Consider the following 144,179-nt stretch of genomic DNA (forward strand, 5'->3'; position numbering starts at 1 on the left):
TACAGAAGCAGAGCATGACCAAGAGTACATATTATCCTATAAAAGTTCATGCAAGACCACTTCTACAGAATCTTTTGAAAACATTTAGATGAGAAGCTGCAACTCTTTGCCTCGAATTCATGCTAAGATCACAACTATTTGCATGGCTGTCATCTTTCTCATGTCCTACAGACACAGCAGATAACTGCTGCTCAGTCTTTATCCGCACAGCTCCTCAGGCAGCCAACTCCAATAAAACATGTAAATTAAAGTCTGACTCTTTCTGATCCAGTCCAATGAATTTTATGTTGAAATTGTATGGCCCTAGGATCAACTCAATGTAAACTTACTGAGTGTACTTTGTAGGTTTACATGAGATCACAGTGAGGCATAAAATATGGTATATACCCTCAAGGGACTTTAAATCTAGAAGGACAGACAAGACACAGATGATCATCCTGAGCTGTTAAGTGGCATTTGGGCAAAATGGCCAAGAGAGTTCAATAGGGAGTCTGGCTGAGAGAGAGCAGAGTAAGGAGACAAGGAGTAACCTTCAGGGAACTTGGCTAGGGTTAGGGATGAGTAAAAAAAGGCCAGATGTAGAGTAGAAGAGATCAGGGAATTGCTACGAAGGACTCCAGGGCTAGTAGTGAGTGCTGATCCCGAAGAACAGGTGTTTATTCTCTGCTCCATTCTATGTTATCTACTGGATATAGGTATATCTACTAGCTCATGGTGACTGTCTATAGTTAGAAAGCAGGATTGTTGGAGCCACAGATGCTGCAGGGACTCCATAATGCCTAATAATATAAGGAACAATTTGGATTATTTGCAACTATCTCTGTTTCCTGCTTTTATGAAGAACAAACAGTGAAATCAGACCCATTCTTGAATATTAAGTTTTATAAGCCTGAGAGACACTAAGGCATTTTTATAATATTAAATTATATGCTACACATAAAATGTACCTTTGTAAAATATGCCTTATATTTAATTAAATATCTAATGAATAGCCTTCATGAGTGGATAGCCTTTCACAATTTAAACAAACTAAATATTCTTACTGTATATTTATGAGAGGAAGCTAATAGTTCTTTCTATAATTTGTAGAAATGACTTTTGCCATGGAATTCTTCACGAAGTCATCTTCTCGTTTTCTTCTCTAGCACATTCTGCTTGTTCTAGCTATATCTTTGACAGTATGGAATAGGCAGCCCTATTTCAGCTCTGGAATTAAATTTACTGAAAGTAACTATGTTAACTTATGTTAATTTTAAAGAACTAAAATTATCTAATATTATATCCAAAATTATATTAATCCTGTGAATATATCAAAATCAACTTCTATATTTGTTAAAATGGCTTTTCATAATCCCTATTTATTAATTGATATCTTCAACTAATCTCATATTTTTGCAGAAATGCACAATGTCAAATTGTATGCATCCAGGTATAATCTTCAGAAGTGCTTACTTAGATTATTCTGCTTGAAAAGGAAGTTTCTCCCAATATAACCAAGGTTTCCCTTTTATTTACTTTTAAAATAGTTGAAAACATAAAGCATTGGATGACCTGAGAAAGCACATTTAAACAGATTTCCTACTGGGATCTCATAGCTTAAATACTGTTACCAGGATTGCAGATGGTCAGTCTATATGACAAAGCCTATCAAGTTACTGATTTCTTCTACAGACAGATGGCGAAAGGGCTTAACAGAAGCTCAGTTTTCAAGTTGTAGGTGTGTGTGTGTGTGTGTGTGTGTGTGTGTGTGTGTGTGTGTGTGTGTATCTGCTAAAGAACAAAGGCCTTTTACTCTGAAAGGCAAAAATAATTGTGTATGTTACCTAGGCCGTATTTGTCAGTACAATACTGACGACTAACTCTTGAGTTTTGAGTTAAGAATACTTTACCTAACCAAAGCAAAATAAAACAAAAAATTGTAAGGCTGTTGTTTGACCTAAACTATGATCTAAATTTTCTTATGAAAACCAAAAATAAAAAATAGTGAGCACCTGAAATAGCTGAAGGGGTAATTCAATTGGTAAGTAAATTTGGAATTTAATATCAATTTTTACTCTTTGAAAATTGGAGAATTGTGTTCTTCATTAGTAAAAGGATAGTTTAGAATGAAAAAGTGATAATTTATATCTTTCCATTTATAAGAATCTAAAATACTCCTTTTTATAATCTCTTATTCTCTATCTTTAAAAAAATACAATTCTTTATTCAATTTGAGCTCAACTTTTCTGAGAAATAAATGAAAGACTTCCACGGAATAGTGAGCTGCAGAGCAGCACTTGAATTAGTAGTGCTCCTTTGCTGTATCTGTGTGGGGCACTCATTTCATTAACTTCTGGAGCTAGTGAATCTTCTGGAAAGACTCCATGTCAAAAATAACTGTTTAACTTAAAGTTATTCTGTCATCTGACATAGGTCAATCACTTATCAAGTTGAGATACTGTTTCCTGTGTTTCTTCTGACCTACGAAGTGGTGAGTAAGCAACAAATTTCCAGCCTAATTTCTGATGGAACCTGTCCCAGGGAGCAAGATCTTTTGAGAAGAAAATGAGTTGGCACTTGCCTGGAGGCTAGAAGTGGGTAAACCATCTATCTCCTCTGGAGATGGAAGATAGTCACACATTTGGCAGGGAATGCTCAGTCAACTGATAGATCAGGCAGGAAAAGCACATCTGGTGCATTTTTAAGTATCAAGATGACAAACAGAGGTCATAATTAAGCTTGTACTTAACAGCTCATTGACGAGTAATAATAACAATAACTTTATAAAAGCACCCTCTATCTTTTCTCTCGTTGTCCTCACAAAGAAATTTAACAAGTCTGTGTTGTCATCACCGGGAAAATCTGTCAGCCTTCTCAATTGAAATCTTCCCTGTAGTCTTCACATTAAAATTTTTATGTTTTCCATTTTTAAAAATTACTTCAATTGCTCTTTGGAGACAAATCACTGTATAAATCCCCACATACAAATAAATAAGTCAACTCAACTTCATGTTATAAGGCACTTACTTCATTTATATATGTCTGTTCATAAGGAGCAAAAAAATTATTAGAGAAACTCTATATGAATACTATATTTTGATGGATGGAAACACTAAAATGAATTTTGCAATAGAAATAACATACACAGTATTCTGTAAAATCGATAATATTTCATCAAATATCTTTACATAAAGATTGAGTTATTGTATGTCTCACTTGTCAAATGAAAGAAGAGAGAGGAATGTACTAGTAGATAATTACAAATAATATTTTATAAGACCAGTGTGTCCTAATTTATCAAAAAAAGGGTAAGATTTGAGTTAAGGTTAAATAATAAGGAATTAGAATTCCATATTCAGTGGAAATAAAATGTGTAAGTTTGATTAAATAAGAAACCAATACACATTAGAAAAAAAATAGCTGACAGAGGGTGATTTTAATAAAACAATTAGTCCTGGACAAAATGGACAATAAAAAATTGGGTTCTGTGAATCTCACTGTATGTAAATTTCACATGAATTTTCAGGGAAAAGTTTTTGCTCTATACCACAGACCAAGCATTGGACAACAGACACATCAGAGTTGTGGACCTCACATTTCTGAACAATTAATAAGTGCACAAATCCATAGTTGTTAATTTTGTTATTTTTTGCTCTTATCGTTGTTGTTTAGTTGAAATTCCAATATAACTGCACCTTCTGTAGTCAAGTAATTTATTTGTCTGGAACGATGCCAGTCTAGTGAAGCATGTTATGCAGATTGAGTAGGTTCTTCTCTGATTATCTTTAGTCCTCATACTGTGAGAGCAGGTGTCAGGAACAGTACTAGTTTTACTCGCTCAGGGTCTCTATCTTCACCAAGATTAAAGAGAGCTGTTAAGTGAAATGCATTTACCTAGACATAGAGGGGAAACTATTCTCTATCACTTCCACTTCTAATTTCTAACTTTTGTTCTCTTCCTTTTTATTAAAAAAAATCTCCACCATTGTAGGAAAATTTTCCTGGTAGGTAAAAGAATCCCCAGAAGACCCCCACAGATCTGAAATGGGGAATTTTTTGTTTAAGTATAATGGACTTGGATGAACATGTGAATGAGAAGGGAAAGCTAGAATATTCTTCCATCTCACAATATTTATATCAGTATCCTCTTGCTATCCACAGCATATTTTTGTGTATGCATATGATACAGGTTAAGAGCAACGACTTTGGAAAAAATTCTGGGTTTGAACATTGGCTCTTACTCTTATGGGCCATGTGGTTCTGGGCAGGTCAGTTATATTTTCTGGGCTTCAGTTACCTCATGTGTAAAAAAAAATAGGGTCATAACAATACCTACTTCATAGGCATACTGAGATGAATAAATGAGATAATATATGTAAGAAATTTGGTGTAGTCTGACTTATATGAACACTTAATAAATGATAGTTATTATGCTTGGATAACATGAACACTTTTCCATTACCAAGAAAAGGAAAATTATTTTTTTACAAAATCATTTACTCCTCCAATTAACAAGGTATATGAAAAAGATGAAGTATTAATAATGGATCCTTATGGGCAAATGATAGGAAAAGGAACTGCTTATTTTGGCACTCACAGAGAACAGTATTGTCAGTCACTCAGTCAAATATGCAGCTATGGGAACTCTTGTCCCAGCTTTGAGGACACACTATGGCCAGCTCAGATATTTTGGAAATTCAGCTCCCATTAAGCTTTGGCAAGGTCCTTAACCTACCATGAAAACTTAAGGCTGTCCTGTGAGCCAGCATGAGAGAACTCAATTCTCTGAGCTCGAGCTTCTTCTTCATTAGGATTGGGCTCTGAAATGGACCATTCTAGCTCTATATTCAAACTATGTTTTGAATATAATTATTTCTCACCGTCTATTCAGCTGCCACTCTGGCTCAGTTCATAATCATTTTTTATCTGGACTACCTAACTTATCTCCCTGTTTCTACTCTTGGTTTTTCTGCAGTCTGTTCACATAACAGCCAGGGTGATCTTATTAAAAATTGTATTGACTCATGTTACTCTTCTGCTTAAATCTTGGTTGGAATTGTATTTTAATTTCTTACCATGGTAAACAAGGCCCTATATGATCTTGTCCTTACCTCCTTAATGAACTTACCTGCTACTTCCTCTTTTTTTGTTACTGTTTCAGCCATACCAGATTTCTTGCTCTTCCCTTAACTTGTTGCTGTGTCAGAAATTCAGATTTGCTATTTCTTCTGCTTGGAATATACTTTGTCCAGGTCTTCACATAGATTGTCATCTCTCACTCTTTAAGTCTGTATTCAAAGTTTGCCACCTCAAAAAGTCTTTCTTAATGAAACCAGAAGCTGTTTTTTTTAAAGATCCACAAAATTGATTTCAACAAAATTGATAATCAATTTTGTTGATAAACTTTTAAACAAATTCATCAAAAGAGAGAGAGAGAGGACTCAAATAAACAAGATCAGAATGAAAATGGAGAAATAACAACCAACACCACAGAAATACAAAGGATTTTAAGAATATTATGAGAAATGACATACCAATATATTAGACAACCTAGAAGAAATGGATAAATTTCTAGAAACAAATAACTTACCAAAACTGAATCAGGAAGAAATGGAAAATTTGAATAGACTGATTACCAGCAATGAAATTGAATCGGTAACCAAAAAACTCCCAACAAACAAACATTCGGGGCCAGATGGCTTCACAGGCAAATTCTACCAAACATTTAAAGAATTAATACCTATTCTTCTCAAACTATTCCAAAAAATAGAGGAAGAAAAGCTTCCAAATTCACTCGATGAGGCCAGTATTACCCTGATACCAAAACCAGATAAAGACACTACCAAAAATACAAAGAGAGCTACAGGCCAGTATCTCTGATGAACATAGATGCAAAAATCCTCAACAAAATATTAGCAAACAGAATCTAACAATATATTAAAAAAAATCATTCACCACGATCAAGTAGGATTTATTCCTGGGATGCAGGGGTGGTTTAATATTCGCAATCAATCAACATCATACAACACATCAACAAAGGAAGGATAAAACCCATGCAACAATTTCAACTGATGCAGACAAAGTGTGTGACAAAGTACAACATCCGTTCATGATAAAAACCCTCAACAAAGCAGGTCTAGAGGGAACATACCCCTCTTCTCTCACAGTTTGAGGATTTCTTTAGTGGATTACTTGGATTTCTTTCTCTTTATTTTTTGCATATATATTACCAGATTTTGATTTGTGGTTACCATTAGGTTTACAGGTAACATCTATACACATATTGCAGTCTTTATTAAGTTGATGGTTCCCCTTAAGTTTGAACTCATTCTAAAAGCACTAAATTTTTACTCTTCTCTCCCCACATTTTAGGTGTATGGTGACATACTTTACATCTTTTTATTTTGTGACTCCTTTGACTAGTTTTTGTAGATATACTTGATTTTACTGCTTTTGTGCTTCTTAACTTTTCTTATTCCTGTTTATGGTCTTTTCTTTTCACTCAAAGAATCTCCTTTAACATTCCTTGTAAGGCTGGTTTAGCTGTGCTGAATTTCTTTAACTTTTTTTGTCTGGGAAGCTATTTATCTCTCCATTTATTCTGAATGATAGCCTTGCTGGATAGAATATTTAGTTGCAGGTTTTTTCCTTTCAGCACTTTGAATATATCATGTCACTCCCTTCCGGCCTGCAAAGTTTTTGCTGAAAATCAGCTGATAGCCTTATGGGGTTTCCCTTGTACGCAACTATTTTCTTTTCTCTTGCTGCTTCAAAAATTCTCTTTCTCACTACTTTTTGCCATTTAAATTGCTGTGTGTCTTGGTGTGGACCTCCTTGGGTTGATTTTGTTGGGGGCCCTCTGTACCTCTTAAATCTGGATTTCTGTTTCTCTCCCCAGATTTGGGAAGTTTTCAGCTATTATATCTTTAAATACATTTTCTGCCCCCTCTTCTCTTTCTTCTGGGATCCTTATTATGCAATGTTATTATGCTTGATGGTGTTGTTGAGTTCCCTAAGTCTAGCTTCATTTTTTATTATTATTCTTTCTCCCTCTTTGTTCAGCTTGATTGCTTTCTGTTACTCTCTCCTCCAGGTCACTGACCCATTCTTCTGCTTTCTCTAGTGTGCTTCCTCTTTTCCATCCAGTGTATTTTTAATTTCAGTTATTGAGTTTTTCATCTCTGATTAGTTCTTTTTTATGTTCTCTATCTCTTTGTTGAGAGTCTCATTGAGGTTCTCCACTCTTTTCTCAAATTTAGTGAGTATCTCTATGACTATTACTTTAAATTCTCTATCAGGCATTTTACTTATCTCCATTTCATTTAGCTCTCTTGCTGTGATTTTGTGCTGTTCTTTTATTTGGGACATATTCCTCTATCTCTTTATTTTGTCTAATTCTTTGTTTCTTTGAGTTAGGAAAGTCAGCCACATATCCTGCTCTTGAAGGTAGTGGCCTTACGAAGAAGAGATCCTTTTGTGCCCTGCAGTGCAATGTCCCCTGTTGCCCAGAACCTGATGCTTCAGAGGTGTCTCCTATGTGTGTTGTATGTGCCCTACTGTTGTGGCTGACCTGTGATTGTCTTTAGTCCAGTCATCTGCAATGGCTCTCTTTGCCTGTTGTGGGCAGGGTTTTGTCTCTGTGCTGTTAATAGGCCAGTTGGAGGCCTACCTGGGCTTGAGTTTACTCAGATCAGCAATTTGCCAGAGCTTCAGTCTCACTGAACTGTAGGGCACTTTCCCTGTGTTGTCCCCTGAGGAGCTTTTGTTGGTGGATGGGGCCTGCAGTCAGACCAGATGTCTGCCCCCAGCCCACTGCTGGGGCTGCAGACAAACTGGTGTATGTGGTTTTCTTCCCCTCTCCCTGGGGCAGGAGTCACTGTGGAGTGGTACTGGCCCCTATTAGGGCTGCTTACACACTGCCAGGCTTGTGATACGGCTTTGGATGGACTCTTGCTGAGGGTGTGTTGAAGTGGGCAGGTCCGCAGGAGAATGCAGGGGTGAGGCATACAGTCTTAGCAAGCTAAGTGAAGAGTATTCATGCTGGATCCTGCAGTTGTCCAGTTATTTAGACTGGGGGGCGGGGGAGGGAAATTGCACTCACCAGCTCTTTTGTTCTTGGAGAAATGTCCTAAAGATCCCTATACCCCCAGCACAAGTTGCAAGATCAGGAAATCAGTCTCCTTCAGGTGTCTTTCAAACTGCTGCTTCTGTGCTATATTTTGAATCCATTCCTTGAAGTGTCATTAGAGTTCCTGGTACAGTCCTTTTCATGAGGCTCTGAAACTGTCCTTCCTTATAGAAGACAGTGTTCGGCCTCTCTGCCTAATGTCAGAGCTTTTGGGCAAGCAGGAAAGGAAATTTTTACCTGTTGAGGATAAGGATGAATGACTGTGGTTAATTATATCAGTGACCGACAACATCAGAATGGAGGAAAGTAAAATCCTCTTTTTGGATATAATATACAAATGTTACATAAGGATTACATCAATTTCCCTTTAGGATAGTAACATATTATGTATGATATATGAGTGCTTTTCTATAAAGTATATAATCTCTGAAATACATTAAATTAATAACATTTTTACCAGAATGTAGCAACCAATAAGGGTGAAACTTGTCTGATTTCACAATTCTTCCCTTGAAGCTTTTATGATACTATTGAGCTAATTATGAAAGATGAATTATTGAAAAAAGATTATTTCTAGTAATGTTTCCTTTGTAGGGTAAGAAAAAAAGAAAACAAAAGAGTTTGAAAAGACATCTTGAATTTGCTTATTCATTCATCTTTGATTTTCCTGAATTCTGTGTCTGACTTTGAGAAGAGTCAAAAGCATTAGCAGAGGAGATTGGTCACCTGATTTTTAACATGGATGCATAAGTACCTGAGAACAATGAATGGTTGTAGCTTGGTTTCTTGGTAACTGAAATGACAGCACAATATTTATAAATGAACATAAGCAGAAATTAGGGTAACTGTAAGCAATCTGAGCTGTCTCAGAAGTAAGGAACTTCTGGGTTTTATTTGTTTTGAGTAATTGGGAGAAAACACAGTAGCATAAGCACAGAAAGCTAATCTGGTGAGAAAGAATCTCACCTCTCTTGGCAGATTACACAAAAGGTATAAATTACATAATATATAATGTATAGACATATAATATATATCAATCACACATTATATAACATGTGTATATTACATATTAAGTTACATATAGGTATAAAATTATAGTCTAATATATAATTGAATATGTCTTTCATATATATAAATCTAATATATATTTATGTATATATTAGATATATATCATTAGATCTTAAACTTCTTATCTATTATTTACTTATCTAATATATAATTTATATGTTATATGTAATATATATAAAATATATAATATACATTTAAAATACAATATAAATATACAATATACATACAAATACAAATATAAAATATATAATATATAATATACATTTAATACATGCATATTAATTATGTATAATTAAAGATATGATAAACTTGTGTCATTAATATATATCTTATATAATAGATTATATATTATATGTATTATATATTACATATATATTGCATATATTAAATATTTATCATTAGAACTTAAACTTCTTCAGAAAATAATTTTACCTTAAGATATATTTTTCCTGATATTACTATAGCTAATATTTATATACTCATTATGTTACATATTAATATAATACAGTAAACAGTAGATATTAATAAGAATATGTAAGACATAAGATTGATATTATATAATATAAACACTATTAATATATTAAGATATATATCTAATGATATCTAATACATAAATATATGTATACGTACATGCATATGTGTATACACACATACATATACAAATACAGAGAGACTATTGAATCTGTGTGAACCTAAGTTTTCACTATAAGAAACCAGAAAAAAGGAAGCGTGTACCCAAAGTGGAATGAAGGAAATGATTAGGAAAAGTTTAGTTAATATAGTCCAACTTCACTTATAAACATTAGAAACAAAAATGCTGAATAAGATGTCAAACCAAATCAAGCAATATGTGTGTATGTATATAAGTATATAAATATAATGTGAAAATGCTAAGTTTTGGTAAGGTAGGGAACAACTGGAACTCTCATACACTGTTGCTTGGAATAGAAATTGATAAAACTACTTTGAAAAACTGTTGGCAAGCTTTAATAAAATCATAAATTGAAAAAAATAGGTCTAAACCAGAAAAGGCCCTAGTACTATTTTTAATAACATTTTAATAATTCTCAAAACCATTACTCGAGGACCACCTGAAACTTTCCTCACATTTTTCTGAACTGAAATTCCTTGTTTACAACAACAAACATGTCCTAAATGTCAGTCATCAAGGAGAAATTGTCTAATGTGCTAGAAAGACACAATTATGAACATGACCTAGTTTTTGCCATAAAGGGATTTGCAGATAACTTGGGGTGACAGACCTGAAATTACTAATAGAGCAGATATAAAAATACTAGATGTTTTTACAAAGTGATATGATGAAAAATAAATGGGAAGTAAAAAATTACTTCTGTTCAGAGAGCTATAGACAGAAAGTGCAGAGAATACTTGCCCAGAAGGTGATATTTAAATCACGTCCTGCAGGATGATTAGAAGTTTTCCTTGCAAACCTAGTTAAGGGGGAGATGCAGAGACAAGAAAGTGCATAGTATGTTGGAAGAGTATGTGTAAATAGTCAAAGAAGAACCTGAGGAAGGATGGTGGGTCTAAATTCTTAGCGTATACATTACAAAAAGAAGTAAAGCAGCTACTGTGACTTCCCAGTACCTCAAATTGCTTAAAATCTGTTGCTACAATAAATGATACGTATTTGCAAAAGTATATCATATCACCACTTAAAATTCTAGAGTTTGCACATATTACTAATATCACAAGAATATTGAATATTGAGTATCATAAGAAACTCCTATTATTTTAATTCAAAAGATTTAGGTCATTTTAAAGAGAAGATAATTTTGGTGAGGGTAAAATGAAATCTGAAATGCTATGTATGTGTGTTTTTATATGCCTCATTACTTTGAGAAATTCACTGAATAAGAGTGTTTTTCTTTACTGATATTTTTAGAGGCAGTTAACCCTACCTGTTGGCTCTTGAAACAAGTCGAATTTTTACAGTGAAAAAAAAATGTACTAAGATATATAAAAGCCCAATATATTGCTGATAAACTTAATATCCTTAAAATTTTTTAAATTTCAGTTTTAAATTTGAATTCTCATTATACATGGCAGATATCTACTTGTGTTCGCCTAAGCCCAAAGAGGTAATTTATAATAAGGGTACTCCGGTATGTTGAGAATCCGAGGAGATTTGAACAATCAAGCCTCAGGATGAGTAAAAGCAAGGTAATGAGTAAGAGTTCTGTCGTGTCTTCATTCTAGTTGGCTCTCAGAAAGCCAAATGGCTAAGCCAGCCTGGCAGGGCTTTAGAACACAGCAGCGGGGGGCCTACTGCCCACTCGGCATATACACTCTGGAAATATACCATTTGGGAATGATTCTTTCTCCAGATAGATATTCTGAAGAATTAAACATTTTGTTCTATACACAGGCGAATGAGTCTAAGGGTCTTACATACTCTATCTCACTGAACTTATACATCGTCTTTATCGTAGCACTTGGCTATAAAGTGAAAGGTATACAAAAATAGCACAGGCTGAGTTCAGGCACTTTCTTTATGTTTTGTTTGGGCAAATGTCTGACATACTGTTTGTCAGAAACAAAATGTAGAAGTTTCCAGGGAGCTGCCGTCAGTGGCTATAAAAAGATTAGCACAAGCATTGTTTTAAATGTTAACTCTTAGCCAACTAAAGCGAGTGGCAAATGAGAAGAATGTTCCAGACTAGATTCTGCGGAGGTTATGGTGAAAATCGCCTCTCTGGAGAAATCAAAGTCCCTGTTTGAATTTTAATGCCGGCTTTCTCTTTGGTGGTGTAGCAGAAGGAAAGGGATTTGAGTCACTGAGGGAGGTAGTGCTTCCAGAGTCACTCTTCTGGCCAGGAAGGTACAGGGAGAGAGAGAGAGAGAACTCAGAGGAGCTGAGGAAACAGCCAAAAGTCACATGTGGGAAGCTGGCCTGAAGTGCTAACATAAGTACCGGCACAAGAGAGTAAGATTAAAAGGCTCCTGTTTCCCAAGGGCTCTGGAACGCCCAGAGGAGAGAACACTGTACTTCTAACACAGGCTAATAGTAGCTATTGATAATTGACATTTTACTTATTATGTGCCTGACCTCACCGAATATCCTATTGCTTTCTTTCACTTAATTTTCAAAATCTCCTAATAAGATCCTTTCACTTGGGCGCCTGGGTGGCTCAATTGGTTAAGCGACTGCCTTCGGCTCGGGTCATGATCCTGGAGTCCCGGGATCGAGTCCCGCATCGGGCTCCCTGCTCAGCGGGTAGTCTGCTTCTCCCTCTGACTCTCTTGGATCTCGTGCTCTCGCTCTCTCATTTTCTCTCTCAAATAAATAAATAAATAAATAAATAAATAAATAAATAAATAATCTTAAAAAAAAAAGATCCTTTCACTCAATTTGCAGTTGAAGACTTTCAGGCCTAGAGAAATTAAGCAACTTGCTCAAATAAGCGGGAGAATCAGAATTTGAACGTGGAGTCTGTGCTGTCGGGTCCCTGCCCGCCCTGTCACCAGATAGCCTCTCCAGAGCTAGAGAGCGGCAGATGTCCTGTATTAGCTTATACCTTGGAAACTGATGGCAGAACAAGGAGCAAACCACGGACAGGTGGCCTCACAGAAAGCCCCAGCTTTTGGACCATGTGAATTTACTCTGATACTCCCTACAAACAGATGTCAGCATAAAGACTAGAAGAGCAAATCCAGTCCCTTCATTAGTAGAGGTTTACCCAGAAGTATACTAAGTGATGACAATTTCTCGGGCAGCACCATACCTTGGTGGAGCCCAGATTTGGTGCCGTGTTAAAGACGTGGCAGCTTTACTGGGGTTATGAATCCGATATGGTTGGCAGTTTAGCAGGTCGTGTTTGCCAAACCCAACGAGGCTTTTCTTGCAGTTATAAGAAAGAGTGCCCAGCCCTTTTGCAAGTGGGAATATTTTGCATTTGTATGCCATCGAAAATGAGATTAAAGCTATTTGTTCTTATTTCTCCTTTTATATGACAGACTTAGCAAGGATACTCATTATTCTGAGCATGCATGACAAAATTATTAATTGAAATTAAGTAAGTTAATTTATAATATTTATATAATTTATATATTATGACTTTAAAGAAATATATAATTAATGCAAATAATTATTAATTATAATTAACAAATTTAATGATAACTGAAGGTAATTAAAGGTAACTAATACCGTAGAACTGTGATTTCTCACATCCACATGTATTTTTTTCTTCTTTTGGGCATTTTTTGTTTCCCTACTTGTATTCTGGTTACTTATATATGTCCCCCACTATATTTTTGGCACCATTAGTCAGGAACTATAACTTCATTGTACATCCAGAATTTGTATCTCAGTGGTATTTTCCCCAGTTATGTCGAGTTAGTTTTTTCTTCCTCAAGCACAGCACTTTTAAAGCATTTTGTAGATAATTATTTTATGTGTCTGAGTTTCCCTATCATAGCAATGCCTTCTGTTGCTTGTTTCTATTTCAGGGCTTTGTAAATTTGCTTTAGAGCAGGGTTTTCTAAACCAGACACTGTGTGCCACCTCCACAATTTTTGCCAAATATGTCACCTGTACCATTATCTCATTAATATTTTCCTTAAGTAAATTCAGGACTTTTTTTTAAAGATTTTATTTATTTATTTGACAGACGGAGAGAGAGAGACAGCAAGAGAGGGAACACAAGCAGGGGGAGTGGGAGAGGGAGAAGCAGGCTTCCAGCCAAGCAGGGAGCCCGATGCGGGGTTCGATCCCAGAACCCTGGGATCCTGACCTGAGCCGAAGGCAGACGCTTAATGACTGAGCCACCCAGGCACCCCTAAATTCAGGACTTTTATCTAAAATTTTATTTCTGAAGGAACTATGTAATTATTGCAAATGGGAAACCAGAACCACTTGCTTTAAGTTGTAGAAAATTTATACACTGCCAACAAACTCTGGCTTTATAGTCTTACCTGCCGCCCTTAAGTGAAATAAGGAGAGAGAGAGGGAGAGAGTAGCAATTACTGGGGAAGCATTAATCTGAGCACCAGATTAATGGCACTGGCACCAATCTGAGACCTTATCCTTGATGTAATAAAATTAATTACAAAGAAGTTTTAGAGGGAATAATTTTCTTATGGTCTAATGCTGTCGTTACTTAATGCCACTTTGTTTACTACCTATAAACATCTCGCTTACAGCCATGGACCACTTTGGGAACATTCCTTATAACATGGACCCCAAACAGAACACACATCAGACCTAAATTCCTAATTGTTTGATTTTTGACAAGTTAGTTAATTCCTTTAAGTCTTGATTCCTCAGTGTGAAAAAGGGATAATACATTTATATTCAAGATCACTTTGAGAATTATATGAGGTAATGTTCACAATGTGTCTAATCCTGTGCCTGGAGTTTATTAATAAACATCAATACCTTAGGGTGCCTGGGTGGCTCAATCAGTTAAGCGTCCAACTCTTGTTTTGGCTCAGATCATGATCTCAGGGTCATGAGATCAAGCCCTGTATTGGGCTCCATGCTGAACGTGGAGCCTACTTAAGATTTTCTCTCTTCCTCTCTCTGCCCCTTCCCCCCACGTGCATGTGCTTTCTCTCTCTCTCTCTAAAAAAAACAAAAACAAAAACAAACCAAAGTATAAATACCTACTGTGTGCCAAGCACACCTCTGGGGGCTCGGGATCTAGAAGAGCACATGACAGAGAAGGGCTCTGCTTTCATGGAACTTACATTCTGTTGAGGGAAAAATCAACCATGAACAACTGAACAAAAGAGCAAGGTCATTCGAGGCAATATTGATAAAAGCTCTGAGGTAAATAAAATGAAGCACTATGAAAGAAAGTGACTGGTGTTTAGGGAATACTAATTTCCCTCCTCACTAATTCTCAACTCTATGTGGTTGGAATTCCATATATGTAGAAAAAGATGGAAGACTATTGAGAATATGCTTGTCAACTGAGATAAGCAAAGGGCAAAAGACAGAGAATGAATAACAATCATTGCAGTCTAAAACATAATTAAATACATGGCCCAAATTTTAAATGTCTGTACTGCTCTAAAATTTGCCTTCTTAAATTATGTGCTGTAGGGCGCCTGGGTGGCTCAGATGGTTAAGCGTCTGCCTTCGGCTCAGGTCATGATCCCAGGGTCCTGGGATCGAGTCCTGCGTCGGGCTCCCTGCTCCTTGGGAGCCTGCTTCTCCCTCTGCCTCTCTCTCTCTCTCTCTGTCTTTCATGAATAAATAAATAAAATCTTTAAAAAAAAATTATGTGCTGTAGAACATGTGATCCTCCCTTAGAAACAGAGAACATTTCATTGTTCATGTCATGAAAATGAAATGCAGTTGGGGCTTTATCACTTCCTTTTGTCATGGTTGTGCTTTTAAAAAAACACAACTTCAGAACTTAATGTATTGTGTGTGATGAGTTTGATTTTAGGGAAGTTAAGAACATTCTGCCACAAAGTTCAGGCCCCTATACTTTCATTCAGCAAATTCTGATTTGGGCAGGGCTCGGAAGTCTGCGAGCTGATGATGACAGAATGGGAATAATTAGGTTTTGTACCTAAAACAAAGGGTGGATTTATATGGAGAGAATCTGTTCTGAGATTTCTGAGACCTATTATCTGGCTTGTGAATCATAAATGAACTCATTTGAGGCATTGCAGATTGCCTTTGGAGGGCCAGGAAAGAAGTTTTCCTCTTTTCCAATTCCTTCATCTCTTTGCTCCTCTAGGCATTTGCAATGACTTTGAATCCTGTTGCTCTTACTGGACTCTGTTAACATCCTTCCGATGTCTAAATGACTTAATTACTGAAATTAAGAATTTGAAGAATCAGTTAAGAGTATCTAGTTGGAGACAGGATACCCAATTAGGAAGTACAGAGAAGGCAGCTATTCTGCTCCCAGCATCCTTCATCTCAGTCCTAATTGAATTCTGCTTTTCCCTCTCAAGTAACAATAAATCTTTTGATCTCTGTGAAAGAAACAAAGATCAAGCTGATCCTCAGAATGAATCTCCTCCTTCCTCCACGTCTTCAAAGATCTAGTTAAATTTGAGTTGCACTTATTTTTGTAAATGTTTTCCAATGCAATTACCAGTCACAAAAGAAAATTACTTCCTTTATTCTCATAACTGAAAAACACCATTTCTTTTTTCTTCCAGTATTTTTATGTTACATTTTAAATCAATGAAATTAATGTCAATTTAACTTTTTTCTCTGATAATTCATAGTAAGGGGCTTTCACAGTAATACCACAGGTAGTTGCTTTTTAGTTTCCTGTGTAAGAACCCCTAACTCTAAAACAAGTCATGCAGTGCTGTTCGTAATCTACTTTAGAAACATAATGACTTTCATCTCCCAGAACAGCAATTAAGAATGTTTAACAAACTGGATGATGTAGTGGAAAAAGCTGTGGTCTACTTCCGACCCCAGTATTTACTATTTGTCCTTCAGCAAATGAAATCTGAATTCTGAATCCCAAATTCCATATCTGTAGAACAATATTTTATCCATCATGCTATTCGTTTATTTTTAAGATTTTATTTATTTATTTGACAGAGAGAGAGAGAACACAAGCAGGGGGAGCGGCAGAGGGAGAGGGAGAAGCAGGCTCCCCACCGAGCAGGGAGCCTGATGTAGGAGTGGATCCCAGGACCCGGAGATTATGACCTGAGCCGAAGGCAGATGCTTAACGACTGAGCCACCCAGTCGTTCCCCCCGCCCACCATCATGCTATTTGGAGGGAGAATCAAATGTGGAAATACAAATGTGCTGCTTTTAAACTGCCAAGACCTCTACAAGTAGGTTTTATTATTACCATGGCGCTAGAAGAAAAACATGCTAGGGCTCATAAAGCCTAGCAGTAGTTAATCTCATTTTTTAGTGCTTACTTTATACAGCTACTTGCATTCATTTGAATGCATTCAGATGTCATTTTGAGAGCTTGAAATGTGCTGTGTCAGTTCTGCTCTAAACAAATCCAGGAGATGACCGCTGAGATTCCAAATGTAGCAGGAAAGAGCAGTTCAGATCCACCTTTACTTACCCACACTTCATCAGTCTTGACATATGTATCAAGGTACTCCCTTAAAGACTTCATGAAAATTTACTTTTAGAAATAATGACACAAATGATACACCGTCCATAAGGTCAATTCAGGGACAAATCTGTATTAACATTTTGAGATCAACCTGCCTCACATAATCCACTTCTTTCACTCATTGTCTCTTCCACCAAACCTACCATGCAGGAAAACCTCTGACATACAGAGATCCTGGGGATTTGGTCTTTGTGGCTGTGTCATCTAGAGAGCTCTCTGAAATCTTGATTAGTTCGGGGATTTCAGGTCTGTAGCAAATTGGAGACCCTACAAGGCTGGAATCATGTTGCATTTTATTTGGTGGAGTAAGGTGAAACTAAGTAGAGCTGAGTGAAGAAAAGATGTCAGAAAACAGAGCCTAATAGGTAATGAGACACTGTGATGGTTAATTTTATATGTTAACTTGGCTATGCTATGGTGGCCGATAGTTTGGTCAAACACTAGTCTAGATGTTGCTGTGAATGTATTTTTTAGGTGTGATTAACATTTAAATTAGTAGGCTTTGAGTAAAGCAGATTACATTCCTTAGTGTGTGTGGGCCCCATCTAATCAGTTGAAGGCTTTAAGAGCAAAGAACGGTTTTCCATAGAAGAAGAAATACAGCCTCAAGACTGCAAAATAGAAACCTTGCCTGAATTTCTCATTTGTCTGACCAGCCTGGAATTTGGGCTCAAGACTGTAACATCAACTCTTACCTGAATTTCAATCCTGCCAGCTTGCCCTACAGATTTCAGACTTGCCAGCCTCCACAACTGTATGAGCCCATTACTTTTTTTTTAAGATTTTATTTATTTATTTATTTATTTATTTATTTATTTATTTATCTATAGAGCATGAAAGCAGGGGGAAAGGAGAGAATCTCAAGCAGACTCAACACTGAGCATGGAGCCTGATGTGGGGCTCAATCTCATGACCTGCACCGAAATCAAGAGTTGGATGCTTAACTGACTGAGTCATCCCAGTACCCCATGTGAGCCAATTTCTTACAATACAGTGTATGCTTGTTTTCTTTCTCACCCCCCCAAATAAAAGGGGGAAAGTAGATAACAATGTAAATTCATTCACTGTGTAGTCTTTTCAAACTTCACCTACTTCTAGTTTTCCAACATTTGCTTATTGCATCCAGACTAAGTATATAACTTGAAATTCTTCAGGAACAGAATTCTATGTTCGAGATAACAAGTTTCTAAATAAAAGTTGTGTTTTTTTCCTTCCAAATTCTAATATTATCTTAAGGATAATACTTTCTGATCTTAAATTATAGCCGTTTAAGATTTCCTTAAAATCGATGCATGTGCTTTGGAAAGAAGTCTAAAACTTGCTGTCTATAAAGAAATACTAGAGCAATATTTCATGTTCATTCTGGGAGACCTAAGACACCACTTTTTTAAGAAAATGAAGACAGAGAAAGGAACTAACATTTAGGAGATTGGCACACAGTTGTTTGAAAAGATTAAGAGGAATGCTCACTGTGGATGTAGTCTGCATGTTTGCACACAAACCAAACAAGAACAAGCTGACCCAATTATCTAGCTATAACTGTGTCAGTCCCTTTGGGTACAGAAGCCTGTGTTCTAATGAGAGAGACAAATCTAAAACATACTATATATTTATACCAATATTTTCAGGTTCACAAAACCTTTTGCCTCAGACCCATAAATAAAAGACTAAAGCAAAAAAGTACAAAAAAATAAAAAAGAGGTGATCTGCTTGTTCAAGGTTGTAAGAGTGACCGGAGCAGGGCTCCACTGGTTTACTTAACTTTCCCACTACGTTAGCCCTGCTCTTGGTAGCTCCAGGAGGTGCCATGGAGGACCACCTGAGAACAATTGCGAAGTCAAGTTTCCTACTTCCTCATTTTCTAGAACCCATGGATTATGCATGTGTTATCCATTTAAAAGCATTTGAGGGTGGACAGAGAATTGATGAAAAAAATAAACATGTATACACAGACAGAGGGGGTACTTCAGTTTCAGAGAATGTAAAATTAAAAAAAAAGATGTGCCTTAAAGACTACATGTCACAAACATTACACGAAAATGATTACAAGGCTATAAAAATTTACAAGAGAAAATGCCAACATGACTGAACAAATCAAGACAGACTTTGTTGGGAAGCTGACACTCTATAGGTTGAATTTGGTTGGGAAGACAACAGGAGGAACCATCTAGGGGCAGTAGCAGCGTGAGCACAAGTGCTAGAGTAGAAATGACAAACTGATTTTGGAAAACTTGAGAATTTTCTACATCTTCAAGTCCTGATTTCCTTTTGCTTAATACCTTCCTCAACTCATTTCTTCTTCTTGCATTTTACTATGAGCAGTCAGGAAGAAATAAACTCCTTTAAAACTTCCCTGAGATATCTCCTCAGGTAAGTACTCAATCTTATTGCTTGCAAGTTCGACCTTCCACAAAACACTAGAACACTAGTTAAGCCAACTTCTTTGCTATTTTATAACAAGGATCTCCTTTCTTACAGTTTCCAACAGCATGTTCCGCATTTCCATCTGAGATCTCACCAGAAAGATGTTCAACATCCATATTTCTAACATTCTGTTTCTGATTAGTTACATACTCTCTAAGAAGATAGAGTCTATCCCTGAAGCTCTCGCTTTTATTTCTGAACACTTACCAGAATCACCTTCAACATCTATTATTTCTACCAACAATCCCTTCACAGCAATGTGGACTTTTCCCAGCATGCCCCTCAGAACTCCTCCAACCTCTACCCCTTCCCCAATTCTAAAGCTACTTTGACATTTTTAGGTATTTGTCACAGCAGTACCCTACATCTTGGTCCAAAATCAGAGAGGAAAATGAATGAAATGATGTTTATTTTTTTAAAAAGATTATGTATTTATTTATTTACTTGAGAGCGAGAGCTCATGAGTGAGAGAGAGCAGGGAGGGGCAAAGGGAGAGAAAGAGAGAGAATCTCAAGCAGACACCCTGCTGAGCAGGGAACCCCAGTCAAGGCTACATCTCAGGATCCTGAGATCATGACCTGAGCCAAAATCAAGAATCGTATGCTCAGCCCGGTGAGCCACCCAGGCGCCCCTGAAATGATCTTTATTGAAAAAATATAAAATTATATGAATAGGAAAAAGATCTGTTTAGTAATCCCAGAAAACATATAGGCGTGAAAAAAAAATGGTGTGAAACTAAAAGAATTAACTCTAGAATGACCAAAGTTAAAGAATTAATAAACTGGAAGAAAGAACTGAGAATTTTACTCAGGATGCAGTATAAAGAGAAAAATTGAAAGTTGTTTATATGGAGTGTTCTTTGAGAATCACTGTTTCATAAAATTTTAGTGGATTCTAGTAAAAGATAATAGAGGAATATTGCAGCAAAGTAATCAAAGATATAATAGCTGAGAAATTTTAATATATATAAATAAAATTGATAGAGAAAATACTAAACTTTAATTTATCAATCCAACAAAAATTAGGAAAGGAAGAAAAAAGAAACCAGGAGAAATCTCTGATGAAAGAAAAATACAAAATAAGGTGGTCTACTTATTTTAAATAGATTAAATCTATGTAATTTAAATAGATTAAGTCTCTCTATTAAAAACCAGAAATTATCAGCATGGATATAAAAAAATCAGTTATATGCTGCTTATAAGGCACACTGCTATACACACATGCACACACACACACACTCTAAAACAGAAAATATAAAAAGGAAAAAAAAGAAATATACTAAGCATGTAGGAACCAAGAAAGAGCTGGTGTAACAATATCTGTGAAAATAGAATATGAGGTCAACACATTAATGTGAATAAAGCAAATAAGCTATACTTCATGAAAGGGCTATAGAAATTATAAATTTGTATGTACCTAACAATATAAACCATAAAACACCAAAAGCCAACAACTACAAAAATTCAGAATTACAAAATAAAATTGAAAAGCACATGTAAGCATAATGGCAAAATTTAACACCTCTTTCAGAAACTACATATTTGGAGAATATATAGAGAATCTGAGGAACACATATGACATAATTGTGAATTTACATATGCCTGCACTCAAAAGACAATACAACAGAGGATACACATTCTCCTAAAGCATGCATGCAACACATTAGATATTTATAAAATTAACTGTATACTCTCAGTCACAAAAAGTCATAGTTATTCAAACCATATTATTGGATTACTATGCAATTTATTTAGAAATTACTACTACAACTAGTAATTAAAATCCTATAGGTTAGAAAATCTGAAAAAAAACCCGAAAGCTTAAACAATGAATAAGTTAAAAAATACTTCACAAGGAGAATCATAAACTGTAATGGTTTTATCAACAAACTAAAATACGAAAATTTTGTGAGATATAAAGCAGTACTTAGAAGTTATGAATAGTCTTATTAAATATATTTACTAAATGTAAATGAGCTAGCATTTAATCCAAGAAGCTAGATGAAGAATTAAAACAGTAAGAAAGTTGAAGCATCAGAATTATAAAAGCAAAACACAAATTAATAACCTAGGAAAAAACATTAATGGAGATGATTTTTAAAATCTATTTCTTTGAAAGCTAATAAACTAGGCAAGCCTCTAGAAAGTTTGATCAAGGTAGATGTATACACACATAAATGCATTATCATATAATGAAATACTAGATGGAGTGAACCAGGTCATCAGTACAGAGGAATCACAAAACATGGTGAAAAGATAAAATTGCTGAATGATAAGAATCTCTGTAGTTTACTTATTCATTTAACAATGTTTTGTATGTTTATATATACAAATCGTGTGTGTGTGTGTGTGTGTGTATGTATGCATGGGTATGTTGTGGATATTTATGTAATAAAATCACCTCTAACGTTTTCTTAAGAAGTGTGAAGCATGTGGTGAAATGTTAGCATTTTTAAATCTTTCAAGAAATTAAATTAATATATGTGTGCTTGGAGTTTCTTTTTTCCCCCTTTTCTCAATCCCATTCTTCCAGAGGTAATCATTATCCTGAAGATGGTGTTGCTTTGTTTTGTTTTTTCTTTCCCAACTAGTTTTATATTTTTACATTTTGGAAAAACTCCCATTCTTACAGAGCAGTTTCTCTTTTTCCATTTTAGGAAATTATAAATTTCCTTTGACAGTTTGGTTTTCTAGTTGTTTCTTTTATTTGACAAAGGAATGATACCATTTTTTAAAGATTAAGCCAACTAAGTTAATACTGACATTTAGGCCCAGGACCATAAGGAAACCAATTTTTTCTTAGCACCAATTATGTAGTGGGTAAGTAAAACAAAACAAAACTGGAAAATAGAGTCACCATCCACTATAAATCTTCAGAGTATTACTGGCCCATTCGGCTAGCATAGAAAGAATTACAGAAAAATATAAGAGGCATTGTTCAGTGCTCTCTGAAAAAAAGGTGGCTTCTGAAAGAACGCAACATATTTTAAGAAAAAAGAAAAAGAAGAAGATAACAGGAGAGGAAGAATGAAGGGAAGTAAGTCAGAGGGGGAGAGGAACCATGAGAGATGATGGACTCTGAAAAACAAACTGAGGGTTCTAGAGGGGAGGAGGGTAGGGGGATGGGTTAGCCTGGTGATGGGTATTAAAGAGGGCACATTCTGCATGGAGCACTGGGTGTTATGAACAAACAATGAATCATGGAACACTGCACCAAAAACTAATGATGTAATATATGGTGATTAACATAACAATAAAAAATTAAAAATAAAATAAAAAAATAAAATATGCAAAAAAAAAAGGTGGCTTCTTGTACTAATATATATTCCATTCACCAAATTCTTACATGTTGCTTTTGTGGAATAAAAATTGAGTGATTTTATATATATACCACTTAATTTATCATGGTAATTAATCCCAACCATCCATGATATTAATTTTCTGTTATTGGTAGCCTGTGAGTCGCTTTCTTTTGGGAATAAAATAAGAGAGTCATTCTAAGTACCTTTATTTTACTTCTGGAGATGTTTAACCTTAACTACATCACTAAGTGCAGATTGACTGATGATTACACATATCTTACTCCCAGGTACGGTAAAGGCCAATATCAGAACATCTAATTACATTTTATCCATTCTAGATTAGGCAAATAAGCTCTTTTATACTTTATCAGAGTTCCCAAGATCTTTTCCTCAAATTTAAGAAATAAATTGCTGTTCTCAAGGAGATATTATGCTTGAGTCTCCTACGGGAAATACTAACACTTATTAACCATTTTCCTAGGTCAGGAATCTCTTCTTTGAGTTGCCATTGACAAATAAGTTCAATTTCAGCTTTTCTTTACCTTCTGGTATTTCTAGCTCCTCTTCTTTTCAATTTTTTTTTTTAAATATCTTCCTTGGCTTAAAAACTCACAGATGCATTGCCCAGCCATGTTTTTTTGCCCCTTTTTTTCTGGATTGTTGATATTTAAAAGAAATTTCATACAAAAATGCAGTTATTCTCAAATGCATCACACCGATATCACATTTTTTGCATAATGAATAAAAATAGTATATCTCAGAACTTGTGAATAAGGCTGTGAAGTCATATCTAAAAAAATTGATCAAACTGATGATGTCTTATTGCCACCCATTGAAATTCCATATGTGCTGTGTTCTACCTCTTCAGTTTTAAAAACTTGCAGTATATATAAAATCTCTACACTCTTCGAAAATTGAACATATTCATTCATACATTTTCTTGAGTAGAAGTTTAGCCAGGCATTAAAAGTAATATAAAACTAACACAAGATATAGTTGTTTACCACAGGAATTTGGATTTGCTGAATAATGTATGAACACACTGGCATAATTCCTGATGGTGCAAAGCAGCATACGAGCCCACCTCTAGTAGGGGCAAGCGCTCATGTAAAGAACAATTAATTTGAGATTAGGAAGACTTTGTGAAATTTCTGGGAGTGGAGAACCCAGATGGCTACCTAGTTAGTGGGTGGAAACATAGAGACCAAGGAGAGGTGAGAATTATAGTTAGAAAAGTGAGTGTGACTTATTCAGGGACCAGGAAAGTGTCTGACCTAGCTAAAGCAAAGGATCTACAATGGGAAAGAGTGAAGACAAATTTGATTACTAGAGCAGGTTGCATTGTGGAGGATCTAAAAAAGGACATTTTTTTCTGAAAAAAAAAAATCCAAAGATCTATTGAAATCCATTGATGGCTTCTTAGCAGGTGAGTAAAATGGTAAAATCTGTGACAAGAAGAAATAAATTCAGAGCAATGTTTATTAATGTATGTTCCCAGGATCATTACTTAATGGGGTTATTCCAAAAGAGCCAAGTAATGTCAAATAAATGTGGAAAAAACTGGAACATTTGACTTCCAAAAGGAAGATACAGAATTTCCCAAACCTATTTGACCAGGGAACCATTTCTAGGAAAACTGCTCAGATCATATATTCTATATATATTGATACCAATCTCAGTCTATATACACTGACATATGTAATAAATGTCCAATTCTGTATTTTGAAATAGGTCGCTTGGTGTCTAGTTTGATTCTCTGTTCCCAGATTGGTAGAAATTCAGGATCTCTTAATTTCCCCCAGGAGTGTGTCTATGTTCTGGAGTCTTCTAGTGCTAGGGAGTTAGGAAGCTATGAAATGGTGAGATGGCACTTATCTGGTGCTTTGTGTCATTGATGTATACTAGCATCTGCTGACATGTCCTAACTCCTCTCTTGTCCTGGGGAATTGGTTAGTACTACTGTTGTTGAGACATGTCTTTCAAACCTGGTGGCTCTCTGTATTTCTTCCATACTCTTCTGGAATTGATGGGAACACTTTACTTACTGATCTGTTCCATGCTGAGGTATACGAAACTCTCTGTGGACCCACAGGGCCCCATCTTTCTTAGACAAGTCAGTTAGCTATTCTGTGAGGCCTTCCTGCTTTCTTTGGCTTCTATCCAGGAAAAGGGGCAGATGTCCCATGTACCTAATGGTTTTGGGCTTTTCCCATGAAATTTCCACCTAAATCTTCTACTTTATGCCATGAATAAGTTTTGTTTCCTAGAAAGCTAAATTTTTAAAACTCATAAGAAACAAAGAGCTCCCTTTTCCTCATATTCTCCTCTAGCTTCTATTCCCTGAGTAAGTGATTTAGTTGTCCGTAAGACAGCTGAAGACAGGGAGAAGGATAGAGGCAAAGAATACATGAGGTAAAAAATCAGTTATTATTTCAAAGATACTTTCTACCACACTTGGAATGCCTTTTAGGAAATGCTGATTATTACCCACTGAGGATTAAAGGTCAATGAATAGAAGGATATGTGTAGTAGTGGTGCTGCCTTGAGTTTTGATTATCATGTGTGGTCTTAATAAATAATGAATGCCTCCTTGTCTTGTAAATCACTGTCTTTGGCATGGTCCTTTGCACAGTCCTCTCCCACATTACCTCTTGAAAAGCCTTTCTAGCTTCTAGGAACTCTTCCTCCACCATATGTTGAAGACATGGGGACCAGCGGGGAGCCAACACCAATAAACAGACTCCTAGGTTAGCTCCAGATGAGCTGCCAGCTGACTTCAGGTGCACAAGTGACCTCAGCTGAGACCAGAACTGCTCAGATGAGACTCCACAGAAGTGTTGATATGAATCATAAGCAAACAAAATAGTTGTCTAACCCATTGATTTATGGAATTACTTTTATTACATCAATATAAAAATATACAAAACACTACAGTACAAAGAGTACATAATATGATATGGTAGGCATTGAAGACAGAGGAGATACTTTGTGGGAAGATTTCCTCAATATGGATAATACGAGATGAGGGAGAAGAAAAATTCAAATGGGATGAGCGAGTTCCTTGGAAGGGGCTCATTTTTTATTCATTGGAAAAGGAGTTCATTTCATTTTCTATTTTATAAAAAATAAAAAGGAAGAGTCAAGTGTTATTATGGAGATTCTAGTCTTCAGTGAATTAGAAAACTGTAGACAGGTAGCTGGGTGGACCCATGCCAGATGCGGTCTTGGTATCATACTGCAGTTGTGCCTTTTTGTAAATCACTTCCACTCTCACTGGCTTGGATTCAAGAGGTTGTTTTTCTGTCACTGATGGAATGAAAAACAAACAGTTGTCTTATATAAGCATATTTTCAGACACTCCACGAGATTTATTTTAATTCCTGATGACATGTATTTACCTAAAGATTTCCTCAAAGGAATGAGGTAAACGTCATAAAACCAAGAAATGTCAAATATATGGAGGGATTGATGATACGTGTCTCCAGGTTCTGAATGGAATGTCGACCTTCTAAGGTGGACTGCTGCCAGTTAGCTCTGATGAGCTAGGCTCAAATAATACTAGCTCTAGTCTCAGGGACACTTCTCCTAGTCCTATTAATGGCTTTTTTTTTTTTAATTTATTTTACATGCATCAACTTATTTAATGTTTACAACAATTCTAAGATTTAGACAGTATTTTTATCCACATTTTAGAGATGAATAAACTGATACTGAGCTAGAATAACTGGCCAAAGATAATATAGCTGGAAAACGGGGGCACAAGGAATTTAGAGTCTGGAGAGGTCGTTTGACATCGAGTCAGGTCCTTTTTTCTCAATGATGCCAGTACTTTTCAACCCGTTTCAAAGGGCATTGGAATCCTATGGTGCCTCAAGAGCCCCTGAGAAAAAAGAGGAGGGAGGGGAAGAAAGGCCCCTCACTCTGGCTTCAACCAGAGCACCTCTACTACCCATATAGAATATATATATTATATTTATATATTTATATAGAATAAGTATCTCAATATATATATATAACTACATATATATGTATGATGATATATAGATATATATTTAGCACCCATTTAGAATTTTGTTAGAAAAAATTCCCAAACACGGTAGCATACCATGATGAGTCCTAATGCCGTTATGATCTACACTAGAAACTTCTTGAAATGAGAGACCTCATCTTATCCTTTCTTTGGTCGCACAACAGTGTGGAACCTCCCTTGACCTGTGAGCCAGCCTTCGAAAAAAGGAGCAGATGGAAATCATTGCCCTGGCGATGCTCTGGGCTCCAGAACAGCGCTGTCTAACCATCTCCCATGACCCCTGGCAACCTTGCTGTCTCCTTCACACTAAAGCCAATTAAATTATTCACGGTACCTGCAGCCTTCTCGCTGTTATCAAGACTCATTGAGTTCTCTCCCAAGAGGGAAGTGATGTCTTCTCCAAATATCCTGAGGCAATTTTCAATGAGAAATTGTACAAGAGAAATCTGTAACACAAAAAGATAAAAATGGGGTGCTCTTTTTCATAGGGCATAGTTATAAATCACATTTTGTGTATCGACCTTGGACCTAAGAAAAAATGTGAAAGACTTCCAGAAAAATTCAGAGTTGATAAAAATACACAGAAACCAGGGGCGCCTGGGTGGCTCAGTCGGTTAAGCATCTGCCTTCGGCTCAGGTAATGATCCCAGGGTCCTGGGATCCAGCCCTACATCGGGCTCCCTGCTCCGCGGGAAGCCTGCTGCTCTCTCTCCCAATCCCCCTGCTTGTGTTCCCTCTCTCGCTGTGTCTCTCTCTGTCAAGTAAATAAATAAAATCTTAAAAAAAATGGAAACATAGAAACCAGAGTTCTCTAAGAAATACTAAGAAAGAGTGATACTTTCCCGTGTACTTTGGGTACAGATTTTAAAATACTGCTCATCAGTGGGCTAAGGTTATAATGCGTGGCCTAGTTTAATAGCTAACCTTTTGGTATCAGTGGCTACATCTTTAAGACTAGGATAAATTGCAGGGTGCCTCAGTTGAGCATCTGACTCTTGATTTTGGCTCAGCTCATGATCTCATGGTGGTGAGATCAAGCCCCACAGGGAGCCAGCATTGGGCTCTGTGCTCTGTGGGGAATCTGCTTGGGCTTCTCCCTCTCCCTCTCCCTCTCCTTCTGCCCCTGCCCCGCTCACTCTCTCTCTTTCCCTCTCTCAATAAATACACATCAAAAAAACAAATACATACATACATACATACATATGTATATAAAACTAGGATAATTTTCAAAGTAGCCTGCCTTATGAAAGTTGACTTATTTCTTGATTTTAAATTTTGTTTCCAGTTTTATTGAGCTGTAATTGATGTATAACATCTTATTAAAATTTATAAAGTAGGAACAAAAACTTAAGAAAACCGTTTCTTAAATGAAGAAGTATCTTAAAGTTGGGAAGCAGAGATTTTTGTGGGGTTGTGAGGGAAAACCCACAGAGCTGGAGAGAAAACGTATCTGTCTGTCTAACTTCAGTCCCTTCTCATGCATTGCTTTGCCTCCTGCTGGCTCTCTGTGTGAGCTTGGGGAAGAGCTGTCATCTTATGAGGATGTTCTGGAATCTTTTACTAGTTGCCGTATGACGTAGCAGAGGTGAAATAGCAGCCGAGTGTTTTTCGAAGTGAGCCTGAATGTGCAGAGGAAGGCCAGTGTGTTTGGCCAGTGCAGAGGAAGGCCATGGGTGCTCATATTGCCCAAGCCACCTAGGAGGTGCCAGTGGTGACCGGAGGAGCTGGGTGTTGTCGCCATCGTGTAGTGAGGAAACCATGGCTTTGCCCAAGGTGACAAGTCCCTCAAAGACGAGGCTGAGAGTTGAACCCTCCCTTGTGAAGCTCCAACCCCAGGTTCTTTTCTATCGTATCCCACGACTCTTCTCCGTCTTGTTTAGTCAGTCTAGCGTTTAGTCTCCTGGATGGGGAAGACGTGACTCAACTGCTCCGAGTTTCCCGTTTAACGACACCCCTTCCCAGACCCCACCACAGTAGGATAAAGAACTCTGCCACTCCACAGGGGCCTAATGAGAAGGTGCACTTCACAAAGTTCCATCCATCAGAGTTACTGCTGCACATTTCCGGTTCAAAGTAGGGATTCTACCCCCCGGGGGGACAAAAATGAGCGCTCTCATTACCTTTTTGATGAAGTTGCCTTCCAATTCCAAGTTGCAGGAATTAGGTGGACAAAGAATGCTTGGGGCTATACACACTGATAAATTATAAGCGGTCATCTGATTGGATGAGGAATGTTGCTCAATGTTGTATAACACTCCAAAAAGGTATCGCACGAGAACGACATTTGCTCTTGGCAGCTGCGCTAAAAGCCTAAGGTCAGAAAAATACACTTTTAAATTAGGCAAGTCACTCCACTTAGGAGGTTGGAAGTACAGAGACAGGGACCAGGATACATCCTTGTATATCTAGTACACAACCCGCTGTAGCAGAGTTCCAGGCATGAATGTATACAAAATTGTTTCACTGAATTCAGTTCCTGAGCCAGATAAAACTTCTCCGGTTAGGTAAATGTTTGACAGACTATGAAGGGCATAGCCCTGGCAGCCGATGCTCTAGCATCTCTCTTGGACCAATGGATTTCGTCTACCAGTTTCATGTATCCAGAAGGTGTGAAACGGCCAAGGATTCCACATTAGTAAGGTCAGGAGATGAACAATAATAGCCCTAAAGCGTGCCTCTATTCTGAAGCTGGCCCCCATGGGTGGGAAGAATTGAAACACTTGGGCATTGGTCAGGAGTTTAGTGGGCAAAGCTGCAAAACGTAAGCCAATATTTTCCTAATAGTATGTTGGCTGTGTTTTAGAGATGGGACCAGAGGAGAGTCATCGTTGCATCATTACCTCTGGGCTGCAGTTATCTTCTCCTCTTCGCTCCCTTGATCAATAACACCGAGCCATTGGTCATAGAGATCAGATGAAAATATACTTCCTGGGATATTTCTAAGAAAATCCTTATGGAGATAAAGAAATATGTATAGATATTATAGAAAATATGTACTGGAAATATTACAGAGAAAATATGTAGTTAAAAAATTTCAGTTCAGCCCCCACTTCCTTCACAGATACCCAAACTGTGACCCACAGTCAAGAGCTCGGCTCTGACTCTCCATTGACTTGCACACGCAGAAGCAGGTGCTTGGATTTTCTCCCGCTAAAACTTAGAAGCATAAAAGCAGACCCTTAGGCTGTGGTGGAAATGAAGGTAAAGCTCCCTTCTGTCATCTGGAACTTATTTTTTTGCGTGTGTTTTTTTGTGCAAAGTACCACAAACTGACAGGGTCTGGCTATAGACCATCCTAAATCCTGTTAGTTTCTTGGACAGAAATACACATGCCCATTTTGCTTGTTTTAGACACAGTGCTAGCTCTTAATTCTAGCAAGAAAAGTTCTGAAGCAAACAAAACACAAACAGGTGTGCTCTTGCACACCTGTTAGGAAAGAACCAGGTCTTCTGATTTGGGGTATGTGTGCTCCCTGGAAGAAAGCTACTCTCATAATTGCTTCATTCTTCCTTTTCTTAACTGTCCAAAAGTCGAGAGTCTAATGGCAGACTCATTGTGGTCCTGAGGATACATTCATTCCTAGTTTAGGCCAATTCTCCAGTTAGTTTGACACGATATTATCAAGGCCAAGGGTGCAGAGTCTGATTCTCCACCAAGATCAGTCAACTTTAGGAAGAGAAAACTTTAGAAATGTCTAAGCACTATACCCACAAGTGCTCACCCTCTTCCTAGTCGGTGCTTACAACACGGAATTAGGAAAGAACCTAGTGCCTCTTGCTAGAGAATCAATTCCATGCGTGCACCTGACAGAGGGCAACACTCATCTTGCCACCTAGTGTATCATCATTCTTCTCCTGCCTCGCGATGCCTATATGTATATTACTAGTGGATATTGCTATGGCCCCAGTGTAGGAGTGGTTACCTAAGTCATTTCTGAACCATTGCTTTTATCGTATCGTCGAACATTAATGGGGGACAAGGAAAGACCAAATGTGACTGAGATTCTAAGATTGTAGTCATTACTACATTGACATAGAGTTGTTCAGAGCTGGTAATAAGTGCCACGGTGGGTGGACTAAATTCTTTCTCTGTTCTATTGCCTTTGGAAACTTTGCCTTCATTAGGAGGGTGGTGAGGATGTTTGCTTTGGTAAACAATTGTGTATGTGTAAGCGCGTATTTTGAAATTTACTATCATTACTAGTAGTCATTTTAGTATGAGTATTTTGCATGGAGTCTCCAGGAGTGAAGGTGGGGAGGGCGGTGTGGGGTGAAAACAGAAAGTATTTCTAACATATGGGGCTTTTAACTCCTAAAGTAGCTTCCTTAAATTTTGATTTTGTCAAGCGCTTTTCAGTTTGTCAGGTTCTTAATCTATTATGCCCATTTATGGTCCTCGAGCAGTCATGATGAAGGACCCTAATCATAACTTCAGTGACTCGTGTGTGGATAATGCTGGAACCTTCCCTACCTTTAAGACCGATGCGACCACAAGAACAGATTCGCTGTCCAGGTTCACTTTGTCCCCAGAATTTAGTTTCTCCTTTAGGACTCTGCATGATTTTATATTGGCTGATTTTCTGAAGATGCCTTCTGTGACTGGCCCCTTTTGATTAATAAAGGAAAGCATATCCTGTAGGAAGAAAAGGAAAGTATATGGCGTCTCATGTCCACAAACCCACAGCACAAGCTTGCCTCCGTTTTGAACGAGCGGGGGAATGTGATGGTACACTGTTTTAGAGCGGGAAGGACGAAAGTCGATCTGGATTTTTTTTTCTTTCAGTGTCTCTCTCTATATTTTCTACCCAAAAATCCATTTTACAGTCATACACTGAAATATTTTAAACCCTTATTTTAATCAGATTTTCCTTTCCATTGAATTTACACTTTTAAATCAAACTTTTCTGCTTCAAGGCTTTTGTGGAATCGCCGTCTGTTTCCTACTTTCCCATTCTTTTCTCATTATTCCCTTACATAGATGCTCTTCCCCCAAGTATGGAAGTCTATTTAGGAAATACTCATTTCCCATGTGTTTATTTCTCTTTAAGTGACTGTATACTCCATTCCTATTTCTTCTATTTCCTTCCCTCTTTTAAAATCAGGCTCAAAAACCCTCTTCTCCTTCTCTGATTACACTCCCTTCTCATGAGTCTTTCATTGTCTTTTGCTCTATCTTCATGTCCTCTCCCTGCTGTGTAGAAAGTTAATAAGGGCTGCAGTCAGGTAATGCAACGGAGCTGAAGTCTATTATGCTACTTATCTATTGGGTGAGCTGGGGCACAATCGTACTATACTGAGGCTTTTCTGATTCATTTGGGAAGTGCGGAGGTTGATAATCCTAGCTACCCCCTAAATTTGCTGTGATGCAAGGAACTGGGGTAGTAGCTAGCATGTCACATGCTAGTGAATATGATACATTACTTCATATCTAGCAGAACGTTCCCTACATGCAGCACAGTGTTTGCAGAGATACCGAATACTCCGTGAATGTCAACACTGACAATTCAGTCCACCAGTTTGAGATAACACAGGCCAAACTCTGTGGCTTTCGTTTGACATATTCTGTTAGGATTAATGGATTCCTATTTGCCAGAGGATGCGTCCTGATGCTCGTGTCAGGTGTTTGCTGTTGTTAGACTGAGTAGACTCCGCTGAAGGAGACTTGAGAATAGTGTGAGTTCGGAAAGGCAGTGAAGGGAGAGTGGGAAGACGAGGAGGCCTCTCAGAGACTCACAGACACAGAGTCCATTTTGACTGATCTGAACAGGCCTACGTGGGTCTTTGTGGAAACAAGGCACAAGTGGAATGGACCAGAATGCCCTTTCCTGTTGTACGCGCCTCATGACTCTGCAGTACCTAATCAGATTCCATTCTTTTAAATAACAGTAACAGAGCTTCTCAGCCAAAGCCAGGGGCTGTCTAATGACTTCTCCATTTGGGGATAGATTTGGATGAGGACACTTGGCCTCTCCGAGTTTCCCCTCCTCAGGAGCGCTAGAAAAGACCAAAATGAGATGACCTACCAGAACCGGGGTGGGCAGGTTTTCTTTATCACACACATCCATGAGGGAAACTCCAAAGAGCTCTCCTGGCTTTGCAGAAGGTGGGACTCTGCACTGGTTCCCCTGGCAAGTTCTGGAGCCCTTCTGAAAGGCCCAGGCTCCTAAGGCACGCATTTTAACTCTCTTCTGGCCGGAGTCTAAGGAAGAAGTGAGAGTACTAGTAGTCTTAGTTGTTCTTTCATTCGCTTAACCTTCTTTTTTGCTTTTCTATTTTTTTTTTTTTTTTTTTTTTACATTTTATGTATTTTTTGACAGAGAGAGAGAGACAGCGAGAGAGGGAACACAAGCAGGGGGACGGGGAGAGGGAGAAGCAGGCTGCCCTCGGAGCAGGGAGCCCAATGCAGGCCTCGATCCCAGGGCCCCTGGATCATGACCTGAGCCGAAGGCAGACGCTTAACGACTGAGCCACCCAGGTGCCCCAGACTCATCTTAAATCCTGATGACTTAAGTTTTCCTAAAGATTTCCTGAAAGCAATGTGGTAAACGTCATAAAACCAAGAAATGTCAAAAATATGGAGGGATTGATGATACGTGTCTCCAGGTTCTGAATGGAATGTCGACCTTCTAAGGTGGACTGCTGCCAGTTAGCTCTGATGAGCTAGGCTCAAATAATACTAGCTCTAGTCTCAGGGACACTTCTCCTAGTCCTATTAATGGCTTTTTTTTTTTTTTTAATTTATTTTACATGCATCAACTTATTTAATGTTTACAACAATTCTAAGATTTAGACAGTATTTTTATCCACATTTTAGAGATGAATAAACTGATACTGAGCTAGAATAACTGGCCAAAGATAATATAGCTGGAAAACGGGGGCACAAGAATTTAGATTCTGGAGAGGTCGTTTGACATCGAGTCAGGTCCTTTTTTCTCAATGATGCCAGTTCTTTTCAACCCGTTTCAAAGGGCACTGGAAACCTATGGTGCCTCAAGAGCCCCTGAGCAAAAAGAGGAGGGAGGGGAAGAAAGGCCCCTCACTCTGGCTTCAACCAGAGCACCTCTACTACCCATAGATATATATATTATGTTTATATATTTATATAGTATAAGTATCCAGTTATATGTATAAATACAGTTATATGTATGATGTTTTCTCTATCTATCTATACATAGATAGATAGATAGATAGATAGATAGATAGATAGATATTTAGCACCCATTTAGAATTTTGTTAGAAAAAATTCCCAAACACGGTAGCATACCATGTTGAGTCCTAATGCCGTTATGATCTACACTAGAAACTTCTTGAAATGAGAGACCTCATGTTATCCTTTCTTTGGGTCGCACAACAGTGTGGAACCTCCCTTGACCTGTGAGCCAGCCTTCGGAAGAAGGAGCAGATGGAAATCATTGCCCTGGCGATGCTCTGGGCTCCAGAACAGCGCTGTCTAAGCATCTCCCATGACCCCTGGCAACCTTGCTGTCCTGCTTCTCAATAAAGCCAATTAAATTATTCACGGTACCTGCAGCCTTCTCGCTGTTATCAAGACTCATTGAGTTCTCCCCCAAGAGGGAAGTGATGTCTTCTCCAAATATCCTGAGGCAATTTTCAATGAGAAATTGTACAAGAGAAATCTGTAACACAAAAAGATAAAATGGGGTGCTCTTTTTCATAGGGCATAGTTATAAATCACATTTTGTGTATCGACCTTGGACCTAAGAAAAAATGTGAAAGACTTCCCAGAAAAATTCAGAGTTGATAAAAATACACAGAAACCAGGGGCGCCTGGGTGGCTCAGTCGGTTAAGCATCTGCCTTCGGCTCAGGTAATGATCCCAGGGTCCTGGGATCCAGCCCTACATCGGGCTCCCTGCTCCGCGGGAAGCCTGCTGCTCTCTCTCCCAATCCCCCTGCTTGTGTTCCCTCTCTCGCTGTGTCTCTCTCTGTCAAGTAAATAAATAAAATCTTAAAAAAAATGGAAACATAGAAACCAGAGTTCTCTAAGAAATACTAAGAAAGAGTGATACTTTCCCGAGTACTTTGGGTACAGATTTTAAAATACTGCTCATCAGTGGGCTAAGGTTATAATGCGTGGCCTAGTTTAATAGCTAACCTTTTGGTATCAGTGGCTACATCTTTAAGACTAGGATAAATTGCAGGGTGCCTCAGTTGAGCATCTGACTCTTGATTTTGGCTCAGCTCATGATCTCATGGTGGTGAGATCAAGCCCCACAGGGAGCCAGCATTGGGCTCTGTGCTCTGTGGGGAATCTGCTTGGCTTCTCCCTCTCCCTCTCCCTCTCCTTCTGCCCCTGCCCCGCTCACTCTCTCTCTTTCCCTCTCTCAATAAATACACATCAAAAAAACAAATACATACATACATACATACATATGTATATAAAACTAGGATAATTTTCAAAGTAGCCTGCCTTATGAAAGTTGACTTATTTCTTGATTTTAAATTTTGTTTCCAGTTTTATTGAGCTGTAATTGATGTATAACATCTTATTAAAATTTATAAAGTAGGAACAAAAACTTAAGAAAACCGTTTCTTAAATGAAGAAGTATCTTAAAGTTGGGAAGCAGAGATTTTTGTGGGGTTGTGAGGGAAAACCCACAGAGCTGGGAGAGAAAACGTATCTGTCTGTCTAACTTCAGTCCCTTCTCATGCATTGCTTTGCCTCCTGCTGGCTCTCTGTGTGAGCTTGGGGAAGAGCTGTCATCTTATGAGGATGTTCTGGAATCTTTACTAGTGCCGTATGACGTAGCAGAGGTGAAATAGCAGCCGAGTGTTTTTCGAAGTGAGCCTGAATGTGCAGAGGAAGGCCAGTGTGTTTGGCCAGTGCAGAGGAAGGCCATGGGTGCTCATATTGCCCAAGCCACCTAGGAGGTGCCAGTGGTGACCGGAGGAGCTGGGTGTTGTCGCCATCGTGTAGTGAGGAAACCATGGCTTTGCCCAAGGTGACAAGTCCCTCAAAGACGAGGCTGAGGTTGAACCCTCCCTTGTGAAGCTCCAACCCCAGGTTCTTTTCTATCGTATCCCACGACTCTTCTCCGTCTTGTTTAGTCAAGTCCTAGCGTTTAGTCTCCTGGATGGGGAAGACGTGACTCAACTGCTCCGAGTTTCCCGTTTAACGACACCCCTTCCCAGACCCCACCACAGTAGGATAAAGAACTCTGCCACTCCACAGGGGCCTAATGAGAAGGTGCACTTCACAAAGTTCCATCCATCAGAGTTACTGCTGCACATTTCCGGTTCAAAGTAGGGATTCTACCCCCCGGGGGGACAAAAATGAGCGCTCTCATTACCTTTTTGATGAAGTTGCCTTCCAATTCCAAGTTGCAGGAATTAGGTGGACAAAGAATGCTTGGGGCTATACACACTGATAAATTATAAGCGGTCATCTGATTGGATGAGGAATGTTGCTCAATGTTGTATAACACTCCAAAAAGGTATCGCACGAGAACGACATTTGCTCTTGGCAGCTGCGCTAAAAGCCTAAGGTCAGAAAAATACACTTTTAATTAGGCAAGTCACTCCACTTAGGAGGTTGGAAGTACAGAGACAGGGACCAGGATACATCCTTGTATATCTAGTACACAACCCGCTGTAGCAGAGTTCCAGGCATGAATGTATACAAAATTGTTTCACTGAATTCAGTTCCTGAGCCAGATAAAAACTTCTCCGGTTAGGTAAATGTTTGACAGACTATGAAGGGCATAGCCCTGGCAGCCGATGCTCTAGCATCTCTCTTGGACCAATGGATTTCGTCTACCAGTTTCATGTATCCAGAAGGTGTGAAACGGCCAAGGATTCCACATTAGTAAGGTCAGGAGATGAACAATAATAGCCCTAAAGCGTGCCTCTATTCTGAAGCTGGCCCCCATGGGTGGGAAGAATTGAAACACTTGGGCATTGGTCAGGAGTTTAGTGGGCAAAGCTGCAAAACGTAAGCCAATATTTTCCTAATAGTATGTTGGCTGTGTTTTAGAGATGGGACCAGAGGAGAGTCATCGTTGCATCATTACCTCTGGGCTGCAGTTATCTTCTCCTCTTCGCTCCCTTGATCAATAACACCGAGCCATTGGTCATAGAGATCAGATGAAAATATACTTCCTGGGATATTTCTAAGAAAATCCTTATGGAGATAAAGAAATATGTATAGATATTATAGAAAATATGTACTGGAAATATTACAGAGAAAATATGTAGTTAAAAAATTTCAGTTCAGCCCCCACTTCCTTCACAGATACCCAAACTGTGACCCACAGTCAAGAGCTCGGCTCTGACTCTCCATTGACTTGCACACGCAGAAGCAGGTGCTTGGATTTTCTCCCGCTAAAACTTAGAAGCATAAAAGCAGACCCTTAGGCTGTGGTGGAAATGAAGGTAAAGCTCCCTTCTGTCATCTGGAACTTATTTTTTTGCGTGTGTTTTTTGTGCAAAGTACCACAAACTGACAGGGTCTGGCTATAGACCATCCTAAATCCTGTTAGTTTCTTGACAGAAATACACATGCCCATTTTGCTTGTTTTAGACACAGTGCTAGCTCTTAATTCTAGCAAGAAAAGTTCTGAAGCAAACAAAAACACAAACAGGTGTGCTCTTGCACACCTGTTAGGAAAGAACCAGGTCTTCTGATTTGGGGTATGTGTGCTCCCTGGAAGAAAGCTACTCTCATAATTGCTTCATTCTTCCTTTTCTTAACTGTCCAAAAGTCGAGAGTCTAATGGCAGACTCATTGTGGTCCTGAGGATACATTCATTCCTAGTTTAGGCCAATTCTCCAGTTAGTTTGACACGATATTATCAAGGCCAAGGGTGCAGAGTCTGATTCTCCACCAAGATCAGTCAACTTTAGGAAGAGAAAACTTTAGAAATGTCTAAGCACTATACCCACAAGTGCTCACCCTCTTCCTAGTCGGTGCTTACAACACGGAATTAGGAAAGAACCTAGTGCCTCTTGCTAGAGAATCAATTCCATGCGTGCACCTGACAGAGGGCAACACTCATCTTGCCACCTAGTGTATCATCATTCTTCTCCTGCCTCGCGATGCCTATATGTATATTACTAGTGGATATTGCTATGGCCCCAGTGTAGGAGTGGTTACCTAAGTCATTTCTGAACCATTGCGTTTATCGTATCGTCGAACATTAATGGGGGACAAGGAAAGACCAAATGTGACTGAGATTCTAAGATTGTAGTCATTACTACATTGACATAGAGTTGTTCAGAGCTGGTAATAAGTGCCACGGTGGGTGGACTAAATTCTTTCTCTGTTCTATTGCCTTTGGAAACTTTGCCTTCATTAGGAGGGTGGTGAGGATGTTTGCTTTGGTAAACAATTGTGTATGTGTAAGCGCGTATTTTGAAATTTTACTATCATTACTAGTAGTCATTTTAGTATGAGTATTTTGCATGGAGTCTCCAGGAGTGAAGGTGGGGAGGGCGGTGTGGGGGTGAAAACAGAAAGTATTTCTAACTTATGGGGCTTTTAACTCCTAAAGTAGCTTCCTTAAATTTTGATTTTGTCAAGCGCTTTTCAGTTTGTCAGGTTCTTAATCTATTATGCCCATTATGGTCCTCGAGCAGTCATGATGAAGGACCCTAATCATAACTTCAGTGACTCGTGTGTGGATAATGCTGGAACCTTCCCTACCTTTAAGACCGATGCGACCACAAGAACAGATTCGCTGTCCAGGTTCACTTTGTCCCCAGAATTTAGTTTCTCCTTTAGGACTCTGCATGATTTTATATTGGCTGATTTTCTGAAGATGCCTTCTGTGACTGGCCCCTTTTGATTAATAAAGGAAAGCATATCCTGTAGGAAGAAAAGGAAAGTATATGGCGTCTCATGTCCACAAACCCACAGCACAAGCTTGCCTCCGTTTTGAACGAGCGGGGGAATGTGATGGTACACTGTTTTAGAGCGGGAAGGACGAAAGTCGATCTGGATTTTTTTTCTTTCAGTGTCTCTCTCTATATTTTCTACCCAAAAATCCATTTTACAGTCATACACTGAAATATTTTAAACCCTTATTTTAATCAGATTTTCCTTTCCATTGAATTTACACTTTTAAATCAAACTTTTCTGCTTCAAGGCTTTTGTGGAATCGCCGTCTGTTTCCTACTTTCCCATTCTTTTCTCATTATTCCCTTACATAGATGCTCTTCCCCCAAGTATGGAAGTCTATTTAGGAAATACTCATTTCCCATGTGTTTATTTCTCTTTAAGTGACTGTATACTCCATTCCTATTTCTTCTATTTCCTTCCCTCTTTTAAAATCAGGCTCAAAAACCCTCTTCTCCTTCTCTGATTACACTCCCTTCTCATGAGTCTTTCATTGTCTTTTGCTCTATCTTCATGTCCTCTCCCTGCTGTGTAGAAAGTTAATAAGGGCTGCAGGTCAGGTAATGCAACGGAGCTGAAGTCTATTATGCTACTTATCTATTGGGTGAGCTGGGGCACAATCGTACTATACTGAGGCTTTTCTGATTCATTTGGGAAGTGCGGAGGTTGATAATCCTAGCTACCCCCTAAATTTGCTGTGATGCAAGGAACTGGGGTAGTAGCTAGCATGTCACATGCTAGTGAATATGATACATTACTTCATATCTAGCAGAACGTTCCCTACATGCAGCACAGTGTTTGCAGAGATACCGAATACTCCGTGAATGTCAACACTGACAATTCAGTCCACCAGTTTGAGATAACACAGGCCAAACTCTGTGGCTTTCGTTTGACATATTCTGTTAGGATTAATGGATTCCTATTTGCCAGAGGATGCGTCCTGATGCTCGTGTCAGGTGTTTGCTGTTGTTAGACTGAGTAGACTCCGCTGAAGGAGACTTGAGAATAGTGTGAGTTCGGAAAGGCAGTGAAGGGAGAGTGGGAAGACGAGGAGGCCTCTCAGAGACTCACAGACACAGAGTCCATTTTGACTGATCTGAACAGGCCTACGTGGGTCTTTGTGGAAACAAGGCACAAGTGGAATGGACCAGAATGCCCTTCCTGTTGTACGCGCCTCATGACTCTGCAGTACCTAATCAGATTCCATTCTTTTAAATAACAGTAACAGAGCTTCTCAGCCAAAGCCAGGGGCTGTCTAATGACTTCTCCATTTGGGGATAGATTTGGATGAGGACACTTGGCCTCTCCGAGTTTCCCCTCCTCAGGAGCGCTAGAAAAGACCAAAATGAGATGACCTACCAGAACCGGGGTGGGCAGGTTTTCTTTATCACACACATCCATGAGGGAAACTCCAAAGAGCTCTCCTGGCTTTGCAGAAGGTGGGACTCTGCACTGGTTCCCCTGGCAAGTTCTGGAGCCCTTCTGAAAGGCCCAGGCTCCTAAGGCACGCATTTTAACTCTCTTCTGGCCGGAGTCTAAGGAAGAAGTGAGAGTACTAGTAGTCTTAGTTGTTCTTTCATTCGCTTAACCTTCTTTTTTGCTTTTCTATTTTTTTTTTTTTTTTTTTTTACATTTTATGTATTTTTTGACAGAGAGAGAGAGACAGCGAGAGAGGGAACACAAGCAGGGGGACGGGGAGAGGGAGAAGCAGGCTGCCCTCGGAGCAGGGAGCCCAATGCAGGCCTCGATCCCAGGGCCCCTGGATCATGACCTGAGCCGAAGGCAGACGCTTAACGACTGAGCCACCCAGGTGCCCCAGACTCATCTTAAATCCTGATGACTTAAGTTTTCCTAAAGATTTCCTGAAAGCAATGTGGTAAACGTCATAAAACCAAGAAATGTCAAAAATATGGAGGGATTGATGATACGTGTCTCCAGGTTCTGAATGGAATGTCGACCTTCTAAGGTGGACTGCTGCCAGTTAGCTCTGATGAGCTAGGCTCAAATAATACTAGCTCTAGTCTCAGGGACACTTCTCCTAGTCCTATTAATGGCTTTTTTTTTTTTTTTAATTTATTTTACATGCATCAACTTATTTAATGTTTTACAACAATTCTAAGATTTAGACAGTATTTTTATCCACATTTTAGAGATGAATAAACTGATACTGAGCTAGAATAACTGGCCAAAGATAATATAGCTGGAAAACGGGGGCACAAGAATTTAGATTCTGGAGAGGTCGTTTGACATCGAGTCAGGTCCTTTTTTCTCAATGATGCCAGTTCTTTTCAACCCGTTTCAAAGGGCACTGGAAACCTATGGTGCCTCAAGAGCCCCTGAGCAAAAAGAGGAGGGAGGGGAAGAAAGGCCCCTCACTCTGGCTTCAACCAGAGCACCTCTACTACCCATAGATATATATATTATGTTTATATATTTATATAGTATAAGTATCCAGTTATATGTATAAATACAGTTATATGTATGATGTTTTCTCTATCTATCTATAGATAGATAGATAGATAGATAGATAGATAGATAGATAGATATTTAGCACCCATTTAGAATTTTGTTAGAAAAAATTCCCAAACACGGTAGCATACCATGTTGAGTCCTAATGCCGTTATGATCTACACTAGAAACTTCTTGAAATGAGAGACCTCATGTTATCCTTTCTTTGGTCGCACAACAGTGTGGAACCTCCCTTGACCTGTGAGCCAGCCTTCGGAAGAAGGAGCAGATGGAAATCATTGCCCTGGCGATGCTCTGGGCTCCAGAACAGCGCTGTCTAAGCATCTCCCATGACCCCTGGCAACCTTGCTGTCTGCTTCTCAATAAAGCCAATTAAATTATTCACGGTACCTGCAGCCTTCTCGCTGTTATCAAGACTCATTGAGTTCTCCCCCAAGAGGGAAGTGATGTCTTCTCCAAATATCCTGAGGCAATTTTCAATGAGAAATTGTACAAGAGAAATCTGTAACACAAAAAGATAAAAATGGGGTGCTCTTTTTCATAGGGCATAGTTATAAATCACATTTTGTGTATCGACCTTGGACCTAAGAAAAAATGTGAAAGACTTCCCAGAAAAATTCAGAGTTGATAAAAATACACAGAAACCAGGGGCGCCTGGGTGGCTCAGTCGGTTAAGCATCTGCCTTCGGCTCAGGTAATGATCCCAGGGTCCTGGGATCCAGCCCTACATCGGGCTCCCTGCTCCGCGGGAAGCCTGCTGCTCTCTCTCTCCCAATCCCCCTGCTTGTGTTCCCTCTCTCGCTGTGTCTCTCTCTGTCAAGTAAATAAATAAAATCTTAAAAAAAATGGAAACATAGAAACCAGAGTTCTCTAAGAAATACTAAGAAAGAGTGATACTTTCCCGTGTACTTTGGGTACAGATTTTAAAATACTGCTCATCAGTGGGCTAAGGTTATAATGCGTGGCCTAGTTTAATAGCTAACCTTTTGGTATCAGTGGCTACATCTTTAAGACTAGGATAAATTGCAGGGTGCCTCAGTTGAGCATCTGACTCTTGATTTTGGCTCAGCTCATGATCTCATGGTGGTGAGATCAAGCCCCACAGGGAGCCAGCATTGGGCTCTGTGCTCTGTGGGGAATCTGCTTGGGCTTCTCCCTCTCCCTCTCCCTCTCCTTCTGCCCCTGCCCCGCTCACTCTCTCTCTTTCCCTCTCTCAATAAATACACATCAAAAAAACAAATACATACATACATACATACATATGTATATAAAACTAGGATAATTTTCAAAGTAGCCTGCCTTATGAAAGTTGACTTATTTCTTGATTTTAAATTTTGTTTCCAGTTTTATTGAGCTGTAATTGATGTATAACATCTTATTAAAATTTATAAAGTAGGAACAAAAACTTAAGAAAACCGTTTCTTAAATGAAGAAGTATCTTAAAGTTGGGAAGCAGAGATTTTTGTGGGGTTGTGAGGGAAAACCCACAGAGCTGGAGAGAAAATGTATCTGTCTGTCTAACTTCAGTCCCTTCTCATGCATTGCTTTGCCTCCTGCTGGCTCTCTGTGTGAGCTTGGGGAAGAGCTGTCATCTTATGAGGATGTTCTGGAATCTTTTACTAGTTGCCGTATGACGTAGCAGAGGTGAAATAGCAGCCGAGTGTTTTTCGAAGTGAGCCTGAATGTGCAGAGGAAGGCCAGTGTGTTTGGCCAGTGCAGAGGAAGGCCATGGGTGCTCATATTGCCCAAGCCACCTAGGAGGTGCCAGTGGTGACCGGAGGAGCTGGGTGTTGTCGCCATCGTGTAGTGAGGAAACCATGGCTTTGCCCAAGGTGACAAGTCCCTCAAAGACGAGGCTGAGAGTTGAACCCTCCCTTGTGAAGCTCCAACCCCAGGTTCTTTTCTATCGTATCCCACGACTCTTCTCCGTCTTGTTTAGTCAGTCTAGCGTTTAGTCTCCTGGATGGGGAAGACGTGACTCAACTGCTCCGAGTTTCCCGTTTAACGACACCCCTTCCCAGACCCCACCACAGTAGGATAAAGAACTCTGCCACTCCACAGGGGCCTAATGAGAAGGTGCACTTCACAAAGTTCCATCCATCAGAGTTACTGCTGCACATTTCCGGTTCAAAGTAGGGATTCTACCCCCCGGGGGGACAAAAATGAGCGCTCTCATTACCTTTTTGATGAAGTTGCCTTCCAATTCCAAGTTGCAGGAATTAGGTGGACAAAGAATGCTTGGGGCTATACACACTGATAAATTATAAGCGGTCATCTGATTGGATGAGGAATGTTGCTCAATGTTGTATAACACTCCAAAAAGGTATCGCACGAGAACGACATTTGCTCTTGGCAGCTGCGCTAAAAGCCTAAGGTCAGAAAAATACACTTTTAAATTAGGCAAGTCACTCCACTTAGGAGGTTGGAAGTACAGAGACAGGGACCAGGATACATCCTTGTATATCTAGTACACAACCCGCTGTAGCAGAGTTCCAGGCATGAATGTATACAAAATTGTTTCACTGAATTCAGTTCCTGAGCCAGATAAAAACTTCTCCGGTTAGGTAAATGTTTGACAGACTATGAAGGGCATAGCCCTGGCAGCCGATGCTCTAGCATCTCTCTTGGACCAATGGATTTCGTCTACCAGTTTCATGTATCCAGAAGGTGTGAAACGGCCAAGGATTCCACATTAGTAAGGTCAGGAGATGAACAATAATAGCCCTAAAGCGTGCCTCTATTCTGAAGCTGGCCCCCATGGGTGGGAAGAATTGAAACACTTGGGCATTGGTCAGGAGTTTAGTGGGCAAAGCTGCAAAACGTAAGCCAATATTTTCCTAATAGTATGTTGGCTGTGTTTTAGAGATGGGACCAGAGGAGAGTCATCGTTGCATCATTACCTCTGGGCTGCAGTTATCTTCTCCTCTTCGCTCCCTTGATCAATAACACCGAGCCATTGGTCATAGAGATCAGATGAAAATATACTTCCTGGGATATTTCTAAGAAAATCCTTATGGAGATAAAGAAATATGTATAGATATTATAGAAAATATGTACTGGAAATATTACAGAGAAAATATGTAGTTAAAAAATTTCAGTTCAGCCCCCACTTCCTTCACAGATACCCAAACTGTGACCCACAGTCAAGAGCTCGGCTCTGACTCTCCATTGACTTGCACACGCAGAAGCAGGTGCTTGGATTTTCTCCCGCTAAAACTTAGAAGCATAAAAGCAGACCCTTAGGCTGTGGTGGAAATGAAGGTAAAGCTCCCTTCTGTCATCTGGAACTTATTTTTTTGCGTGTGTTTTTTTGTGCAAAGTACCACAAACTGACAGGGTCTGGCTATAGACCATCCTAAATCCTGTTAGTTTCTTGGACAGAAATACACATGCCCATTTTGCTTGTTTTAGACACAGTGCTAGCTCTTAATTCTAGCAAGAAAAGTTCTGAAGCAAACAAAACACAAACAGGTGTGCTCTTGCACACCTGTTAGGAAAGAACCAGGTCTTCTGATTTGGGGTATGTGTGCTCCCTGGAAGAAAGCTACTCTCATAATTGCTTCATTCTTCCTTTTCTTAACTGTCCAAAAGTCGAGAGTCTAATGGCAGACTCATTGTGGTCCTGAGGATACATTCATTCCTAGTTTAGGCCAATTCTCCAGTTAGTTTGACACGATATTATCAAGGCCAAGGGTGCAGAGTCTGATTCTCCACCAAGATCAGTCAACTTTAGGAAGAGAAAACTTTAGAAATGTCTAAGCACTATACCCACAAGTGCTCACCCTCTTCCTAGTCGGTGCTTACAACACGGAATTAGGAAAGAACCTAGTGCCTCTTGCTAGAGAATCAATTCCATGCGTGCACCTGACAGAGGGCAACACTCATCTTGCCACCTAGTGTATCATCATTCTTCTCCTGCCTCGCGATGCCTATATGTATATTACTAGTGGATATTGCTATGGCCCCAGTGTAGGAGTGGTTACCTAAGTCATTTCTGAACCATTGCTTTTATCGTATCGTCGAACATTAATGGGGGACAAGGAAAGACCAAATGTGACTGAGATTCTAAGATTGTAGTCATTACTACATTGACATAGAGTTGTTCAGAGCTGGTAATAAGTGCCACGGTGGGTGGACTAAATTCTTTCTCTGTTCTATTGCCTTTGGAAACTTTGCCTTCATTAGGAGGGTGGTGAGGATGTTTGCTTTGGTAAACAATTGTGTATGTGTAAGCGCGTATTTTGAAATTTACTATCATTACTAGTAGTCATTTTAGTATGAGTATTTTGCATGGAGTCTCCAGGAGTGAAGGTGGGGAGGGCGGTGTGGGGTGAAAACAGAAAGTATTTCTAACATATGGGGCTTTTAACTCCTAAAGTAGCTTCCTTAAATTTTGATTTTGTCAAGCGCTTTTCAGTTTGTCAGGTTCTTAATCTATTATGCCCATTATGGTCCTCGAGCAGTCATGATGAAGGACCCTAATCATAACTTCAGTGACTCGTGTGTGGATAATGCTGGAACCTTCCCTACCTTTAAGACCGATGCGACCACAAGAACAGATTCGCTGTCCAGGTTCACTTTGTCCCCAGAATTTAGTTTCTCCTTTAGGACTCTGCATGATTTTATATTGGCTGATTTTCTGAAGATGCCTTCTGTGACTGGCCCCTTTTGATTAATAAAGGAAAGCATATCCTGTAGGAAGAAAAGGAAAGTATATGGCGTCTCATGTCCACAAACCCACAGCACAAGCTTGCCTCCGTTTTGAACGAGCGGGGGAATGTGATGGTACACTGTTTTAGAGCGGGAAGGACGAAAGTCGATCTGGATTTTTTTTTCTTTCAGTGTCTCTCTCTATATTTTCTACCCAAAAATCCATTTTACAGTCATACACTGAAATATTTTAAACCCTTATTTTAATCAGATTTTCCTTTCCATTGAATTTACACTTTTAAATCAAACTTTTCTGCTTCAAGGCTTTTGTGGAATCGCCGTCTGTTTCCTACTTTCCCATTCTTTTCTCATTATTCCCTTACATAGATGCTCTTCCCCCAAGTATGGAAGTCTATTTAGGAAATACTCATTTCCCATGTGTTTATTTCTCTTTAAGTGACTGTATACTCCATTCCTATTTCTTCTATTTCCTTCCCTCTTTTAAAATCAGGCTCAAAAACCCTCTTCTCCTTCTCTGATTACACTCCCTTCTCATGAGTCTTTCATTGTCTTTTGCTCTATCTTCATGTCCTCTCCCTGCTGTGTAGAAATTTAATAAGGGCTGCAATCAGGTAATGCAACGGATCTGAAATCTATTATGCTACTTATCTATTGTGTGACCTGGGGCACATACGTACTGTACTGAGGCTTTTCTGATTCATTTGGGAAGTGCGGAGGTTGATAATCCTAGCTACCGCCTTAATTCACTGTGATGCAAGGAACTGGGGTAGTAGCTAGCATGTCACATGCTAGCGAATATGATACATTCCTTCATATCTAGCAGAACGTGCCCTACATCCAACACAGTGCTTGCAGAGATACCGAATACTCCGTGAATGTCAACACTGACAATTCAGTCCACCAGTTTGAGATAACACAGTCCAAACTCTGTGGCTTTCGTTTGACATATTCTGTTAGGATTAATGGATTCCTATTTGCCAGAGGATATGTCCTGATGTTCGTGTCATATGTTTGCAGTTGTTAGACTGAGTAGACTCTGCTGAAGGAGACTTGAGACTACTGTGAGTTCGGGAAGGCAGTGAAGGGAGAGTGGGAAGACGAGGTGGCCTCTCAGAGACTCACAGACCCAGAGTCCATTTTGACTGATCTGAACAGTCCTACGTGGGTCTTTTTGGAAACATGACCCAAGTGGCATGGACCAGAATGCCCTTTCCTCTTGTATGCGCCTCATGACTCTGCAGTACCTAAATCAGATTCCATTCTTTGAAATAACAGTAACAGAGCTTCTCAGCCAAAGCCAAGCGCTATCTGATGACTTCTCCATTTGGGGATAGATTTGGATGATGACGCTTGGCCTCTCATAGTTTCCCTACCTTAGGAGGGCTGTAGAAGTCAAAATGAGATGACCTACCAGAACCGGGGTGGGCAGGTTGTCTTTATCACACACATCCATGAGGGAAACTCCAAAGAGCTGTCCTGGCTTTCCAGAAGTTGGGGCTCTGCACTGGTTCCCCTTGGAAGTGGTGGAGACCTTTTGAATGGCCCACGTTCTTAAAGGACATGTTTTATCTCTCTTCCGGCTGCAATCTAGGGAAGAAGTGAGATTAGTAATAGTAGTTGTTGTTCTTTTATTTGCTTAACCTTCTTTTTTTTTTTTCTAAAGTGTGTGTTTGTTTTTGACACATAGAGAGACAGCAACAGAGGGAACACAAGCTGGGGGAGCGGGAGAGGGAGAAGTATGCTTCCTGCAGAGCCTGGAGCCTAATGCCTGGCTCCATCCCAGGACACTGGGATCATGACCTGAGCCCAAGGTATACGCTTAACAAGTGAGCCACCCAGGCACCCCACTTAACCTTATTTTCAGCATTCCTATTCTACAGTACATTCATTGTAATGGCTAGAAGGGGGAAACTGAGGCATTTGTTGTGTAGAATCCTGCATGTTTTGAAATTGGCCAATACCATTCTTATGGTGTTAATCTGTTCTTCCCCAGATCCTGGAAACTGATGGTTAATCCTAGAGACTTGATTAGACTTAGTGTCAATGCTTCCAATGCCATCTACTGTCTTTTGTGCTTTATCATGAGGCACTTAACTTGTTGTTTGTTTCCTGTTGGTAAGTATGATTAGTGGATTCAGTGGTGTCAGATCCAATTTTAAAAGCTCAAAAGATTTGGTATTCAAATCAAGCTGAGTTTGGTAATTATCTGCTTGCACAGTGAGTCTCCTCCTGCCTTAGGTTTCCTCTTTTGCTTTCTGTGTGCTCAACTTTTTTTTTTTTTTTAAGATTTTATTTATTTATTCGACAGAGAGAGACAGCGAGAGAGGGAACACAATCAGGGGGGGAAATGGGAGAGGGAGAAGCAGACTCCCACTGAGCAGGGAGCCTGATGCAGGGCTCAATCCCAGGACCCTGGGATCATGACCTGAGCTGAAGGCAGACGCTTAATGACTGAGCCACCCAGGCACCCCTGAGTGTTCATCTTTCTATGATCAAAAGGATCTGCCTTTCATGACATGACCCGCCTGACCCCACTTCTCAGGCAGCCTCTGGTGTCTCTGCTCTGGGCCATCCCCAAGAATGCCTTGCTGCAGTCAGGGTTCTTGGGAAATAGTCATTACATGCTATGTGGTAAGATTCCAGGTGACTGTGTTTTCTTGTGATACCCCACCAAGCTACCCAGAGATGATTTTTTTTTTGTAAACTATGTTTGATATTTACTGAAAAGAGTCTAATCCACAATGAATTGCACACAATTCTTCACACATACTCAAACATACATGTATATACACCAAACCAGTACAGGGCTTGAAAGAAAACACAAAAAGAAAAACAATGAGAGATTATGAATGCCTGATTTATCCCCAATTTCCAGAGATGATTTTGAATTACCCAACATACCCTATCAAAGGAATGCAAAAGAAGAGCTTTACAAAGAAAAGGTGATCCGCAGTGAAAAGCTGAGTTGAAAGTTTCTACTGCTCAGCTATGAATATTTTCCTTATAAGATACCTTAACATTTGCATTTACATAATCTGCTTAAATAACTGAATTCTTTAAAAGTCCACAGAGGAGCCAAGCTGTAGAAGGATAAACAAATGAGCAACATTTCACCAAACACCCATAAACACCTGTCCACTGGGCTTTTCTGGGATGTAGTGAGTGCATCACCATATCCACTCATGTGTGTGGGAACACTGATGGCACTTGACCAGAGAGACCAGGATCTAAGAACCAGAAGCATCCTGGTTCTGCCACTTAGTTAGATTACTCAAAATTTTTTAAGCTTTGGTTTGCTCAACTTTAACATAAATGCTGCTGCCTACAACTCATTGAACTAAATGTAATGTACGACTCAGCACAAGTCATGGCTCATGGCAGCCTTGGTAAAAGTAATTTCCTTGATCAGAGGGCCTCAGGCAGTCTAGACATCAGTCTCTTCCCCCTCCAAAGCAGACATCACTCCCATTCTCTATTTGATTTTGCAACCTCTAGAAGGTAGGCAATCATGAAGGATTGCTACCACTTTACTTAACTAAGGCTCTTTCTTCCTGCCCTGAAATTGATACCCCTACCATTTTAAAAGGAGAGAAGAAAGAAAGCAAATACATTCTTAAATCCAGGAGGAGATTCCTGTACAGCAGAATGTATGAATTTGCTTAAGATACCTGTTAATATGTAAGTTGAGTTGTTGTATGCAACCTGGGTTCCCTACTCTTACCCTAGTTTTATTATTTCTAAAACTACCCAAATATATTCCATTATTCAGCTTTAATAAGAGGAATGCTCTTAAGAAGAATGTTGTATCCTTTGGTACAAAGCTATATATCTAGCTACTCTATGAGTATATACAGAAAATAAGTACACATTGAGTCCTATACTTTCTCAAAGGTATTTTCAGGCTTAGCTGGATGTTTTATAATGTACATTATTTGCTGTTGGAGTTCATGTTGCCACTATTACTAATAAAAATATTTGCTATAGCCATGAAAAATATAGGAATGACTAAAGAAGCTAACTTTATAGAAACCTATTCTTTCTTAAACAGTCCTGGTAAGATTTGGGTTAATGTTTCCTAATGCTCAAATTAGGGTATGAATATTAATAAATAAAATTTTTGGAATGGGGTCCTCTAAGCAAAGAGAGAGCCTAAAAGCAGCATAGATCAGAAAGGAACACAGACAATATACAGTAACAGTCACCTTACAGGCAATACATTGGCACTAAATTCATATCTTTCAATAGTTACCCTGAATGTAAATGCACTAAATGACCCAATCAAAAGACACAGGCTATCAGATTGGATTAAAAAACAAGACCCATCAATATGCTGTCTGCAAGAGACTCATTTTAGACCCAAAGACACCCCCACATTGAAAGTGAGGGGGTGGAAAACCATTTACCATGCTAATGGACACCAAAAGAAAGCTGGGGTGGCAATTTAAAATTAGATTTTAAAACAAAGACTGTAATAAGAGATTAGGAAGGATATTATATCCTACCTAAAGGGTCTATCCAACAAGAAGATCTAACAATTGTAAATATCTATGCCCCTAACATGGGAGCAGCCAATTACATATGGCAATTAATAACAAAAGCAAAGAAACACATTGAGAACAATACAAAAATAGTGGGGGACTTTTAACACCCCCCTGACTGAAATGGACAGATCATCTAAGCAAAAGATCAACAAGGAAATAAAGACTTTAAATGAAACACTGGACCAAACGGACTTCACAGACATATTCAGAACATTCCATCCCAAAGCAACGGAATACACATTCTTCTCTAGTGCCCATGGAACATTCTCCAAAATAGTTCACATCCTAGGTCACAAATCAGGTCTCAACTGGTACCAAAAGGTTGGGATTATTCCCTGCATATTTTCAGACCACAATGCTTTGAAACTAGAACTCAATCACAAGAGGAAAGTTGGAAAGAACTCAAATACATGGAGGCTAAAGAGCATCCTACTAAGGAATGAATGGGTCAACCAGGAAATTAAAGAAGAATTAAAAAAATTCATGGAAACAAATGAAAATGAAAACACAACTGTTCAAAATCTTTGGGATGCAGCAAAGGCAGTCCTAAGAGGAAAGTATATAGCAATACAAGCCCTTCTCAAGAAATAAGAAAGGTCTCAAATACACAACCTAACCCTACACCTAAAGGAGCTAGAGAAAGAACAGCAAATAAAGCCTAAACCCAGCAGGAGAAGAGAAATAATAAAGATCGGAGCAGAAATCAATGAAATAGAAACCAAAAGAACAGTAGAAGAGATCAATGAAACTAGGAGCTGGTTGTTTGAAAGAATTAACAAGATTGATAAACCCCTGGCCAGACTTATCAAAAAGCAAAGAGAAATGACCCAAATCAACAAAATCATGAATGAAAGAGGAGAGATCACAACCAACACCAAAGAAGTACAAACAATTATAAGAACATATTATGAGCAACTCTATGCCAGCAAATTAGATAACCTGGAAGAAATGGATGCATTCCTAGAGATGTATCAACTACAACCAGGAAGTAATAGAAAACCTGAACAGACCTATAACCATTAAGGAAATTGAAGCAGTCATCAAAAATCTCCCAACAAACAAAAGCCCAGGGCCAGATGGCTTCCCAGGGGAATTCTATCAGACATTTCAAGAAGAATTAATACCTATTCTCCTGAAACTCTTCCAAAAAATAGAAATGGAAGGAAAACTTCCAAACTCATTTTATGAGGCCACCATTACCTTGATCCCAAAACCAGACAAAGACCCCATCAAAAAGGAGAATTACAGACCAATATCCTTAATGAACATGGATGCCAAAATTCTCACCAAAATACTAGCCAATAGGATCCAACAGTACATTAAAAGGATTATTCACCATGACCAAGTGGGATTTATCCCTGGGCTGCAAGGCTGGTTCAACATCTGCAAATCAATCAATGTGATACAATATATTAACAAAAGAAAGAACAAGAATCATATGATCCTCTCAGTAGATGCAGAAAAAGCATTTGACAAAGAACAGCATCCTTTCTTGATCAAAACTCTTCAGAGTATAGGGATAGAGGGTACATACCTCAATATCATAAAAACTATCTATGAAAAACCTACAGCAAATATCATTCTCAATTGGGAAAAGCTGAAAGCTTTCCCACTAAGGTCAGGAATGTGGCAGGGATGTCCGCTCTCACCACTGCTATTCAACATAGTATTAGAAGTCCTAGGCACAGCAATCAGACAACAAAAAGAAACCAAAGGCATCCAAATCGGCAAAGAGGAAGTCAAACTCTTACTCTTCGCTGATGATATGATACTGTATGTGGAAAACCCAAAAGACTCCACCCCAAAACTGCTAGATCTCATACAGGAATTCAGTAAAGTGGCAGGATATAAAATCAGTGCACAGAAATCAGTGGCATTCCTATACACCAACAACAACACAGAAGAGAGAGAAATTCAGGAGTCAATCCCATTTACAATTGCACCCAAAACCATAAGATACGTAGGAATAAATCTAACCAAAGAAGCAAAGTATCTGTATTCAGAAAACTATAAAATACTCATGAATGAAATTGAGGAAGACACAAAGAAATGGAAAAACCTTCCATACTCATGGATTGGAAGAACAAACATTGTGAAGATGTCAATGCTACCTAGAGCAGTCTACACATTCAATGCAATCCCCATCAAAATACCATCCACTTTTTTCAAAGAAATGGAACAAATAATCCTAAAATTTGTATGGAACCAGAAGAGACCCCGAATAGCCAGAGGAATGTTGAAAAAGAAAAGCAAAGCTGGCGGCATCACAATTTCAGACTTCCAACTCTATTTCAAAGCTGTCATCATCAAGACAGTATGGTAGTGGCATGAAAACAGACACATAGATCAATGGAACAGAATAGATAGCCCAGAAATGGACCCTCAACTCTATGTTCAACTCATCTTTGACAAAGCAGGAAAGAATGTCCAGTGGAAGAAAGACAGTCTCTTCAACAAATGGTGTTGGGAAAATTGGACAGCCACATGCAGAAGAATGAAACTGGACCATTTCCTTACACCACACAAAAATAGACTCCAAATGGTTGAAAGACCTAAATGTGAGACAGGAGTCCAGCAAAATCCTGGAGGAGAACACAGGCAGCAACCTCTTTGACCTCAGCCGCAGCAACTTCTTCCTAGAAATATTGCCAAAGGCAAGGGAAGCCGGGGCACAAATGAACTATTGGGATTTCATCAAGATAAAAAGCTTTTGCACAGCAAAAGAAACAGTCCACAAAACCAAAAGACAACCGACAGAATGGGAGAAGATATTTGCAAATGACATCAGATAAAGGGCTAGTATCCAAAATCTATAAAGAACTTATCCAACTCAACACCCAAAGAACAAATAATCCAATCAAGAAATGGGCAGAAGACATGAACAGACATTTTTCCAAAGAAGACATCCAAATGGCCAACAGACACATGAAAAAGTGCTCAACATTGCTCGGCATCAGGGAAATCCAAATCAAAACCTCAATGAGATACCACCTCACACCAGTCAGAATGACTAAAATTAAGAAGTCAGGAAACGACAGATGTTGGCGGGGATGCGGAGAAAGGGGAATCCTCCTACACTGTTGGTGGGAATGCAAGCTGGTGCAACCACTCTGGAAAACAGTATGGAGGTTCCTCAAAAAGTTGAAAATAGAGCTACCATACAATCCAGCAATTGCACTACTGGATATTTACCCCAAAGATACAAATGTAGGGATCCAAAGGGGTACGTGCACCCCAATGTTTATAGCAGCAATGTCCACAATAGCCAAACTGTGGAAAGAGCCAAGATGTCCATCAACAGATGAGTGGATAAAGAAGAGGTGGTATATATACACAATGGAATATTATGCAGTCATCAAAAGGAATGAGATCTTGCCATTTGCAACGATGTGGATGGAACTGGAGGGTGTTGTGCTGAGTGAATAAGTCAATCAGAGAAAGACATATATCATATGACCTCACTGATATGAGGAATTCTTACTCTCAGGAAACAAACTGAGGGTTGCTGGAGTGGTGGTGGGGTGGGAGGGATGGGGTGGCTGGGTGATACATATTGGGGAGGGTATGTGCTATGGTGAGCGCTGTGAATTGTGCAAGACTGTTGAATCACAGATCTGTACCTCTGAAACAAATAATGCAATATATGTTAAGAAAAAAAAAGAAGAAGAAGATAGCAGGAGGGGAAGAATGAAGGGGAGTAAGTCGGAGGGGGAGACGAACCATGAGAGACGATGGACTCTGAAAAACAAACTGAGGGTTCTAGAGGGGAGGGGGTTGGGGGAATGGGTTAGCCTAGTGATGGGTATTAAAGAGGGCACGTTCTGCCTGGAGCACTGGGTGTTATGCACAAACAACGAATCCTGGAACACTACATCACAAACTAATGATGTAATGTATGGTGATTAACATAACAATAAAAAAGTTAAAGAAAAAAATTTTTTTGAAACTTTGTGCTTCTAGAATAACAATAATAGCAATAAAATGCTTTCTTTTGGCCCAATAGTTCTCTGATGAATAACACATTTTCATCAGAGAAAGAAATATCAATGGGAGAATACTGGAATGGTAGGGAAAAATATAGCAAGAAGGAAGATTAAAAAGCCCTGACCGTAGACATTCAGTCTAGCTCCAGCCTTGACCTGTGTCTGAAGCAGACATGGAAAGTGGGGGCAGAATTGAGACTTGAATTCTAACTGTAACCCCAAGGCCACTTCAGCCTAAGCCCAGAATAAATCCAATTCAGTTCCGTAACTCTTTACTCCACTGGAGTTCTTCCATTCCAGGTGCGTCTAAGCCATGCAGTCATTTTATTCCATCCTGTGATGGCCTGAGATACTAGATAAAACCCTGGAATGGGGAAGACCTGTTTCCAGGTCACAAACAGCTTGTGCTTTAAGAAGACACACAGATGTGTACTCACATAATTATATGTAGAAAGCATTCTGGGGATACAGAGAAAGGAGTAACAGTCTACCTAGGAGAATTAAAATAAGCACACAACCTTCTTCGAAGTGAGTTGGGTCTTAAGATCTTTGGGTTTCTCTAAGCTTGATTCTGTGCAGTTTTTGGGTTCTTGCCTCTACTATTCCTCCCCAACCCCTCAGAGAGAGTGAGCTCTGTGTCCTGAATTTGTGGTCAAGAGTGGAGACATGAGCCAAGAGAAGACACCTGAAGAAAGGGAAGGGGCTCACCTCTCCCTTGCTTGTTCTGGGTTGGGTGCCTGGGCTTCAGGATTAACTGGCCTTGCATCTCTGCGAGCCCCTGCTCCAGAAGGAGGGACTCCTGGAGGGTGGAAGGAGAGATGGAGTCCTCTGGTGTCTGCGGCAGCAGTGTGGTAGATGGAAGATGGCTCATTTTAATTACATAGGGATGTTCATGTCCTATATGAAAAAAATATAGATTCCGGCTGATGGTGATGGCTCTAATCAAATCCCCCTTACCATGAGTGTATGCATCACACTGGTATATGCTGCTGTTCTCCTGGGGCTTCTGGATAAAGAAGTGCCTCCTGAGTGAGCATCATTTTCGCTCTTGTTGGGGACACCCTGCAAAAAGCAGGTGCCCAAGGAAGATTTTAAAAAGAGAAAAAAAATTTAAAGCATGTTACTTTACTTGGAATACATAGATTCAACAGTGCATTGCACAATGCTGACTTTTGCTGTGTTTCCATCTGAGAATATTTAAGGCCTTCTAGTTTCTGCCTTGACACTAACGAGATCTGCACATCTTAGGCGAATTACTTGACCCCTCTGAGCCTTACATTCATCCTTTGAAATGTTTGCCCTCACACAAACTTATAAGGATCAGAGTAAATATATTAATAAGCATTGGTGGTTAATATTTTTTAAATAATTGAACATATATATTAAGAATTGCTATTCTCTCTCACATAATGTCAGTTGAACAGATTTTTTTCATTTCCTTTTGTCAATTTCTAGAGCCAGAGCTACTCAAGGGCAGTGGGATGGGTTGCCTTTATGCTTTTTACTTCCCTCCCACTACTGCCCTTCCTCCAAGGGGAGTCCTGCCAGGTGATGATCAGAGGGAAGGCTGCACAGTGTTGGGAACCCAGAAGCAAAGTGCAAAACGATGTTTACAGAGTGGAAAACTGCACCCAGAGTCAGTGAGAGTTGCCTGCCAAGTGATTTGTTTTGTTCTTGTATGCTTTAAATTGTTTCCTCTCTATAGAATTCTCAAAGGTCCTGTGCTATATGATATGGATCTCATTTTTTAAGAACAGAATGGAAGTTCTCTTTCTGTCATTTCTGATTTATTATTGAATGTAACTTGGGGAGCTTTTGCTGTTCCTTTTCATCTGTCATAGATGCAGTGTCAGTGATGTGTTCACAAGAATCACAGTGACTTCCCTCTTTTAAGGAAAAAGAAGCTTCTACGTACGACAGCAATACAACCAAATCACCAAGATAACCAGGAGATAATCCGCAATTGAGAATTGAGAGCATTGTTAAAAAATGCATTTTGAATATTAGTGCTAATGGATCATCATGGATGACAGGCTCTCCGGATTCCTTAGAGCTGTCTTGGTGTGTGAAGCTGCTCAAAGTCTAAAAAGTTATCATCTATATTGTTTTACCTAAATTAATGCACTTTATTAAAATAAATATATTTAAGTATTTGACTTTTTTCCTTTTTGTTGTTGGCCGACTTTTACAGAGATGTCAATATTAATACGAAACACGAAATGGTGGGGGGGATTTTTTCCTCAGCTATGCGCTTGGTGACTCTCTGTATTCTAAGACTGGGAATATACATTTCATACAAAGATATTGGTTGTTTAGATTTCCAGATCACTTGAAAATATTCTTTAGATAACTTGAAAAAGAGTAATAGCTTCACGGGATTATTTTCTTTTTAAGATTTTATTTATTTTTTATTTTTTATTATTATTTTTTAAAAGGGTATATTTTATTTTATCCAAATGGTTTTGAACAAGAAGGAGTTACACATACATTCCTGAAGATCCCAGTGGTTGGGATCACGCCTCCTATGTGGCTGGCACCTCTTTTCTTTAAATTTTTTATTGTTATGTTAATCACCATACATTACATCATTAGTTTGTGATGTAGTGTTCCATGATTCATTGTCTGTGCATAACACCCAGTGCTCCAGGCAGAACGTGCCCTCTTTAATACCCATCACCAGGCTAACCCATCCCCCCAACCCCCTCCCCTCTAGAACCCTCAGTTTGTTTTTCAGAGTCTATCCTCTCTCATGGTTCGTCTCCCCCTCCGATTTACCCCCCTTCATTCTTCCCCTCCTGCTATCTTCTTTTTTTTTCCTTAACATATATTGCATTATTTGTGTCAGAGGTACAGATCTGTGATCCAACAGTCTTGCACAATTCACAGCACTCACCATAGCACATACCCTCCCCAATGTCTATCACCCAGCCACCCCATCCCTCCCACTCCACCCCCACTCCAGCAGCCCTTTATTTATTTATTTGTCAGAGAGAGAGAGCACAAGCAGGGGGAGCGCCAGGACGAAGGAGAAGCAGCTCCCCACCGAGCAAGGAGCCCAGGACCCTGGAATCATGACCTGAGCCAAAGGCAGACACTTAACTGAGCCACCCAGGCATCCCACCTCACAGGATTATTAAAAAGATAAAAAAAAAAATGCACGTAAGAAGGAATGCTCTAAGATTTCTAGCAGATATCATTGTCACCATTACCATACATTACTATACTTCAAGGTCTGCTACAGATCCTCTCTTTTTTCTCTTGTTTTTTAATCCTTCTATTTCTGGTAAGCACTGAACAATTTTGCTAATCCAAAGATTTTTTTTTTTTATAGAGAACTTGTGCTAGTAACTATTTTAGGGGAGGTATAATCTGTTTATCAACAACCTTAAGAACAGTGATGGAAAAAGCCTGAGAAACAGCAAAGTGCAGGTAGTTTAGTCAGTGAAGACTTGAGGAGTTTAAATGTGATTATCTCATTTTCTTTATGATGCTGAGAAAACTTCTGGGCACAGAGCAGGTGTTAAATACATACCTATACCTGGATTCAGAGACATGATTGGATTTTAGCGGATTCTCACAAAATAGAGGCTTATTTAGTTGTTAGGAACTGGAATTCAAGACTGGAATATGAAAAATAAATGTATGGGAAAAAGAAATTCCAATTCATTTTGCTTTCATACCTAAGTGAGTAAATAAGTAAGTAAACAATAAACAAAAAAATTTTTAAGACAACTCTGTCAGGTAAAATGAAGTAGAAATGAAAAACTTACATTTCTCTCCCTAACTAGACCTTAAGCTGATGAATGAAGAGATGTCCTCTGTGCCGGGGAAAAAGTAAGTACCTGGTAATTCTTTAATAAACGTGAGAGTGAATATTGCATGTGATTTTCACTTTTAAGGGTATTTAAGCTTAAGACAGAACAACCATTACTTTGAGATGTAGAGTTACAATTTTGAACCTAATCAATCCCATCTTAGATTTTCCCTGACACTTACCAATGAGTGGGTGTGGGGACGCTTCCTTGCCAGCACTCACCCACAGCTGGTAGTCCTTCTCAGAGCCCTTGGAAACAAAAAGAACTATGCATCATAACAAATCTTTCACAGTACTTGAAGAACACATTTCCTTGCATTTCTGTGTTTCCAGAAAGAAAGAATTGGGGCCAATATAAATGCTATTTCGTCCATGGGGGTAGCTACAGTACTTGTTAACTTGTTCCCTCATAGCCTCCAGTGGACCGTCCCAGGTTCTTGTCATTTTTGATAAAGGCCAGGAAACCACAGTACAATCAGCCCCTCACTGTGTGGGTGGCCCATGGCGTAAGAAATCACAGTTGTGCCCCTTCAATAAGGAGGAAAGTTCTAATCTCAGAGGCCTGCCTTCCACTGTCTCTAGATTCCTTGGATAATGTTGGCTTTTGCCACCAAATGTCCCTGCCCTGACATGCATATTGTCCAGAGAGCCATATACCCTGCTATGACTATTCCTGAGCAAAGTAACTTGAAAGGCATCAATAGCTCAACAGCCTTGAGCAAAAGGAGACAAATGCCCAAGAGGCCTTGAGGAGATAGTGGACTGAAGTCAGCCACTGGCTTTGGTGCAGGCAAGCCCCACTTCAGGGAGAGAAAGAAGGACTCTAACCTAGACAACATATCAGATGCAGAAAACAATTACTCTCAGCAGAATTACCGCCCAGTAAACCTGGAAGTCCTACTTGAAACAAACACATCTAAATGATAAAGATCACTGAACTATTTTAGAGAGTCTTCCAGGAGACTAAAGCAAAAAATGTTTGACATGGAGTTGTTGGTGATAGGTACTATGCTTGCCCTTGACTCCTGATTAAAAATCATGGTCTTACCTTTATGAAGAAAGGTCATAGGATAGGTATGGACACAGACACAGACACACACAGACACACAGACACAGACACACAGACACACACAGACACACAGACACACAGACACATACAGACACACAGACACACAGACACACACACAAACAGACACACAGACACACACAGACACACAGACACACACACAGACACAGACACAGACACACAGACACACACAGACACACAGACACAGACACACACAGACACACAGACACACACAGACACACAGACACACAGACACACACAGACACACAGACACACACACAGACACACAGACACACACAGACACACAGACGCAGACACACACAGACACATAGACACACACAGACACACACAGACACACAGACACAGACACAGACACACAGACACACACAGACACACACACAGACACACACAGACACACGCAGACACAGACACACACAGGTAGCTAAATCTGCTCAGAATTGTATTGCAAATAAGAAGTGAGAGCTAATAAGGTAGGGTAGGGTTTGGAAATGCTATGCTGGAATCCCTTAAATCAGGCATACATAAAGCCAAATAACCCCAATTCTTCATTAAAACAGAAATTCTTTGTGTGGTGAAATTGATCACTTTATGCAAAGGAAAATCACAAACATGAAATAAAATGAGCTTCATCATTAATCAATCTCCCCAACTTCATCCCTAAAACCACTCACTCTCTTTCTAAGACTTAATTCCTATTTAGGGTATATATATCATACAGGTTATAAATCAGTGTAGATATGTGCTTTACTCAGTACATATAAATTCAATTTTATTTCAGATATATTATTAAATTTTGTTTGTACAGAAATCATTGATTTCTTATGCCAAATTCTGGTTGCTCTGAATTTTTAAGGGGCTTTATTATACCATTGGGTCAGACAGAATTTAAGTAAGAATCTTGTAATTATGTCATGTCATAATAGCAAGACATTTTTGCATTTATAGAGGATTTTATATAAGAAGCTGTGCTTTACAAGTGCTCCCTTCAGTTCTGTCCATCTGACTGTCACTCTCCCTCTCTTTTCCCTTAGAAAATCTCATCCTCAAATACGTCCATGTCTTTCTTCAAAAAAAAAAAAATCCGACAACTCACACCAGCACCATCAAAACATAAAGGAACAGACAGTTAAAACCAAAACAAGATGAAAGTGATTTGTACGCAACTGCCCCCAGATCCATGGTCTTATTCAGAACTTGTCCTCTTTACCAGTTCATAAGGGGTGTGAGCCACCTCATCCCAAGGAACTGCATCAAGAGGAGGTAGCTTCTAGCCAGGTGGTCTTTATGTCAAAATGTACAATAAAACATGTAATTTAGGATTCATCTAACTGGGATTCATCTACCTTGGGTGATGACCAGGGTAAATAGGGATGGGGAGGAATCAGGAACAAAGACACAGAGAGAAGAGTCCTATAGAGGAGGAGATATTTAGAAACTTAGAAATATTTTATTGTCTGCATATAAAATATATACAATAAACTGCATGTTGTTATTAGCACTCTAAAATTATAGCCCAATTTTAGGCTATGATTTTGAATTCGCAGAAAATTTAAAATGGGAAGACAAGAAGAGCACCCATGTATAGGCTAATAATATAGCTTTGCTGCCTTCAATTTCTAAATCTGGGGGACAAAATATAACTATGATATCTATAATAATCAGCTGTCTTATAATGGGAGGTACACAACACACACACACACACAAATCTCAAAAGTCAAAGTTGGTTTTTAAATTAAAAATAGTTTGCAAGGCAACTTACAGTTATTCCTAGCATTGGTAATGACATGTTGATAATGTCATTTGCTGTGTCTGAATTTGTTACTGTTACAGTTACAGACTGTAAAAAAGAAATAAGAAAAATTGCTATAAATTTTTAAAAATTTAAAGCAGGTAACCAAATAATTATTGTCAAATTATTATCCATACTCTCAAAGCAAAGCTTGTTTTCAGTTAATGACAAAGTAAAGCATATGTAGAGCACACATCCTTAATTATATTTTCATTTCTTTACATAACATGAAGCTAGTAGGAAACATTTCAGTAAAACATATATTTCCCTTCAAGGATTTGTGGCTTACAAAATATAGCAGCTTAAGCAAGAAAGAGAAAAACAGAATTCCACAAGGGGTCATGAGCTGACCCTCAGCTCCATAAGGCTATTTCCAAAATAGATGGGGGAGATAGTTTAAAAAGGAGGAGCTAGATAATTTTCTCTCTTCCTGAGTTGTGTTTTTACAGTATGGATTTATTTCTTTGCAATTACATACTCAGTTTCAGCAAAATCAGAATAAGAACTGTCTGTGACAGACATTTTTTTAAAAAAACTACTATTTAGTCAGTACTTTCTTTGTGTCATCATGGTTACTAAGATTTCCATTGTTGAAATCTGTTGAGACAAATAAAACCAATGAGTCTAGGAAATGAGACTGAAAATTTTAGAAGTTTATATTCCATTCACAACTCTGACAGTGAGTAGTTACTTATAATAGCTCTCTATCACACCTTATATTGAGAGACTGCTCCATACAACAAGGAAAACAGTTATTGAAAATTATCTGAAAGGGATTGATAGGAATCTGAGATGATATCTATAAAACTATCCGAATTCCAAAAGACATTTTAAAATAAGACAATATGTAACCAAGTATGCATACAGTTTTTATACCATTATTAGGCAACGAGGCCTGTGTCCTTTGAGAAACAGTGCATGAAGAAGACAAGCAACAGAAGTGGACACTCACAGACCTTAAAAATATTAAAAACAAAGTTAAAAGAAACTTGTTCTTTCATTGTATTTTTCTTCTTATGAATTGAAATGCAATTGCTTGATATGACAGTTGGCCCAAAAGTTGTTTGATAATCGAACTTTTATAAACAAAAGTATTCATTGATTTCAAACTACTTGAGCTTTAAGGATTATTAAAAAAAGTGTTCAGAACCTAGCAGTAGGACTCAGAGCACCCAAACTCAAGGATATCCTATGTTAAGTTGTCTAGGAGGGGCTTCCTATGTTAAATTGTCTAGAGGATTCAAGACTGGGTCTTAGCTTGAAATTTAGTTAGAAGTAATGGCTCTGCTATTTTTTTTTTAAGATGTCTGAAAGCCTTTCAATACAACTTAAAAACTTTCCCATGAAATCTTTTTTTTTTTTTAAGATTTTTATTTATTTATTTGTCAGAGAGAGAGCACTAGCAGGGGGAGCCACAGGCAGAGAAGGCAGAGGGAGAAGCAGGCTCCCCTCTGAGCAGGGAGCCTGATGCAAGACTCCGTCCCAGGACCCTGGGATCATAACCTGAGTCGAAGGCAGATGCATAACTGACTGAGCCACCCAGGCATCCCTCCCATGAAATCTTTTTAAAGAAAAAAAAAATCTCTTTCAAAATACTAATAATCACTTTTTAATTTATCTGGTCTGCAAGATAATGGTTTTCATGGTATAAGGAACATACTATGTTCAAAATAGTAATTCCAGGGATGTATGTATATTTTCCTGCATGTTGTAGGTTCTCCAAAACAGATAAATTCCAGTAGATAGAGCTCTCTGTAAACAAATAACTTCAGAAAAATAAGCTGTTTTTTGGAAATAATTTAAAAGAAAAAGAAATGTTACTTTTTTTTTTACTAGAGTCAAAGTGTTACTTAATATATGAAGAACCAGGAAAATGTGATCAATTCTCAAGAGTTGAAGCCAACCCTGAGATGATCTAGATGTTCAGGCTGTTAGCCAAAAACAGCTATTATAATAATGCTCAATGATACAAATGAAAATATGCTCACAGTAAACAAAATAGAGGCATCTTAGCATAGAAACTAAAAATATTTAAAAATAGAAATTTTTTATCTGAAAAATATCTTAAAGAAAAAATTTACTGACTAGGCTATATTGCATAATGGAGATGACAAAAAGAAGTCAGTGATTTGAAAATAGATAATAGAAATTTTCCTGTCTGAAGAAGAAAAGGGGAAAAAAGATTGAAAAAATTAACAGAGTCTGAGGGATCTCTGAACAATATGAAAGGGTCTAATATACATATAACTGGACTCTCAGGAGGAGAGAAGAGAGAAAATGGGGAAGAAAATATTTGAGGTAATAATGATTAAAATTTCCCAAATTTGGTGAAATTAAATTTATAAATTCAAGAAGTTCAGAATATGCCAAATAGGACAGATGCAAAGATAACCATGCTTTGATAATTCATAGCCACACTGCTAAAAACCAAAAATAAAGAGAAACTCTTGAAAGCAGCTAGAGAAAAATGACAAATCACCTACAGAGGATTAATGTTTGAATGATCACAGACTACTCATCAGAAAGCACAAAGACCAAAAGACAGTGGAACACCTTTAAAGGGCTGAAAGGAAAAAGTTTGCAAACAAAATTCTACATCCCTCAAAATATCTTTCAAGAGTGAATGTGAAATAAAGCCATATTCAGATAAAAGAAATTAAGAAAATCTGTTTGCACCAGATCCGCACAAGAAATGCTAAGGATCATCTCTCTAGGATGAAATGAAAAGTGTTAGAGGGAAACTTGGATCTTTAGGAATGAGTGAAGAACATTAGAAATGCTTATTTTGTGTAAATATACATAAATAAAGTTGATTTTTAAAAATTTCAAGGTAATTTTCCATGGAAAATTCTGAATGTAACCCACTGCCACAGCTGAAATCAAAGCAGGCAGAGACAAGAGTGTGCTCTGCTGCTAGAGAACCCTCTGGCCTTATCTCCTTCATGCAATGCATCTACCTGGTGCTTAGAAACCAATCAAAATATTTGCATGGCTTTTGCTTTGGCCAGGAATAACTACCTCTTTTTCCACCTTCAAATACTATTTTGTGTGATCTAGAGCTACTGTAAAGTATAACAGGAAAAAAAAATGTCACTTAAAGATACCCAAAGTATCTTGTTCATCATTGCAAATGTCTTGGCTACTGCACTACAATTTCAGAAATCAAATTTTACACAAATAATGGGCAATTGGTTTGATTTTTTTCCCCCAACAGCACAAAGAAAATGAGATAGAAATATGCTGATCCCTTAAAAGTGTCATCCCTCTGAGCTCAATTCAACCCTGAGATTCCTTGGAACAAAAGACCTTTCAAAACCCCTCTGCAGTTGACATAACTACTAAGTGAAATACCTGACCCTTGAGTAGATCCTGTACTGGAACAGAGACATTATTGAGGTCAACTGACAAAATGGGAACATGGAAGGCAGAGTAAAGTATTATACCGATGTTAAATTTACTAAAGGTGATAACCGTATGATGGTGATATAAGAGGATATCTTTATTCTTGGGAAATACTTAGGTTTAAGGATAAAGGGCCATGGCATTTGTATGACCCTCAAAAATAAGTATAACATACACATAATAAGGACAGAGAAAGAAAATAAATGATAAAGCAAGTGGAGTAAAATGTTACTAATAGCTGAATCTAGGTAAAGGGTGCATGGGTGATTTTTGTTTTATTTTTATATTTACAACTTTTCTGTGAGTTTACAGTTATACCAAATAAAATATCAATAGGGGGGTGGAGAACTGTGGAAACAATCCAAACCATTCTGTACATAAGTAGTAACCACTGGGAAAAATCTTTAATTCTAGTAGGAAATACCTGCATGTGAAAATCACCTTATTACAAGCCAGTGTTATTGCTGCTAGAAGGATCCAGAGAAATATTATGGATATTTAACATGCAATACTCTTTCCATGCTTAAGTACTGTGCCATGGATTCCTCTCGCTTCATATTACCTAGTATTCACTTTTTATGTAAACAAAGACACGTGTAGACAGGAAAATACATTTTCCCACATGGCACTTTTCTAAATATTCTCTCTCTTCTTATCTTTTGCTCTCTCCTTCCTACCTCCCCGTTCTCCCTCCCTCTCTCTCTCCGTCTCCATCTCCATCTCAATCTCCATCTCCATCTCTTTCGGTCTATCTGAATCAGGAACATGGAATTTAATTTTTGGTCTTAAAAACACTTACACAGGCACAGTTCTTGATGTCCTCAGTGAAGATTCTGAGAGGAATGCTTTTTGGCTGGTCCTTCTCTTTGGCTAGACTGATGTACCTAATCAAATTCAATAATAACCCCAAAGAGAATAGGATGAATTAGCTATTAGCTTACTTTCAAATTGATCTATGTGGCTAAAATTTTCAACATACTCTGTTATTTTTAAATGCACGTAAATAAACTCAGCAAAATCAAACTATGGGTTGGAAGGAAACATGCAAAACTATTGCAGGAAAATAAGACATGACTCAAAACAACAGGTTGCTCTTGTCATGTAAGATCTGAGTAGGAGATCCAGTCATCAAAGCTTTCCTGCTTAGACTGGAGGGCCCAGCGCCTTCAAGGGTAGGAATGAGAAGGTGCTTTGAGCATCACTCAGGAGAGTAAACTGCACTTAAGAAAATTTAATATGTATCTTTTGCGAATAATGTTAGCTCCAATCATTAGGTCGGAGAGAAGGGGAAGATGAGAGTGATAACCAGAATTTCATCAAGAATAAGCAATATGTGCATGTGTATGAGAGCAGATTATTTGCAGTGGCAGCCAGGGTACATCTAAATAAGAAATTATTTGAGGATAGTCTAACAATTTCTACTAAGGAGAGGAAGCATAGTGTGTGGGGGCACTGCTTTGAAGAGATTTATTCTTTTCTCATGGGTTAAAGATTTATAATATGTATAGTGACAAGATACCTTTGAAGGAAAGAATGCCATTTTTCCTTTTGTTCCGAAGAACTGCAATTAAAAAAAAATGGGAAGAAAAAATTAAGATACATACAATACTTATACTAGCAAAATAAGATCACCATTCCAGAAAAAAATATCAGCAGCCAGTTGTTAAGGATGTGGATGCATGTGTTATACCATAGTCTCCTCGTAGTTGGGCTTTGGAGGGACCCCACTCTTTTATGAGCGTATTAAAGCAATGGGAAGTAGATCCTAAAGTGGAAGAAAAGTTGGTTTTGAATCTGAACACTTAATTGTAACTATGTGATGCAAGCTATGTGATCACAGGCACTTTGCTTAACCTCACTGATCTTCAGTTTCCAGAACTGGAAAAGGGTTCATTATACCCCGAGTGTCGCTGCAGCTGCAAGTGCTATTCAGATATAAAGAACATTATTATTCAAATTAAATCATACTTAAGGAATTTGGCATTTGGATGGAACTATCTTGGCCCAGAAACAAGAATATCTTTTTAGGAAAAAACACCTGTAATATTTTTATTTCTTTATACACATAGCAGATTGTAATATGTTAAATTAGTTCCTAGAAAACATTCTTCATTACTGTGATCCTCTGAGCAAGATCAATCCAGCCAGTGCTAAAGTACTAAAGGTTAGTCTTTTCTCAACTAAAGTTTTCACAGCATTTAATATCCAAAGTTGTGAATGTTTTAAGCCTCACTCATACATGGCCTTGCACTTACTAGCATTTTTTTACTGCGGTAAACTACACAAAATAAAATTGACCATTAGTGACCTTTAGTACATTCACAGTTTTGTGCAACTACCATGACTGTTTAGTTCTGGAACATTTTTATCACCCAAAAGCAAACCTGTGTCCATGAAGCAGTCACTCTTCCTTCCTTCCTGTTTCTAGCTCCTGTACCGTATTTTGTGTATTTGTTGATAAACACTTGGGTTGTTTCTACTTTTTTTTTTTTTTTTTTTGGCTATTGTCGACAATGCTGCTATGAACGTTTGTGTATCAATTTTTGTGTGGACCTATGTTTCTCTTGGGTATATATCTGGAGGTGGCATTGCTGGGCTGTATGTAATTCTGTTTGACTTACTGAGGAACCATCAAACTGTCCACAGTGGCTGCCACATTTTATACTCCTCCCAGCAACACTGCTCCCCACCCCCTCCATCGCTGTTCCAGGATTTGTCCCATCCGGAAGATGGAACACCCACTTAGCGTCCCAGCCTGCCTATGCGCATGGACACAGCTTCTAGTTAGCCATGCTGATTGGCAGAACAGCAATAATAACAAATAGCAAAAGCACTAGGTGCCGGAAATTGTTATAAATGCCTTCTATATGTTTACACAGTTTTTTAAACTAATATAACATGTATAAGCCTGGCTTCCACATTTTCCGCCTCCTTAGGGAAAAAAGTTTCTGGGAAACTCCCCTGTCAAAGACTTTATACATTCCTAACTGAAACTGTTTCCTTCCATTTGCAACATGGAGAAGACAGTAAGCAAGAGGAACTGAGAATCTTTACAGAAATACGTCATGGAAAAGAAGACATGCGGAGAGCATATAAATACATATTTCTTCCCAATAAGCTTTGAAAATTTTTCATTAAGTCAACGCTGCATTATAGGGCTTAATAAATTAATGACTTGCAAACATTTTTGTTGTCTTCCCTTTGCGATGACATGTGAGATTTTGGTGGAGTGGGCTGAGGAGAAGAAAGAAGGGTGTTAAGTGCATGTGATGAACACTCATTGTGCAAAACAAGAATGAGACTTGGGGTGTGGTTGTTTCAAACAGCAGACGTAAGTGTTGCACCACCCCCTGTAAACTCAGGAGTGTCTGCTCAGGTTGTCCGGGGTAGAGAGTCACATTCCCCATCCTCATGTCAGCCTAAGAATGTGTCTTGGACAACTAACCTCTACTCGATGCAATCATACTTTTGTTTTAGATGGTCACCTCTCTAGAGACATCAACTAAGATAATCGGTACACAGCAATTCAGACAACCTCATATTCAATGACATGATTAATTTATTTGTATAATTACATACTATTTTTAAAGGAATGAACTTGGGAGTATAAGAGCAATTTTTCAAATTTAATTGGACTCTTTAATAGTACTTGCTCAAGAAAAATATGCCAGTGATTTAGAAACACAGATACCCCCTGGGAATTAGAGGGCAGGCTATTGGAGAGGGGATCTAGAACCTCACTCTCTTGATTCTCCTTCCATATGCCTAGAACACCCAATTCCTAAAGTGGCTCCTAGAGCCCATGTGAAAAACCACTGATCAAAACCAAAAGAAATTACAATAGTTCCCACTCTATGTTATCTACTTGCTCCCATTTGTACATACCTCTTGGGGGAAAGTACAAGGCAAATGAGAGTCATTATGGGAAGTCAAAAAGTGAGTCACTGACTTGATATACAATCAGATTAAAATGTTTTCCTTTTTAACCCATGTAAATACAAGACCAAACAGTCGGTCTTACCTGAAGGTGGCCACAAAGTTCACCGTGGGCCAGCCCAGGACAAAGGACCTCCCAGCACAGATGTTGGCAGCCTCCACTCTGTCCATACAGTTGGCAGTCCACATGGTGTTCAGTGGTATTTGATTTTTTATCTTAAACTTTTTCTTATACCTAGAAAGATACCCAAACAAGACCTCTGTTAGTTTGTTTCATAAATGTTATGGGAACAGCTGTGCTCATCAGAAACCAGTTCTCACTGCTCCAGGGCACAGCCTGCCTCCCTCATCTCTATTACCCTCTGTGCCCAGCACAGCAAATGGTGACATGACCTTTACAAAGTGTGTGTTGAGCAAAGTCTGGCCCTAGGAAGGCCCTGAAAACACTTCCTCAAATGGCAGCAAGTAGCCATTTTTCTGAATGTTGAGTGTTGAGTAAAGACTATATATTCCAGAGCTTTTTAAGAAAACCATTAGTTCATTTCTTATTGTTAGATTTGTTTCCTATTATATATAGTTTTATGGTTATTATTATAGTTAATTATTCATTCATGACTTGTATACTTTGAAAAGTATTTGAGGGGCTGAACAAAGGTACCTGAGACACGATTTATAAAAATAGTCATACAATTTTTTTCTTAAGAGAGACAAACCAGGGGGGTGCGCCTGGGTGGCTCAGTCGGTTAAGCATCCAACTCTTGGTTTTGGCTCAGGTGGTGATCTCAGGGTCTTGAGATCGAGTCCCCATGTAAGGCTCCCCTCTCAGTGGGGAGACTGCTTCCCCTCTCCCTGTGCCCCTCCCCCCAGCTCATGCTCATTCTCTCTAAAATAAATAAATACATAAATAAATCTTCAAAAAAAAAAAAAAAGAGAGAGAGAGACAAACCAAGAACAAAAAATAAACTTGGATCAGAAAGATTTAAAAATTATTTTCAACCTTAATTTAAAAAAAAACTTTCTAGCCTTTAAGGCATAGGTTATTTTTAATTTCCCTTCTTAAAATTTTGTCCATATCATTTTCACTTAGATTCTGGCTAAAACTGAAAAACTGTGAGCCTACAGATTGAACCCAATTTAAAAATCATCAATCCATCCATCAATCAATCCCAGATCAGTGGTCAGGAGGTCTTATATGTGAGTGATGTATACTTCCCATTTCTCTGAGGAGTCAGAAGGTGATCAACTTTGTCAGTGGTGAAATTGCTTTTTGATAATTTCTGCCTAATCTTCTTTGATCTCTAACATGAAAACCACCATATTGATTAATTTGGTTAATTCACAACTTTTAACTCTCAGGTGGGCTTGAGATTTAAATAGTTATAAGCCCTCTGAGGGATGCTTAGGGAACTTGGACACACCTCTCTGGAACTCCTTACTATTCAGAAACACATGTAGAAACAGTAAACTAAAATGAGATCAAAGACACCTCATGTGCAAAAATCCCTATGACTCCAATGATTCATGAAACAAAGCTAAGACTTTCCAATGGGATTTATGAAACACAAATAATTTTGCTGGAAGAGCACTTGAAGGATAATCTAGATTCAAATAATTTTATTTGAAAGATAACTTAGTATTCTAATTTTTTTTTTGTCAAATTTTGTCAAAAAATTATGACACAATGAATAAAGTCATCAGATAAAATCTTTATCAGATATAAGATGTCTGATTATCAGATAAAATCATTTTTCTAGATAATAACTCCAAAGGCATTGTCAAGCTAAAAATATATGGCTAATAGGAAAGATAGACATATATCTGTTTGTTTTTACAGATTTTTTTTTCTTCTAATATAGGTATCTGTGTATATAAGGACACCTAAGGTACTGTGTGGAAACTTCCAAATACATTGACCTGGAAAAAGGAATTTCAATAATTCTCTCCTTAGTTCAAGAAAGCGCCAGGATTATCTACTCTGAACCAAGGAGTTATCCCAAAGCTCAGAGCATGGTTTCTCCTGTCCTATAACATTTGGAGCACTTACCATATGCCAAGCACTGTTCTAAATATTTTATAAATACAAATATAAAAAATTTAATCCTCAAACAACTACACTAGGTGGACTCAGCTCCATTTTACAAATAAGGAAACTCACAGAAAGGTTAAATAAATTTTCAAAGGCAAGAGAGTTTGAACCCAGACAGCCTAACTCATGAGCCCATGTTTGTAACCACTTGGCCTCTGTGGGTGCTGACCTGTCGTTCCATGAACTACCCTTCTCATGTTTCCTACCCTCACTCAGCCTCACTTCAGTCCCCAGAGCCATCAGGCTTTCTCATGGGATTATCTGGGGAGTGAGAAGATAAATCTCAAGACATTATATTAACAAAGCTAGTTGCTAGCTTGGAAATATTTAAAGTTTATTACAACAAAGCTTCATACTTCAGTGGATTCTTCTAGGATCTTACGGTGTTTCTTCACTCTCAATCACTGACCCAACTGGAAATTAGAAAGTATTTATCTCATGTAAACTGAATTGAGGAGAAGAAAGAGGAGGAGAAAGAACTGCGGTTTTTACTTCTAAAAATAGTCCTTTATTATATTTGTATTAACATGATGGATATCACTCTTGCTTTCTGCTACCTCAACCTTTATACCAGAAGGGAAGCCCCAGTGCACTGTGGAAATTTACAGGATTCTAGGGAGATTTCCCCTATTCTAAGATAGGGGTATCCTTTTACAGATGTTGGGAGTGGGGGTCATGTTATATTCTGTAAGTAATTCTTTGTAATTTCACTGATAATGAGTTAATAGTCATCTTCATCGTTTGACCTAATTTAAATTCATTTTTTGTTTCATTTTATATTCTTTAATAACTAAATATGAGGAATGTGATGTCTAAAGAACTAAGTTCAGTCCCTTCCTTTTTGTAAATTCTTCATGGGCCTCTACTAGTATTAATATCTTAATATTTATCAAGCAGATACTGTTCTTAAAAATAAAGTAATAATTTTATTTGAAAGATAACTTACTTAGTATTCTAATGAATATCAAAAGTGATAAGGAAGGTTCCATCTGACCTCAATTCTTGAGAAATTTCTAAAGGTGTATGAGAAAAATCCCCCAAAATTTTCACTATTATTAACATCCTGTACGACTAGAGAAATATAATTTCTTTGTGAAGAAACAAACATTTAAATTCCTTTTATTATTACACACAAACTAAAATTCACTAATTTTGACAGAATAAGTAGGTAGCAATTAGTCAACTACTTACCCAATTTGTGTTAATTTCTATAGTGTCAACCTAAAGATGAGAGTTTCCAGCTGAAGCCTGCAGGTGAGCTGAGGTAAAATGGAACCTGGGTCACCCCAACCCCTTCTTATGGCTAATTGGAAAAACTAGGCCCTAAATTCAGATTATTAATTTGAACAGATTGATTCTGGGCATAACACAATCCTCCAAGAACAAGGACGACAGCAAAGAAACAAGATTGTTAATGCAGGAGCTATTTCTTTTTAGTTGTTTCCTTCTAGAAAAAAAAAAAGTAAACGTTTTCAATATTAACAGTGATCATAAGTACACCCAAATATTTACCATGGGAATGTTCTCATAGTCGTTTCCTAAAAACTATGGCAAAAACTTGTACGCGGCCACAGCATGAAGTGCCGCTTGTGACTGCTAGGGACAGAATTGTGTCCCCTCCCCCACTGCTCCCCACAGTCTTACGGTGAAGCCCTCTCTGCCAATATGACCATGTTTGGAGAGAGAGCTTTTCAGCGGTAACTAAGTGTAAATGGGGCCATCAGGGTAAGGGCCTAATCCAGTAGGATTGGTGCCCTTGTAAGAAGAGGGAAGAGAGAGTTCCGTGTGTGTGTGTGTGTGTGTGTGTGTGTGTGTGTGTGTGTGTACATGCAGGCGCTGAGGAAACCCCATGGGGCATAGGCGAGAGGGCAGCCATCTGCAAGCAGAAAGACAGCTCTTGTGGGAACCTGACCCTGATGGTGTCCCGACCTTGGACTTCCAAAAATCTGTGTTCTCTCTCTGTCAAGGGCCTTGGTTTTAGAAACCAAATTCAAGTTCCTGAGATCACTTACATTTTCTAATATTCTTAATGGATGTAAAAAGTATATAAGATAATCTTTCAGGAGCTGAGTCTCTTAAAGAGAACATTATTAAATACATTGATATAGATTTTGTCACATCATAAAAACGCTTGAGTAGACACAAAGACCTATCTCAAAAGCAATATGTGAAGAGGAAAAATGTTGCACTTCTTTTGTAATAGTGAACCAATCAAATTTAAAAATTCAGCTCTTAAAAGGATGCAGTTCTCTCATGGAGAAAGAACACTGCCTTTATATAAAATCTTTTCAGCAGACCACAGTAGGTTCCATAAAACCCTCTTGAGAGGTAAGCAGTATCCAGGACAATAAATGGCTCTAGTAGGAAAAGAAAGGTCTTCTCCTCTCCCTAAGTGCTATAATAATTACAAAGGTGAAAACAAAGTGAAGGACAACCTGTTCCCCTTATAAATCGAATGTGAGTGGTCTGCAAGGTCCCAAGGAGCAGGAAAGGAGTTTGCTGTTTGTTAGTGTGTCTCTTGGGCTGAGCATGGAGGAGTAGGTGTGGCAGGAAGAGTGTGGCGTTGGGATGAAGGCAGGCCTGGCTTGGAGTCTCTCCCACCATTTTCCTATGGATGACAAGCCTGTTCCTGAGACTTCCTCCATCCCCATTTTCATTTCTGCAGTCAGTGGATGATAACAGTATTGGCCTTGGAGGGCTGTGGGGAAATTACACGAGGAATCTATAATGCTCCTCGTGTGGTCCCCAGCATGCATCCCACATATTTTAGTCTCCTGTACTCACCTTGGTTAAATAAAGAGAATGGTAACTAGTCTGCTTTTTTAAAAATAATGATGTGGGGGCGCCTGGGTGGCTCCGTTGGTTAAGCGACTGCCTTCGGCTCAGGTCATGATCCTGGAATCCCGGGATGGAGTCCTGCATCGGGCTCCCTGCTCAGCAGGGAGTCTGCTTCTCCCTCTGACCCTCTTCCTTCTCGTGCTCTCTATCTCTCATTCTCTCTCTCAAATAAATAAATAAAATCTTAAAATAAAAAAATAAAAATAATGATGTGGCCCTCTATCAGGAGGAGCAGAGTGCTTCATATGAACCTCATGCCAGGACCTGGACAGTCTTTTTCTCTCTGTCCTCCTCATGACATCACCACCTCCAAGGCTACATCTGTAGGCAATTTCACTCATCTCAAATATATTTTACTAGTCTTTGCCTCTGATTTTTTTTTTTTTGGACAGCTACACTTCCTTCATTTCTCAGTTCACTAAGCATTCTGACCTATTTCTTACCAGATATCAAGCAGATTGGAGTTGTTTACTCAACATAAAGGAAAGATTGATTTCAATAATGAAAGAGAATCTAGGTGTTCATGGAATGTTCTATGAAATTCAGAAAAATAGAATAGAAACAGTAGCACCACACATAGAATAAAATTCTGTACTTTGAAAGAAACGGACCTAATTTCAAATGTAGACTCTACTCATCACTAATATGGTGACTGGGCAAAACCTTTAGACCTCTGATTTTCAGAGGTATTCTCTAAAATAAAAATAATCCCATCTCACAGGGTAGTTGTAAGGTTGGACAAGATTACATACATGAAGTTCTTAGCATAACACCTGTCATGTAGTAAGCCCCTGATAAATTATCATTAACGTCACTCAGATTGAGTATAGCATTTTGCCAAATTAGTACTTGCATGTCTTACTAATGGCATGGCATACCTGGGAGCTAGTGAGGGCAGCAAAATAAAAGGGGGTAGTTTTTTTTCTGGTGACTAAAAAGCTTCTTGATATTTGGTTTGTTGGAATAGTCTTTGTCTTTCATGATGTTTTGTGAATAATGAAAACAGAGATGGAGCAAGTAAACAGCTGACCTCCCATCCACCTGCTTTCGGACATTTATTGAGCAATCATCAGGTTCCAGGCTGGATATCAGTTGCATTTGTTTTCAGGGTTGAGAGGAAAGTGCACGCAGTTAGTTCTGTCTCCAGCATATATTCTAAATCTGTCTGCTGCCTCCTTCCTTTTTATTGCACTCCTACCCTGGAGCCCTTGAGAGCATCCATCAGGACTACTGCCTCCCCTAACCAGTCTCCCTGATCCCACTCTTGCTTAACCATCCATCCATTATCTAACAACAGTCAGAAAAATTTGCTAGAGATATAAATCAGATTCAGTCAGTCCTAGTTAAAAACGCTTTGGCAAAATATTTCCACTTTTCACCATGGCCTGTAAAGACCGTGTGTGACTGGACCCTGAGAGCAGTATCACATCTGATCACATGCCCCATGCTTTCGGCTCCCATCAAATCAGCCTCCCCTCCCCCCTCCCCCCTAGGGGTCAGGTTGCACCCATGTAGCCCGCCGGTCCCTCAGCCTAGAAGGTTCAGGCACCTTGTCTAGGAATGTGACTGCTTCTCATCCCATAGATCGAGTTTCAGTGCTGCCACCTCAGATTGGCCCTCCTGGACTACCCCTCTCTCATACATTCCCATCATCTCCACACGGCCCCCTATCTACCTTCTATCAGAAGCATTAATCACAATCTATAATCCCCCCTCTTATTTTTTATCATTTGTCTGTAAGTCCCAGGCAAGAGAGACACTGCTTGTCACATTCTCCATTGTATTCTCTGCGGGCCGGGGGGGTGGGGGTCATGGCACAAAACAAGACCTCCATAAGTACTTGTTGGATGAATGAAGGATCAAAACATGGGCAAAAACAAAAGAAAAAAAATGTTATGTCTTCTTATGGTAAGGGTTAATGGAAATGTAACTTCGTGATCATCACAAGGGCACGTTGCTTAGTATACATACTTGGTATTGGAAATCAGCAACAAATCGCTGAACAAGAAGAGTTGCACCTTCTGCCTCCTCCAGCCTCTCTTGAGCTCAACAGAGCCGTGGATAAGCAGGGTATGGGCGGCACCCTCAGATGATGTAGTGCTTTCGCTGTGGGTGTCCACCTTAATAGAAGAGCGCTTCCTGCAACCCATCAAACACCACAGAGCAGCTAGTTACTAGTCAAATATACAATAGAATTTTATGCTAAATGTCAAGGTTCCCACAACACTAAAATTTAGTCTCAACCCTGAAAGCAGAGCTCCAGAGCTCACATTCAGGGATCACTGAGTTAGAGAAAGCTATTGAAAGAGATGAGGACGGACGTCTGGGTGGCTCAGTCGGTTAAGCGTCTGTCTTCAGCTCAGGTCGTGATCCCAGGGACCTAGGATCAAGTCCCACGTCGGGCTCCCTGCTCAGCGGGGAGCCTGCTTCTCCCTCTGCCTCTACCCCTCCACCCTGTTTGTGCTTTCTCTCTCTCTCTCACATGCTCTCTTTCTCAAATAAATAAACAAAATATTTAAAAAAAAAGAGAGAGATGAGGTCACTTGGGGAATTGATGCAGATGGACAACAGTTTCAAGGACAAAGCCCTTGGGCATGCCAACACTTAGAGGTGGGGTGGAGAAAGCAGCAAAGCTAATCATGAGCTGTTAGGAAGGGGAGAATCAAGACGTAGAGTGTGTTACGAGAAGGCAAACAAACAACAACAACAAACAGGACAATTTGTGGCCTAATATAAAACAAAAGGGTATGGTGTATGTGAAGAATTAATTACAATTTGCTTTCATGTTAAGATAAAAATGAAGACAACTGAAGATTCTGGAAATTTACTTACCTAAATCTATCTAAATCTTATCTAAATCAATATTCAAACTTGGGGGAAAAATTCTCAAAGATCGGCAAAAATACTGGAAACATCGAGAAGTTTCTAAACACAAGAGTTTAGCTATTACTTGGCTGAGCTCTGACTGAGCTCTGATCGGACTTTCTGGTCATCATAGGTAAAACAACTAAATTGAACAGAATGCAAAAGTTCTTTCATAAATAGGACAGTTATTTTCATAGACCTGGGAAAATTCTCTTTCATGGAGCCAAGAAAGTGTCTCCCCTGAGAATGTAAAGCCTGCTCTCTTCAGCTCAGCAGCACTGAATTTTAGGAACCTGAGTAGCTTTTCATGAAGCTGGTGCTGAAGTTACTCATTAGTTTACATGTATTAGAAGAAACAGAAGAGAACACTCCCTCTTATTGTCAATCTGTTTTGAGGCTCAAAAATAGTATATCAAAAGACTACCTTATGCGGTGAAGCCTTGAATAACCACCTATAAGGTCAGCATGCTTTCTGAATGACGTGAACATCCTTTTGTCTTCAGTTCTCAGGACTGAAAATCAATTGAGTCTACAGCACTAGGCAGAGTACTGTAAAATGCTTGAAGCCTGAGGATTCCACAATCGCCTGAGATCACTACCATTATGATGTCACAGATCTAAGGCTCATGTCGTAACTGCCAAACTGACATACTTGTTTCCCTGATTTGGCCTGCACGTTTAGAGTTTTTAAAAGTAATCTTTTTTATTTTGAGATAACTATAGATTCATATGCAGCTGTAAGAAATAATTACATCAATTTTCTACAGATAGAGACTTCCAGACACTTCCATCACCACAAGAATCCTTCCTATTACCTTTTACAACCACACAAACTTCCTTCCACCTCCCCCACCTCTTGAATCCCTGGCAATCACAAATCTGTTCTCCATGTGTATAATTTTGACATTTCAAGAATGGTATACAGAGGGGATCATATAGTATGTAACATTTTTGTGATTTGCTTTTTTCCACTCAACATAACAGGAGAGTCATCTGGATTGCCACAGGTGCTCACAGTTCATTTCTCTGTGTCTCTTAGTAGTATGCCAGGATATGGCTGTATCACAGTTTGCTTCAGCACCTGCTGAAGGAATTCTGGATTGTCTGCAGGCTTGGGCTTTCACTAATAAAGCTGCTGTAAATATCTGTGTACAGGTTTTTGTGTCAGCGTTGGTCTTCTCTTCTCTGGGCTAAATGCCCAGGAGTCCAACTGCCAGGTCCTAGGGTAGCTGCTCTGTTTTGTTTTTTAAAAAACTGTCTAATTATTTTCCAGAGTGGCTCTGCCACTTCACATTCTCACCAGTACTGTGGGAGTGATTCAGTTTCCCCACATCCACACTAGCATTGGGTGTTGTCATTTTTTATTTTAGCTGTTCTGATAGCTGTGTCGTGATATCTCACTGTGGATTTAACGTGCATTTCCCCAATGGTTAGTGATGCTAAACATCTATTTGCCATCTGGACATCTTCTTCAGTGTGGCGGAACCTACAGTAGTCTGTTAAAAACATTTTCCGTGAAGACGGTGTTCCCTGTCCACTAGAAAACTGACCATTTTACAGATGAGGAGGTGCTGCACGGACAGGTTTAGACGCTTTCAATCCAAGCGGCTGTGACATAACATGAAGGATTCAAATCCAGGTGACTCTGGAGGTCACTCACTCAGCTTCCTTTGAGGGCCCTCCACTCTTCTCACATGGACGGTGTCTTTTCCTTTGACAACAGTGGAGGACTGAAATTTGATCCTACTAATAGACTTCGCGGTTTCCCTTATAGGCACCTCTAACAGGTATGTGAATCCCTCTTTTATTCCCCACTCGACTCTATGGACCTCAAGGAAAGAGTCTATGTCTGATTTATCATTTTAATTCTTACAAACATTGGCACGTTGGAGGAATTCAAAAATTCTCTTGAATGGTTGCATGAAATAGTTTTCTGGCATGGATGGACGGGGAAAAGGCATGACCTAAACTAGTCTCTCATTTACTTCATTCATTCAACAGATAGTGTTTGAACCTGTACTAGGAGAAAGGCACTTGCTAGGTCTGGGCAACAGAGAGCCAGGCCCAACTCTCACAAAACCAGGATTTAAATGGGGGGCAGGGGCAGAAATTAAACAAAGAGTGTTATCAGTAACTGTGTAACACCAGACTCTGGAAAGTACTGCAGAGAAAAATTAAAGAGTGAGATGAGAAATTAAAAGAGGGACCCTGACACCTGATTTCAGTTGTGAAGAGGAGGGCTCCTTTGAAGAGCTCCTTTAAAATGAGCTTTAAAGAATAATTAGGGATTAATTAGAGAGAGGAGAGAAAAGAGGAAGGCAGAGGGAAGGGACAAGAAGAGAAGTGTATTGGAAGGGAAGATACACTTTTCAGCTGAAGGGACAGAATGCGGATATGTGATGTTTCAGAGGCATGGAAGAGTTTGCTAGATTGGAGACACAGGCAGAAGGTACAGTAGCATGAGATATGCCTGAAAAGGTAGGTAGAGGTGAGAGCACAAGTCCTGGTAGACCTTTTAGACTTTTTTGAGGCCTCTCATCTTAAAACCAAACTAGCACAGAAGTGACATGTAGATAGTGGCCTTCAGACTTCTCATCACTTTTATTTTTTTTAAGATTTTATTTATTTATTTGGGGGGGGTAGCAGAGGGAGAGGGACAAGCACAAACAGTGCCGAGAGTGGAGCCTGACCTGGGGCTCGATCTCACGGCCCTGAGATCATGACCTGAACCAAGATCATGACCTGAGCCGAGATCAAGAGTCAGAAGCTTAACCGACTGAGCCACCACACAGACCCCTCTTCTCACCACTTGTAAAGGGACAAGTGCTAGTCTAGACATGTTTGATTGTATTAGAACCATGGAGGCTCATTGGGCAACACTTTCCGGCCTCCCACCAAGCATCTGTCAAAATTTATTTAAGGTAAAAATGTAGGCAAACTTGTCTCTGCACCTTCCCCAATTCCCAGATTATGTCCCCTTTCTCTGCCTCTCCCTTCAGAGAAGTTAGAGATTTAGAGACCAGGAACACTTCTCTCCTTCTAGAATCTAGTATCTGCTTATCAATTCTGAGATGCATCAGTTTCACTTGGGGGAGCTTTTCAGGCACTCCTTCTGTAACCCCCAGAGATTCTGATTCATCAGATCCAGAAAAACCTGTATTTTTAAAAAACTTTTTGAGTGATTCTTGTATGTAACCAGGATTGTGAGTTACTAGTCTTCAGGAATTAATTGAGAAAGATGTAGTGTTCTGATACTATCTTCCCCTTCTAGTAAAGCCAAGGAGAGAAAAGGTTTCTTAGAAAGATAGAGGGAGCTTTCCTTAGTCATGTAATAGTTAGCTTTACAGTAATAGCTAAAGCTTAATTTCTTCCAAAATACCATTGCTATTTATTTTAATTTGATGAATGAGCTCTAAATAGAATAATAGTGATAGGGTCTGTTTTCATCTATTTCATTGAACACTTAACTTTTCACCCTAAATATCAAATAGAAGAGATAGTATAAGGTGATCCTATGCCCATAATACCAGTATTTTTAAGCATGTTGCAAAGACAAGACTATTTTTAAAAAAAAAATTTTGAAGATTTTATTTATTTGAGAGAGACAGTGAGAGAGAGAGAGAGCATGAGCAGGGAGGGGCGGGGGAGAGGGGGAGAAGCAGACTCCCCGCTGAGCAGGGAGCCCGATGCGGGGCTCGATCCCAGGACCCTGAGATCACGACCTGAGCCGAAGGCAGATGCTTAACTGACTGAGCCACGCAGGTGCCCCTAGACTATTTTCTTAATTCAATTTCTTTCTTTTAATTTTTTATCTTTATTTTATTTCAATTCCAGTATAATTAACAGTGTTATATTAGTTTCAGGTGTACAATATAGTGATTCAATAATTCTATACATTACTCAGTGCTCATCATGATAGTGTACTCTTTAATTCCCATCACCTACCACCCATGCCCCCACCCACCTTCCTTCTGATAACCATCAGTTTGTTTCCTATAGCTAAGAGTCTGTTTTTTGGTTATCTCTTTTTTGTTTGTTTCTTAAATTCCACATATAAGTGAAATCATATGGTATTTGTCTTTCTCTGACTTATTTCACTTAGCATTATACCCTCTAAATCCATCCATGTTGTTGCAAATGGCAAGATTTCATTCTTTTTTATGGCTGAATAATATTCCATTGTATATATATATATATATATATATATATATATATATATATATATATATATATCACATCTTCTTCATCCATTCATCTATCAGTGGACACTTGGGCTGACTCCATAATTTGGCTACTGTAAATAATTTTGCAATAAACATAGGGGTGCATATATTTTTTTAAATTAGTGTTTTTCTTTTTTTAAAGATTTTATTTACTTATTTATTTATTTGAGAAAGAGGGTGAGCAGACAGGTGGGGGCAGGGGCAGAGGAAGAGGGAGAGGGAATCTCAAGCAGACTCTGTGCTGAGTGCAGAACCCAATGTGGGGTTTGATCCCATGATCCTGAGATTATGACCTGAGCTGAAACCACGAGCTAGACGCTTAACCGACTGAGCCACCCAGACATCCCACGAATTAGTGTTTTTCTATTTTGGGGGTACTCAGTAGTGGATCATATAGCAATTCTATTTTTAATTTGAGGAACCTCCATATTGTTTTCCACAGTGGCTGCACCAGTCTGCATTCCCACCAACAGTTCCTTTTTCTCCACATTCTCGCTAAAACCTGTTGTTTCTTGTGTTGTTGATTTTAGCCATTTGGACAGATATGAGGGGATAGCTCATTGTGGTTTTCATTTGCATTTCCCTGATAATGAGTGATTTGAGCGTCTTTTTGTGTGTCTGTTGGCCATCTGTGTCTTCTTTGGAGAAATGTCCGTTGATGTCTTCTGCCTATTTTTAAATTGAATCATTTGGTTTTTTGGTGTTGAGTTGTATATGTTCTTTATATATTTTGGATACTAACCTTTTATATCATTTGCAAATATCTTCTCCCATTCAGTGACTTGTCCTCTAGTTTTATTGTGGTTTTCTTTGCTGTGCAGAAGCTTTTTATTTTGATGTAGTCTCAATAACTTATTTTTGCTTTTGTTTCCCTTGCCTCAGGGCACATATCTAGAAAGATGTTGTTACAGCCAGTGTCTGAGAAATTACTGTCTGTGCTCTCTTCTAGGACTTCTTCGGTTTCAAGTCTCACATTTAGGTCTTTAATCCATTTTGAATTTTATTTTTGTGTATAGTGTAAGGGAGTGGTCCAGTTTCACTCTTGGATATAGCTGCCAGTTTTCCCAACACCAGTTTTTGAAGAGACTATCTTTTCCTATTGTATATTCTTGCCTCCCTGCTTATACATTAATTGACCATAAAACCATGGGTTTATTTCTGGATTCTCTATTCTGTTCCGTTGACTATTGTCTACTTTTCTGTCAGTACCATACTGTTTTGATTATTACAGCTTTGTGATATATCTTGAAATCTGGGATTGTGATACCTCCAATTTTGTTCTTTCTCAAGATTGCTTTGGCTATTTGGGGCCTTTTGTGGTACCATACATATTTTAGAATTATTTGTTCTAGTTCTGTGAAAAATGCTATTGGTGTTTTGATAGGGATTGCATTAAATCTGTAGATCATTTTGGGTATGGGACATTTTAAAATATTTGTTCTTCCATCAATAAGCATACAATATTTTTCCATTCATGTTGTCTTCATGTTTTTTCATCAGTGTTTTATAGTTTTCAGAATATAGGTCTTTTGGGGCACCTGGGTGGCTCAGTCGCTAAGCGTCTGCCTTCGGCTCAGGTCATGATCCCAGGGTCCTGGGATCGAGTCCCACATTGGGGTCCCTCCTCAGCAGGAAGCCTGCTCTCCCTTCTCCCACTCCTGCTGCTTGTGTTCCTGCTCTTGCTATCTCTGTCTCTGTCAAATAAATAAATAAAATCTTAAAAAAATAATATAGGTCTTTCATTTCCTTGTTTAAGTTTATTCCTAGGTAGTTTATTTTGTTTTTTTTTAAGATTTTATTTATTTATTTGAGAGAGAGAGAATGAGAGATAGAGAGCACGAGAGGGAAGAGGGTCAGAGGGAGAAGCAGACTCCCCGCTGAGCAGGGAGCCCAATGTGGGACTTGATCCCGGGACTCCAGAATCATGACCTGAGCCGAAGGCAGTCACTTAACCAACTGAGCCACCCAGGCGCCCATAGTAGTTTATTATTTTTGGTGTAATTGTGAATGGGACTGCTTCTTAATTTCTCTTTCTGCTTCTTCATTATTAGTGTATAGAAATGCAGATTTCTGTATGTTGATTTTGTATCCTGTGATTTTCCTGAACTCATTTATCAGTTCTAGTCTATTTTTGGTGGAGTCTTGGGGGTTTTCTGTATAGATAGTATCATGTCACCTGCAAATAGTGAAAATTGTACTTCTTCCTTGCCCATTTGGATGCCATGTATCTCTTTTTCTTGTTTTATTCCCGGGGCTAGCACTTCCAGTACTATGTTAAATACAAGTAGTGAGAATGGACATCCCTGCCTTGCTCTTGATGTTGGGGAAAAGCTCTTAGTTTTTCACCATTGAGTATGATTTTAGCTGTAGGTTTTTATATGGTCTTTATTATATTGAAATATGTTCCCTCTAAACCTACTTTGTTGAGAGTTTTTATCATGAATGGATATTGTACTTTGTCAAATGCTTTTCTGCATCTATTGAAATAATCATGTGCTTTTCATCCTTTCTCTTGTTGATGTGATGTATGATGTTAATTGATTTGTGAATATTGAATCACATTTGCATCCTAGGAATAAATCCCACTTGATCATGGTGAGTGATTTTTTTAATGTATTGTTGGATTTGGTTGGCTAATATTTTGTTGAGGATTTTTGCATCTATGTTTATCAGAGATATTGGCCTGTAGTTTTTCTTTTTTAAAGATTTTATTTATTTGCAGTAGAGCAAGAGTGAGAGAGAGAGAGAGAGAGAGCACAAGCAGGGGGAGTGGGAGAGGAAGAAGCAGGTTCCCCACTGAGCCAGGAGCCCGATGGGGAGCTCGATCCCAGGACTCCGGGATCATGACCTGAGCTAAAGGCAGACGCTTAACTGACTGAGCCACCTAGGCATCCCTCTTTTTTTTTTTTTTTAAGATTTATTTATTTATTTGAGAGAGTGAGAATGAGAGAGAGAGAGTACATGAGAGGGGGGAGGGTCAGAGGGAGAAGCAGGCTCCTGGCTGAGCAGGGAGCCCGATGCGGGACTCAATCCCGGGGCTCCAGGATCATGACCTGAGCTGAAGGCAGTCGCTTAACCAACTGAGCCACCCAGGTGCCCCCCCCCCCTTTTTTTTAAGTGTCTTTACCTGGTTTTGGTATCAGGGTAATGCTGGCCTCACAGAATGAATTTGTGAATTTGGAAGCTTTCCTTCTAAGTCTTCTTTAAATGTTTGGTAAAATTCACCTGTGAAGCCATCTGCTCCTGAACTTTTGTTTGTTGGGAGTTTTCTGACTGCTGATTCAATTTCATTCCTGGTAATCAGTCTGTTCAAATTTTCTATTTCTTCCTGATTCAGTTTTGGGAGGTTATATGTTTCTAGGGATTTATCATTTCTTCTAGGTTGTTCAATTTGTTTGCATACAATTTTTAATAATATTCTCTTATAATCTTTCATATTTCTGTGGTGTTGGTTGTCCTTTCTCCTCTTTCCCTTCTGATTTTGCTTATTTGAGTCCTCTCTCTCTCTCTTATGAATCCGGCTAAAGGTTTATCAGTTTGGTTGATCTTTTCAAATAACCAGCTCCTGGTTTCATTGATCTGCTCTATTGGGTTTTTTTAGTTTCTATTTCATTTATTTCTGCTCTAATCTTTATTATTTTCTTCCTTCTTTAGGTTTTGGGTTTTGTTTGTTCTTTTTCTAGCTTGTGTGGGTGTAAGATTAGGTTGTTTCATCGATATTTTTCTTGCTTCTTGAGGTAGGCCTGGATTGCTATAAACTTCCCTCATAGAACAGCTTTTGCTGGATTCCAAAGTTTCTGGGCCATTGTGTTTTCATTTTCATTTGTCTCATGTATTTTTTAATTTCTTCTTTGATTTAGTCCCTTAAAATTTTAAATCTTTGATTAAATGTGTATATTGGAGAACATTATGTAGTGTCAAGAGCATGAGCTCTGGAATCCAATTACCTAGTTTTAATCCTTCCTTATGATTTACTACTTACATGACACTGGGTAAAGCCTCAATGTCCTCATCTGTAAAATCAAAATGATGATAAAAGGATCTGCTTCATAGGGTTGTTATGAGAATTAAATGAGATCATACTGCAGAAATATTAGTATGGTACCTAACAGATTAATCCTTCAAATAATTTAGTTATGCTTATAGGAGACAATGAGACTTTTTATTCAAAAATAGCAACAATATAATGGGTATTCTCCCATGACCAAAGACAGGGAGAGAGAACAGGTAGTAATGCCAATTGAGTAACTTCAGATTGCCAAGTTCTTTGCCAGGCAGTTTATGGACATCATCTCATTTCCTTGCAGCAGATTTGTGAGGTAAGAATCATTATTTCCATTTTATAGATGGAGAAACCAAAGCTCAGTAGTTAAGTAACTGAGAACCACATACCAAATAATCTGCAGAGTCAAGTTTGTCTAATTTCAAAGTCATATAGTTTTTCCTCACCTAAATAATGTTTTCCTCCTGAGGGAGGAAAGAAAATATATTTTAAGCCACATCCCATTTAGGTTGGCTCCCAAATTATTTAACTGACACATATGTGAGTGTTTTCATCAACTGTCAGTGTTTGCCTATGGTGCCCATATCCCACTCAGTCTCTCCTCCCTGAAATGGCTGGTTGAGGAACACTTAGCCACTGCTGGTACCATGTCCTAACTCTCAGGAAATTTGCATCAGCTCCCAAGATGGACAGGAGACTCCTGTTACTTTACGGAGCCAGATCTGAGGTTTTAGACAGGTGGGGAGTAGGAGGAGTCAGGACTGGGAAAGTCTAATGATTCCCCTCCTGATGCCTAGTGGTTCACATCTCTATGATAGATACCAGGCTGTGAATTGTGCCTTCTCAGCTGATCCCCATTCTGGGTCAGTATCCCTATGAGTAATTTCTCTCCTGATTCTGGCACTCTGGACTTTCTACTACCACTGATTGATTTTTATCTCTATAAAGAGAGGGGAAAAAAGGGATGCCCAGGCCTTGGCTGTGAGTGCTCACTCCACTACCCTTTGCTGCCCTCTATTGACAATATCTGGAAATTACATTTAACCTTTCAGGCCCTTGGCCCAAATAGATACTACACTAAGTGAAACCAGGCACACAAAATTTGAGGTGCACCAAAAAACTAAGTAAATAAGATATGATATTTTAATTTTAATGCAATATTTTAAAAAGTCAATTTTCAAAAAATACATGGTAAACAAAATACCTAAATGTACCCTAAAATAGTACTACTAGCTTATATGTACACAGACCCTGCCATCCATCTTTTCATTCAAGAAAGAGGTCTAATACCGCAGTGGCAAATCACGCTACCAATACTGGTCAACCTTTTTCATCACTCACCTATATGGGGAAAAAAACCCCAGAAAATTTAGAGTAAGTGATAAACAAAAATGAGAAGGTCCAAGTGGAACAGATATTATAACAGTCGAATCCTAAAGAAAACAAGTAAAAGAGGAAAAAAAACTGATTAAGAAAACAAAACCAACTAACATCTTCAGAGTAAAGAAGCCAAAGAATGGGTGGCTATGAAATAAGAACAAAGAAACAGAGATTTTTTGGAAATTAAAGGTACCATCGACCAAATTAAATGTACTAGAAAGTCTTGAAGATTGAGTTTAAGGAATCCCACTTGACTTTGACACTTGGTACATTCATCTTTCAGTTTTAATGACATAAGATTACCCTTTTTTTCTCAGTAAGTTAGAGCTATTTGGTCCTTCGGTAAGGAGTAATTTAATCATTGGAATAATGGAAATGCTATTTTAATTTGTAGAATCAACGTATAAACAAAACATGGAAAACAACAACTGTAAAAGAGAATCTGACTAACATTGATAATATAAAAAAATGGAAGTCTGAATATTAAGGCAGCAGAGACGTGGAAGAGATAATGTCACAGATTTTTTTCACCTATTTATATAGCACAAAATCAAGATATACTGTCTAAAATTGATGTAACAAAATACAGATATAAGCATACTCTTTAAAATGATAATAACCAGAAAAACCAAAATAATGTGACTGGAAAAAGTAGAAGCAGATGGATAAAAGAAATAAGTTTCTCATCTTTCAATAGATGCTATTTCAAGTTGATAAAACAAGAAATGAAAATATTAGCATAGGTTTCAGAGGTATTGTGATAACCACCAGCAGAACAGAAAATATTTAAAAATATGGAGCTGGAAATGAGGAGTCACGGAACAAGTTCAGGCAGGGAATTTACTTCTCATTTGGTACCACTCTGTACTGCTTGATTTTTTAAAATGTGTGTATGTATTAATTTTACACTATAAAAGTTAAAAGAAAAAAAAACCCGACTTTTTGCAGCTGCAGCTCTTGGCATCACTTCCTTCCCAGCTGCAGTCTCTCTCCTTACACCAGTGGTCAGATCCTACTGAGACAGGAAGGAGTAAGAGAGAACAGAAAAGTTTCTGCCCTTAATTTAAGTGTCTTGGAATCTTTTTTGTTTGTTTGTGCTTGTGTTCTGTCTTTTCAAATGGTGCCACTCTTTGGAATACTAACTTTTGACTACTTTCATCTGTGATATCTAGAATCTTCTTAAAGTCTTGCTAAAATTTGTTATCCTTCTGTTACTTCTTGACAAAGAGTAATCCTGACTCATTAGCTCTTACTCTGATCATGGTATTTTATTTTCTTAGAATCTTGGTTCTGGTCAACTACTTCCTAGCCAGGTCCAACTCAACCTGCCTAGGTAGGAATGAAAAGTCTATGGAAGAGTGATAAGAATTACTACTATCAGAATGAATAAGATGTGGTATATTAGTAAGTTAAACATAGTGCTAAGGGAGGAGGGTGACGTTCATTACCCCATTCCTCACGCACTGACAGACAAGAATGTGCTTCACTCCACTGTTCTGGAGAGAACACACTCGGAGGAGTTTGGGAGTAGACGTTTTCTCTAGACCACAATCTTGCACCAAAGTGCCAAAAGCATGGGACACGAGACACAAGGAAATGAAACCAGAGTATCCAAATTTTCGAAGAAGGCAATAATGTCTCAAAGGTCACTCTCCAAATTTGAGAAACAAGGCAAAGGGTCATAGGGGAAGGGAGAGAAAAATGAAACAAGATGAAACCAGAGGGAGACAAACCGTAAGAGACTCTTAATCTCAGGAAACAAACTGAGGGTTGCTGGAGTGGTGGGGGGGTGGGAGGGATGGGGTGGCTGGGTGATAGACACTGGGGAGGGGATGTGCTATGGTGAGCACTGTGAATTGTGGAAGACTGATGAATCACAGACCTGTACCCCTGAAACAAATAATATGCTGTATGTTAATAAAAAGGAAAAAAAAAAAAAAGAAAAGTCACTCTCTGAGAGAAAGTAGGCAATATATATGGTAGATAACCACACACGAGTTACCAAAACAAAACAGTAACAACAACAAACACAAAGAAATACACACACATATTAAACATGTGGAAGCACAACGGTTGCTGGGCGCTGTGTGCTCAGTGAATAGGGACTCACGGGCTGTGGACTCAAGGCAGGTGCCACTGGCTGGCTTGCTGTGGGACTGAAACCCAACAGTTCCCAGGTCCTTGCTGTCTCCAATAGAGGGAGCACTAGGTTACTTGCCACGCCATTACCTATTCACTTAATTGGGGGACCACAGTTTTGTTTGTGACAACTTCTATAGGGGAGATGCAGTTTCTTTTGTGACTGCTGACCCCTTGGAGACTAGAACTATTAGAGGTTCGAAGAGGCTGAAGAAGCTGCGCCCATTCCTGTGAAATCCCAGGACACGCTACAGCTACCAGAACCCAGGCTCTGAGTAAAAGCCTCTGGCTGACACTGAGTCAACTGTATATGATTGAGAATGAAGGCATTTGGAATTTAATTTCTATGGGCTTTTATTTGCGAGGCGATTTAGTTTGGGGGGAAGTGGAGTCATAAACAAAGAGTTTCCTATTGTTTAAATTTGGGACATTTTCATGTGGACACAGTCTCTGTGTTCATTTCATAAAAGTCCAGTGAGCCACTTTGGACAACATAACTGGACATAATTAGTGATAAGAAATAGAACGGAGAGTGAACTTTCAGCTTCGGGTGCTGCATGGAGTTCTGCCTGACTCATGGGGCCGGAGTCTTTTGTGGGCAGAAAGCAAAATGCCCTGCAGCAGTTCCAGGACTCTGTGGGGGCCGAGTTCAGGAGTGTGTGAGCACAGCAGTAGCATGCGCACGCGCGGCTCCGCTAAGGGGACTGCTGCCCTAGCTCCCTTCTGAGGTTGGAGCACAATGGGCTACAACATTGTTTCTCAGAACTTCCATCATGTATGCGCGGCCTTCTTGCCTTGTCTACATTTGCATCATCCATACAAAATACTGATATGTTTTTCTTTAAATATTCAGAGTGGACTTTAGAATCTTCGCTCATGGTAATGTGTTAAAATGTGTTATACGTTTTTCTAAATACAGATTAAAATACATACATAGTTATTAAAATTAAAAAAAATGCCCGTGAGCATGCTACCTAAAGCAACTCATACGACGCCCGTGGAACGCACAGTGTAATACACTAAAAAGCTTAAAAAGCTGGCAAATATCCAATGAGAGGGATGCACGCTACTCCACTCTCCAGGTTTCCACTCCAATCCTGATGACAGAAGGTGGTGTTGGACAGAGATTTTGGGCCCCTCTCTCCACTTTCTCTCTCACACCATCCCAAGCAACATAGAAAAGACCTTTCTAAGACTTATAGGAGTTCGAGTCAAGTGCTTTCTTATTGTGCCCTTGGCGTTCAGGACGCAGGACTTCTTGCTCCCATGTTGGAGTGGGCTTGAGTGAGGACGCCTGCAGTTGCCTGGCCATTCCCCGGCTCATTTCTGGAGGTGTAGTAGCAAACCCTGTTTCTGCTTGAGATCTAAGCCTCACTCTACCCAGCTTTGCTAGGGAACCCCATGATTTGGATGATTACATACATCTCAATCACCTTCTGTCTCCTCTATTTCTCAAGCTGGTTCAAATTCCAACACAGCTTGTAGTTACAAAAACAAGTGAAAGAATGAGAGAAGAAAATGTTGATGGAAGAAAATGCATGCGGCTATCATACAGCGAAATACTGTTTGTATATAAACATTTAATGATCGCTTGTTATAAAAAAGTGTTTTTTAAAAAAATTAACGCAACTTGATACTCAAATATTGTTGAGTTCTCCTTCCCCAACTTGGGGTTAGAGTCATGTAGCAGTCTAGTCTTTTTGGCTGAGTCTGTGCACACTGGAGCAGGGGCACCCTCCTTTGTTCCCTAGTCTCTGAGAAGCAGTGAGATATACTAGAAAGAATATTGGCCTTGGGGTCAGGCCTGGGGACAGATTCTGGATGTTTGAAGTTGGGCAAATTACCTAGCCTCCCTGAATCTCAGGTTTTACGTGTGTAAAATGGCAACAATAACTCTCCTAGGGTTGTTGTGAGGATTAAAGGAAATGCATGTGAGTGAGTGAGACTGCCATTCAGAAAGAAATTCAGATCCATGTCTAGGTATCCACTGGGCATGTCCACATCTAGATAGTTTTTAAAGAGGCTTGAGATCTTTCCCTTGCATGGAAGTGGAGCAGGAGTGGTCGTGCTTATATTCAGAGGCCTTTTTTAGCACAGATAAAATGCCAAAACAATAAAGGTTTTGATCTGATGTGTTCCTTTGTGCAAACAAACTTGCATAGCAAAATGGTGCAGATAAACGCAGATGAAAATGGACTTTATACAAATAAATGAAATTATGTTTCTCTAGTATAAAAATAGATCAAATGGTAAGAGCACAAAAATAGGTGAAATGGTAACATAAACTGACTTGTGTAATCAGAGGGTCAACTCTTGACATTTTTCTCTCTAGGCCTTTTCTAATAGTTTTGTTGCTAAGGCTACAGTGTTTTTGCCAGATTGGAACAGGATTGTCAACTCTAATGAAGATTAAGTAGCTTTCCCAACTAGATTTTTTTTAATAAGCATCAGTTAATACTGCTGGCTTTCAAAGCCATGTTCATGAACAACGGAAAGATCTTTAAAGATCTGTTCTTAGAAGATGTAGCTAATAAAATCTGAAATTTAGCAGCATTTCTATTCCATGGTTATTCCAACACAAATTTTTATCACGGTTACACTGAACAAAATAACTTAAAATCTAATTTCACATACTTAATTAAAAAAAGAATAAGAAATTATTTACAACTTTAGCCAAAAATTAATTCCCTAACACAATTCTTTTGACTGGTGGGTAGTGTTTCACAACTGCTCACAAATGCACACTTGATTTATTCTTTGCACAGTATGGATAAGTTACAGGAAGTCATCTGAGGAAAGTGTAAATACAAATGCACCCAAAGAGACGTGGAGTTTTGTAAAGCGCAGTAAATGAAAACCAGTTTGTTCTGGACACTCAATTGCTAAGAGAATGTCAAAGGTTAAGAGCCATTAGGAAACAGGTGAAGAAACACTCCTTTTGATGTGCTTGCTGAGGAGCCAGATGAGCTTCCTTGGTTATGGACAGAAGAGACCATCTAAACTCCAAAAAATGTAGTGCAGTTTGCATGCCCGCTGATTCCACAATTCTACTTGTGCACTAAAGCATGAGAATTAAATGCAGTAATTCATGTGAAGGGCTTAGCCAAATTACAGATGCTGTGTTTTCTTCCTTGGATGTCTTTATATTTTTGTAGCCAGAAATCCCAATGTTCATTTCCAAAAAGAAAAGCTGAATATTACAGTCTTTAAAGTCAAAAGTTCACCTCAATTTGAATATTGCAGCATTAGTGACATCTGGTGGAAAATATGAGTTACAATGCAGCATTATGGCTATTCTGATCTTTCCTAATAATAGTGATATTACTTTCATCACATTTTCACATACCCACCCGAACTCCACGGGAGGAGTATACTTCCCTGCCCCACTGATGTTTGGCTCAGCCATGAGACTTGGCCCAATCAGTGGAATGTGGGCAAAAATGTCAGTGTGAAAGTTTGGAAGCTAAGCTTTAGAAGTCCTGGCTAGCCATTGCCCCTTCAATGTAGAATGAAACATGCGATCTGCAGATTTGCATGAGAATAAAACAAGCACCCCAGATAATCCACAGACTTACAGGGAAAAAAAAAATGCTTATAGTTATCCTATGGTTGTTTGCTATGAAGCAAAAGCCAACTAAAACATGAGATCATTATACCTCTGTGTAAAATTCCCATCAAGGCTTGACTTCTCTGTCCAATTGATGACACTGGGAGAAAAATCCTGAAGAGCAGATGTGGTTCAGTCCCTTCTGGGGCTCTATTTCAGACCTTGACAGGCCCAATCGGAACATGTTTTCATTCCTCTACCTACAGTAAGCAAAACTGAGTCAGAGTCCAGGCCAGGCCTATCAGACTCTCTTGGAATCTTGGCTTCTCTGTTTAACATGGTATGGAAGTCAGGCATGGTTTATTTTTTCCTTCCAAATCTTTATTTAAATTCTACTTAACATATACTGTAATATTGGTTTCAGGAGAATTTACTGATTCATTACTTACATATAACGCCCAGAGCTCAGCATTCACAATTCTTGCACCTGTTGGTTTAAATATCTCCCTCCTAAGGTGAGCTTCAAGGTATAGGAAAGCAGGCAAGACAAGTTTAGTTGGAGCTATAGGCCAAAGCTTTTCCAACTGAGCTTTACCAATAAAGCTCATAGCTTGGCTCCTACTCAACTCTGATATATGCATTTCTTAAATGATTCATAATCTATAAAGGGGGAGTCAGCAATGTTAAAAATCACAAATTAAAAGTGATATTAGGGTCATTTAATTTGGTAAATAAAAACACAAATGACAGAAATTTAAGTATTATCAATGATATATTAAGAAAGCTGCTACCAGTGAGCTTTTGTGGCTCCAGCTATTTGGCAGAGGCATTGTTTCCTAAAGCAGTTGCTGCTTTCTAAAAAGAATTTCAAACTTTTGTCCCAAAAGTAGTTCCAGAATTTTCAACTCTCTCCATTATTTTTACTGAACTTCCATTTCTGCTTTCTTTCTCAACCTAATATTTCATGTTATGAAAGTTATTAACAGCCAAGAATTCAAATGTTTTAATCTTACTAGTGTCCACTTTGTACTATATCTCATGTTGGAAAACCAGACTCTTGACCATACCTAATTCAAAATCATTTCCATTTCTGCATAACTGCTTTTCTTATTCAGGCAAAAGAGTTGTGGGTGGATCTCTAAAATTAGATAGCTTCAACTCTCAAGGGAATGGACTTTCACAACAGCATTCACTACACCCATCATCAAATATAGGCACCTGTACTTGTTTTGTAGTGAGAGAATTGCCCTTTATTCTTAACAAGCAGGCAACAGGATCAAACAGATCAGATTATTCAGGTGAAATAACAAAGACAAATACATATGTGATAAAGCTGTATAGTTACTTCTTGGAAGCTTGCCATGTATTTTCCTCTCCTTCATATCTCCAACTTCAGAAAGGCCAGGACCCTGTTTCATTCATCCCAGTACTTGGCACATTAACAGGTGTTCACGTCGTAATTTTTGAAGGAATGGATACAGGCTATGTGTTTTTACTTTATAGTGAAGATTAATGAGTTAATACATATAAAGAGCTTAGAACAGTGTCTGATACTAAGCACTTAATTATTACAAAATGAGATAAGATTTAGAACAGAGATTAGAAGAGACTTTTTAGAAGTCTGCCTTCAACTGACCTTGGCAAAATAAGGAAAACTAGGCTGGCAATAAGGTTAGGAGTATAGAAAAGTTCTACAGTCCAACATATGCTAAAATCAATTAAGTCCAAATGACATGTATTATTTTATACAAAGAATGATGCTTATTTTAAGTCCACAGTTATAAGGTTAAAGGGGTATAATCAAAGCTTGTCCATTAAATTGAAGTACCTCCAGACTTACTCAAGTTTGTATTCTTAGGCCCTGGTAGGTACAAGATATGATTTGCTATACTGAATCCATCCTACTGTTTAACTGTGTTAATACCACACCAATATAAAAATATGTTCAGACAAATTAAAACATACATGTTTAACTTTATTACATCATCATTTAAAGCTTGATTTTATAAAACATAAAAAAATTTTTTAAGAGTTCTGTATCACAGGAATTTAAACAGTGGCAATATACATAGCTTTGTAGGTTCAAGTTATATAAATTAAGATCAAACAATTGGAAATGCTTTCAATGCGGAAAATATACAAATGAAATAAATGGCCAAAGGACCTACTAGGAGCAGTATTTCATTACTTACAGATTATCATTAGATAATTTCGGCATCTAAACAAAGAATCTGAATATTCGGACTTCTTTTGCTGCATTTTATATTTAAATATCTCCCTACCTATATTCTGAGTCAAGGTACTTGACCAAAAGGTTTAAGAAGGCATTTAGCTTTATAGCAAGTTTTCCATCTAGAGTTACCACCTTTAAAGGAATTGACATAACAATGCTGATGTAATCTGCTAGTTCCCTTTTGAACAATGTGCAATACTTTATACCAACCCTGTATAAAGTCATACAGGTATCAAAAAATGGAACAATTATGCACCGTTCAACAGAAGTATAATGTTAAGTTTTCCCCATCTAAAAATTAACCAGTGAAACAAAATGTATCAACTATAGTTGAATTGGTTTCAGGAAAACCACATCTGAGAGTTATAAGTACATCACTGTCCTTATCTTATCCTCAGTCATTGACAGGAATTTTGTAGGCCACCATGCTATTTACTTTGTGGATCGTAGTAGTAAACGAACGAAGACGGACTTCCTCAGAATTGGTAATAAACTGTGGTCCTGACTCTTCCCATTTTTCAGGTACAACCAAATCTTTGTCTGTATATATCAGTAGATCAAATGAACCTAAATTGGGGATAAGATCATTAAAGTACAATTATTTTTTTCAAAAGTACAACCACCCTTCCTGTGTCTTTCACATTTGAACTGTCTATAGTGTCAGAAAAGCTAGTTTACCTTGGTCTCTAATCAATTATATTAGCTAATTGCTTTTCCTCAATGGAAATTTTAGTACAGAAAATACTGTACTCCTTTTACTTTATGAAAAACTCAAGTTTTTTTTCTTTAAAGAGAAAAACCACTAAAAATATTTGCAGAAAATATAAAATTAATCATGAGACAGCATGAATCTAAGCCATAAAAAGATAACACCTTGGTTCTGTGACAGCTGTATCCCAGTGCCCAGAACAACATCTGGCATGTAGTAGGTATTTAGGATATATCTGATGAATGAAGGAGTAACTAAGAAAAGACACAATTATAGCTGTAAGTCTTTATTACATACATAGAAGTGTGTAGAAAATAAAAATGAAAGAAATTACATCACATTCAAGAGTGAGTACTGTAGAATGCTTTCATTCCTTTCCTTTTCAGCACTTGTAAATAAAATGCAAATACCATTACTTTAGCTTTATAACAGTTTTCTCATTCATGTAACAAGACATTGATAATTAAGAAAAATTTTAATGAACGTGTTAATTCTTCAAGTGGTAGCTTAGTCTTTTCCACAACAAATTTAACCAGTGTGAAGTTCTATCATACTTACAAGAAACTTCCAATAGTGGCAGAAATGTCACCGTAGCTGTGATCTGTCTGATCACTGAACGGATTTCATCTTGGATAGCTTTCTGAGACTTTTCTCTGGGTGCACTATCAAAGAAATCAATTAATTCATTTTAAGTTTTAACAAGTTATTTGAAACACAGGTAAGATTATTTATCTGATTAAATGCTTCCGAAATCAAGTAAGTAATGCAGTCAAAAGTTTTTTTTTTAAATGAAAATAAATATATATCCTTCAGAAACTTAGTAGGCACAATATGTATCTCTATTATTTCATTTATCCTTCCAATCATTTTTTAGGGTTGATCTTAGTATCAGGTCATTAAATAACAGATGACTAGAAAACCTGCCAAGTACTTCAAGTCAGGAAAGCTTCAGCATGTCTTAAAATAAAGATAACAAGCAGTAACTAAAATATTTAATCAGTATAATCATTTTGGCATTTTTAGTAATGCCTAAATGTCTAATTTCCTATTGCCTCAAATAGGATGTTAATCGTGTATGGCGTTATTTTTATAATTAAACATTTTCTAAAACAGACCAAAGGCTTCAGGAACAAACTCCATTTCATTATGAGAGATAGTTCAGAGTTTACAGGTAAGCATGCCTAGGACAATGCTAGAAATTAGCATATAATGATGGGCATCTCCCACCCAGAGAATCTAAAAACTTCAGTTTACTAAGTGTCTAAGGAGGGGCGCCTGGGTGGCTCAGTTGGCTAAGCGACTGCCTTTGGCTCAGATCATGATTCCAGGATCCTGGGATCGAGCCCCGCATTGGGCTCCCTGCTTGGAGGGAAGCCTGCTTCTCCCCTCCCACTCCCTGTTTATGTTCCCTCTCTCGCGTGTTCTATTAAATAAATAAATAAAATCTTAAAAAAAAAAAAAGGGAGTGTCTAAGGAAGTTTGTAGCATTAAATGAAATACAGTAGAGCTGAACAGTAAGCTGGGAGAAAGTCTAGGATAATACTTCATGGTTAAAAGTACCTTTCAACGATTCATGAAATGGCCCACCGAGGATGGACACCATGTGTAGCTTTACATATAGCATCATAAATACTAAAGTTTGAAATTTATGGATTTAGCCTAAACGCAATTATGTTAAAAGTCCGTGATAGGCAAAATTCTTTCGTGAACACAGTTTGTGAGCCCAATCCTTCTCCACAGGAGATTAAAGATCAAATCTAACATACTTAGAAACAAACTACCTTATATGAAACTAGTTCAATATAATTAGAACTCATTTAGTAAAAGAAAACAGCTTTGGAAAAAATCTGTAAAAATGGAAGCAATTTACTTCATACTTACCTGTCATCTTTTGCAGTCTTGTCACACTCAATATCAAATTGCCATCTTTCAAGGACCTCACCACTTTCAATATTTGAGATGACAACCACCAGTTTCTGAACTGAACACTTGTATAACCAATCTGCAATATATAACAAAGAATCTTTTGTTTCACTGCATTACAAAACAACTCTCTTCCCAGGTCTCACTTTCTATCCTCAGCAAATTCCTACCGCTAGTATTTTGGAACTCTGCCAACCTGTACTGAAAACCTGCCCCACAATAACATAGCTCCTGTTTTCAAATTCTCAGTATTTGTACCAGATATAGTACTGAGTGCTGAAGACAGAGTAGAAAACATGAAGTATACCCTAATCCAAGGTAAGATGCAGGAGATGGCCATTAATCTAATCACTGCACCAATAAATGTAAGATTATAATTGTGATAAACGCTATGCAGGTGCAGTATGTGATGCAATGAGAGCATAATATAGGAAAATTGGATTCAGGGAGTTCTCACTTGACTTCAGTTCTACAAATAAATACCATTAAATATGCAAAATGATACAGAAAAGGGTACAGGTCTTAAATATTGAAAAGGGAATAACATCTGTTCCATCTGAAAGAAGGGTAATACAACTGCAGTTAAAAAAAAAAGGGGGAGAATGAACAAGGTCAGTTTGTTCAGGATACATAAGGGTCAGACCATGGAAGGCTATGTGGGCCAAATTAAAGAAGTTACACTTCAAGAACCAGGGAAGTCATTATGGTATTTGAAGTATGGTGTGATGTAATTAAATTTGTATTTCAGAACTATCCTTCTGGCTGGGATGTGGAAAGTAGAGTAGAGGTAAAGAGGTGATCTAGAGACACTAATTAGCAATTCAAGCAAGAGGTAATGTAGGGGCGCCTGGGTGGCTCAGTTGGTTAAGCGACTACCTTCGGCTCGGGTCATGATCCTGGAGTCCCGGGATCGAGTCCCGCATCGGGCTCCCTGCTCAGCAGGGAGTCTGCTTCTCCCTCTGAACTTCTTCCCTTTCATGCTCTCTCTCTACCATTCTCTCTCAATAAATAAATTAAAAAAAAAAAAAAAAGGCTTACAGAAGGATAAGCTGGTAGAGATGGATCAGTAGATAGTTTCAAGAGATTTCATGGTTAAAACTGTTAAGATTTATTGATTACTTATGAGTAAAGAAGAGGAAAGACTGAGATAGCTCCCAACTTCCTAGTTTATATCACCAGTTGGATGGTTGATCCATTCACTGAAAAAAGAATGCAAATGGGAGATGATGCTTAAATTTTAAGATTTTTAAGTAATCTCCACACCCAACATGGGGCTGGAACTTAAAATCCCGAGATCAAGAGTTGCATGCTCCATTGACTGAGCCAGCCATGAGCGCCTTAAGTTTAGCTTTCAAGTATCACTGGGAGAGCCACACGAAGATATCAAGGAGCCACTAAATATATGAGCACAATTAGGAGAATTGGGTTGGATGTACATCTGTGAGTCAACTACACCAAGGCTGTTAGTGAAGCTATGTACATGTCAGAGACCGTCCTAGAGAGAGATTAGAGTGAGAAGAGGGCCTCAGGACGAGCCCTGAATTAATCTTGGAAATTGGGATAGTATACTCAGGAATCTGTAGTTTGTTTTTTTTTTTTTTTTAAGAGACAAAACAATTTTGTAATATTTAGGGCTTTGGGCCACCTAGGAACTCTGTTGCATAGTCTTTAAAAAACAGCCCTTTAAAAATCTGAAAACATTCTTAGTTTGCAGGCAGTACAAAAATGGCCACTTGCTGGACACGGGCTGTCATATGTATCAACTTTTTCTTGACATATATCAACTTGTTCTCAATTTAGCTCTGAAGAGGAAGAAATTGGGTAGTAACTTAAGGATTTGGAGTGGGTGGATATTTTTTTCTTTTAAAACTGAAGAGAGATGAAACCAATGAAAATAACTCAAAACAAAGAAATCAAAAGTACCAGAGAAGAACTAGGCTAAAATCCTTAGGAAGGCTAGAGGAACGGGGATTCAGAATGAACAATTTGTCTCTAAGAAGAGCAATTCCTCCATTTGAACTAAAATAAAAGGGAGAAATTAAATAGGAAGGTCTGCATACATCCGAGGTGAAATATCCTCAGTGTAGTCTTAAAAGAGATAACCCAAAAACCAGTAGCTTAGGTGGGGCTTGCTTCTCCATCAAATTCAGATGACACAGATTCTTAGTTGCTTACAGGTTTCAAGCTAAATAATCTGAGTACAGCCCTATGAATGACTATGGGTGATTTAGCCCTGAAGATAATAAAAAACCCAATTAATCTAATTTTAAAAATGAAGCTACTTGATACAAAGAAATATATATGACTCATGAATTAAAAAAAAAAGATGACTAGTGTGTTTTGGAACTAGTTTTGGAAGATCAAATGGGGAGCTAGGGAGAAACATCCTACAACAGAAAAATTAGAAGTGAGAATCCTAAGTAGAGAAAAATATTGGGGGGGAAGGAATAGATGGAGAACAAGTATTGATTCAATACAGTAATTTCTTGAGCTAAAGAAAAACTGAGCATTCAGATAGAAAAGGCTTACTGATTAAGGGCAGGATTTTAAAAAAGACAAATAGAAATATATAAAAAAAATAAGAAAACTCTATTGGGTGCTCTATTACTTTGTAGTTCTTTTCTTTTCTTTGAGTTTCCAGGTTGTATCCAATTTTATTTTCCTTTATCTTAAAGTAATGATGGCTTTAAACTCTAGGCAGTTACAGAAAATATATGTTAAAAATATATAGTGGATTTTTCTCCAATAATGAATACCATCATAAGTACGGAAAATTCCAACCTGTTCCATCTGGCTACATGAACTACAAAAATCATTTCTAAGGAAGTTGATGGAGAGTTTTGTGAAGCCTTATCAGATTCCTAATATCAAAATATTCAACCCACTCAAACTGCAGTATGGGAAGGGTGGACTTTCTTTGAATTTACATACTATTTGCTTCCTTCCAATTAAGAATCACTATATTTGGGGTGCCTGGGTGGCTCAGTCGTTAAGCGTCTGCCTTCGGCTCAGGTCATGATCCCAGGGTCCTGGGATGGAGCCCCACATCGGGCTCCCTGCTCAGCGGGAAGCCTGCTTCTCCCTCTCCCACTCCCCCTGCTTGTGTTCCTGCTCTCGCTGTGTCTCTCTCTGTCAAATAAATAAAATCTTTAAAAAAAAAAAGAATCACTATATTTGAGGTTGTAGTGTTTTATACCTTTTTGTAAAGAGCTGAAAAATGACCACCAAGATGCCAGAAAATATGGGTTCTACAAGGCCTGCAAAACTCAAAATGGTTTGCAACAATTAAATACCTTTCAGCTGTTCCACCACATTATTTAGGTATTTTATGAGCTCAGGATCAGTTGTTACAAGCAAGGTGAGTCCATATTTCTGCACTCTAGTAAAGGTTTCAGATGGATATATGCCACGCTGATATAAAATGCTGTTGATGCCAAATGCTGAAAACAAAAGGAATGTTAAAGAAAAGTCATTATCATTTTGTAACTCTGGAAAATAAAACATATTTAGATGTGGCTACATTTCATTAATGGTATAAAACTGTAAATGACTTAACGTATTTGTGGGTGTTTTGCTGAAAGCAGAGTAGGTAAAAAGTGGCATTAAACATTCTTAAAACCTTGCTTCTAAATAAGAGAGAACACGATACCTGCATTTCTTTGGCAAAAAAAAAAAAGAAAGAAAAACGCCAAACTGCATTAATTTACTGTCAAAGTAGTACTACAACTCACTGTAATCCAAGTCCCAATTCCAGAATATGTGGTGAGAGAGTGTCAAAATAGCCTTTTGCATGAGTTAGCAACTGATTAACTGTTCCCTCCAATGCTCTCAGCAAGCCTTTCCCACTTTTTCCTCCTTTTCTCCTCACAAATCCTGCCAGATTCTATCAGAAGGTACAACTGTCCTGGTCCAGAACGTCGTTTCCTAAATCTAGTCCATCACCGCCAATATACCAAAATACCAGAATCAAAGAGTGGCCGAGGGGTTGTTAAAAATATACGTGGCCCCCATCCCGGTCCTACTCCGCCTTAAGTCGCGGAGGGTGGAAAGTGCGTAGGATCTGCAGTTTAAAGCAACGCTGCAGGTGGAGGTGCTACATCGCGCGGCAGGCCTCAGCGGCACGTAGGCCTCCAGCTCCACCGTTAGCAACGAGTCCGGGGGCGGCGTCTGCATCCGCTTCTTCCTAGATTCTCCCGCCGGGCAGGAGGCTGGGGCAGAGAGAGCTTAATTCTAGGCCTCTCGGCCTCCCCTCCACCCCCCACCGCTTCCCCCGCCTCCGTGGCTGAGCCACGGGCCTACCGGGCTGCCTGACCTCAGTTCTCCCCGCCCTCCGGCCTGCGCGAGGAGGACTTACAGAAGAACTCGGCCACGATTTCGGCGCTCCCGCGCAGGGTGATGCCTTGCTCCCGGGAGAGCTGCAGCGCCATGGCCAGTCCTACAGACGAAGGAGTGCGCTTCCACCCGGCAGAGAGCGACAGCAGAGACTCCCACAGCAGTTCCCCGCCACTCGTTTCAAAAGTAATGACGCAGCGCGCCGTCGGGCCCTCCGCGCAGGCGCGACGAGCCTCTAGGGCCCGCCCCACGCGGCGGGGCCTGCAGGTCCTCTCCTAGCTTTCCGGAGCTGGCCTCTCGCGCAGGCGCAGTGGGTAGGCGTGGTCGCGCAGTTCCGGGTCGTCAAGCTCCGGAGGGTCCCAGCTGGGCGCGTGCAGTTGTGGCGTAGACCGGCCTGAGGGAAAGAGACGCCAAAACCTGGTTTTAATGGCCGCTCCATAGGCGTGCGGAGTGAGCGACCAAGGAGCACAATTTGTCAGTTTCAGAGCTGTTCTCAAGGTGATACGAACTGTCCGCCAGGTGCATCTTAAGTGGCGCCAGTGATCCCTAGATTGAAACTAGCGATTGAAACTTTTCCTAGATGCTTTGGGAGTCAGTAAAGAAACCGCGTGCGCGGTAGCCAAGCCACAGCTTTAGAGAGCCTGATTACTCTATGGAATCGCGGCTTTTCTTGAGGAATTGGGTTAGGGTTAAAGGGACGAGCCGCAGCCTATTTTGTCCTGTGTTTGTGTTTGTCCTGGGCTCAGCCTATTTCCACCCAGTTCCGCTGTGAGGCAGTCTGGAGCGGCAGGGACTTGCAGTCGAACTTTTAGGCTTGGTCTACCCCGCGCGTACGCTGCACCCACAGACGCCGGTCAGGAATAAGATCTCCTTCGTAAAAAAGGCCCACGTACACTGAAGAACTTTTCAGGGAATTTTGACTCACAAACTCATTGACTTCCTGTTAGGATGAGAAGTACTAAAGGGCACGATTACTGTTCATGTCAATTGCGAAACAATTTTATTCTTAAAACAGCTAGAAAAATTATTTGTAAAATGGAGTCTCAAAAACTATGTACCAGATATACTATTTAATTATATGAGAAATGCCTTAGTGTTTTATTTTTCTATTAACAAATTACCACAAATTAATGGTTTAAAATAACACCCATTTATTATCTTAGTCGTGTAGATCAGGAGTTGGTATGATACAGCCGGATGCTCTGCTTAAGTCTCCCAGGGTTGAAATAAAGGTGTCTGCAAGTGGAATCTCATCGAAGATCTGGGGTTCTCTTCCAAGCCCCTTGGTTGTTGGCAGAATTGATATCCTTGTTTCTTGGACTGAGGTGGTTTTGCTAGTTGTTGGCCAGAGGTAAATTTTGTGCCTTTGCCAGGTAGTTCTTCCATAGGCCTTCTCATACTTCCAGTTTCTCAGACTTCATGGAGATCCCTTTTAAGGATTCATCTGATTAGGTTAGACCTAGTCAGATAATTTTCCTCTTTGATGAATTTAATCCGGGAAGTGATATCCCATTATATTCACAGGTTCTGGCCACACTCAGGCAGAGGAGGTTATATAAGATGTGCTCCTTAAAGGCCATGGATTTTGTGGCCATCTTAGAATGCTGTTTATGACAGTGTTATATATCAGATTTTGATCAGTTTGAAGAGTAAAACATAGGTAATAGGCTGAGTAACCCTAAAATATTTTCCTTACATCCTTTAGTCTCTTGTACCTGTGTGTATGTGTGTTTGAATCACCATCTTTTCACTCCGTCCACCAGGAACTTAGGATTCTGGCATCACGCTGGTAGAGCATGATGCCCAACCTTACGACAAATAAAAATTGTTTCTCTTTCTAAGGAACTTTATGTCAGTACAGTGCACTTCAGGAAAGATTTCCTTCAGTTTCATGGTAATATAGTTCTGAAATTACCTGAAGATACAAATAATTGTTAGTATAATTTTGGAGATTCTAGAGCTTAAAAGGCTGGCAAAATAGATGTTTTCCATATATAGAAGAAGTATTAAATACTTTTTTTGTGCTCTGTGAGATGTAAGAGATAATTACGTTTAGAAGACCAAGTCTGTACTTTTTGAGGAATTTGTAATCTAGTTTTGTTTAAATATGCATACTTGAGGGGCGCCTGGGTTGCTCAGTCATTTAGCATCTGCCTTTGGCTCAGGTCATGGTCCCAGGGTCCTGGGATTGAGCCCCGCATTGGGCTCCCTGCTCAGCAGGGGGCCTGCTTCTCCCTCTCCTGCTCCTCCTGCTTGTGTTCCTGCTCTCGCTATCTCTTGCTGTCAAATAAATAAAAATCTTAATAAATAAATAAATAAATATGCATACTTGAAAAAAAAGAAAAATTGAAGTCTATGGGTATGTTAGGAAGAACTCATAATTTGGCCTTATCTGGCTTCTGCCTAACTCTTCGGCTGCCTTTCAGATTACTTTCCTAATCTGCCCGTTCCTTTAGTCATTTTTCCACCTCAGGGCTTTTCGTAATGTGCTTTTTTCTGCCTAGAAATTTCTATCCATTCAAATTGCTAATTATATTTATACTTTTTTTTTTACTTAAATATAACTGTATTCTAGAAATTTTCTTTGACCTCTCGGATTATAAAATCCTTCCCTATGCATTCTCATAGCATCTCAGAGCACTATTTCAGAGCATTGTTTTCATTCTTACAATGAAAACAATGACATTGTAATAATTATGTAATGATTTGTGTTATATCTTCCCTGTCACCATGGAGGATCCATGATGACAGTGGCTAGTCCAACAATATTTGTTGAATGAATGATCATTTGAATATTTACCTAGGAAAATTTCATGGAAGAACCCAAGACATTTTCAAATTGGAGAGCAGGTTGGATGGATGAGGTGAGGCCACATTTTGGGAGCTTTGAATATCCATCTGAAATAAGTTGGACGTACCAGGGATTTCTAGGCTCTTGGAACTGACATAATTAAAGGGGTATTTTTTTCAAGTGTAAATTCAGTAGTGGTTGTAGAATGGATTGTATATAGGACAGTCTCGAGTGGTGGTCCTCAAACTTGAGAGTACGAAAGAATCACTTGGGTGTTTTGCTATATGTAGATTCCTGACTTTTATTCTCCCTTCTCCAAATCTAATTCAGTCCAGTACCATAGCCACTAGCCACAGGTGGCTCTTAGGCACTTGAAATGTGCTTGTCTGAATTGAGATATGCTACAAGTATAAAAATAACAGATTTCAAAGACTTAGTATAAAAAAGAATGTAAAGTATCACAGTGATATGTTTTTCAATTGATTACATATTGAAATGATATTTTCACATGTATTGGATTAATTTCACTTGTTTCATTTTAGTTTTTTAATCTGACTGCAAGAACATTTAAAATTACATATGTGAATCCTGTGAGATTTCTGTTGGACAGTGCTGGTCGACTTTATGGGGTCTAGGAGATGACATGTTTTAACCAACCTCCCAAATGATCCTTACATTACTTTTAGAAAAGCGTTAGACCATAATGGATATTTTAGTATTGCAGGCCTAGAGGGCCTAGGAGGTTGAGAACCTGGACTAGATGGATGCCAAAGAGTTTGAATAATGAATCGTGGAACACTACATCAAAAACTAAAAAAAAAAAAAAAAAAAAAAAAAAAGTTGTATATATGTGTGTGTGTGTGTGTGTGTGTGTGTGTATGAGAGCAAGATATTTTGAGGCAAGAATTGAATCGATGACTTAAAAGGGAGAAGAATGTACTGGTAGTACAGATAAATCCAAGGTGGCAAGGCTGCAATACAGGCTAGTGTTGGTGAAGTCTATGGGTATGTTAGGAAGAACTGCCCAAACTCAGCCTATTTTATTTCTTATTTATCACATAAACACTGAAGGTTCCAGAAACTTAGGAGAGATGTCTTTCCTATTAATTTTAATTGCTCCATTTGACATTGACCTATCTTATCTAAACCATCTTATCTTTACAGAATGTTTTTTTTAAAAACTTGTTTTTAGTTACTTGAGTTTAGTTTTATTTATAATTCAGTGAAGTCTTTCTAATATTTGGGGGGAGGCTATTTGGACAGTGAGAAGTATAAATATAAATTAAGATTTATTTCTGAAGAAAATTCAAGCAGAGAGCATAACCCAACAAACCCATATCACCAAAAGAGATAACTATGAAAAAGTGTGTCATAAACAGACTTAAATTCAGTATTAGGATGCTAAAACCAGAAATGAAAATTTCTAAAGCTGGAATCAAATGGAATTTTAGACTGAAAGTAAATTAATGACTTAGTAGAACAATCTTATAGTTGAGGAAACTGAGGTCCTGAGTGGATACATTGTTAGTCTAAGATTCAACATCTAGTTAGAAGATTTAGTAGTAGAATCTAGAGTTTCTGACTTAGTCTCTTGTTAAATTTTGTCAATTTGAAGATATGCTAATTAATGCTCTTGTTTTTAAAGGCTGTTTTTAAAAAATCAACTGATTTTAGAGTAAGGTTTTTTTTTAAGATTTATTTATTTATTTTAGAGAGAGAGAGGAGCATGAGTGGGAAGGGAAGAGGGAGAGGGACAGAGAATCTCAAGCAGACTCTATGCTGAGTGAGGAGCCCCACATGGGGCTCAGTCCCAGGATCCTAAGATCATGATCTGAGCGAAAACCAAGTGTTGGACCCTTTACTGACTAAGCTACCCAAGTGCCCCAAGATTAAGGGTTTTTATTCAATAAACTACACATAACTTGTCAAGAAAACGGCAGTTACAATCCATAATGCATTTTATGTTAATACACAAATTGTTTCAACTGCGCCAGAAGATGGCACTGTTTACACGTGAAATAATACCTTTTAAAAATTCAGTGCATATCTGTTACAATTTGTGCTTCAGTTCAAAGTAAAATTAAGGGAAAATGTATTTAGTGGCTTCTAAGGTATCTGTATATGTGAAATACATCAGAATGAAATTTTGATCATAATATATTACAGAATTCATATATTGTAAACATTTAGTATATGGATGCTCACTATATTTACACTTAATTTGCATATTGTTTTTTACATGGAAAAAGGAAACATTTTAGGTAGTTGAATCATTATTCTCACAGACTTAGAAAAGTTTTCCTTCAAATCACTAGGTGTTATTTTATTCTTGAGGCCAACATCTTGACATAAAGCAGTTTGTTCTAAATCTGTTAAAGCAGAGGGATACTTTATGATAATATTAATAAGATGCATTTACTAAATTTTGAAAAAAATTACTGTGAACATAGGTAATAAATTAATTATTAATTATGTCAGTTTGCGGAATTTGCTTTTTTCTTTTTAAAAAAGGATGTTGTCGGGTGCCTGGGTGGCTCAGATGGTTAAGCGTCTGCCTTCGGCTCAGGTCATGATCCCAGAGTCCTGGGATCGAGTCCCACATCGGGCTCCCTGCTCCTTGGGAGCCTGCTTCTCCCTCTACCTCTCTCTCTATCTCTCTCTCTGTCTCTCATGAATAAATAAATAAAATCTTTAAAAAAAAATAAAAAATAAAAAATAAAAAAGGATGTTGTCATAAAGACCTATTTTCCTCACATACTTTCCCGCTAAGGACTTTCTTTGATTGTTGGTCCATATGTTCAAAAAGATAGCACAACAAATTTGAACCATGACACTGTATTAATGAGCAATGGCTTAATAGAGTGAACAAATTATAACCCCATACTGGTGTAATTTATAATTTTTAATGATCCAGTTGCATATATAGGATATTATAATCTTTTCTTTAGTAAAAATTGAGAAAATATTATTAAGAACCAAATATTACTGAGAACATAGTAATAATTCCATAAGTTCTTATAATGAAAAATATAGGCTGTTTCTTATCAGAAAGTATTACTGTGTTTTGTTATGGTTTTGTTTTGATATTATAATTCTCTTATGATAATGGCATATAATCACTTAGAAGTCTTTTCATGGCTCAACCATGATTAGGTATCAAAGGTATAATTTGAAAGGTAGGTGATAATCTTACTCATATTTAATCCCCAGACTGATGGAATATGTGTGTGTGTGTGTCATATATATATATATATATATATGAAGAATGGGTTCTGCAATCAGTTGGATTTGACAGCACAGTGTATTTTAAAATGTAATTGAAGTTCAAAACAACTTAGAACAGTTTCAGGTACAGAAACTATCAACACAAAGCCTCTATGAAGAATTAAAAAGCCATGGTTGCTATTAAATTAATAAAAATAGATTTAATTTAAGTGATTTTATAATTATTAAATCTAATCAAACATTTTATGGGCCTATCATACTTTTTTTGTTTGTTGTTTCTGAATATTCTGTATATAGGGTTATTTTTATTATTGCCCATATGTAAATAAAGGTGAGTTAGTTCTGCTAAATCTGTCAACTAATAATTAGACTAAAATGGTATCTGAGTGAATAGATATTTTTTGAGGAGTTCTACAGACAAAATAAAATAAATAAATAAAATAAACCATAAATTTGGGTCTTTCTCAAATATTTGTGAATACCAATTTTATTATAAAACACTTATGAGAAGAAAAAGCTTTGTGAAAACATGGAAAATCACTTTACTTTAAATTTATATTTTTCTATTTAGATAAACTTGGTTCTGTCAACTGGAACTGTTCTCTTATAAGCTGCCTTGCGTTTATAGCTCATTCAAACAATATAGTAGTCAAGCCATATTTATCAGGTTACAGATCAGTCATGCACGTTAATTCTATTATTTCTGCTGGGATTTCCCACTTAAAAATTGATTATGACAGTGTTTTTTATTCTTGAGTAATGTACATAGTCTGTTTAACATCAACTGACAACAAAACGTCTTACTAAACCCTAGAGTTTTTGGTTTCTTACTAAACCCTAGAGTTTTTGGTTTAGTGTTGGAGATCAATTGGGTTAAAAAATAAATGGTATCTTTTTATTATTGCTTAGTTTCAGTATAGTTGTAAATAAAGATGCTAACTTTTCACACTGAAATAGATGGCAATTATCTGTTGTAAGGTTGTCTTTTGGATGATCCAGAATATACCTTTTTAAGCTTGTGTTACATTCATATCAAAAGGAAACTTGAAGTTTCATTAATTTGTTTATCTACAAGAATGTTCTTGCAGACCCTTGTCTGAGAAACAACAGACTGTAGCATTCAGGTATTCAAAATGTATTCACAGAATTTTGATATTCTCAAAAGTGAGGTGTGGTTATGAGTTTGTATAATTAAGAGTTATTGATGAGATAGGTTCCTTTTTGGTTTTGGAATCTTACATTAAGATTCTTACTAAATTTGAGTTATCTTTAGTTTCCATTGAATTAATAAGAAATTATAATATTTAACTCCTAAAGGCAGCCGAATATACTACTGTAACACTGTTAAATTAAACATCTTAGGGACTTAAGAAGTTATGTGCTGCTATCTCTCAGATAGCTGGCTGCCTTAGGGAAAAAGATCAGGAGTGCGGGAAGGGCAGGCCATTACTTAATGCCCAGGTACACCTGGAACTTGACGGAAGATTATTTGAAGGACCTTGGAAATGTATATACCTTCCTCTTTTCTTTCTCAAAGATCTTGTTTAAAATAGTGTGTCCCAGGGCACCTGGGTGGCTCAGGCTGGAAGCTCTCGTGCTCTCTCTCATTCTCTCTCTCTCAAATAAATAAATAAAATCTTAAAAATAAATAAATAAATAAATAAAACCAGACTGGTAAGTCAACATTTAAAAAAAAAATAGTGTGTCCCATTAGTAACTGAAAAAATGATGAATATATACCAATATAGGTTTATTTATCTCTAAATTATAAACTTTTCCAGACTATTAGGTACATGTAGTATATACTATATATTTATATATATTTAAAATATATATGTATTTCAAATGTTATATTTTATATATGTTATATTTAAACATAATAAATATGTATATATTTAAAACATACACAAGTTAGAAATTAAAGAAAGATGAGATGAATGTTTCTTTTAAAAATGATTCTTGTTGGAGCACCTGGGTGGCCCAGTAGGTTAAGCGTCTGACTCGGTTTCAGCTCAGGTCGTGATCTCAGGGTTGTGAGATCGAGCCCCACCTCTGGCTCTGAGCTCATCTCAGCTCTGAGTCTGCTCCTGATTCTCTCTCCCTCTCCAATCTCTCCCACTCTGTTCCTCCCCCCACTCAGGCTCGCTCTCTTTCTCTCTAAAATAAATAAATAAAATCTTTAAAAATAATTCTTGTTATAGCACTAGAAAATTATTTTTATGTTCACTAAATGTATTAGTAATTATATTAAATTTTTTTTTAATTTTTTTATTGTTATGTTAATCACCATATATTACATAATTTGTTTTGGTGTAGTGTTCCATGATTCATTGTTTGTTCATAACACCCAGTGCTCCATGCAGAATGTGCCCTCTTTAATACCCATCACCAGGCTAACCCATCCCCCTACCCCCCTCCCCTCTAGAAACCTCAGTTTGTTTTTCAGAGTCCATCATATATGTGGTTAATATGCCTCATTTTTTTAAAAAATTGGTTTAATTGTAAAGAATGATTTAAAAGTCTGATACTGAGTTCAGTTTATTTTAATACTTGGGAGTTTTTTGGTTTGTTTTTGAAGTTTTTGTTTTTGTTCTTTTGACCATCAGAGCTAAAAAAGTTACATCACAAAGACAGGAAGATACAAATGGAAGAAGTCCATTAACGACTTATTTATTTTTATTTATCTGTATTTTTATAGTTTTAACAAATGGTCTAAAACCGAAGATATAAGCAGTTTTTGCCCATTTCTTAAAAATATGAAAAAACATCTTTCTATTTGGAATTAATTGTTTCCATCTTTTAATTGCCTTTGGGACTAATTTGTAATTTAGAAAAATTATAAATGGATTAGAAAAATTTGTTTCCAAGTTTTTCAATTGTACAGATGAAGTTTTTTTTTTAAAAAATAATCGATACAAACATGCTCTCTCAGCAGCATGACTGTCTTTTGAAAAACATTTGCTCATTCACTTAAAAAAGTCACTTTTCCTTTGTAAGAACATATTGAGTGTTAATTTTTCTGAAATTCTTCTTAGCACAGTACCGAGTGTTACCTACATAGAGAAAGGGTGAGTAAATTTGAAACAGTTTTTTTTTATAAGGACATGTAACATGAGATCTATCATCTTTTTTTTTTTTAGATTTTATTTATTTATTTGAGAGAGACATAGCGAGAGAGGGAACACAAGCAGGGGGAGTGGGAGAGGGAGAAGCAGACTTCCCCCGGCACAGGGAGCCCAATGCGTGGCTCAATCCCAGGACCCTGGGATCATGACCTGAGTCGAAGGCAGACACTTAACGACTGAGCCACCCAGGAGCCCTTCATTTCCTCAATATACCAACAGTGACCTGTAACTTTCTGATAGGGTGCTGGTGTCAAACCATTTGTTACATTTTAGTACAGTTTAGTATATTTTCTTAGATTAAAAAATCAATATAAGTAGACATTCTAACAGTACTTCTTATACCCCCAAAGGACTATTTTGTGCACATATTCCACTTTGGAAATCATTAGTTAAAAGTACGTTTACAGAAGTCCTATTGACTGAAGGATAAGGCACCCTGAGTTGGGGATAGTAGTGTTCCCTGCTTGCCCCCTCTCTCAGGTACGCATGGAATGGACAAATGTAGCTTGGATGACTGACTTGCCTGTGTGGAATGTGAGCTCTCATTCTCCATGCCAGCTTCTGCCAGACCAATCCTGTGAGGAAAAGACATTATTTTTATTGGGAAAAGGTGCCCCAGACTTTTGAACACCATTCATTTTCCACTCAAACCTGCCGAAGACACAGAATAAAAACCCTCTTCGGAGTTTCAAGAGATTCTTGTATGGTAAAAGTCCACTTGGATCACATGAAAAAACTACTACTTGTAGCATAGAGGTGGAAGGTCATGGCATTGTCTAAGGAAGCAACAATCTCCAACCAATCTACCAGAAGCAGAGTTCATAGTCACATGTGCAAGAAAAAGGTGTCATCCTCGCATGTTCTAGAGAAATATTTTAGAGGTGGAATATCCGGACAATTTAAGAAGAATTCTATAAGGATATTTTTTTCCTCATCTGTACAATGGCGATAATACTTATCACATAAAATTTTTGTGAGGATTACAGGAGATAATATAACTGAAGCTTTGGTTTATTGTTAATATATTTTTGTTATTGCTGTATTCTTGTTATTATAAATTATTGTTATTATTATTTAGATAGCTTTTCTTCCACTTTCCCAAGCACCTTTCCTGAGTCTGATACGTGTGTAGTCTAGGGTAACTAGAGGAGTCCTGAGGTAATGCAACCTCAGGATAAAGGTGAAGACAGATACTCTCCTACCACTATGGCACACAAGATACAATTATAATAGCTAGGATTTATTGAGCACTTCCTTTCTGCCAGACACTTCCAAGTGCTTTATGTGAATCTACTTACTTAATCCTTTCACAAGCACACAAGTTAGGTACTTTAGTTACTTGTGTTTTATAGCTAAGGAAACTATGTTATAGAAGGAAGTTGAATAATTTACCCAAGATCACCCAACTCAGAGAACTGCAGTCAAGTCCAAGCAATCCAGATGGTAGCTTTCAGGATATGAATCCTGAAAGTATGAAAGGGCTGGCTATATTTTAGACAATCTATCATGAGGTGATGCATAGTGGGTCCTTATGTCCTGTCCCTCCCTCCATTCTTGATGTGAAATATTAAGTGAAGTGAGGAATAACCTTCAGTTTCTCAGTGGAGGAGGAGGCAAGATAGGGAAGTGGGGGAGGGCAAAGATAGGCAGACAAGAAGAAAGGGTTGGAAAGATTCTGGGGGCAGCCATTGTGCAGAATGGGAAGAGAATTCAACCAAGAAGAAGTAATAGTACAGAGCATTGTTCCTTGATCGATGTTTACTGAGTACTATTTATCTCATGATGTGGAGCTATATGGATGCAAGAAGGGGGTGGGGAAACAGCCTTTCTTTTCCAGGCAAATGTAGCTGGGGACCCAATATACCAAAATAGCTGCAAAGAAGGAGGGATGAGATAACAACCAAGTGAATGCATGCAGTAAATGCAAAATGAATTCAAAAATAACTATGGGAATGTGTCTTGGAGGACATTGCAGTACTTGAAGGGTGTTTAGAACTTCAGCAGGCAAAGATGGGTGGCTGTTGGGGAAGGTTAAATTGAGAACGATTCAGTCTGGTGTGGGTCATAAAGAAAAGATAGGACGATAACCGTTTTGGATATACACATACAGGTAGGACATTACAGGCACAGAACTTAACATCAATAGACCAAAAGTACGTAAGCACCAAACCAGCTCACTTTTACCCACGACACAGTCTTCATGTAATCAGATCACATCTGGGTCCTTTTTCTGGAGAGCCTTTATGTGGCAGGCTGAAAAGGTGAGACTTTTCCCGGGAGACATGAGGAAGCCATTGGAAGTTTTGGAACTTTGGAAGAATTTAATTATAGTGATGTTTTAGTAACATGATGGTAGCTGCCATGAATTACAGATTGGAAAGCTATGTAACAGTCCAGGCAAGAAGCACTTAAGACTGTTTCTTCACTGTTTAAATTGCAGCACGTGCTGTAATCATCAGGAGAATCCTTCCTTTGGCCTCATTATCATAGATTCATCAGGTTCCCCTCTTTTCTCCCTATCTTTGGTGTCTTTGATTTCTGGTTAATTCCTCCAAATTTTTACTCTTCTTAGCTCCTACCCTTTCCTCTTGGCCTTGTTAACTTGTCTTCCACTGCTCTATGTGTGTGAGCTGTTCGGCTCTGATCTGACTCGATTCAGAGTAGGCCGGCACATTTCAGCCCCACCACAGTGATTTCAATCAACTGAGGGCCTGACTCACTCCGTTCCTTATGTTACTGCTATATCCCATAATATTTGCTTAGCTGTAATGGTTACTAATGTTTGATGTCATTTTATTATTTAAATTAAGTAAAATATTTCTGCCTTTTTTCCATGGCATTATGACTAACAGAGGAGCATGATAGATTTTGTGTTTGTGAATAGAAGATAAGGAGAGTAGCTCTAGTAACCCTCTATGTTACTTATCGTTTTATTAAGTTTTCACATAATTTTATTCAAATTTGAAAGCCTTTAAAATTAAAGACAGAAAATCATATACATGAACTTGATGTTCTCCTTAAAATACTAAAATATTGCCGTTGGTTTCTATCTAGTTACATTGTTTTTCTATTTAATAAATTATCAGTTTCTGCCTTCTCTTACAGTGACTTAGTATCCAAAACATAGTGAACATTTAAGTATATGAGGTGAAAATATATAAAAAAAATGAATGAAAATAGGAAGAAGTCTTGAATCTAGAATATGGATATATCTACACACATACACAATATGTCCCTACGCCATTTGAATCCATAATAACCTTCCTTTAAAAGCATCATTGCAGTAGTTTCTAAGTATCTCAAAATTATTTTTAAGTTAAGGCTTTAAGAAAGTAGAAATTTTGAATAATTAGTGCTTATTACAAATTTACCAAAGGCAGTAAGAAAGCATTTGTAAGATCAACTTTTTAATTATGAGATATTTTATAATGATTCAGTCCTACACTTCTGCTTGCACACTTCCACATGAAACCTTTTTTCTTTTTTCTTTTTTTTCCAGTGGAAGAGGACAATCAAACTTGGTTTTAACTTGAGAGCTCAAGAAAGGGTAAAAAATGGGTAGCAAGAAGTCTTTTTTGTGGAAAATGAATCCATCTCAACGGGAATGAGCAATGTTTGAATTTTGTATAGAAAATTTATCTGACTTCATAATTAACTTGATTATTTGATTTATTATGTAAACAAAGTATAATGTTTCTTAAAGCCTACAAATAACCACTTTTTCTAACCATGAAAGATTAAGTGAAAACAAAGGGAGTGAACAAAAATGGGAGGGGGTCACAGATCTGTATCTGCATGGAGGAAGAGGGCAGTACTTTTGGGGAGTGCAATTTACATGAGCATCTGGGTCTTTTGTCATGTTTTGGATGGATGACCTGAGTCTGATATATTGGTGAATAGCATTAACAAAGGTCTGGTTGTCAAAGGCTAGAAAGAAAAATGCAATTAGCCACAGCAATGAGGTGATGTCTGTGTTTGGGGGAAAAAACTGACACCTAACTGGCAATAGAAAACACTGAAATGATAACATCAGTAAAAGGCCAGACTTTGTGTGTGTGTGTGAGTGTGTGTGTGTGTATCTATTATATAATGATCTTAACTCAGTAGGATATGACAAAAAAGGCATTTTTTGGTACTATTTGGCTTATGTGTTGAAAGTGAACGTGTACCTGTTACCAAAGAAATGACATGAACTCATGCATTTTTAACTCATAACACACTAATTTCACCAACCTGACATTCGCAATACTGTTTGTTTCTATTAAAGAAAATTAGAAATAAATAAAAGTGCACTTGGAGTCTAAAAGAAGTTTGCTCTTTTTTGGTCTAATTTTTTTTTTTTTTCTTTATAAACCATGCCATCCATAGTAGAGAAGCATATCTAATCTCCCAATTAGGTCAGGCCCCAGGATAATCAATCTCTTTAACAGCAGATGCCTTGTTTTAGCAAATGAATGCTTGGTTTCAAAAGCAGTTTTGTGTTGAGAGAGGAGTGCAGTTGGCATGGGTGATTAGAACTCTTTTAAACCCTATAAAAAGCTTCTGTAGATTGTTTTATGCCCACACTTTGTGAACTGAAGTAAATGTTGTATATCTCCATCTTAAAATGAACATGGTGGGGACTTTATACAGTCTGTGAGAACATCTACATGCATATAAATGGAATTATTTGAAGTCCAACATTTTTATGGCCATTTGAATTAAACTGTGATTTCAATAACATCTAAAACTAGTGAATATGTTTTTAGTAAGTGCTCTTCATATTAATTAAATATACTCCTTAACGAGTATAACTTATTAGGTTAGCATTTTTTAAACTGAAAATACAATGGCAAGTTAACATGATTCTTAACATTTATTGTTTGGCCTACATTTACATTAGTCTGTAAATGCCTTTCTTCGTGTCTGATGCCTTTTCAGTTCATAGTCACATCCATGTGTAAATGAGCAGTGTGCAAGCCAACTTTGAAATCAAGAAGAAATCATTTAACAGTAAAGTTTATAAACTATATATTAAGTCAAAACCATAGATTGACTTTGTTTTGCTCAAAACAACTCATTTCATATATGATAGACTGAAATATAGTGACATACCTTTCACTGTGGTATAACAAAAAAACTCTAAGACTTCAGTAAATTATTTTAGATAATATTGTTCAAAATCTGATTGCTGGAACTCATCAGTAAGGCCTGAATGTGATACATAAAATAATTCAGAAGGCCACAGGAGTATTTATTTTCTTTTTTAAGAGAGTAGTCACATAATTAAAAGCATTGAGTTGAAACATTTGCAAGTTAATTAAGAAAAAAAGCATTCGCCTTTATATTTGGGATGTTCTCATTTCAACTTTATTGTATAATGGTCAGTTCTACCTATTTTTCTCCCCTCTTAAAAATTGTTTCAATCATGCCTAATCTGTGGAAAGTTAATATTTTCCATAGTGAAGGTGGATAAGACATCTGAGGAAAAATTAAAAGCAGATGGCCTTTAATTTAAGAAACATTTGATACTAATTACTTCCTACCTTTCACATGACTTAAATGTTGGTGAGTGTATAAGATTACATTACTTTTTTAAGAAAGGTTTTAAGGCTAAATTTGGTCAATAAGATAGAGATCCAGTGAGATGAGATTTTTAAAATAAAGGCATTCTTTTTTTTTTTTAATACAGGCCTTCTTAATAATACCAAATACCAGAACAGAACTGTGACAATTTACTTGTGCTTATTCTAACTCATAATAGCATTTTAATATGATTAGTAGAATGGCTTCTGTGTATTAAGATCCCCAAAGTTTTTAACTGGAAAACAGTTTAATGTCCAATCTGTTACTCAGCTATATTTTATTTTTTTATTTTTTAAAAGATTTTATTTATTTATTTGTCAGAGAGAGAGAAAAAATGAGTTGTTGGAGAGGGAGAAAGGCTCCCGCTGAGCAGGAAGCCTGACGTGGGGCTCGATACCAGGACCCTGGGATCATGACCTGAGCTGAAAGCAGATGCTTAACCGACTGAGCCACCAAGGCATCTCAACTCAGCTATATTTTAAAGATTTAAAGCTTCATTTTATTGCTGTAGCATGTAAGGCAGTTTACATTTGATTTAGTGGAATTAACACTTAGCTTTATATGATAGCTTTCTTAGTCAGACCCCACTGATTTTCAGAATCCAGAGATTTTCAAGCTGAAACTTTTTCTGATCATAGAGCTTTCGTAGCTAAGTGTATACATGGATTATTTATTCCTTAGACATGCACACACATTCACACACGCACGCAAACACTATAATACAAAAAAAAAAAAAAGTCTGAAAGAAAACATACCAAAATGTTAACACTATCTCTGGGTGATGGATAAATTTGGGGTTATTTATAGAATCAGCTTACATTTTTTAATGATTTTTTTATAATTAGGAAGAAAATGTAACTATTTTCAGTTTCAAATAACAGACATATTATGATCCCAGCATAGATAGTGTATAGTTTGACCATGATTTTCTCCTGTCCTCTGAAATCTCTGTAAGGGCAAATACCTGCAAAGGCCAATATTCTGTTCTTTCCTTGAGCACTACCACTTTGGCCGTGATGTTGAAGTAAACCACTCTGTGAAAGTTACAGTTTAATTCTAACTGGAAGAAGCATGTTGTGTTTAAAGCATCCCGGGAATGATCCAAAATAACAACTGGTAACCATGGTAAACAGGAATTGTACCTATTGAGGATCTCAGGAGCACTTTGTAGTTTTATTATTGAAGACCCCCAAAGACATTTTGTTTTTATTATATCTATGGGTATTTATCACATTAAATCTGAGCTATTTTTGAAATATGTATTAATTCATTTAAAAATATTCATTTAATTCATTTAAAAATAACAGTGAACACACATTATATGTTAACACACATATATAGTTTTTTGAAAACAAAGTAAAATATATTAAGAAGAATGGCACTATTTTCCATTTTTGTAAATGTCTTTTATGTATGGCTTAGCAGAAGACTGCTAGCCTCTCTAATCCTCTTCTGCATTCAATTTCTTAGAGTGTGGTATTTTGGTTGAAGTATATGAAGAAAACTCGGCTTCATACAAATGTACAGGAGGAAAAGGGAGGGACATTTTACTAATTTTTTCAGATAATTGTGGGTATTCTTCTTTAATATTACTTCAAATCTCCACAAGTACTAGTTTGTTGAAGATCCCATGCAATGTGGAATCTGAAACTATATCAACAAGCTTTTAATACCTTTGAAACTAGCCCCAAGAAGATTTCTAAAAGGAGTCTAATTTTTGCTTTAAAAAAATAAATTATAATGTTGCAACAATAATAACACAATCCCAAGGTTAAGAGGGTAACATTTTAATCTGCACCGAAGTTGTTTCCCGACAAACACTGCTCACATTTCTGAACCTGATTTCTTTCTTTCTTTTTTTCTTTTTTTTTAGATTCTATTTATTTGTCAGAGAGAGAGAGAGTGTGAGCGCACAAGCAGGGGGAGCACCAGCCAGAGGGAGAAGCAGGCTCCCCGCTGAGCAAGGAACCTGATTCGGGACTCCATCCCAGGACCTTGGGATCATGACCAGAACCAAAGGCAGACACTTGACCAGCTGAGCCACCCAGGCACCCCTGAACCTGATTTCTTAATTCTTTAGGTGAATCAACTTTCATGTTTACTTTTACGGCATGGATGAGGTCTTAAAGCCTTTGCTTTTTATCTTTTTTTGAGATAACTTTATCTCTATCTATTAAACAGATATGAGCTGCATGGGAATATCAATAAATGTTTGATCAATGGTTGTTGGCATGGTGATCTACTTTCCCAGATTTCTGTCTTCACAGTCAGTATAAAAGAAAGTAATTTCCGAATAAAACCTTTGCTTGAGCCCTGAGAACCAAAATATTGATTTCGAAAAGAAAATATTTGTTTCAGTGGTGAATTTGTATTCCAGAAATCAAATCCAAATTACGCATTTCTTTTTATGGCACTCATATAATATGTCACATATTATTAAAAATAATTTAGAATGTTCCCACACATTGTTTTGATGATGTCTCTTTTCCTTGTAAACATTGGTACAAAATGTTCTAACAATGAACTAATTATAAAAGAAAAATCTTTTTTTTTTTAATCTTTAAAATCCCTTTTCTTTTAAAATTGATATCTGGTTGTTTCCACTAGGAAATGTAGATAATACGTTTTCATGTTCTTTTTTTTTTTAATGATGAAAACAATAATGTCACTCTTTGCTTGCGAGTCCAACAGCCACACTAGAGGATTTCTGCAGATGTGGCTATCAATATATTCAAGATCCAAGGAAACCATCCTTTACCTTTCATACTCTCCCAGAATAGATAAGGTTCCCCTATTGTGCAATCTCATTTCTACAGCCTTGGATTTCCACACACTGTGCTCATTGTAGTTGATAATTATTTATTTGTACAATCAGTTGATTTTTTCATGCCTAATTTTAGCTAGGTTTTTATTTTTTTATTTTTATTTTTTATTTTTTATTATGTTCAGTTAGCTGACATATAATACATCATTAGTTTTTGATGTAGTGTGCAAAGATTCATTAGTTGTATATAACACCCAGTGCTCATCACAACACCTGCCCTCCTTAATACCCATCACCCTGTTACCCCATCCCCCACCCCCCTCCCTTCTGTAACCCTCAGTTTGTTTCCTGGAGTCCAGAGTCTTTCATGGTTTGTCTCCCTCTCTGATTTCTTCCCATTCAGTTTTCTCTCCCTTCCTCTGTGGTCCTCTGCAGTATTCCTTATGTTCCACATATGAGTGAAACTGTATGATAATTGACTTTCTCTGCTTGACTTATTTCACTTAACATAATCCCTTCAGTTCCATCCATGTTGAGGCAAATGGTAGGTATTCATCCTATCTGATGGCTGAGTAATATTCCATTGTATATATGCAATCAGTTGATTAATAACTGTTTCTCTCACTATACTGTAAACTCCAAGAAAGAAGGGTCTGAGCTGGCTTTTCTATTTTCTGCCCAGGAAAAGGGCACAGTGTTGGGCACAGGTTAAGAACTCTGGAAAAGCTGCTGAATATATGACTAAATCAATGCTGTTGAACATTTGATGCACTTTAGATTCCCCAGAATATTTTCCTGAACCTTGTATATTTTGAGATTATCCATCCTTCTTGAATTAGATTTTGTCATAAATCTCAGTTGCTTCTTTCTCACCTCCTTGACTATTCCTTTCTTATCTACTTTCATGGTTTTTTTCCCCCTTATGCATATATTTTATTTTTATTTTTTAAGTTTTTACTTAAATTTCAGTTAGTTAACATTCAGTGAATTATTAGTTTCAGGTGTACTATATAGTGGTTCAGCAATTCCATACATCACCCGGTGCTCATCATGAGTACACTCCTTACTCCCCATCACCTATTTCCCCCCTTCTCCCCTCCCCTCTGGGAACCATCAGTTTGTTCTTTATTATCAAGAGTCTGTTTCTTGGTTTGCATGGCTTTTTGTTTTAATTTCTAGTTCCTTAAGGTAAGCATGAAGTTCTACATTGTTCCTTACTGTTTTTCTCTTTTTACCTACTTTCTCTCAATTAGCCATAACCTCTGTGATTCCCATAGTTAAATTTCAATCCCAGTCTCTCCCTCAGACTGTGGTTCTGCATTTTCCAGGTATTCTCTGTACATTTCCAACCAGATGTCCATCTTTTTGCAGCTCACAGGCCTATGACATCTTTCATACTATATCAGTGATTCCTTGTGCTCACTTTGTGTACCAGGGAAACGCTGCTTTTCCAACTTTTGTGCTGCCTCCATCCGTGCTCTCACCAAGTCCTCTCAGGTCCAAGTTTTCATCCCAAATACCATCACACTAGCTCACACCTTGAACATCTCATGTCTGTCCTTGTGATAGCCTTTCCACTCCTCCTTCTACATGCTGGTTTTCTTGGCTTTTATATATCCTGCACACTAGTATGGGAGTAGTCTTTCTAAATCATATAATTCTTTTTTAAAAACTTTCAGTCTGTGGTGCCTGAGTGGCTCAGTTGGTTAAGTGTCTGCTTTTGGCTCAGGTCATGATCCTGGGGTCCTGGGATGGAGTCCCATGTCGGGCTCCCTGCTCAGTGGGGAGTATGCTTCTCCCTCTGCTCCTCCCCACTGCTCATACTCTCTTTCTCTCAAATAAATAAATAAATACAATCTTAAAAAAAAAAACAACTTTTCAGTCTGACCTCTAGGTAGTCATAATTATCATCAAAGAACTCTCCATAACTTTTCCCTCTGTTTCGCTCACCTTCTTCATCATTTATTTGCTGTGTAGGCAACAAAAACCTCTGGGATGCATTTGCATCTGCTGCTAAAGACTCTCTGACTGGAGTGGACCTTGTGAAAAGCTGTAGCTTCCCCCACCCCCACGCATTCTGCAACCACATGATTCTTATTCCAAGAACAGTGACTATATACTTGAGTTCCCAGAGCTGGTGACACATACCTCAGAACTAAACCAGTAGCAGCCACATGTTAAGGCCATGCCAAATGTCTGCCTTTGGACCTTAAAGTGAAGGCCTGAAGACTTGACTCAAAAACACCACAGAAGCTGCAAATATTATTACACCCCAAAATGCCTGAAAACACCTAATCCCTGCCTCAGCCACACCTGCAAGGTCAGCCAGAATTGTCAAGAGTCTCAAGTTACCTGCCAGACTCCATGCCCCACCCAGGACCGAAAGCCCACATAGCCCAACACACTAAATCTCCAGCCCTGATCAAAACGCTGTGATTTCCGGGGCAATTTTTTCCCCTCCCTCATCCATCTCTTACTTATTTCTCAAGATTTCCTGCCCGTTTACCAAGGTGTTGGAGTTTGACTGGATCACTAAGTACTACTCTTTTGTCCTTACCCTAAGTCTGGAACCAATCCAGAGACAGATGCAGGATTTTGAGAGAAGAAAATAATCACTTAATATATCACTTTTATTAAAGAGAAAGCTGCTTTCTAGAATCAGAGTATTCTAGCATAGTCCTTTTAAATTGAACTCTTAGCCTCTGGATTCCGTATGTTCATTGAGTAGTATTTCTACTTTTCTTAACCCCCAAATTCAATGTATTCTTCTCATAATATAAGCCTTCACTAAGTGTTATTTATTCATCAATAAATTGTTATTTATTCATTAATCTCCTTTTACCTGTTTAAAATAACAATTTGGATTTCTTACGATCCATGGCCAAATAAGTATGTGCACCTCCAATTTAGACAGGTTCACCCACTTGGCCACTGGCACAAGCCTCCCTCTCAGGGCAGATCCCTTTCTCCATCACAGAGAGCCGACCCCAAGGCATACTTTCCAAGGTCAGGTTGCCACTGAGAGAGGAATGGCTCATCTTGAACCACCCAGTCTGTTCTAAAATTTCCAATCCGATAAGTCACTCCCTATCTGGTTGGAACAGAGGTCAGAAAGGTTACTGCAGTGGATAAACTTCCACGTGGAACCTGAAACCAGGTAAGAGGAGCTCCCCTCCCAGTAGATATATTCTCTATCCATATGTGAGAGGTAATTTCAGCACCCATTCCCCCAATCTTAACTCTGGGTAATTACAAAAAGGCAACTAATTCAGTAGATTAAGCAGTCCGCAGAGCAAAGTACCAGGAACACATCTAGTCTCATCCCTGAACAGAAATGATAATAGATGATGAAGATAACCTACTAGTCAGTGGAAAGGTTCAAATTTAAATAACAGAAGGTTTAGTTAGAAAGGACAAATCAAATTACTTGTTTGACTTTCATTTTGTATTCTCCAGTTTGAATTACTGAAAAAGAAATGGGAATGACCAGTTAGCATTCCTCATGCCACCAGGAAGCTTCCTGCCAAATTCTGTGGAAGCTAGGTATAACTTGGGGAAAATGTTCTCGTTTTGTTTTATGAGACGCTGAGATATCTGTCTTCTATTATTTTTATTTTCTATAGAGATAATTTGAGAATTGTTGAAGAATGTTTGAGAATCATGACCAAAAGAAGAATCATTGATTATATTTGGAAACAAATGTTGCAATTTAAAATATAGTGTGGTCCATGATAAGATGTACTGATTTACATTTTTAAATAAGTGACGGTAGAATTTGAAGTGATTGTAATATAGGAGGTAGAGAGAAAATTACCTTATTGTGACTATAACTCAGTGCATTAAGAGCAAGAAGTATCATAAAATTCCAAAATTAATTTGCCATATCAGATATATACAATATTCCTTCCCCCTCTTTTAAATTTGTGTTATTTAATAGATCGTTAATCTGGTAGTTTAACTTAATGGGATTCCATTTTACTTCCTTTGTGAGTTTATTAGTTATAACTCTCTGCTATATTATTTTAGTGGTTATTTTAGGGTATATATTATACCTCTTTAACTTCTCACAGCCTACCTCTAAGTGATATTCTAATACTTTACATATAGCATAAGAACTTTAAATAAAGTGTTTTTCCATTATTTCCCTCTCTTTGTGCTATTGCTGTCATGCATTTTACTTACACATACTTTTTTTTTTACTTATACATGTTATTAAGCCCCTAGTATGTTGTTATCATTTTTACTTTCAATAGTTGATTATATTTTTTAAAATATTTAAATAACAAGTTTAAACCCTTGGGATGAGAGTGATCTAGGCAAAGCAAAAGTGCAAAATCCTTCCTGAAAGGGGAAAAGAGCTTGATGTTATTCAATGAACAGTGTGATTAATACAGTGATGAGGGAGTGTGTCACAAAATGAGATCTCAGGTAGAGGCAGGGGCCAAATTATTATGGACCTGTGGACTTGGGTTACAAAATTTACATTTTATTCTAATTTTGATGCTAAACAGAGGATTTCTATTTTTAAAAGATCATTTGGGGGATGCTTGGCTGGCTCAGTCAGTAGAACTCGTGACCCTTGATCTCAGAGTTGTAAGTCTGAGGCCCATGTTGGGGATTATGGGAAGATTATACACAACACATATAAAATATAAATATAAATATAAATAAATATAAAATATAAATACCATGATGTCTGGCGTGTACTGGGCACTCAATAAATAGGAGTTATCATTCTTATCATGTTATTATAGCCCGTAACTGAACTTTCCATGTCCCATGCTCTCTTCACAAACATATATCTCCACATGGTCACTAGAACTATCTTTATAAGTCACACATCACATCAATCCTTTCCTTAAGAAACCCCTCCAGTCCTTCTCATCGGTACAAACTTCATGGCACATACAAAGGACATTATTTGTCTTTGCATCATCATTTCTCACATCATTCTTCTCCCAGTTATGCTTGGCTCTAGAGTAGTACTTATCAAATTTGTATGTGCTTACAGCTTTCCAGGGGATCTTGTTAAAATGCAAACCCTGATTCTGGGGATCTGGTTGAGGCTTGAGGCTTGGCATTTCTAATAAGCTCCCAGGGATGCTTTTCTGCTGATCTGTGGATCACACTTTGAGAATCATAGCACTAGAGTACATAAAGTTCCTGCAAGGTTATTTTGGGTTTCTTTAATTTTAGCTTTTCTCATCTGTCTGATTTCACTGTCTCCAGAGTGACCTTTCCTTATTTCTTAGCTTCATGAAATCATTCTCCTCTTTCAAGGACTATATAGCTCAAAGGTCACTTCCTCTATGAAATTTTCTTCAAACACTCATTTCATTCACCACCACAACTTCCAAATGTTTGCTTTCTCCCTTCCCCATAGCATTTTGTAAATAGCTTTTATTGCAGCAGGTATCATTTTGCACTGCAGCTGATGTTCGATTGTCTTCCTTGTTGGACAGGCCTCCTTGAAGTCAAGTGCTGTGGCTCTGTTTCTTCAATAAGTTGCACAGTTCCTTACACAAAGGGCACCTGGCTGGTGCTCACTAAATATTTCTGGAATACATTAAACTGTGATGTGTACTTCTGAAAAGTGGTGAATCACTCTGTATAGCAAATATTATTCCAAGTAAATAGAAAAGTTGTGGGGCTGGGGCACCTGGGTGGCTCAGTTGTTAAGCGTCTGCCTTCAGCTCAGGTCATGATCCCAGGGTCCTGGGATCAAGCCCCGCATCGGGCTTCCTGCTTGGTGGGAAGTCTGTTTCTCCCTCTCCCACTTCCCTTGCTTGTGTTCCCTCTCTTGCTGTGTCTCTCTCTGTCAAATAAATAAAGAAAATCTCTTTTTAAAAAAAAGTTGTGGGGCTTTTTTGGCTTAAACTATTGATCTTGCATTTCTTTATGTAAAATAATCCTACCCTTCTTAAATTTTCTTCAGTGATGTAGCTGGGCACCCCACAACAGCTATATATCCATAATCTATCTATTAATTTTTAACAGAGCAATATATCTCTGCCAGGTTGGAAAGCCTCAGGCTTTCTCTTAGCTAATGCCATGCTAAAAATTTATAAATATTATACATACTGTGACTTATAATTTCATGATTTCTTTTAACTGTGCTATCAGAGGGTAACATGGTTAAAAAGTTTTTTGCCTGAAGCTGGTAAGGAATGAGAAAAAGAATGGAAATATAACTGCCTTTTTAACATTTAAATAAAATAAAGAAAAGAATAAGAATGCCACTCAATTTATATTTTAATATCTGTAGCCAAATCCCCACAAAAAGTTCATTTCAAACTTTTAAAAAAATCCTATTTGTCTAATGGAAAAATTTAAGAATCACACTGGATGAAAAGTGTCTTCAGGGCATACGTGTGTAATTACTTCCATTTCTCAAGAATACTTTAGCCTTTATGAAATTTTCTCAAAGAGAGAAATCAGGTTTGTCTTCTGCTTCTGGACCGACACACCCTCACCCCACCAGTTACCAACCAGGGAAAATCTCTTTGAAGTCAATTAGAACTCCTCGCTTACACTGTAACATAGAATGAGAGCAATTCCTAAAATGGCCAAGCTGGAGATAATGTAGAGCTCTCAGCAGATTGGACAGCTCTGTTCTTGGGACTGAGGAACTGTGTTTTCCATATGCACAACTCTTGGTGTTACTGATTTCAGTTAAGTAGACTTTCAAATTTTAATTTACATAACATTAACACGTTTCCCTGAGAATCGACAGTTTTATGGAGACATTTCCTTGTCTGTTCTCATGAAATTAAAAAAAAAAATCCACAGGGCATTCATTAACACTTCTAAAAGTGACAGGCTGTGTCTTTATGCCATTTTCATTTGCGCTGCTTCTGATCTTGCCATCACTAATTAAAAAGGGAGTTTAGGGTAATATAAACAATGCTTTTTGGCCATACTGGAAGCTATTTCTTGTCTGATGAAGAAAAGTCCACAAGGCATCTTGGACAAAGGATAAGGATGTGTTCTTTATGGCTTGGCTCTCAAAAGGCCTATAGTCTATGATGTTTGAGGTCCCTTCCTTGGGAAATTTTCTTCTAGTGTAGCTTCTATTAACTTATCATTCTGTTCTTCTATCTCAGCCCAGGAGGATACCCTTAAACCAATCACTTGGGAGGGAAGGTAGGATTTAAATTGGGTCCTGAAATAGGAATATAATTTTAATATAAGGAGGGAGGGTAGTTGGTTATGCTTGCTCAAGGAAAAATTGTCAGCTGAAGCCCCAAAGGTGGGGAGAAGTCAATAATATTTCAGTGACAGCTCAATGACCAGCTTTGTTTGATAGTAATAGATAATTGAAAAAGGAAACTTGAGACCAGATTGCTGAGAAACTTCACTTTGGAGCAAGTTGTTTGGACTTTATTCAGTATGTATTGATGTTAATAAAGAGTATTTTTAAATGGCAGGATGATAGTTATATTAAATTTGGATGGGCGTAAGTTCAAGATATCCTGGGATGAGAGTGATGTTCCATCAGAAAGGAAAAGGAGGAAATAGTGTAAATGAAACAGCCTTGGCAAGCTGACTCCCATGTATATAGTTTGGTCCATGGAAAGGCATAAGCTTAAGTAACAAATGGGAAATTATAGTAACAGGAATCATTCTTTCTGCTGGAGACCAGCAATAAAGAATATTAAATAGCAATTTTGGAAGTCAGGAAAAACAGGGTGCATGTCTCCAAATCTCCAGATCCCCTGCCAGTGGTGGACCAATTCAGAGTTTACTAATCAGGTAGAGAAAATGGCTTATCATAATTGAGGCAAAAGACTAGAGACCTCTTGTTATTTATTGAGGTTCAAGGCAGAATCCCAATTCTACAGTTTGTGTGTGGGGTGGTATGAAATAGGGTAAACATGGGGGCTGGAATTCTAGGCCAGTTAAGTTGGCAGAATGTAGAGAGGGAGACAGAGCCAGACACTCAGTCTAATGGATAAGGCCAACAGGATCTGGCTATATGAACACCCCAGACTTATTCCTCACTCACTGGGCCCTGGGTTTGGTTGGTGATGAAGGAGGCTGTAGGTTGAGGAAATCCAGCTGTCAGTGATAGATCATTAGATCTGGAGAGGCCAATCTGATAGTGGTATTGAGGTTTCAAACTGCTATGGGGCAGTCTTGTCAGACTGGTCAGGAAAAAAAAGAGAGGAGACGCATATTGCAAGTGTCAGGAATAAGAGAGGTGACATCACCACAGATTATACAAGTATTTAAAAAGATAATTAGGGAAGAAGACATACAATGGCCAACAGATACATGGAAAAGTGTTCAACATCATTAATAATGAGGGAAATGTGAACCAAAACCACAATGACCTCACACTTGTTAGAATGGCTGTTACCAAAAGGCCAGGAAATAACAAGTGCTAGCAAGGATGTGGAGAAAGGGAACTCTTCATACACTCTTGATGGGAATGTAAATTATTGCAGCCATTTTGGAAAACAGTGTGTAAGTTCTTCAAAATATTGAAAATAGAACTACTATATGATCCAGCAATCCTACTTCTGGGTATATATCTAAAGGAAATGAAACACTAACTTGAAAAGATCTATGTACCTCCATGTTCATTGCAGCATTACTTACAATAGCTAAGACATGAAAATTTCCTAAGTATCTATTGATGGGTGAATAAAGAAGATGTGGTATATATATATGTACTTCACACTCATTATATTACACACACACTTTATATATATATATATATATATATATATATATAGTAATGGAATATTACTGAACTATATAAAAGAATGAAATCTTGCCATTTGCAACAACATAGATGATCATGAGGGCATTATGCTAAATGAAAGAAGTCCAACAGAGAAAGACATATACTGTATGATTTCACTTATATGGGGAATTAAAAAAATAAAAAAATTAAATCCATAAATACATAGAACAGATTGGTGGTTGTCAGATGTGGAGGGTGCAGGTGGGGTGTAGAAAAGATGGTTGAAAGCGGTCAAAAGGTAGAAACTTCCAGTTATAAGACAAGTAAGCCCTGGGGATATACTGTAGAGCACGGTGATGGTAGTTAACAATATTATACTGTAGTATATTTGAAAGTTGCTAAGAGAGTAAATCTTAAAAGTTTTCATCACAAGAGAAAAATTGTACCTAGGTACGGTGATGAATGTTAATTAAACTTATTGTGGTGATCATTTTACAATATATACATGTATCAAATCATTATGTTGTATACTTAGAACTAATACAATGTTATATGTCATTTTGATCTCAAAAAAGAAAGATAATAGGGGAATATTATGTATAATTTCATGTTAATAATTAAGGTAACTTAATTGGTATAGACAAATTTCTTGAAAGACATAAACTATCAAAGAAAATTTTTAAAAATCAATTATAGCAATGAATCATGGAACACTACATCAAAAACTAATGATGTAATGTATGGTGATTAACTAACAATAAAAAAAATCAATTACAGCAGTATACAGAAGTGATAATATGTCATGACCAAGATAAACCCAGGAATGCAAGGTTAGTATAATATTTGAAAATCTATCAATTTAATACCCAATGATAAGCTCAAATACATGCAGAAAAAGCATTTGACAAAATCCAACATCCATTCCTAGTTAAAATCTTTCAGAAAGCTAGGATTAAAAGAGGACTTCCTGAGCCTGCTAAAGAATTATAAAAAACCTTAATTAAAATTATACTCCATGATGAAAGACTGAGTATTTTCCTCTCTAAGATCAGGAACAAGTGAAGGTTGTGTGCTCTCACCACTTATATTCAATATTGTACTCCCTCAAAATCCAAAGGCCTACAGATTGGAAAGGAAGAAGTAAAACTGTCTTTATTGACAGATGGCAAGATTGTCTCTGTAGAAAATCCAATTGAATCTGCAAAAACTTATTCAAACTAATAAGTGAATTTTGCAAATTGGTAAGACACAAAATCAACACACAAAAAAATCAATTGGAAAATGGCCCTTACCAGTAGAGTTTCGCTAAATTGAATTGTTTTAGCATTAGTTGAAAATCAAGTGCCTCCCTATGAGTATGTATCACTTTTTCATGGATACCGAGTTGTGTATAATACCCACATAGAAACCAAAATCTACTTTGTTTTCCGTCTTGAGAAGTTTATTGCTCATCCTCTGAAACAGCAGTGATTGGAGTTATACTTAGGATTCTTCAACTCTTCAACTTTGTTCCATTTATTTGTTCTGTTCTTTATTTGTTCTACCTAATACAATATTACCTCACAAAAATCAAGGATCTTATCTGATGTGGGGATTCATGATGTTCTTCAACCTTTTGTTTTGTCTAACTTGCTTACTTCACTCAAATATTCTAAATTGCAATATTCCAGGATTTTTTATGTCAGATATTTAGACGTAGAATAGAATTCCAAGAAGTAAATAAAAATGTTATCTGCATTGCATGATCCTTACCTCTACACCAATTCCCACGGTCTGATTTGACACAGGTTGGCCTTAAAAATTTGGCCCATTTCCAAGCCATCTCCTACACAAACATTGACGAAGAAACTGGTTTCAGTGTCAGTTATGGTCCATACGAGTGATTATGCTTAACTGACATTAAGAATGTTCCTTTTCTGTATTTCCATCCAAATGGTCCATAAGTACGTGACAGTCTATCCATGCATTTGAGTGAGAATAACACTGATTGATTTGGGTGTATTTTTAGGATGAGAGAGGAGGGTTTTTCTTTCTTTCTTTCTTTTTTTTTTTTGATGGAAACATTTCATATTGTGAAATGATGAAACATAGTAGAAAACATTGAGTCAAAGATATAAATACAAAATAAGCCATAAATCTACTTATTCTAAAATAACTTCTTAGGTTCTTTGACACCTGGGAAGTAAGAAACTAATGACAACCATTATTATATGGTAAAGTGTTATATAGTGAAGCAAAGATGTCCCATGTACTCCAGCTTTTTGATATTAACTACATTTTTTTTCTATGTCCAAATGTAACAGATGAACTCCCATTTTAAGTATTGTGAGAGGCCTATTGCCTTACTCAGTATTTCTATTAATTCTTGGTTTGGATGGGATGATTTCCAGCCTGCTCTAAATTACTGCTCTTGTATATTTCTCAATTCCTATTTGTCATTTTCCTTAGGTTCTGTCCTTTTCCTACTCTGCTTCCTTCCTTTCTCTTTTTCTTTTCTTTCTTCCTTTCTTCCTTTCTTCCTTCCTTCCTTCCTTCCTTCCTTTCTTTCTTTCTTTCTTTCTTCTTCTTCTTTCTTTCTTTCTTTCTTTCTTTCTTTCTTTCTTTCTTTCTTTCTTTCTTTCTTTCTTTCTTTCTTTCTTCTTTCTTTCTTTCTTCTTTCTTTCTTTCTTTCTTTCTTTCTTTCTTCTTTCCTTCTTTCTTTCTTTCCTTCTTTCCTTCTTTCCTTCTTTCCTTCTTTCCTTCTTTCCTTTTCTTTCTTTCCTTTTCTTTCTTTCTTTCTTTCTTTCTTTCTTTCTTTCTTTCTTTCTTTCTTTCTTTCTTTCTTTCTTTCTTTCTTTCTTTCTTTCTTTCTTTCTTTCTTTCTTTCTTTCTTTCTTCTTTCTTTCTTTCTTTCTTTCTTTCTTTCTTTCTTTCTTTCCTTTCTTTCTTTCCTTTCCTTCCTTCCTTCCTTCCTTCCTTTCTTTCTTTCTTTCTTTCTTTCTTTCTTTCTTTCTTTCTTTCTTTCTTTCTTTCTTTCTTCTCTTTTTTCTTTCTTTCCTCTGCTTCTTTCTTAAGTATAGGATTCAGCCTTGGGTTTTTAGTTTCCCCAAGCTATACTACAAGGGATTTTCTGTAAGTGGCATAGGTTTCATGGTTAATACAGGATGATTAAACACAGAAAGAATTAAAAAAGCAAATTAAATCAGGACAGTAGTTCCTAAAAGTCCTCTGGCCATGTTGGCTACTAGAAATTTCTCATTTGCCATCTTTCTTCTCTGTTGTCATTTTTCTGAATTCCTTTTTTTCTCTCCCTCTGTTGGATGGTCCTGTCATCTCTAGTAATTCAAGTAACTGGCCACCATATCTCTGTCATCTCTTGCCTATCAATGGAAAATGTGCACAATTTTTTCTAAACAAACAAATCAAGATTTTTTTCCCCACATTAACTGATCCGTCCAAGAAAATGCAAAAATCTTCTAGTAAGTAAAACAAACAATAAGTAGTAGACATCTTTCATTTATTTCTCCCATATATTGGGATGTTGAGCAATTGGTGGAGCACATCACAGGCTGATTTGTTGGCTTGGTATCCAGTTGATAACATATATGGTTGTTCTGGCCATTGAGAGCAGTGCCATTCTCATTGACTGGTGTCTGTGCCCAGAACTTACAGATTTTGAATATCATCTCAAGCTAAATCTACTTTCCTATTTGAAATAGAGGTACATGCTAATGTAATTTTATTTTTAGTGTTTCATTGTTATTATATATATTTTTTCAGTTGAATATAAAAAATCTATATTTTTTAGATTGCTTTTCTTTCATGCTTTTAACTAAAGATTGATAAAACTTATGTTGCTTAAAGAAGTAATAAACATATGCATGAAGAAAAATGTCTAGTAAAACATGTCGTTTGCTTTTTACTTTTTTTCCTAATCTTCCTTTCTCAAAATCTAGTTGCAAATTATGTGATTTTCCCAGTGGCAAACGTATCAGAATTTAGCATTTAAAAACATTTTACGTTTAAATTCTAGAAAGTATTTTGCTATTTCTGTGTTTTCTACTTTCTGGGATATTTGATAAGTTTGAAAAAAAATCTCAAAGCTGATCTGAGTCATTACTGCTATGAACGCTGAAAAACTAAAATTTCAGTGTACATAATATATTCCGGCATACTATTTGTTTAGATCCATCTTGTAGCTGATTTTCTCTGGTTGAAGTATAAACTTGCAAAAGTGAGCACAGCAATGCCTTAATCATATGTATCATACTAGTCTGACTGCTAGGATGTTTACTCCAAGAGTGTTGCTTGGCTTGGTGTTTATAGCCTCAAAAAATTTGAATCTCATTTCTAGAAATCAGTCTATAATTTGAAATAAGAAGACAATGTTTTCTCAAAACAAACAAACAAACAACCCCAACAGAAAACACCATTTCCCTTAGATTTACTTATAACCTCTGAGAAGCAAGGACTTTGCTTGTTTGTTTTAAAAGTCTTGGGAATGTGGGGGTAGGATGAGTTCAGTTCCACATAAATTTAACAGGCCCTGAGATGTAAGTACAAATAGATGGTTTTGCCTCAGCTGGTGAGGATGCCGGTGCTGCTTCCTTTGTTGGTGCTGCCATAATTGAAGCAGTAGAAAGGCCACTGTTTTCCTTTTTAAAGTTCCAAATTCACCCTTTAGAGTAGGTTAACACTTTGCAAATGTCAAATTTACAGTTCCCGGTGAACAATGGAGAAATTCCAAGAGCCTGTAAGAAATTAGAGCTGAATGGTGAGCACAGCACAAGGTGTAGAGTCACTGAATCACTGGGTTGTACACCTGAAACTAATGTAACCGGGTGTCAACTCTACTTCCATGAGGGGAGGGGGTCAGAAATTAGAGCTGTAAATCAAGTTTCTTTACTATATCTTAGCTCTTAAGATACATCATACTTCAAAGATTCTAGGATTTACATTTCTTTTTACATTTTAACATTTCTGGAAACAGGTTGTGGCTTGTGGTTCTGATGTCCTTGTCATTGCTAGTCCACGTGCCAACTTACAGTATGAATATCAGCAATTTGGAATAAAATTGCAGAGACGATACTGTATCACGAGCGCTCTTGATGGCATAGATGATAGTATTGTTTGGGAAACATGGTCATCCACGACTCTGAGTTGAACATGTTTGGAAATACTGGATTTGGGATGTAAGTAAGCTTTAGGAATACCCTAACCGATTTGTTTTGCTTATATTTTATGATTTTTCTAAGATTTTATTTATTTATTTGAGAAAGAGAGCGCGAGCGCACATGCACGTGAACAAGGAGCAGGGGGAGGGGCAAAGGGTAGGGAGAGGGACAAGCAGACTCCTGCCTGAGCACGGAGCTCAATCTGGGGCTGGATCCCATGACCCCCAGACCATGACCTGAGCCCAAACCAAGAGTCCTGCGGATGCTTAACTGATTGAGCCACCTAGGCGCCCCTCTTATATTTTCATTTTTATATAGATTCAAGAAGGGCATAAGATAAAAACCTATATCTCAGTAGGCATTATAAAGCTCTTTCAATAAGTATATAGTGAAAGTTCTGAGTTACAAAAAACATGTGTTGTAACTTGTGTAGCTCTGTTTTATTCCCTTCTTTGTGGACCATACAATAATGACATCCTTACAATCATTATGGTATTATGATTCTGAGGTGAACATAGATTATGAGATTTTAGAATTTTTGAGTTGCTAATTTTAAAGAAGTTTTTATTGTTGCTATGGCTTTTAAAAGTGGTGACATGAGTCATATATCAAAGGAGGCATTGAAGCATTTCTTTGAAAAATAAAATTTTACAGGACTTAATATTTCTTTTCATTCACATAATTAACATTTTTTTGGAGAACTACTAACAAATACGTTCTTTAAAAGTGAACTTCAAAGCCTAACTTTGGGCCATAAGTAAACTACTCTGTCTTGTTTATTATAGACAATCATCGTTGAGGGTTTTGAAGTTTAGTTTGGAAGAGGATTTAGCACTCTGAAAGTTTATATTTAAGATTGCAGTATTGACTGATTATCTTTCTTAAAATGTAATAGACATAATAAATTGCTTGCAACACTTAATATTTTCAGAGTGTTTGCCATTACCGTACTTGATGATTATTATTAAAAAAAGTCTGTCTGATCTCCCTGTTCTGAAAAGGAAACCAAAATTACTTCTCAATCCCTTCACTGTCTACATATAATCTCTGATTTAATATTGCTAACCCAATACAGCAACACCTCATTTTCCCAGCATTGCTCAAGAAAAGTTTGTTCCGTGCCAGTAAATTTCCCAGATATCCGAAGAATGTACATTTAAATGACAAGCCTATTTTTTTTTACTATTTCTGATAGAAGTATTTCTACAACACACTGTTATTCTTATAGAGAGAATACTGAAAAAAAAATCTCTAAAATTTTGTGCTTTGTGGCAACCTCAAGAGACTGCTTTATTCGTTGATGCGTCTTCAGCACACAGTAAAGAATGGAATAAGAGGAAGCAGTTAGCGGACGTGGACTACGCTCAAAACTCAATGAACTTCTTTTTCATAGAACACGGGGACTCATTTTTGCGAATATCAGTTACAGCAGACGGCATGCTCCACCTGGCCCAGCAGGCTGTGTGCACAACCTCGGCGCCCCCCGCCCCCAACTCCTGGGTTCTGTCGCAGCGTAGGCGCAGGATTGCATATACTTTTCTCCAGAGGGCCGGGTCCATAATTTCAACGGGCTATTTGAGAGTTCCAACGTATAATGGTTAATAATCGAATTAAGCATCACCTCACTCTAAGTTAGGAAACACTACTTTCTTCTTTCTATTCATGGTACAACTATTCACTTAGCCATCCAATTTTGAAATCTTGGCATAGTCTTTGATTTTTTCCGTTTCCATCTTCCAGCTAGGTCAGTTGTACTGCTGCTTTTCTCTTTACGTCTCTGCTATTAACACCCTTTTTACCTTTAATTTGTATTTCTTACTGTACTACAGCTTTTACCTAGAATATTCTAGTTTGTCATATGCTTGATCTTTAGGCCTCCAGTCTCTTCAATTTCCAGTGTATTAGGTACAGAACTGACTAAACTTATCAATGAGAGGTCTTTCCCTGTTCAAAAATCTCCAGTGGTTCCCTATTTTTGTTTAAAAAAATTTTTTTAACCAAAAAATGAAAGACAATTACCAGCAGAGTATGAGTTCTGTTGGGTCACATATGCATAAAAGGATATATAATTGTTTTGACATTAAGCACGACAATCCTTTCTGATCAATCATCTGTATGGCAATCTGCTCTAACATCTCAATCTTTAGGATTGAATGTATCGAATACATCAGTTTTCATTTCCAGGATAAATTATTGGAAAATCTCTACACACTCTTCTGAAACTGCTCAAGAAATTCGTTGACCTTTTGAAATTTATCTACAAATACTGAGGACATACCTGGACATTTTTTGAGCAACCTGATAGATCACTGAATTTTTTTGAAGTCCTTGATACTTTAAAAAATATACATGTAAAAAATTTTACCCCACTTTATTGAGATATAATTGACATATAACATTGTGTAAGTTTAAGGTATACAGGGTGTTGATTTAATAAACTTGTGTATTGTAAAATGATTATGACCGTAGTCTTGGCTAACACCTCTCTGTCCTGTCACATAATTACCATTTCTTTTTTGTAGTGAGAACATTTAAGAGTTACTCTTTTACCAACTTTAAAGTGTATTATTAGCTATAATAATATAAATATAAACATATATAATACAAAGTATTATTAGCTATAATCACCATGCTATACATTAGAGCCCCAGAACTTGTTAATCTTAGTTTTGTTAAAGATTTTATTTTTTTGTTTGAGAGAGACAGAGATAGAAAGAGCAAGAGCGAGGAGAGAGGGAGAAGCAGGCTCCCTGCTCAGGCTCCCCACTGAGCAGGGAGCCCAATGCCGGGCTCAATTCTGGGACCCTGGGATCATGACCTGAGCCAAAGGCAAATGCTTAACCCACTGAGCCACTCAGGTGCCCCTGAACTTGTAAGTGGAAGTTTATACCCTTTAATCAATTATCTTTGCATATCTACCACTTCTAAGCTACTGATTACCACCATTTTGGATACTTCTCAGGGTGTATTCATTCCTATATTTAGTTGTTTGTCACAATTTTAACTGAGATGGTATTCTGTGCCAATGTGCCCGGTGTCATAGATGTGATGGTACACAAACACAGGATTTTTACCTTTATCTAAACTGTGGACTACTAGCTTTCTTCACCATTTGGTGTTGAAATTTGTTTTCTTTGTATATTCTATTTTTAGAATTTGAAGATCATTTTCCTGGCTGGAGAAAAAGAAATTCTAATGTTTGTTAGCAAATTGCTCTCTTCCCCAAGCAGTAGGGTTCTTCTTTTCCTGCCTTTTCTTTTCTCATTGCCTAAAACATGATGGAAGAGTATTTTATATTGTCCTAAGTATTTTTCACAAGTCTCAGCTCATTTTGAATGTAGCATTTGACACTGATTTAAAACATACTATATATATGGCTGTGCATGTTTTTTAACTTTACAGTATCTCGTATTTTTCCATTTAATTAAATATATTTTGAAAACATAATATTTAATGTCTGTTTAATAGTCCATATTATTTAACCATCCCATATTTTGGGCTATTTGGTTTGAATCCAAGTTTTTTTTTTTTTTTTTTTTGGTTGTTCTGCAATTTTAAATAATGCTTCTATGAACATCCTAGTACATAATTCTTTGCCTGTGCTTCTGATGATTTCCTTATGTTGTACTCTTGCCTCCAAATACTGTCCATGTCTTGTGCACAGGGACTAAGCAGACTGGCTGTTTTTCCAATCTATGTCCAGCGAATATATTTTTTACTCAATGATCTTTAGAACTTTTTTGATGACTGACCAGATGGAGTGTTGCCCAGTGTGCCTCAAGATCTTCCATAAACCCCTTTAACTTATCCGTTGCAGCAGGCTAGGACCCCTGTAAGGACCAGAGAAGGAAGAGAGGGGCCTACACACCTTGCCAGGTGGTGATGTAGGACAGATAAACCCTAGTCCCCTTTCCTGGGGCCGTGCCTTGTGAGTGCGTGAGTGCGTGAGTGCGTGCATGCGCGCGTGCCGTGGTAGGGAGCGATGAAGTATTGCTGCTTGCCATTGATTGAATTGTGTCTCCCTCCCACACCAATTCGTATGTTGAAGTTATAGCCCCTGATGGGAGGGTATTTGAAGATAGGGTATTTGGGGAGTAATTAGATTTAGATGAAGTCATGAGGGTGAGGCCCTCATGATGGGATTGGTACCCTCATAGGAAGAGCCACTAGAGACCTTGCTTTCCCCTCTCTGCCATGTGAGGACAGCAAGAAGACAGCATCTGCAAGCCAGGAAGAGATCTCTCACCGGGACCCCCATCTGCCCACACCTTGATTTTGGACTTCCCAGCCTTCAAAACGTGAGAAAATAAATTTCTGTTAAGTTACCCAGTCTATGGTATTTGTTATGGTGGCCCACCCTAACATACTGTTGAAGTCAATTTGTTTATGATTCCCCGTGAGTTGGGAAAATGATGATACACAGATGTTTTAAACTGCTACTGAAGATTAGCCTAAAAAAGCTTGAAACTCCAAAGCCAAAAGCTTAGTCAACTAGAGTAAAATATTTGGACTCATTTTTATTAGTATTTTTTTAGTCTTGCTACTTTTTTCTTACTTCTTCCCCATTTTCTTTATGTAGTATTTTATAGATGTTTAAACTAGGTAAACCATACATGCTATTTCAACTTCAATCTCTATGGGTTTTGTCCTATAGTTCAAATCAAGAAAGAATCAACTGATAATCATTTCAAAGAGGGTCTTTTTAAAAGGCATACATCCAGTCATTATATGGACTATTTTCAATTCTTGCTAACCAAAAAAAAAAAAAAAAATTGAATATGGAACATTCTTTTTAGCTCCTCCTTTTGGTTGACACTTCCTGTTAAATTATAATATTACAATTTTTCATTCTTATGAATTTTCTATAATTTAACATTTCTGTTTTGTTTGATTGAGAAGGAAGTTACTTACATAGAACCATGTTTCTGGCTCCTCGTGGCATGGAGTTTTCTTCTCCATGTTGACTGTTTTGCCTCATTAGGCATGCTGTTGTAAATGAATTGTTGGATGTAATTCATACCAGGAAATAGTTCTCTTATGTGGCCACTGTATGTTGCAGGGATATAGGAGTGGAGACATCTGCCCGGCTGTAAGTTTTCCTTTAGAATGTGTGAAGAGCCCTCAGGTGCTGTTGAAAGTGAAGGATAGGACTACTCTCAGGAAAACAAAGGTTTTATTACATTTTCTCATGTAATGAGGATATGGGGGGGGGGGAGGGGGAAGCAGTAAAAGTCGCACATGTAGTGCCATGTGCCAGCAAGAGAAATGACTGACCAAACAGAAAAAAGTCCCCAGTGGGTCTCTGCTAGCCTACGTTTATTTCCTTGTGCAGCTTTTGGATCTTTCAGAGAGGAAATCAAACACCTTGTCTCACACCAAACAAGTACATGTCCCTGGAGTCTGTGTGTGTCCCCCCCTCTGAATCCAGACTATTTTCAAATAAACAGAGTAGGCTGTAACAGTAGGAAATTAAACCTTGACTGGCCAAATATCACTGGAGATTATGGCAATTATGTGAGTTCAATATGGATATCTATTTGGTGTGATTCAGTAGGGATCTAAGAGTTGATACCAAAGCAGATGCTCCTAAATTCTTGGGTATTTTTATTACGTGAAAAAGTCTGATAGACTTAATGATAAACTATCATGCTAGTAGGATAGTCAGCAGCATCTGTGTTCCTCCGGCATGGCAAGCTAATGGAGTTGCAAGGGATGGAGGTGAAGAAAAGTTTTGGCTCCTATATTTTCCAGAATATGGAAGCAGCAGGATTTCTGAAGATCCCAGGTTAAACATTTTGGGTATACCTTAAATGTCTGAGAAAATAAGGAGCACATTCAGGATTTTACTGGATGGGTTCTATGAACTCAGCTCCATAAAGATCTTTGATTTTATTAGTCTCCCTTCACTCCTACACTGGATGAAGATGAATTTTTTAAACTTTTTTTATTTTTCAACTCTACTAGAGAAACAAGATACTTTGGGCACTCAATGAGAAGTCTGATGGGTGGCATGCCTACTTGTATTTGTTCTAACTGGCTTAAGTAGCAATTACATTGAAATAAGTGTGGATGGGATGACAATTCTAATCTAATTTAACTGGACACTCACCAAATCCAACTTCTCGGTTCTCAGTGTAAAAAAGCAACTTGTGACTGCTATGAAAAATGCAGCTTGTTCTCCTGACCACTTGATTGTTTTCTCTAAAAGAATATTCATTCTTGGGACACCTAGGTGGCACAGTTGGTTAAGCACCTGCCTTTGGCTCAGGTCATGATCCTTCTCCCTCTCCCTGCTGCTGCCCCCCTGGTTGTGCTCTCTCTTTCTGACAAATAAATAAATAAAATCTTAAAAAAAAGAATATTAATTCTCAATGAAATATAATAGGAGGTGGGCTCTTTCTAGTTCCCTGGGCTTTGGCTGAGACCGCAGAGTTGTTGTATACACTCACATAGTTAACTAAGGGCAGTTCTCAGATTAGAACATGGATGCAGACATTCTCAATCAAGTCCCAAGCTGTGGAACACCATCAGTTACTTTTTTGTATACACTTGTCCTGCTTTGCTTAAGAAAGCACATCCTTTAAGCTCTGAATCTCAACTGTTTCTAGAAAAGTGCTATTTTATTCTAATATCCCGTGTAAATCTGGATGTTCTTTTTATGTGTAATTCTGGAATGGTTTAGGTAGGAGAGCCCTTGGTCTTTCACTTGAGTGCCATGCCTTACTGTCTCTGAAGGTTTTGGGTCTCTATCAGGATAAACAGGCGTTTGAGTCATGGTGGCGGGCGGGATATTTAACCTTCCTTTCCGTGGGGGTCATTTTGAATTTGAAGTCTAACCTGAAATGTCTTCACTGGTGCCCAGCACCATGACAGTTTCTGTGTAACAGCAGTAAACCCGCAGGAGACAGCAATGATGGGCGATATCATTTTGATGATTGGTGACCACATCATTCAATGTCCTTGTTCGCATTATGAAGAAGACACTGGAAGATGCACAGCACCTAGGTGCCCTTCCTTAGGTAGAAAAAAAAAAAAAAAACTGAGAAAATGACTGATAGAACAGTTTTAGAATTAGAGTCTGCAGCCATGTCTGGACAGTAAAAGGAGCAGGTAAGGAGGCTTATATTTCAAGATTCAGGAGACAGTTTGGAACAATCAATATGAGCAGCAAGAGGCACTTACATAGAGAAGCAACATTCTAGATTTTTTGTTCCAGGGTCAAGCTAAATCTTTTATCAGATAGAGAAGCTAGGTACCACACAAGAACAGATCCCAGGGAGGTAAGTGAAATCTACATCAGGGAGCTGAGTGGGCATCCATGTGTACCAAGAAAAACAGGCTAAAAGTAAGCAAGGGTGGCTCTGAGAAACTTGTCAGAGGGTGAGTTGCTTTGCTGATTACTTTTGTTGGTGGGAGTTGCTCCCATAGTGAGGTCAGCAGAACACTCTGATGTAACCACTTTTCACATTCATTTTGATACAGTTATTTTGCCTGAGAAAAAATTTCATAACATAGCTTTGGTGAAGTCACATCAAAATGACTCTGAAAATATGAAAATTCCAGCTTTTTATTAGTAAAAGGTATCCCTTCTATTTATTCTATCCCTATTCCATGCTTTACTTACAAGACAATTTTTACTTTCTTCTTTCCTAATTGTTTCATTTTTAAGCTTTTTATAGCCATGTTTTACCTGTCTTTCAAATCTCCAACATGTTTTATGTTGTAGAAGTAAGATGTGCTTCTGGAGGCAAATAAATAAACACTACATATATGTATATATATATACACACACACACACACATATATAACTTCATAATAAAGAAATGAAAATTCTCTGATCCTCTCCATTCCCACCTCCTAGACTTAACCACCATTAATAATTTACTACAAACATCCCAAGGATAGTCAGGAAACATTTCTTGTACAGCAGTGAAAAACAAAGTTTTCTTTAAGGCCTCAGGAGATAACCCACTAGTCAAGTCTTTAGTAAGATGCTCTGCTGCAGCAGTATGTACAAATAATTAAAATTCGATTGAAATTTTGGCTGAGGCACTGAGATAAAAGGTTTATGAGAATTAAAGATGGAGAGGAAGATTTTGAGAGGGGGTACTTGGGTGCTGTTAACTCTCCTAACCCACAGTGGGCAGGATGGAGATGTTTGCCCATTCATACTCAGTCAGTAGAGAAGAGCTTTGAAAAAACCATTTGAGTTTCAGCCATCTGCTGGTCATGGCAGACCAGGTAGGGTCTGATCCGTGCCTGAGCAAGCCAGTGGGTGAGGGATCAAGTCTGATGAACTGGATGATGTCCTAGATGACTTAGAGTTATTATATGCAATTTCTTTTCAAGATGATATGAAAAGTAATGATTTCATAATGAATAATATCACATTCTTTATTTAGAAATTAAATACAGAAGCTGCATTTTATTTACTTTTTAAATTAAATTTTATTTATTTATTTATTTATTTTTGCTTTTCTACTACCAGGTATCTTACCTTTTGACTATTTCTCTGAGGTAATAGGGAAAACTCTTAATAGAGGAAAAACCTATGTGGTTTTGAAAATCTACTTTCAAAAGGAATTTTTGATATGTGAAACTTAACACTTTTAGTTTTGTTTGAAAATGTAACATTTATCTTCCAGAGTAAGGAGAAATAAAAATGTATGTACACACCAGTATGCTCTTAAGTAATTTTAATTAGAATGCCATTTCATATCATATACATTTTCTTGTCCATGAAATTTACAAATTTAGTTTGAAGAAAAAATATGTCGAGACTACATTATAAGTCATTGAATTGAACATTTAAAATAAGCAAATTTTACTGCATATAATTTATACTTTAATAAAGCTGTTTTAAAAATGCACTCCCTGGAAAAAAATCTGTTAAAAGTTATTAGAGTGGAATAATGTGAGTTCCTGAAGCATAATTCAGAAGTGCTATAAAATGTGTGTTCATGATATTCATATGTGAAAACCTTGATAACCAAGCTACAAAATATAAAATTTTCTCTTGCTTTGGGTCTACACTAATCATTTATGTTTGTTGTCTTTTCTGTTTACTTTCCCACTGATTTGACATCAAATCTTAGCACATTACATTTAGAAACTGAGCAATCGTTTTTAAAAATATATGTTCTGTGCTTGCCAGATGGATTTGGAAGCTCTCCCAGTAATGCTTTCATTGTCATAACCCACTTCACAATTCCATCATGAATGAGGTCATTAGGGAATGACATCATTTTCAATACCTCCCAGATTGCAAAATTAAAAAAAATACAATAACCCTTGTATTTATTTGTTTCTCTTAGCATTATCATGTCCTAAGTTAAGAAAGACAATTCCTAAATCACACACAAATACACACATGTATTTGTGTGCACACTCACACACATGCACAAACACACAGTGCAATTTAAAATCATGTAACTGGAGGAATTTCTAAGGACATATTTGGTCGTGGGGAGTGGTCATGAAGTGCTAAAAGTTCAGGAAGTAAGAAAGGATATTTAAAGGTAAACCAACAGGAAGAGGCCACCAAGATTGGGTGGATACATCCAGAGGGGAAGTAAGAAAGCACTTAGGAGCTTTTCTGCCTTTTTTCCTCCATCAGGAGATTATATAGAAAGTTGCTGCTCTCTTTAGAAAGAGGAATTATGTAACAAGAGTCCCAAATCCTCATTTATTTATGCACTTATACAGCCATATATTCAACATATATTTGTGATATTTATGATGTGTAACACATAGAATAACCATTGGGTATACAGTTGTGAAGAAGTTAGGTATGGACTTTGCTCTCATGGAGCTAAAATTCCACTTGGAGAGACAATCAATCATTACCAATTACAGAGATAATGTAAAATTTTCAAGTATGGTCAGCATTATGAAAAAGAAGTACATATTTCTATCAAAGGTCACATCAGAAGGTCATAAACTGCCAGGGGTTATGACAATTTTCCCTTGGCTTAGCTTTCTAAGGAATTAATTACATGAGGAAGTGTGGTGTGTGGAGGAGAATGCTCTAGGAAGAAGAACCTCATGTCCATTGTTCTTGAGACAGAAACGAACATCCTGTTCTGTTCACAAGTTGATGGGACAGAACTCTGAAGTTGGGAAGGGAAAAGCAGTTCTCTGTCTCCAAAATATTTCCTTTACCAGAAAAACAGACTTGGATAAAAAGATTTCTTCCTGTAAAATCAAACATATTTTAAAAGGGTGAAATCAATTACATCTTAGATTGAATTATTTTTGAAAGTAAACAACATCATTATATACTTAGATCTTTAGACAATGGTTTGGGAGTGAAGGGGGTGAGGGCCATGATGGAACTATGTTGCTTATCTACTCAAAATCAGCAGGTTGGCATGATGGTGGGGACCACTTAAAGATTCGAGCCCATACTTTGGTAACATTAGATGATTTAACAGCGTTCAACAAATGGCTACAAAATGTCTGTTATATCCCAGTCACTGGCTGGCCTCAGAGGCCTTGGCATGTCTTACTGCAGTGCCCATATTGGTAGTACCAGTGATGGTCGTAAGGACACTAATGAACAGCAATGAGAAGATTTGACCTCTGAACTTCTGTTTCCGGTTGGGTGGCCCTTGTCTTCAGATGTGTGGCAGAGATCATTGCAAATAAGAGTCTTACAGTCTCAGCTGTGCTGAGCTGCCCTGATGGAGATAAGAGAAAGGGAGGTTTTCTGACACAGAAAAAGAACTTCCTAAACAGTGCCTATGGATGATAGAAATTTAAAGCAAGACTCAGTACCATTTTTTAAAACCATGGGCTGTTTCTGAAGCTCCATTGATGATTGGCTTTTCTGGAAAAGTGGCATGAGTGTATGGTCTAATTTTTACTCTTTTCATTGGGGATGTTTGCATCATATAAAAAATCATTTGAATCATTTGAAGAAATTGCTAGCCTATACATCGAATAGGTTGTATTACTGCTCATAATTATACATGGTACCCACTCCTCATAAACAGTTTTTGCCTCCCAGCCCATGGCCTTGGGACTTGCCTGCTTCCTGTTGCAGGGAGTATATATGCTCCCTCCTTTGCCATTGATTTTGGATTTAACCATGTCATTTTTTCTCACTATTGGAATGTGAACAGATATGACTATACGATATCCAATTAGAAACTTTAAAGGAAGTTCTGAGAATTGGCTCAGCCTCTTGCTTTTCTTCTTAGTCTCTAAAATGGTGTGCTGCACCACACACAGCTTTCAACCTCAGCCTGGGTCTTCAAGTAGGATCCATGGAGCTGAGCCAACTTGAGCTGACATAGCTGCATCTGTCCAATAGCTGCCTCTATGAAACATTAACAAGAACGAAATGCTTATTTTTGAAGGCCCGTGAGATTTTTACAGCTGTTAGGCAGCAAAGTTGAAAAGTACAGAATTTGATACTTAGAAGTGGAGTGTTACCATAATACAAACTTTAAATATGTAGCCTAGATTTTAGGGCCTAAACAGCTAGCAGTTAGCAAACTTACTGGAGGCTGGAATATTGGTGACACATTTTATGCAGGAGCAAAACATTTGGTAAAGCTGTCACCTGAGATAACTTGGAAGGCAAACACTTATATAATAATGTACCTAGAGCTTTCTGTAAAGAGGATTTGAAATGTTACTAATGTGAATTGGTTGTTAAGAGCTGCAAATTGGTTGTTAAGAGCTGCATTTGATATGGTAATATAAGAACGAGAATGAACTCAAACGTTAAGTGACTTTAACCTAAAGGATGACAAGGAGACTAAATTGCTGAGGAAGTCCAGGACTTACAGGTTAGAAAATCAAACTGTTCCTCATCTCTAACCGGTTAAAAGATTAAGTACTGTGAGCAGCCAAGGCTAATTAAGACGCAGATTAAGACTCAGTTTAGGGACAAAGACCAAATTACTGGCTTGTGCACAAAACCTGATTGGATTAAGGTGGCCCTCAATAAATCCTTTCAGCTGGACAGAATGGCTCAGGAAGGAAAAAACAAAAGAGTGATCTCATGAAGCCTGAGCTCAAATACCT

At 38.0% G+C, this 144,179-nt stretch overlaps 2 protein-coding genes across 3 annotated transcripts; both read right to left on the bottom strand.

Annotated features, from left to right (window-relative positions):
• Nucleotides 1-25,912: 25,912 nt before the first annotated feature.
• Nucleotides 25,913-76,892, bottom strand: LOC113925508. Its single transcript, XM_035726268.1, has 24 exons — nucleotides 76,770-76,892; nucleotides 75,452-75,619; nucleotides 68,642-68,791; nucleotides 66,140-66,181; nucleotides 65,420-65,504; nucleotides 61,189-61,266; nucleotides 58,525-58,591; nucleotides 55,266-55,425; nucleotides 47,416-47,629; nucleotides 45,864-46,025; nucleotides 44,234-44,343; nucleotides 43,513-43,702; nucleotides 41,724-41,835; nucleotides 40,224-40,399; nucleotides 38,673-38,834; nucleotides 37,042-37,151; nucleotides 36,322-36,511; nucleotides 34,537-34,648; nucleotides 33,035-33,210; nucleotides 31,483-31,644; nucleotides 29,852-29,961; nucleotides 29,132-29,321; nucleotides 27,346-27,457; nucleotides 25,913-26,287 (listed from the first exon to the last, which is right to left on the bottom strand). Exons 1-24 carry the CDS (start codon nucleotides 76,832-76,834, stop codon nucleotides 26,157-26,159), a joined length of 3,234 nt encoding a protein of 1,077 aa, XP_035582161.1. The 5' UTR covers nucleotides 76,835-76,892; the 3' UTR covers nucleotides 25,913-26,156.
• Nucleotides 76,893-93,593: 16,701 nt separating this feature from the next.
• On the bottom strand, nucleotides 93,594-101,068 carry MAD2L1 (mitotic arrest deficient 2 like 1). 2 transcript variants are annotated; one of them, XM_027600552.2, is made up of 5 exons: nucleotides 100,857-101,068; nucleotides 99,796-99,942; nucleotides 96,461-96,581; nucleotides 95,138-95,241; nucleotides 93,594-94,437 (listed from the first exon to the last, which is right to left on the bottom strand). In XM_027600552.2, the coding sequence occupies exons 1-5, from the start codon at nucleotides 100,927-100,929 to the stop codon at nucleotides 94,265-94,267; spliced, it is 618 nt and encodes a 205-aa protein (XP_027456353.1). In that variant the 5' UTR covers nucleotides 100,930-101,068; the 3' UTR covers nucleotides 93,594-94,264. The 2 variants fall into 2 exon arrangements, with proteins under 2 accessions (XP_027456353.1, XP_027456354.1); XM_027600553.2 differs by lacking the exon at nucleotides 100,857-101,068 and adding an exon at nucleotides 100,234-100,443.
• Between the last annotated feature and the right edge of the window lie 43,111 nt (nucleotides 101,069-144,179).

Source organism: Zalophus californianus, chromosome 2 (genome assembly GCF_009762305.2).
Source record: "Zalophus californianus isolate mZalCal1 chromosome 2, mZalCal1.pri.v2, whole genome shotgun sequence".
NCBI classification, from domain to species: domain Eukaryota; kingdom Metazoa; phylum Chordata; class Mammalia; order Carnivora; family Otariidae; genus Zalophus; species Zalophus californianus.

Coding starts and splice junctions, on each gene's coding strand:
- LOC113925508 (XM_035726268.1), bottom strand. CDS start 76,834: ATGTTCACGTCATTCAGAAAGCATGCTGACCTTATAGGTGGTTATTCA. Junction 75,620..76,769: donor TCAAGGCTTCACCGCATAAG/GTAGTCTTTTGA, acceptor GATGGGTTGCAG/GAAGCGCTCTTCTATTAAGG. Junction 36,512..37,041: donor AAGATAACTGCAGCCCAGAG/GTAATGATGCAA, acceptor TTCTGACCTTAG/GCTTTTAGCGCAGCTGCCAA.
- MAD2L1 (XM_027600552.2), bottom strand. CDS start 100,929: ATGGCGCTGCAGCTCTCCCGGGAGCAAGGCATCACCCTGCGCGGGAGC. Junction 95,242..96,460: donor AAGACTGCAAAAGATGACAG/GTAAGTATGAAG, acceptor TTTCTTTGATAG/TGCACCCAGAGAAAAGTCTC. Junction 94,438..95,137: donor GCCACTATTGGAAGTTTCTT/GTAAGTATGATA, acceptor TCCCCAATTTAG/GTTCATTTGATCTACTGATA.